The following is a 139,376-nucleotide window of genomic DNA, read 5'->3' on the forward strand; positions in this document are numbered from 1 at the left end:
CTTGATTCAGACGTTACTTTATTTATTAACGATACGCAAGTGTTGGAAATTTACGGTAGTTTCTGAGAATCGGACTAGAAGTGGAAGAAAATGCCTGTTCCTGCGTATGTGGAAATACCGTACACCGGTTTGTTGAATTTACTGACGCACTCGTAATTCTTGGAATTTTCGGAGCAATTGTCAATGAAATGGCTTGCAGGTACTGCGTTTCAAAGTCCATATTACTATAAGAATATAATTGAACTATAAGAGAACTTGGAATTCATATCTTTTTTTTTTTTCTTATAATAAAACGAGGTTGTCTGGAAATGAGTATGCACGGATTTCTTTTCAAAATTACATTCCGTATAACCGGCAATGGCAAGATCGTAAAAATGAAAGTTTCAAGGTTCCCTACGTATGTATATATAAAGCTCTCAGACTATGTAATTAAATAAAGGCAAATAAGTATTATCCCCTCTCACAAGCGAACGATCCTCATGTGTCACGGCGTATTTCGACGATCGTCAATATAAATGCCTGCAGCTGATCAGATTTATGTGCATAAAATTACGCACCGTGCCATTCATGTATACGTCTTTCTTATAACCCGACACCATCACCGTGGTTAAAAGCCGATGATGATTGTATGCAGCCGCATCCCGGGTTGCGACGATCGGCTCAAAGGATCTGCTCGCGTGTCCCGCAGACAGCCATCCCGCAGTCTGCTCGATCAGCATCGGGAATCGGTTTTGGGTTTCGGATCGAACGAAGATCATGCACAGGAACATCGACCAGGTGACGACGTCCCCGTTCCTGCTACACGCTTCAGAGAGAATTCCCCGGAAGTAACGATGGCAGTGAGTCTGGGCTCGACGAGTCAATATTATAATTACACACACATACGTATGCTATCGTCTACACGGTGTACAATGATGTTGAATTATACCGAACTGTTGTACCCGGGAAGCAGAGCGACCGCTCATTAAAATTTTCTTTAAATATAAAATATACCACCATGATGTGTACAGGTATAAGAAAGAGCCAAAACCACGTCTGCGTTACGGCCATTTGAAGGCGGGAGAGCATCCTTCTTTATTAACGTATTATCATCCGTATAATACTCGACGTAACGAGGATCGAAGGTATGCTCTTCGCCGATGGCCCAATTATGGTCCCCCGTTACATTATTTCTCTATCTCTCTCTTTCTCTCTCGGAGAGCAAGCAATTTGCCTCTCCTCCCTGACATATTGCGGAGGATGACATCAGCTCGTGTCGCCGCTCAAGTGTACCAGAGATAATTGTAAAATCAATAACAGTTGACTTTCAAGATAAATTTCCGAGGTTCAAGTTCCCAGCGTAAGCACATTTTTTAGGAATGACGGTTATTTTCCTACATTATTATAATCGTTGAGTACTCAGCAGAAAGTCATTCTAAGCTTGGAAAGTAATTAATTTTTTCAACGATTTGTCACGTCTGTAATATCAACTTCAATCCGAGCGTAAAAACTTACGCCAACTTTTGATATCGGAACAGCGTTCGATGGTCCGAAGATTATACATTTTTAAACAAAACAAAAAGGTACTCTCGAAGAATTCAGCCCTCGTAATATCCAAGATTCAGATTCAATGATTGTACTTGCATATAAGTTATAGCAGATCACGTTGATGCGTGCGACATTGAAGAGCGTGGACAGGAAGGAAGGTGCAGGTTATAGCATCCGACGCACGTTTCGATCATCCATAAAATGGATTACAGCGGGATATATATGCGGCTTGTATATTATGTACGAAGAGACGAGAGAGCAGTTTCTGCGCAAGGAAACTGGTGCGGGTTGAATAGCGAGTAACGAGCACGTTACACCATCGCTCTTGTCTTCGTAATCAGATTTTAGCAAGGGGTAATCGCTGTCTCATAGTCAGTAGGTCGTAATTTCAGAGAGGAGGTATAAGGTACAACAGGTGCGTGAGCACAAGGCCGCCGGTGAAATGTGGGTGTTAAGTTTAATTACGACTCCGTTATCCGGCGCGTACAATGTATTGTATAACAGTCGAGCTTGTTATCTGTTCCAATTTCGATGCCAAACATTCATCGTAAACTGAATAGTAAAATATTTCTCTATGCTTGTATAACGGTCATCGTATTGTTGACGATATACAAATATCTATACTTGTGTATACCATTGAGATAGGATCCATTGTAAAGAATAGGTTATAGGTAATTTATTTTCTAATTAGGTACCTACGCAGAAACGACAAGTGCGCGTCGTTTTTCCTTCTCTGTATGAATATGTATATAACTAGTCGGTGTAGGTTTAACTAAAAGAACCCAATCGCTATATAATTACAGGTGCTCATAATTAACGCGACGAATCTGCGGGTTTAGTTACCGTTCAGGAACAAGATAATTTTTTTTTTGGTACTTTTTTTTTAGGAAGCTCAATTTTATCAAATCACACGATAACTGGACAATTGATTGGTCGTTTTTTTTTTTTTTTGCCTTTGATGAGTCTTTTATTAAAATATAAAACATCTTAAGCAAGATATACTTATAATGGTAATTTTGAACTTGTTCGAGACTTGATATTATACAAATGTAATTCTAGTGAAATTTTCGTCCGTGGAATTTCGATATTTTGAGCTTTTATCGCGTCTTCAACGCGCCGCTTCACAAAGGCTTCAGACTCCTCGTCCATCGTCTGCTCTTGAATTCTGCAGCAGGATAAATCACTCGACGGATTGGTGAGCCCAGCACCGAGGGATTCGAGACAGGGAATCAAGGAGCAGATGGACTATACGAGAGGAAAAATCTAGAGCATAACGACCCGGAGACCGGGGAACGAGTCAACGGCAAGCGACTAGTTTGAGGCTGAAGGTGTCTTTGGTGCCTGGAAGGGGTTCCACTTGAGACACTCCGGATCGATTTCTTTGTAGGCGGAGCCCCGGCGTTTGACCCGTTCCTTGTAGTCGTCGATTACGTCCTAAAAACGATCCCAAACGCATGCGAAAATTAACAAACATGAATCTTCCGTAACAACATCTCACCGCTAATACGTTCAGGGTCTTCAATTAAGCGTTATATCACTCTTAGAGAACTTTATCGGTAAGCGATGGATCCAAAAAGCATTCGAGATACTTGATGTAACCGAGTAGCAAGAAGGCAGATCGCGCAGAGCAAATATTTACTGGAAGTAAAACGCGCTGACTCAATGTAATTATTGAAACTTTGATATTTTCCCCTGCGGAATCTCGGCGAATCATCAAACTCGAAATCCGGCGTCCCGCTCACCTGCTTCTTCAATATAATGTGTTTTCCCTTCCAATATTTCATCATTCCGAGAGCCTGCAGCGTGCTTACGATGTCGTACGAATCGATCGCCATCTCCTTGCTGATGTCTGAAACAATTTTTCTCACGAAACCATCGATCGACAAGAAACATGCTTACAATAATCTTGTTCACGTATCTGTAAAACATGCTTTTTACCCGCTGCATAGAATATTATTGACCCAGCTTCTCTGGTGCTCTGATAATTTTATTTAGTTTTATACCAGAAAAGGACGGTCACTAATCGATACTAAAAATTCTGAATCTCCAGGTGTTGATAATGATAGAGATATAGGTATTCGCGATTTTTCATTTGGCTCCAAATTGAACAACCCAAAGTGCGCCGAAGTGATAATTTAGTAACTTGCTCACTTGCCTCTGTGTACTCGAGTCGATTACACGCCGATAGAATTGAATGTACCTCAATGCCGGCGAGTTTACCGTTTACAGAGGTTCGATTACCTTTTACGGATAGTTCCTTGCCGCCGAAGTTGCACAGGTATTGTAGAAGAACGTCCTTCCAATAGCTGCGATAGGAGATCAGCCCGAGATCGGACAAAGGTTTTTCGGGGGAACCAATCTTCTTCTCGACCCTCGTGAGCAGGTAACCTATGGATTGAACAAAGATGGATCGATCAGTTTCTTCCTGCTAGGACTCACGCTGCATTCGTCAGTCCGTCGTTCTTGTTATACCGCGATGCCGTTGCATGCCTATGCGTTGAGCGTCTGGCCTAGAACGAAATTCCCGATAATCCCCAACGGGAAAACAACGTCTGTTCCAACGTCCGAATATACACTGAAATCCTATTGTGAAGCGAAGAAGACTGCACCATCTCCCCTTGCCGTACGTTATACAACGCGATCGATAAACTCTCTCTGTGGCTTTCAGTGTAGCGGAATCATCTGCAGGATTACAACGATAATACCTGCATCAATTCAGTAAGGCCCCAACCAGAGAAAGGGCAACTAACGATGAAATAATCAACATGATATTATACCCCGTACTGTTGGCAAAAATATGCTAATTCCAACATTCTTCGAGCGTTTCTCATGTGGTTCAATCAGAAATCAATCCGAATTAAATGTATATGAAATTGACATAAATTTATCCTCGTATTTTCTTTTTCCTTCCGAGTAGTGCTTTTGTCGTTTCAACAGCTGCCGCGATGTAGAGAATGTACTGTATTCGAATGTTCGTAAAAATCCTTGACGCGTTCGCCTACACATATAATTACACCGGTCAACACGAATTTTATGTCTGGGTTTTAGATGTCGAATTTTGATTTCTTCCGCTTGACTCCCAGCAAAAAAAAACGAAAAAAGATGGTTTCATCAGATAGTTTGCTTTTGTAGAAACCAAAACGAATATCTAATTTTGAGAAAAATTACCTGTTTTCTAAAATATTCATTATAAATAACAATTAAAGAAACTTTGGTTTTGCATTTAAATCACTTTTATCTAAAAATTATATTGTTTTGGTTTTATATTACCCGAATAATTGATATCATAGATTTTCATCAGTTTTGAAATAGCACTCTCCTAGACACAAAATCAAACTTACTTTCGGAAAGTAGTAAATATTCATCTGTTTAATATCACTTGACATAACATAATCACGTACACAAATCCCATGGACAAAATCTCTGTAGGCTTGAGTTGGGGAGATTATTAAATCGTTACTATTTCTCCCAAGACAACGAAGGTCAACTTTAAGGGGAGTGTATATACTTTTCCCGTGCTTGATGCATGATAAATAAAAAAATAACCAACTCAACCCAGGCACAGAAATTTGTTTATTCATTTATTTTTTTTTGTTTTTGCCGAACGGTATTATTTGCCAGTTTCCGCAGTATTCAGGTGTAAAGACGGCAGTTAGTAATTTCACGGTTTCGACACAATGCTTTTTCCTAAAATTCTATTGTGCGAACCAAAGTGTAAGAGGGTTTGACCGTAGTTTTCTGGAGATAGTCAGGTTAATATATTCGCCTATACAAGCATGAGGTTAGTTTTTCGCATAGTTTGAGAAGCTTTGAGCGTCCGGCAGCTGTGCCACGCTTTGTTAAAAGTCGAAGAAGTATTGCGGACCCTTACATATGTATACCTGCAGACTGCAACTCGCCATAGAATTATTTGTCGTTTTAGTTTTGTCTTTTTCAGAATTTGGGATGGTCAAGATATTCGCTGGATAAGGGTGAGCAAAATGAGCAGATGACGAAACTGAGCGTCCCTCAACTTGAGAAAATTTTTTCTCATCGTCATTCGTTCGCAGGTTTATCGCTACAGTATAATTAAATCCTAGTACAAATTCTTCAGCTGATATTCATAGTTCTGTAAGGGACTGGGTGGAAACTATAGCTATACAATTGACAGTTTGGACGTACATAAAAATAGTCAGAAGAAAGAACTAGTACGTTGGTAATACTAAAAGATGACTTGATTTTTTTTCAACATGAAGCACCTGGTTTACAATGATCCTTTTGAAGGGGATACAGTTACGACTGATTCATAGATCCAGATAATTTATGCCTGATTTGCTCGCTTTCTCGACGAAGATACCACCTTGGTACGATGCATGGCGTTATACAAAGAAAATTGTTACGTCGTTGTGAATGACTCAATTATGCACGTACATCGCACACGCACACAAGGCATCAACAACGTTGGTTACGTTACGTACAAGCACGTCAAGATCGTCACTCGACTGTATTACGAAGAAAGACCAAAGTATGACGAAGCTCATCAGCGGTTCTTACATACTTTCGAAATATGAATCGGAGAACATTCGTTGATCAACCATGATAAACGTACCTACCGAAAAGTGGGTACAACAGTCGTTGCATGTAAATATTCAGTAACCATGGCAAATGAAATGTCACGATTTTCATAACCAGCGTGATCGACAATCCGGTTACATAAAAGAATGTTACGTACTGATCGGAGAGTATAAAACTGAAATTCTAAATAACCCAAGACTTTACAAGAAAAAACTTGTATCAATCGGACAGTGTCTAGAAAACAGGCCATTATGCTACGTCGAAATATTACCCGTTATAATTTCTGTCATGTAATTCTATTACCGAGACCGGATTGCGCAACGATTTTGCCAGTGAAATCTCGAACCGATTCAGATTTAGAAAGTAGCAACGTGCCATTGATCGCCTATTGAAAACGTCGTCGTTACGGGTATAAATAACATAGACCTCTCGAGATGAGGTGGTAAATGATCGTCGCTGATCGGACCGACCGATCGGGAATAGATTGAACGCACCTTTACGTACGCAGAAATCCAATCATACATAGAGACGACGGAGCGTACGTTACAAGCATAAATGCGAGAGAGTACCTCGCCTACGTATCGCGGTTATAACGCGGAATACACGCCGGCAAGACTATCGGGTTCGTTGAACCCGTCTCTGAAAGGCAAGTTGGAGCCGCGGAGTTCCTGGCAGAGCAAACCGATTTTCCGATTATCTCCCGAACGCATTCATTACCCGCACCCCGGAGTGCCCTGCACCGGGTTACCTCAACCTCTGACTCGGTTTTTCGCATTCTCGCTCTTCATCTCCCTCGCAGTCCGTTCAATTCGCCGAGCAGACTTTCGTGGGGTGGGGGCGAGACGCGGTGTACGGATCGAGTACGCGAGGTCACGGGAGGTCACGGGATTGCAGCCCTACGCGAGCCCGAAACCCCAAACCCCGTCCTGCAGCGTGTGCGTCCGGGCGGCGCCTGCAGGTCGATGCGGCGAGACGCCGGGCGTCGCTCTTCCCGCTAAACACTCCACACTCCACTATCCGCGGTATCCAGTATCCACCCTGCACCGGCAATCCTCCTCCTCCTCCTCCTCCTCCGCCCACACCTACACCCACACCTGCAGCCTGCCCACCCTTCGACCTACGTACGGTATCCTCGACACGCTTGCGGGGAAGAATACCTGCGCAGTAAACGCGGCACCATCGGCAGCCCGCCCCTCCCCCCGCCGAGTACAGAGACCTAGAGCCCCAAGGATCCAAGAGCCCTCTTGGCGGCGACGACCGTAAACGCGACGAGACCCGCCACCCTCTTCTCGCGTATCGCGTACACCCCGGGATAGTCTCCGCCCTCCGCCCTCGGCAAGCCTCCAGTGCCCGGTCGGCTCGGCGCCGAGGACGTGGCATCAATGAAAATGACGTCACGTGGGTGGAAAAATCCGAGCTTTTATAATTATCCAACAATTTCGTACGAGGAATCTATTTTCGATCTTTACATACGTTCTCTACAACCGTGCGATTGTACACTTGACGTTTTCAGTCACGCGATACGGTTTTTAATTTTTTTTTTTTGTTTTTTCTCTCTCTCTTTCTTTCAGCACAGGAGTGCAATTATACGTTTCCTGCATGTGTTAATCGACGCTGAATGCGAATCTGATGTCAAAAATTTAATGAACCTAAAAAAAAAAAAAACCCTCGAGTAGGGTGAAAATGGGACGAATTATGAACATTGTTTTAGACAGTATTCTTGAATAAGATTTATATGAATATTTATTTTGAGTGAGCAATTTTTCTTTGCCCGAGAATAGGTGCAACCCCCAATACTATCTATATGTACACCTAACGAAGGTGAAAACTACCCCTATGCATTGAATTTTGTAAGTCTAGTGGCCATTCTGAGACCTCTCTTTGTCAACCAATTAATTCCAAGCCTTTGTAGTATACGTTTATTATCAAATTTCTCCTCTAACGAAAGTACGTTGTTTTTCTTTTTTACTTATATGTTCATTTATAACAATTATAAAAAATTACGGATTCACGAAAACAACCCTGATCATTACAAAGTTTGAGTTTTTTTTTTTTTACTTGAAAATATCAAAAAAAATCAAGATTTTGCTGTACATACAGAAAAAAAAAGAAAAAAAAAATTACAAAAATGAGGAAAGAAAAAAGGGGACCACTACAGTGACTGCTGTGACTGAAAGCGTTAAGGATGTACAGGACCGACCGAGGTTACAAACGGTGACAAGATTTCAATGATTTCATGCAAGTTCCAATGATTTCAATTGATTTCATGCGATTTCAACCAATTTCCGGTCGAATTCTAATAAATGAATTAACGTTGTTCATCAGTATTAGATGAGTATTAGATGAATATAGATTTTTGAGTCAAAAATTGTAAAAAGTGATTTCTTTGACGATGTTACTACAACGAAGAATTTATAATAGTTAAAATTCAATGTTTTCAGCTCCATTTTTGCTGCGACTGTACGTATGTCAAATCCTCAATTTAACTCACTCTGTAATATATTATACTCAAGTTTTACGTAATGTGGATCGATTCGGGCTGTCCGGTTGCGGATTAACAATAAGTACAATAAGACAATCATACAATGACGAGGAATTCCGAGCAAAGCCACAGAGCGCGTAAATACTTTATACAAAGCGGGGCCTTTCCCATATTTTCTCATTACACAATACAACAGCATCGAACGAAAAACTTTCCGGCTCAATTTTGCTTTCAATTTTCTATTTTAATTATAATTGAGACTTGGATCTAAGCCCAACGCCTGAGAAACTTGGTAAAAGACGTGTATAAAAATTGAAGGCTGCTACAGTACAAGTAAGAAAGTGTTGCACTCTTGCTTCAGAAATGAAAAGAGGGGGGGGGGGGGGGGGCGTGGCTTTGATAAACCGTAATACAAAACGAGTGTAATAACGATAAACTTGCGGAGACGTGAGCTTGAGCGAAATTATGGTCAGAAAAAGGACAAGGTAAAAAAGAAAAAAAGAACAAAACTAAAAATGAGTAGAAAAGAAAGTAAAGGAAAAGAATTGCTACAGGGAGTCGGTGCACGAAGGCAAGTCTGCAGCGCATAGAGAATATAATAAGAGTTATGGAACTCACTAAAGTCGATGAGAAGGCGACCGTATCCCTGGCGCTGGTACGGTGGCAGAGTCAGGATGCAAGACACGTTGTAATTCAAAAACGAGTTCTTCTCCTGGAACAAAAAACCTGCGTGAGCATACCGCACATATACGAACGCATCAGCAGCGTCACGCCTGTATTACCGCAGCCGTAGAGTATTGTTGAATTTGTCATGATGGTTATCCTAGGTCAGGTTGAGTTAGACTTCAGCGGCTGACACTCAAGTAGGTATACGTATTTTAGTGTATATACGTACATTTATTATATATATCCTGTCGACGGTATGTACGAGATACGGTCGAAGAAAGAGGATTTATGTACACATACCTGGTAAATCGTGGCATGCGCGGGTAGCGAATGTCAAGAGGGCGAGACAAAAATAGAGAGAAACGGATTTATTGCAAGATCTATATGTGTAATACCGCGGGTATAAGAGCTGTGGGAGACTGAAACGGTATTGCGTATTGGAATTACATACATAAATATGTATGCCTAGCTACAATTATCGTTGAAATTATTTCGTATACATATATACTTACAGGTATGCTACACGTGTAACAGGGAATGTGTACATGTCGGAACTGTTCAAACAGTTCCAAAGTACATTAGTAATTGATACTAAAAAATATCTAAACGCGGTCTAAATTATACAGTCTTCATTCGTTATATCTACTATTTGCCGTCCTAAACCCATCGTAAGAAGGAATTTTCAATGTCCTCAGTTCTCACAGGTTTGTTGATATTTACAAAAATTACCATACACCTTCCACCTTTCCGGCGAAGGTTACGATGCGAAATTATACGCACGCATACAGATTAATGTGGGCCCGAAGGGCACCTTGAGGTGTTGCCGGTTGCTAGGACGGGGTCATAATGCCGGGGCCCGATTTTTGCCGCAGCACCGTCGGTTCGCGGAAATCCTATCTCATCGCGATATGCACTCTCTCTCTCTCACGGATGCATCGGCTAGCGCGCACGCGCGCCTCCGCGGCACGAGGGCCGCGTGACGTCGGCGTAACAGCCAGCATAGCGAGGACGAGGGGCCTCACCTCGCGATCAGCGGAACGAACAGGCTGTTGCCAACTGGCGATCTCACGCACATGCGCACACGTGCCGTCGCGCCGAGCTGGCCCAACCAGCCGCACCAACACGGACGTAGCTCTGCTTTACCGAGCGGGTGGGCGTCGCGTCGCGTCCCGTCGCCGAAGGACAAAGCGGCTCCTCGTCCCTGCCGCCGGTGCTGGACTAGCCTAGCTTCGCCGGCTTTGGCTTAATTCACCTTTGGTTAGGCTAGGTTGCACCAAGGCGCATTCGGCCTGCAGGCAGGGCCAGGTGTAGGGGGCCGGGGAGGGGGAGGGGTCGAGACCGGGCTGCACCGGTGGATGGAATCTGGGCCCCGCGACGTCCTTGGGCCAGTAGTCTACGTGTGCCGCGGGGCCGCTTCGGTGGCTGCCCTCTGGTCCCCCCGCTCGTCCCCCTTCTTCGTCGATCAGACGTACGAACCAAAGTCCTGCCAAGACGTCCTCGTCGTCCCACGAAGCGGGGGGAAATTAATGGATTTGGCGACGCTAGGAACTCGGCCGAGGAGGAGGAGCCTGTAGGCAACGACCGAAATATTCTCCTTTACAGGAGGCGAAGAAGTACGGAAAGACTTCGATAATCATGGGTTCGGTGATGATAAATATCGAAAAATAAATTCCCCGCATATTCTCAAAGTTAGCGCAGTGGTGTGGATATATAATGATGAAATTTCTAGATGATACGCTCGGAGAGAGGTTTCGCAAGAATATGGTCGATTAAATCAAATTTTCAGTTTCAATTAGTCAACCCTTTCCCTCGTCGGTTTAGTACCCACTTGGACCTCTCTGCGAAGAATTGATTTGGCAAGTACGTATACTTATTAAAACGTATCCTTCAATTTGGTTCCCAATCACTTTGGCCAAAATCATAGTTACCGTGTAATATGCACGACCATTTTCGGGCTATTCCGCACTGACAGAAATCTCCTTCAAATCGCCTGTGATCGTAATTCTTTTATTCAACGAAAGGATTCAATTATCTATCTGATTTGAAAAAGTTATACACGACTCCGCGAAACTCCTCATACATGTCTAACTTCTACAAAGTACAGTGGATAACTTCGTGAAATTGAAGACAGTCTTGGCTGTATACATATTGCATGAAATCATTTCACACAACGATGCCAAAGATAATATGACATTATAAATACCATTGTATGAAACAATAATTACGTGAAATCAATAAAGCTCTGACAGATTGGAACAAGGTATTCGCTGCTTCGTTGTAAACGTAATGAGAAATTTCTCCGCGGGAAATAAAATTAGGTATGTCATTTCGCAGAATAAAAGAATCACGGTTTATGAATTTTTCTTTCAAGTAAAGAATAAAGAAATACACCTCTCACTAACAAGAGATTGCCCACAATCGCAAAGTGTGAGTATATAATTGTGCGTCGTCCCGTGATGGTCTGTGCAGGTTATAACTTGTGTTGTTAGGCGCGGGTAGCGACGCGACGCGTCGAATCAAGTCCGGGAAGAAACGGCGTCAAGATTGGAGTTTGATTGCTCGTAATTAGCAATTATGAACTTTCCGTGACTCAACCCTGCGGCAACAAGAGCGTCTGCTAATCAATTCGTCCGAGTTCGATGTACCCTACAGAACCGCGTATATTATACGTACAATAGTATGTATATATTGTATACACACTTGCGTGTAATAGCCTATAGAGTTGAGACGCAGGAATACGGTGAAAATTTGTCAGTGAGTAAAAGATTAAGGCAATCGTTCGGACACAGTCCCTATATTAAGAGTTGAAAAAAAAAAAATATTCCAAGTATGGCCCCCAGCGGATAAATACCTATGTATAGTACATGCATCTACGCTTATGTGCAGTTTGTCTACCCCGCCGAGGTGTGCAACGCGGACAACCGCCGCGTCCTCATTGATTTATTTAGCCGAAGCCGAATGTTCCTCGGCTACCAGACAGCCAGCCAAGGGGTCTCCAGCTTCTGCACTGTACCTGCATGGCACTCTTGCAGCTCCGTTGCAGAAATCACTACCTTCATTCAAAATTCAAGACTCTCCCTCTTCTCCTTAGATTATTATTACCGATCTTCGCTGCGCATTCACGATTCTACTCCGGATATGTATTACTGTAAAAAAAAAAAAAAAATTGTGGAAATTCTGTACACAGATATACTTAGGCATGTACATGACAGGCATACATACATCTTGAGAAAACCGCACGTGGAGGTACGATAGGCGAATGCCCTGGGGTTTCGGTCATGCCGTAAAGCGGCGTTATAAGGTATATAGGTAGCTATACGGCAGGCGAATGACTTTTGTATTTTACTTGTCCCGTCTCGAAGAGAGGCGCGAGACACGAGGGGCACAAGGCCAGAGTACAGCAAGGCTGTTGAGTGGTTTATAATTATAGCCACATATTGAGAAATTTTCATTTCTCACAAGCACACATCGAAATTACAATAATTCGTATATAACATAATGGCGGTTAAAAAATTATAAACGGATTAATTTTTACCGAATTACGTTTGTAACATTGAAAATAGCCTTACGAACAAGTATTTCGGTTGATTTCGAGACGTTTTATAGACAGACGTCCGTCAAAAAATATCCGCAGCGAAATCGATTCTCGGATGGCGATGGTATTACACGCATAATAGAAATATTTTAAGCATTTGTTACACGTGTACCGTTAACAACGCGGAGACGGTAATTGCGACAGCATTGTCTCACGTCTGGAAGAAGAAGAAGAAGAAGAAGACGTGGGCGGCGAGGTGCAGGTCCTCGGTAGGACCTTCTGCCTTGGCGGCAGCCTCGGGGGTTCAGGCAGCTGTAGGTAGGCATGTACAATGCATACCTACATATACATACGTACATGCATACATAGTACCAAGAGTTAAGTTGTCGTACGTTTTAACCGGAGAGATGAGGATAAATTGATCGTACGGACGAAGCCAGAGGGATAACAGGAGAGGGAGAGAATCGGTAAGGAAAGAGGGGATGAGTGGGGGGAGTGGCGGCAGGAGGAGCGAAAGACGAAGCGTGAACGGAGCTTAAAGGCTGCAACAGCAGAGGCCTCGGCCCGACGGTCACTCCTATATTTAGAAGCGGCGGGGTTTCCTCCTCCACTTTCCTTACGCCGAACAAAGCGTTCCTTATTACATACGGGGTGTCCGCCAAGAATTGGCGAACCGGACCCAACCCAAGTTGCAGCTGTCCAAGCCTCACCGCCGGCGCATTTATTATCCTGCGTCGCGGCTCGAACGTTTCAGCCAAAACTATCGTCTAGAATACTGATCCGGATCTCTCAACGTCCATCCCCCTGATTCACGTACTGGAAGTGATACGACAAAATTGAAAGATAACAAAACTGAGGAGCATTTTGATGTATGGCGGGAAAAGCACTTTCATTAGCAGACGGTCTATTACGTCATGTTTTTCTAATGTCTGGAAAAAGTACAAACAACTCTCTTGCAGGTTATAATATGTACTTTCAAATGGAAAGGAATAACCGAAGAAGATTGACCACCTTTGGAGTTGTGGATTGGCAAAATCAACTCAAAGCCTAGAATTTATCCTGCATAGGAGTTGCTTGAATTCAAGGCATGCGGATAGTTCCAGAAGAAGAATTCGAAAAGTGAGCACGTGTGTAACTGAAACGCTTTTTTCCAGCTACTAAAGCTAGAGATTCAGTTCAGCAAATCGTTCGGATAAAACTCTGGCACAGTTGAATTCAATCGTATCTATTCCAATTTTTTTTTATAACACAATATAGTGTTTAGTTCACAAAGCGTTTTAACCCCATTTAATTCCCGTGGAAAAAAATTCTTGTATAAAAATGATTTTTTTTTTTTTGCGTAGGCATAACGAAAGATCGTGAGCCGTAAATCGAAAAAGTGTCATAATTAAAAAAGGCCGTTACAGCGAAATGCCGCATAACGAGGTATGGGCGTATAACCGTCAGAATGTTAACCCTGCACGTTAAGCCGCAGACGGATCGTAAAATCGTTTTTCTAAAGGCACGCCGGTGACAAGCGTGCTATCAATTAGAAAGATTTCGATAAAACGCAGACCGAGCTGTTTGGCCGGGTGTTCGCCGAGCCGAAATCGGAGGTTCGCGAGGCTCGTAGACGCGTATAATATACCTAAGCTACCTTATACTCCGATCATGCGGGAGCTAGAACCTCGCCTAATTCCCGCATTCCCCCATCGGCGGGGCTCAGACGACTCGGGGGTTTGCGTCGCGCCCCCCCCCCCCCCCCCCCCCATGCCCCCGGAGGAATGACTTCGGAGGCATATTTGGCGGGATTTGGTAGTGCGAACAGAACTCTGTCTGGCATCGATCGGTCTGACTCTGCCCTGCCGACGGCGGGGGAGCGGGAGCGACGTCGCGTCGACCGTCTGGACGAGTGGCGGAGGACGTCGAGGACGAGGAGGAGCGAACGAGCCTACCCCAACCTCCGGTGGAACGGACGGGCGGCGGGTGGGCGACTGCGTATCGTATCGACGACCTCTACGCTCTCTCTGCGTTCTGCCCGCCCCTCGCTACGTCATATCTCCTCCTGCAGAAATACCCGTTGAAAATCATCCCCGAGGGTCTCGCTGTCGGGACGGAGTGGAGCAACTCGATCTGGCAACTCGCGTCTTCTCGCAGGTCGTACACCTACCTAGATAGATGCGAGGATAAGGTGTATGAGTAGGTCCGCGTACTTTAGGTATTATTGTAACATCTCTGCTCCGAGGCTAATGTTTTGGGGTTAAATTTATCTGGAGAATGATTAAACCTTTGAGTCGTAGTCGCAAGTATACTTACCAACTATTTAATATTCCATTTTTGTATATTTAGAGAACTTTGAAAACATGTTACTATGCGGATTTTTGTTATTTCTGATATGATACTAGCTATAGGTTTTCAATACTCGATATTTTTAGAAGCGAATTGATTGAAAAAAATCGTGAATATTGAAGGAATAATTCATTTCCCAGAAAGTTAGGCCTTCTACACGTATGCATGTTTTACATGAATCGCAAATAAGTTTTTGAGGTCGTTGATTACGAATCTGAAATCAGATTTTGAAAATTCAGTACGGCGAATTCAATCAGCGACTCCGAAAACCCCTGCGTAGAGTTTTTTGACCGAATTCGATTAGATTTCTTATAACTTTTATCCGCAATATTGGATCCACCATCTTGAATTTTTTAAATTTGATTTGATTGTAATCAGCGACCCGGGAAACCACGACATAGAGTTTTTGGACGGGATTTGATTAAATTAAAAAATTTTGTCCACCGTATTGAATCCGCCATATTGAATTTTCAAAACCCGATTCCAGATTCATAATCAGCGACCCAAAAAACCACAGAGTACTATCTTGTTATAAAAGTTGACTCAGCGAAATACTGTGTGACTCAAAGGGTTAACGAGGTTGGTGTGACATGAATCGATACTTTTTTTTACATGCGTTACAAGGATTATTATGAGCTACGATGATGATCCTGAAAAAGTAAAACAAAAAATTATAAACGCGAAATTATCGTTAGGTGTAGCTTTGCATTTCAAGTAAGCTTTCAAATGATAGAATAATAGAAGATGAGAAAAATGGTATAATAATATTCGTTCTATTTGACACTGCGAATAATAATTTTCTAATTCAGAAGACAATATTTACCATGCCACTGAGACACTTTTTTCCCGTCACATCGGTACCCGTTAAATATTACATTTCTCAAGATTGCACCGATATTGATTTTCGATCAACGAATAGCGATGCTCGATTAATTGTTGAAAAAAAAAAGAGAAAATGTCAGTGAAATTGTGAGAAATACTTTTCTCAACAGACTAAAATATCGTGTGGAAAAATCGAGCGAATCAACCACATATAATATTTTACCATTCTAAAGCGATTTGAGTAAAAAATCGATATCGTAATTAGCTCTTGGGTATTATGATTCCAACATACTATTCTTTACCTTTTAATTTTAAGAAAACTACCGCAGTTTATGAATACATTAATTTAATAAATACACGATGTGTTTTCATCTCGCAGTCGATCAAGTTAATAAAAAGTATTGATTTCAGCTCATGACTCGCTCCAACAAAAGCTTTCCACTTTTTCATGCACGCGGCATCGATATTATAGTTGGAGTTATGTTCCAACTTTGAAAATCGGATATAATGGAAGTTTCAAAATTGGGCTGATGCCACTGCAAAACCATACACGAATCTTCTATACGTCGTCACGTCGCAGCTAAAATTGTCAAAAAATCAATAACCCTGCAGCGTTATATGTAAGATCGTTATAACGCTCATACCGGCTGCTCACAGCAGCAAAAAAGCGCCGAGTTTTTTCTTTTTCATCCTGCTATTATAGGCCCGTTATTTTTCTTCGTTCTTTTTCCCGCCGTTTTTCTCTCTTTCCCCGGTGCCGCGATGACGGTGTATCGCCTATAGGCAAAGGGACATGGATCCCCTTCTTTTTTCGCATCCTCACGCTGTCGCCCCGGATCAGAGATCAGACCGGGTTACCCGCTTATAATATCGGCTATGCATCTCATCGCTGCTGAAAATGTTCGTGTGTTAAATCGTCAAATGTTTTGAAAGATTTCAGCACGTAATTTATTGCACGATTTATCTTTTAAAGTCGATGAAATATATAAAAAGTCATATATAATAAATTACAAAAGCAGGAATCATCAGACACGCTGGTTAAAAAATCATACAGTCAACCATACAGTGAACTGTATCATTTTTGATCTAGTAAAGCTGACGATTTGGGTTTTTATAATTTATTGCGTGATTTCTTATACATTTTATTGAATCTACAAGATAAATCCTGTAATAAATTACAGGCTGAATTCTTTTAAAACACTTTGTGATTTAACATATGAACATTTTTTCTAAAGACTTATACGCATGCATATTTGGGATACGCATAAATATCCACGCGTAAGTTTACGACCTCGCTTGAATTGTAAATAAAATTTGTTACGTGCAAGCTTCGCAATTTATACTGTACCTATAATACGTTAGAATATAGCATGTTCAAGTATTGCCGCTAACGAGGTTTTCTTTTTTCATTCACCCCGCCCCGCATCCGCTCCCAGACCGATCAACGTCCCTTTTCCATGAGAAGTTCCTTCACCCGCATGCGGGAAGCTTTCATCGACACAGTAGATAATTTTCGAATCGAACATTGACCATCTGTTTCTTCACGGTTTTAATCAGGCAATAATGGTAGGTAACCATATACATATAATTTCGTCAAATATTCAGATCTCTACGGAGATTAGTATAAATTATTTTTAATTGCGCGGTAGTTAGGCACGTTAAACTCGATAGCGAGAAGTTTGTTCGTCATCAGTTTTTCAAAATGAAATAATTTATGTGCTTGGTAAGAAGAACAGTTCAAGCATGCAAAGTTGATAAAAGTAATATCTTACATGCACGTAAAGTATATTCGAAACTACAACGAAAAATTTTATACACACGGCTTTTATTTCGAAACCAGTCTGTTTATATTTTTCCCCAAACTAAGCTGCCTCGGTGGTTGTCACGTCAATGAATTTTGATTTCAATGAGTAAGACCAGACATTTCGAATTAAGTTTCAAGTTCCAACACATCATCCAATGCACTTTGCATATTCAAGTAACGCATAAAAGAGAATTATTCCACTATAAATAACGAGTAGATGGATTTAACCATATTAATCATACTAATTAATAATATCAGTCAACTTATCGTCCCAACCGTACGTTTGGCGTTCAATTATCGTCCGGCCGTCGATAAAAGTAAGTATTATTAATTGAAACAGGTCACAGCCGTCACTCGGTCTCAAATATACAATTCCATGCTACGTGTATAAAGTTGAAATTATTGCAGAATGGTGCGGAGGTCGGTTCAGGGTTGAAAAAGTCCGACGACCCGGACCCAGGGTGAGAATCGCGAGAAGCCACCTTCCACAAAAAAAAAACGAATACCGATACGGGTAAATCGCATCCGCATAGGAGATCGAACGCAGCCGTAGATCTCGGATACTCGGATGGATCCTGCGTCGCGGCTTGGTTCACCGTATAGAAAATAATAACGACCAGCACACCTCGTCGTCGCAGTGCCGTCGGTGGTGCGGAAAGGTTGACGACCCGGAGCGCGGCGACGCCCTCCCCGTCCCTGCACCGTCAGACTGGCTCTCATCCTACCCCAACGCAACCACCTCGCGCACCCTCGGGTCGTTGCCTGGTTCGATGTTCGTCGGGGAGGGAGGATATTCCGCACCCAACCCCGTCGTCGGTTGCGTCCCGCCGTCTAGCCAGGGTCGGGGTCATTGAACGTCGATAAAGATTTTGACTCGACAATGGTGCATGTGCACCGCACCACCCGCGCCAGGGTTACCCATTGGCGTCGCTCAGTCATCCCCGAGGAGAATGTGGTGCACGGGCTGTCGCGAGAAGTCACGATCGACGATTCACGCCCTTTAAGGTTATTGTTACGTTGTTACATATTTTGTTTACGATATCACGCTTTGTACCCGTGTAACGCGTCGGAGTCGGGAAATAATTTAATTAATCATATTGTAACGGGTACATTGGAGTGTCCCAAAGGAAAAAAAAAGGAAGATTTGAAAAGAAAATGGGAGCTCTGTACCTTAAGTAGAAACCGTCGCTCGTCGGGCTTTTTTAATTATAACAGCCAATAAACGTCTGTGATTGTATTTCAAATTAAGAGAAACAAATTTCATTGAATAAATTTTTTTTATTCCTACTTTCTAATTTATTAATTATATAACAATTTATTAATTAGAAACGAAGAATAAGAAACAAAATTTATTCAATTAATCGTCTTCTCGTAATTTGACATACAATCCCCATGGACTTAAATTTTTCCTTTCAAAAAGTGCCTTCGTAGACGTTGATTGGCTGTTATAATAAGAAAAGTCCAATGACCGGCGGCTTCCACTTAAGCGACAGAGTTCCCTCTTCGCGAGGATGAATTTTTCTATCAATCCTCGAGTTTTGAAAAATGTTGTTTGGGATATCCTAGCATACGCATTATGATTATACTTTCATTATTAATATACGTAAATTAATTATTATATTAATTACGAAACGAAACGATGAAATAAATATCGATCTAATGACCATCTCTGTGGAAATTGCTTCATTTATATTAATCATACATATACCGTGAGACCTTTAATCGTTGGAAATTCGTTGCGTAGGATTACGTATAGGTACGTAACGTCAGCTGGTGGCCGGGTTTCGCCAAGGGTCGCGCGTCGCTCCGCAAGTTATAGGTATACCTATACCTTTCACAGGGGTCGGAGCTCACAATCAGAGGCAAAAGTCTAGACGCTTGTATCCACAGTCTCAGCAATTCCTAAGTAGGTATACCGGATCGAAGAGGCCGTGGCAGCGGTTCAAAGCGAGAGTGAAGAAGTTGGGGAAAAAAAAAAAAAAGAATATAAAGGAAAGGGTAGAAAAAGAGGAATTTTCGAGACGCCCAGACGCACTCGCTTAAATCTCTTTAATACTTTCACAAATTTCTATACAGTTATATGTATAGATTAGCGATAGACGGATAAAAATTATTCATGAATATTTAAAGTGAAGATAATATACAGTGTATTAGGTTTCGGGAAGAAAATGATTTGTATCAGCTTCGAAGAAAGAAAATAAAGAAAATACTGATCGATGCGAGGTATAGGTATAGGTGGTTTAACTGTAATTCGCAAAACATGTGTAATAATAAAATTGCAGTTCGAGGAGATATACAAGCTTCGCTGAAATTGAAATCAACAGCAATGTACCGAGAGAGGGAGAAAGAGAGAAAGTGAGACAGTGGCTGATAGCAAGCGTTGTTTCTCGCGTTAATTCCGAGAACCAGATATCACATACAGGCGTCACTTGATAACGAGCGTATGACTGCTGAACGTGTTCAGCAGAACGGCTGGCACGAAGTCATTTGTGAATCAAAAACTCTTGGCGGTATTTTGACAAAGAAAAATTTGTAAACGACGCCGTATCTAATGAAAAAAACCATCTTTTTGGGTAGACTGAGACATCTGTGACAGAACCCAAGATTACCGTAGTCTTTTTCAAATGGATATACGGATATCGATCGTTATTTCAACACGCACACACATTTGTTTTGTAATGATTATAATGCACGTACACGTTGTACCTCACCACGTGTTGCCAAGCATTTGTAATTTTTTATCATTCAAGGTCGGTCACGGTCAAGCATGCCGAGAATAAACCGGTATTGAGAAACAAAAAAGAAAAAGCAAAACGCGGATAAAACACTTACAAGCAAATGTAACAAAAATACAATAATTCCACGAATTTTTGGCATGTTATAGCTTCTATTTTTGCATCGCTTGCTACGTTAACCGACAGACGAGATTGAACTTGCAGACACTTTGGTTGCTTTCGCTTTTACTTTTGTTCAAAATATGCGGCAACGAAGTAACTTGATTTTATAGGTCTTGAACATTTTTTTTTTTCGCGATAAAAACATGTTTATTTGTAAAAGCTAAAATCTCCTTTCGATTCCACCAACGTATAAATTTCACATGATCACCATCGTAAAGCATCATTGATTTTCTTTGAACAATATTTTTTTCTGTAAAATAATACCAAGACTTTTGCAAAGTATTTTTAACTCATTACGCTTTATGTACCGACATCCGCCTCATACTGTACGATATGCTGCGTTGCCAACGGATGTACCTGTGTTGAATATCCATTGCTAAGGATATTCGTATACATATATTTGTAATGTATGGTATGTAAGTACGGGAGTGACGTGGTAGGTGCATACATGTAAACACGCATGTATGTACACGTGGCTTTACGGCTCAATTGCTCGGAAGTCGTATAACCAGGTTGAAAAAAATGTGGAAAAGAAAATATGGTGCACTAAATTAAGTTGCAAATTGAGAAGGGTAGCGGTTCTTGAGAATGAGAAATATATTTTCACCATTTTCTCTTCATTGGTTTTTCAAAAATAAGTCGATAAAAATTTTCAAAAGAGAATGCAGAAGAAAGAAGCGAAGCAAGTGTACAAGAAGCAAATTTTAAAGTGTATCTTCTGCAAATCGGAGATTCCTACAAGGGGACGGTAAATAATTCAGAATTCATTGTTGTAAGGGGGAATGAATAATAAAATAAAATTCGTGAGAAAATGACGAACCTTATATTTAGGATCGTCAGGTGGCCCTGACAGACGTATTAGAACCTACACACATACTCGCATACGGAGGCTGATTTATTGTTAGACGCGACGAAATACGGAGGCCGTCGTCGGAAACGCAGACGCAGAGGTAGTGACGAGACGCAACCGCAAACGGCGAAACGTAAGCTCTCTGCGGTCGGCGGCCACTCCCTTCACTCCTCTGTGGGGTGTCATAGTACATACGCGTCGTCGATGTGACGTTCTGCAGGTATTCCAAGGGGCCAAAGGGGTACGGCAAGCAGACAGCAAGCATCCCTTCGATTATGATATAATTCATTCAACCCAGCTGCGTTTATACACTAGAGACGAAATTGGAAGCAAAAATATTCATTATTTATTCATCCTTGCAAATTTACAAATGCACAGAGAATGCTGATAACGAGTCACTCAAAGATCTTGTTACAAGTTCGCGAAATCTGTATTTAATTCTTTTTGAAACTTCCGAACTACCTCAATAATTAGAATACAAAAAAAAAAGCTTGCAAATTTGGTGTGAAATTTTTTTTAGAAACAAACCGTGCAAGCCCGAAGAACAATTTACTCTTCTTATGGGGAAATTTTTTCGAAATACTATCCCTTGAATCCCTTCTTTAGTTAGGCATTAAAATTATAATTTTTCCTTTCTAACTCACGTCAGGCACGTATAAATTATGCCAATATCTGAGGTGGGTAACTTGAGATATTCTCTCGTTAGATATACGCGTATATACGCAAGTGCGCATCGTAGATCGTGGTGGTGTATAAGCTGCAGACGATCTAAAAAAAGGGGCTACTGCGTCGCAGGTATATATGAACGAACCGCGCTCTCTTATCGTGTGATAGTAATATACATAAACAGGGATGTATCCTTACACTGCGTGGCGATCGAGTAACCAATTAGTCAACACCTCGCTAGCCTCGTTATTTCCATTTGCGTTTCCCTCTGCGACCTTACTTTCTTCGTCACAATTATACCTCGTTCCATAGCACGATAATTATGTTATGACTGCGCAAGTTTTAATCGCCGGCTGCCTACAATTTCTATAAATAATATACATATAAGTACACACGCATGCGAGGCATTCCTATCACGACACGCATGCGAGGCATTCCTATCACGACACGCATACACGTGACGTGGTAAATTTAAGATGCAAATTTTGTCTGAAATCCTTTTGCCGATACTTGGCTTCCGATTTTTCTGCTTAACCTTTGGTACACATAAATAATGCGAAAAACCTACAGAAAGCTAGTTTCTGCAATATGTAACGAAATCCGAGGAATGAAAACGTATAATGTTGGTGGTACATAAATTCGACGCTGATCATACACAGACGGGCAGTTTCTTTGTTGAATACTTCGGAAGTTCTGAAACGCGATGCTGGCGTGGGGATCGCATTGCAAATGCTTGCCGCACGTGTAGCGCTGTTTATGTAACTTGTAAGAAAGCAGCGGAATTTGTTTACTAGGTATCAACTCAACCGCGATTCTCAAAGTAAGTTGCAAACCCGTTTGCTATAGCGTGGGAAAATGTCTTTTTTCCCATACCATTCGTGAATCTAATTTCATAGTTGATAGATATTTTCTATAAGGTAAGGAAAGGAGATTTACCTTGCTGAAGTAACCGACGGTGTGACATCCTTCCGAGTCGCCGATCGTCATGACGTAGAATAGGAACGGCTCGACGTCGTAGTAAAGGGTTTTGTGGTCCAGGAAGAACTTGGCGAGAAGGCAGAGGTTTTGGCAGTACTGTTTATACCGTTTCCCATCAACTTCCCACACGCCAATCTTGTCCTTCCTTCAGTATTTGCAATATCAGTAATCTCTCATTTTTTCCTCTTCTTCTCTGTTTTTTTCTTTCTTTCTTTTTAACACAGATATAAGAGACTTCACAAGTTTACTAACCGGTATACCTCGTGTCCTGGCGGATGTCTCCACAGGCACTTGTCGCGGTGTCGACGTAGCACCTGACGGCTTTTCGCGTATCTCAGGCAAAATTCACACAGATACAGCTTCGGCGCTCTGCTGAACTCTTCCGGATATGGACTCTGGTACCATACTTCCATCTCCCAACGCCCCATTTCTACGCAACGGGTTCCTACTCCATTTCCGCTGCAGCTGCGACCGCTGCTCTCACCCCCGTCGCCGCTTCCCAATTCTCTCAATTCTCTCTCCTGGAATGAACAGAAAACTGAACGAGAAACTTTTATGATTCGTTGTTTCAATGGCGACGATTTATGCCAAATTACCATGATCCGAACTAATGGTCTTTAAAACGTAATATCAAGGGGGGATCCTCCTTCCGTAAGAATTTTGAATACTTTGAACTCTGCGATCTTCAGACCTTCTTTCACATTTTCATAAACATAAAATACTCATGCATGCATATATAATTTAAACAATCTACTAACAATTTTCTCGCTTGCGATGGCTTGAGCCTCCATGAATAATTTGAGATCATAATCCGAGGTGAGATTGTTCACTTTTGGTTGACGATCTTTTTCAATCCCATGGTGTTCTCCTCCGCTTGTGCTTTCATTACCACTGCCACTACCCGCCTTTAATTTATTTCGCATCTCTTTCACCTTGAGCTGATAGTTTCGCTGCTCATTAGTCTGGTGCAAGCCCTTGGGTGATTTTTTAGCCAAATTCGAAAGGGCCTTCTTACGCTCCTCTTCATGCTTTTTGCGCTCCTTGTAAAACTCTCTAACAAAATAAATCGATGCTTTTAAAATTGAAGATCTTTTCTCCATTTAGTACAGTTTTATGCGTATCTTCGTGTAACGATTCAATTAATTCATACCGAATATGCAGACATTTAGAAAGAGTCATCCTAAGAATACCAATAGTTTTGATTGTTGGATGAAGTAGTTTATATTTTATATAATTGTTACGATTGAAACTGCAGTAATACTTACACACAAGCCTGCGGCGTGGTATTGTGATATAGGGGACACGCTTCGAGGGTGAAATGTGTTTCGAACCGACCTGAAAGGTGGCCGCGTGAGTCACAGGATAGGGCTAAAGGACACTCGCGTTCCTTTGTGCCCATACGTGTACGTGTCAGTACTCTTGTATCCTGCCCTCGTCCTCCGTTGTCACCGCTTCGTCCAACAAGTGACTGATGCCTAGCAGTCCCTGGTCCAGCACGTTTTACTGGAGATTTGCTGGTGCTCCTCTTGCTCTCTGATAGTATTCAAACAATTTATGAAGGTTGGATAAAAATAGCTGGTACATTGTTAAGAACACCGTAATTCGTAATATATGATGCGTACCTGTGTCGGATTCGGTGTCGCTCGTTGGTTTCGTATGTAACTGCAAAAGCTTGCTACCTCTGCGTGTCTGCAGTTTTCTTTTTCCTTTTGCTGTCGATTTTGTTGGACCATTACCTTCGGTGTCTATCTCCTTGTCCGTGTCCGAGAGCTCACCTTCTTCCTCACTTTTAACCAGATCTGTGAAACACGTGATTTGATGTTAGAGTAATGAATATGACTTTGGCTGAATGGCGATAATTCAATGAAAATACTGTAGAATCATATACAACCTTGGCGTTTCAATGATCCTCTCTGTTGCTTGCCAATACTTGATATTGCGAGTACGTTTGCAGTTGGTCTCTTTGCAGGACCACTAGAAACAGCATTGACAACAGTAGCAGTGTCTTTCTTTTTCTGCTGTGGCTGCGGAGTTGTAGGACTATCTGATGATTCGGAATCTGAACTACTTTCAGTTGAGCCAGAAGACCCAGATCCTCCGGAACAGCTCTTAGAGCTAGCAGAGCTTTCAGATTTCTGACGATGCTGTTGCTGTTCCTGTTGCTGCTGCTGCTGCTGATGCTGCTGCTGTTGTTGTTGTTGTTGTTGCTTAATTACCAGTGCTAGTAGAATCCATAAATGTTAATGAGTGAAGACAGGAAACTTTAACTCTCAACTTAAGAGTCTTAACTTTTGCTAAATATCCATTTATTGTAAGGTACTCAAATCTCAATGCGTATTGCTTAGTGATAAAACCAGCAGAATTATTTCAATGTTTATACTAAAATCGGAAGATTATTTTCAAAGATTTCTAGGCTCCTTTACACGGTGAGTGATGAGAAAGCCATTTTCTCTAGTATGGAATAATAGGTACCTAATTGGTCACTCACCAGCTCTGCTTGGCAGAACTCCTCTGGGTTTTACTTCGCCCCCCTTCACAACCTTTGATTGCTGTGATTTAGCTGCCTTAATCAACGGCCCTGCTACTTTCATTACAGCAGGTTTTGCCACAGTCGGAGTGTCGCTTTCGCTGCTGTTCTCAGGACTGAATATGCTCTTTTTCTTCAACTTTTTTTGCACAGGCTCTGCTGCAACTTTGCTAATTTTCTCTGTAGGTTTGGTACTTGCTGCAGCACCTGAAATTCAGCCACATTGATATGTAATCACTCTTTGTCGCTAGATTCTAATTGGAAAAATTATTTTGCTCTAAAAAGTTTCGAGTTTAGATGAAAGTCCGGTTATTCACGTTGAGTGAAATTTTTACAGGCTGTCAATTTATTTACTCAATAAATGGACTGATTCTTAGATTTATTCACAAATGTTTGAGCACATACCTGATGGTTTGCTAGATTTATTCGGCGAAATTTTAATACTGGATGCAGTTTTACCAGTAGCTGGTGGGGCTTTGTTGACGACCTTTTGAGCCTTAACTACAGGAGCAACAGTAGCAGTAGCCTTCGGTTTAGCAGGTGGTTTTCTTTTCGTAGATTTCAGTTTATTAGGAGCTTCTTCAGACTCTGAGGAATAGACAACGGGTCTAATTTTTGGAGGATTTTTCTCCTTGCTCTTGGTTTCCACAGAAAGTGCTCCACTCGTTTCATTTTTAGGCTTTCCATGACGTCCCAATACAAATGCTGTCTTCTTCTTTCCTTTTTCCGAATCCGAAACCTTCCGACTATTCGCAGAACTACTGGAATTCTCAGAATCGGAAGAACTTGACTCGCTACCTGAACTCGATGAGCTGCTCGACGATGAGCCTGAGCTACTGCTTGAAGTTGATTCCGAGCTGGTTGTCTATTATGTATAACAAAAATATGTGATAACAGTAAATGAAGAATAAATGACATAAGATTAGTTGACCGTATTTTAGGCACATGCATTTATTAGACTATTTTTGTACTCTGTAGCGTCTACGACTGAGACAACAGGAGACCAATGCAGCCTACGATCTAGTGTACTGATGTGAAACGTGCTCATGAAATATATCGTTCACATAATATTATGCACTGTAAATTTTACATCAAAGCGACAGACTGCACGCAACATTGCACCAGTTAAAAAATTGAAGGAAAATATGTATTATATATGTACTGTATTCGTAGGTTAGGTTAGGTTAAATGTATTTCGTATACAAGATATGTTTAATGTTGTATCAACGGAAAAGCGAAGAGAGTGGACCAAATTTCGGTTACGCAAAAGTTTCGTTGGTTGTGGAAATCTTACGCTCGAATCAAACTGTTTATATGGGATTTTATGTTTCAGGTTACGTACCTTTCGTTTGGGAGTCATTTTGGCAAGTTCCATCAGACTTTGTCATTTCTAAAGGTCATGTTCACATTTTGAAACGAAATATTGGCACAAGTGCACTTCTAACGAAAATGAAATCATGTTCTCAGCTTCACCACAAGCTTTTCATCAACTTTTCACCCACTTTTCATTACAATTCTAATTTTCCAATGACAAATCCCTTCTCCCCTCCTCCTCACCCTCTTGCCATGTGTATTTACCGTTGATCGAGCACACAACAGACAACTCACAGGGTGCGCACATAGATTTATAAGTCTATGGGTGCGCACCACTGAGCTATGTGAAGATTGCTCCGCGAGACTGGCGAAGTCGACCATGCTTGATCACAAATTAGCGCGTCAACTTAAACATAGGTCTCTTATGAATTTCAATATAATCTAAGATGAATACAGGTTAGCAATCTTTTGTACACTCAAAATTGGATCAGAATAGTTCAGATTTATCTTTATTGTTAGTATAATAGGTATATTTAGAACATGCGTCGTTCATGCGTTCCAGCGTTGGCTGAAGGATCTTTAGTTAAATGATAAATCTTCAGAAATGAAGATAATTAGGGTATATCCTACCAAAAAATGCCATCCTTGGGCAATTTTTTACTTACAATTAGATCTGGGAGCGAAGTGGGTGATTATCGGTAATATTAACAATGTAGGAGTTCCGCCGGTAGCGTTGTGTTTTCTATCTTCGTCCAAAGAGTGGAATGGAAAAGGATAAGACATTGATATCGGTACGCCAGTTGACCATGTCGGTATTGCGGCATGTGTACTCTTGACTATTCTTTGAATTGTCCATTACCTTTCAACTTTGCCGTCACGTGATCTTTGGTAGAATATAGTTACTCATTGTCAATGGTAAGGATATCGTTCCGAATTCGGTTGGGTATGATACATATTCTATCTTTATCTACCACGTAAAATAGAAGAGGACACGATATGTCTCTGTTTCTCAGTTAACAATGTAAACTGCATACTGACCGGCCGTTCTCAATCAATTATTTTTATAGTCTTACACATAAGTGGAAAAATAGGCATGACAAGATTCTTCTTGTTTAATAACGGTTAAGATATTTGATAGGGCATATAATTCAAAGTACTCTAGATCAATCACAGTTCAATTTTACTTTTAGAATTGTGCGAACTTTTTGAAATTTGAATGTGGCCGCCAATATGAGACTTGAATCAAACGCGGTGACGGCCAGACAGACGACAGTCGTTCACTTTTAGCATTGCGTCATCTCTGACCTATCCAATTGGATCGCAACAGTCGAGTTTATGGTGGCATTCAAGAACGAAATTTGTGTGTCAACAGCGAGAAGCAGCCTCAAATCATTGATAAGAAAACAAAGCGAATACCCTGCAACTGACGGTGGTGCGTATACTTCATTGATGGCGAATATTTGTGAAGTTTTCGCTTCTGATAGTGGGTTGATTGAAACGGTATGGCGTTATGGTCGTGCACTTAACTGATCAGTATTACGCATTTGAAAAACATTGACTCTAAAGTAAGTGTAACAATACCAAACTCCAGTTAATGAGTAGAGAAATTGTATTTCATTCCTGAAAATATAAATTCTGTTGTTAAAATTCTTCAAATTGCTTAAAGTTATTTGTAAAATTTCGATTTCCTCGAATGAAATGGCGGCAAATTTTGGCAACCCACGAGCGCGAGCAAGCCGCGTGTATCTTGCATCATCGCTTGATCAAGAACGCACACATCGCCATAAGTTTACGTAGAAGCGTGAAACACATGGGCAGAATTAGCGAGAACGCGTTTGGTATTCGGTACTTTTTGCATATTATTATGGTCATAGGTAATGCCGTAATGCCAAAATTATCAGATAACTTCTGTTGATTAGCAGTGATAAATCAATACCCAAACGTTGACTTGGGATGTTGATCTATGTACCACTAGAAATCAAAACCCGTTGTGAACGTTTTTCAAATTCTTTTACTTCATACCGATAATTGTCCTTGCAGAATTTTCTGAAACTTTTGAGAAATTACCTTACTAACATAATTTTGTACAAACTTTTGCCCACAAATTTCAGTAATGAATTAATCAACTATCAGTTGAATTGATATCATCGCATAAAAAATTGGTACGCTCTAGTTTATGACTTCATCCCGTTTAATTGGATTTAAGTTTTTCCCTCCAAATTGACTAAACCATACCAGCTAGAAATTGGTAATAACATATTTGATCAAAAAAATTTAGCGTCAGTTGAATGTATTCAAATCCTGTTTCCAAATTAAGGTATGAAAAATGTTCAAAGCATGGGGTAGTAGTCGCCTTGTGTCGTACGCATAACTGAGAGTATTTGCCAATTGGATATTTCATAGAGAACAATATACCTTGCCAATACGATCAGGGTATTCCACTAATTATCGTTGATACGTGATCAAATTTTGAAACATGGAATTTGCTTTTATTCGACCACTTCAAATCCTAGTTTCTGAGGTGCTCAATATTTATATTTTTTCAAATATATACCAGTAAAGACTGTATATGTTGTAAGATTTGCAAACCCTGAACAAATAGTATTTCTTCATATGAATCAAACGTTTTTAATAATAAAATCCGTTTTTCTTTTTCCAGATGGCACCCAAAAATAAGGAAAACTCCGGGAACCCGTCGAAAAAGTCGAAACGAGCAATTTCTGAAGAAGATGACGACGACGACTACAGGCGAAGACGAGATCGTAACAATCAGGTAGATGCAGATTCAGTTATGTCAGAATATTTATTGTTTGCGGGACAATGTACTTGCGCCACTTTTCTCAATAAGATAACACTACTGTAATATACAATCGTGGAGTAGAAAACGAAAATGTAAAATAGAACTACATCAGTGACTACATCTGGGACCCCTTCCTTCCGATTGAAATTTTCCCACTGATTCGTAAAATATTTTCATTTCTATAACATTGTGCTTACGTGCAGTGTTTATCAATGGTCATTATTGGACATTCTTAATGTAACAAATTTTCAAGTTGTATTTGCATCGATTTGACTTATCATATTTCCTTTGTTATAAAATCTGTAGGCAGTAAAGCGTTCAAGGGTAAAGAGTAAATTACGAACGCAGCAAACTTTGGAGCGAGTTAACCAGCTGAAAACAGAAAACGAATTGTTGGAGGAGAAGATCAAGATGCTAACCAAGGAGCTTGGATTTTTGAAAGACCTGTTTTTGGCCCACGCAGGTATGGAGTGCATATCGTGATAAGTTTTGTCTTGTACACTAATTATAACAACAAATCATGCGGTATAATATTGGTAATTTTTTTCTCAGGCTCCAGTCAACACCCAATCAATATTCAGGACCTAGATTTGAACGCATTACTGTCAGAAGATACGAAGTCTTCCGACGATGTAAAACCAACAACAAAGCTGTAGGATTGAGGACCAATTCACGTGACTATATCAAACTCGGGGTATTGGCACGGCCGTGCTTTAATTCTGTCTGAAATTACAACCAAACGGACAACGGTTGGTCCTTTTGATTTGGTGAGAAGTTAAGAGCCTTTTCCTCTTCCTCGCCCTCTTTTGCCAATCCTGCCGCTCTATGAAAATATTTTTGTTTATTTATGTCTATCTTTAGTCAACGCTAATGCAAAAAACCAGCATTTTTTGAACTTATCATGTAAATCGACATGGGAAAGGGAGCGTCTCTCTTCTCACTGTTGGTGTTAGAGATCTCCTTGAGAATCACTCCTCATTGCACTAACAGTTCGAGCGTGATTCCAAACCTTGCATTACAACGAAGAGATTAGGTTGGGCACATTCTAAACGAACTGTGTGCCCCTCAAAAACACATTACACCTAAATCTGCCGTCGATGCTGCAGGAAAGTATTTTTATACGGAGTGCAACATGAATTGCAACTCTGCCTATGTTCCCAATTCGGAAGGAATAAAAACCACATGTATACTAGCGTATATGTATACATTATTTTATACGAATTTGTCGTCTCCATCAAGGTAAAGTTTTCGTTTTAGAAATTATCTACCTATCGCGAATTCGGTAACTTTTTTTTTACGTTCATATGTTCTATCTGCAGACGGTAATAATACCGTAAAATTTTTATGGTCTTATATACATATGTGTATGTGTTGACGATAATATGGTATGATAAATCGTAGTATTAGGTGTGGCCCTTTAAATCTATTTACTTACGACGTTCATTAGTAAGTGCTAGTAAGTACCACATTCATCGCAGTCGATGGGCCGTGAATATTTGTTGCGCGGATCAATCTTTCTTCCTCCCTTCAATCATTGGTTAAGATCAATGAATTAGAGTTGTTTTACAACTAATTTTATCTATGTTTGATAAGTATCAGATCACGATTTTTTTTTTATCTAAAAATCGAGTGTACTGGTTGTCAGCGCGAGTATAGTGTATACATATACATATCTGTATTAATAGACTACATTTAATTTTATACAGTGAGTTGTAGGTAATTATACTTAGTGTACACATATGTACATGCATAGCATATATTTCTGTAAATAATAATTATACTTATAATATAACGAGAAAAATTTAATTCTGTATTGTTATTTCAACTTGCGCAGCTAAAAACATGCAATATTCGCAGATTATGTCGCCCTCACATTCAAACTTATCAACTGAAAAAATCTATCTTTGGGAATCTAAATTGTTCAAAAAGAATGCTGTTATCAGCTTAATGTACGGCATATGATAAGGTAGAATTAACAGCGATCCAAGAGAATAAGATCTAGTTCGACATGAGCTTCTGATTTTTAAAAGGAATTATCTATCAGCCAATTTAACTGATCATTGAATCGCCGAAATATTCTTCACTCAATGAATCGAGATAGAGGTTTCTTTTGGGCAGAAGAAAAAAAATCGGAGCGCCAAAGTTCAAGCGTCGCGGAGCGATTTCCTTTTCCAATGGTCTCACTGTCAGTGTTTCAAGTGGTAAAATTGTAAATCTTAATCTGGTGATTAACAATTTGCAAAATTCGAACTCGAGGAGTTTTACGGGGCTTGACCATTAAACCAAACTCTGGCTGGCGACGGAAATCGGCGCTGGCCTAACATCAGAGCTGCGGAGTCTCACGATTGGCGTAAAGGCGGTAAGGTGACTTCTTGTCCTAATTCGTACGTACGTCTGTGCATACTTCTATCTACGTTGCATTACAAAATTATATATTACGAACTACGCACGATTTTTTCAATAATTAAATCAAGTACACCGGTTCTTAATTTCGTGCAGGAAGTGAATACAGGTACGGTATACATGTGTCCTGTGTGTACCTGCGTGCATATCGACCTCGACACGACTCACAATCAGTTAATTTCGTTATGTTCCTCGCGTACGTATTTCACGCCTACGTGACGGCAAGGATGTGTAGCATGAGTAGGTTTGTACATTGTCTTCATAGTTGGCGAGCGGTTAGCCTCGCGAGGTAAACGGCGAATCGAATGTGTCTCGAACGTAATACGGAGTTCACCGAGTGGAATCGTATTAATACCGGGGATACCTGTAATAAGTATACTCGAGTACGGCGGTTCGGAAAATGATGGGGGAAACGTCGGTGTCCCGTTGGAAAGCAGTTTGACGAGGGTGTCCGGAAAATCACGGCACCTGTCGATTTTCCGCGAAAATAACCGGAAACGCCCGATCCTCGGTCGGGTTTCTCGTTCAGGCACCAGCCGTCGCCGTCGTATCTAGCAGACGACATGTTGGCTGCACACAGCACCTCGTCTGAGACGTTTCAGCCGGAAATTTCCTCGAAAATCGTATTGTATTGAAGTGCGTGTCGTACAAAGTGCTGCTCGGATATCATATCGGGAATATCCGCGGTGTTTACGTGGATTAACAAGTGTTTACCGGCGACAAGGGGTCACCGAGGATCTCAGGTGAAAACGGAGTGACAGTCAAGTCGAGAAGTAATCTATTTTCACGTTTTGGAGGGGTAGGGGTCGGGCAGCCACGGGCGCTGCGCTGCCCAAGTCAATTTTCTATGTGAATGTGTGCGTGTGTCCGTGTCTGTGCCTGTGCCTGTATGTTTTTTCCCATTTCTCTCTCATTCTACGCTACGTCCATTATCCTCCTCCTCTTCCTCCTCCTTCTCGTCCGTATCATCGTGTTTTTCGGTCATTCCATCCGCAGCCGAGACCCCCCGTTGACGTCGGCGTGTCGCGGCGCGACGGCGGAGCTCCGGGAGCTGTCCGCGATGCATTGCACGATCCCCATCGGCCTTCTTCCTCCATTTACATCGTCGCTCGGTTAAAAATGGTGTGCAATGTTGGGTGGCGCGAGACACGTCGTTCGATATATCAATCGCGCAACTGTCCCTCGATTGGAATGAGAATCTAGTTTTTCGGGCTAGGCAGGATCACTCGCTCTACCCTGCAACAACGCACACACATGGATAGGGAAGGAGAAATAGAAAGAAAGATGAGGCGGAGAGGGACACCTAACGCACTCGCACACCCTGCGCTCTGCCGAGAGCCTACATATATACATTCACACATACACAGTACACATACACACATACGTTAATCGCACGTAGTATGCATACGTACGTAATAACGCACACCCGCACAAGTTGGACTGAATTCACTCACACACCTGAGAGTCGAGGCGGCACATGTACACGATTTGGGGTAAAAAAAAAGAGGCGAGAAAGAGAAAGGGAGCGAGATGGGACACAAATGATTTATTTCATCGGTCCGTCCGAGCGAGCGAGTCCTAGGCTAACCTGCAAGGTACACATACTGTGGCATACAGAAAAATACACCGGGCACACCGTCGTCGGTGTGCGTGACACAGTTAATCTCTCTCGGATACACAATAAGCAGCAACAGGGTGCACTCCCGCCTAACGGAGATAAGGAACGAGATGGGGAGAGTCCAACGCTTTGCAGAATTCCCCCCCCCCCCCATCGCCTGTCGCTTCCCTCAAAGTTTGGCGGATCGAATATTTTTTGTCACGAATCATATTTCATCGTGTCGCGTACCTCATCTCATCTCGTCACTTCTTATCATGTTTTACATATTATTAACACGTACAAGCGACTATATACTCTTTATACGTAATGCTGGATATACGACAATACGATAGGTTATATATAGCAACTAGACTGCCAAATATCATCGTGCCCGTTCGTTTCATGAGGGTCAGTGTTCTTCTGTTTCAGGTTAAAATTGATCATGTTGAAGTTAGTAACGTTATCGTAACGATTCGTTCTGATGAAAAATCGTTATTTTGGGATCTTCGAACTGTTTGCAATTCGGTAAATCGTCATAAAACTAAATATACTGATATTTTGCAGTCCTAGCTCCTTAAAAATCATCGTAAAAATAGGAACATGGTGATGTTTTTTTCTCAACGTTTTGTTACGATAAAGTTACTAAACTTCAACCTGGTTAAAATTTTTTTTATATACCTACCTATATTCAAATATCGCCCGCGAAATATGCAGTACTACCGTCTTTCGCGAGTCTGTCATTCAGTAGTACGTTAGTCGTTGCGTGTAATATTTGTAATTCAGTGTATTCGTTAGTGGCGATGTCTGTACGGAATTCGCGTTTTCAGATAAAAGCTAACGTCATGCGCGGTGTCGCTCGGCACTTCGCTGTACAAATTATTATGTCACGTGGACGGACGGATAGCAACCTTGTTTGGCAAAGGGGTGCGGCGGGTGACAATGGGCAATGCATCATGTTCAGGAAGATAGACGGAGCATAATTCGTCGGGAGGAAGAAACAAGTGAAGTTTAGAGTGTAAAGTATACGGACATCTTTGAAAATAGTTCGACTCTTTTGTTATTTGTTGATCGATGCTTTAATCGTTGGTGTTTTTTTTTTTTTTTTTTTCAACTACTTCCCTATCGTTCTTTCTGCCCGACCTTTTGCCAATTTCACACCGTAGACATGATCGTCGTTAGTATAGGTATCTTGTAGACGAAGAAAAAAAGTATAGGTATGTAATAATCTCGAGACATGTGAGATAACAGATATGCTAGAACGGTTCGCCCACCTTGTGATACACAAATCGTTTCGCGATCGCGTCAACCGACGAACCAACTCCAGAGTGATTGAAATCCGCTTCCAACAATAAACATGTGCCTAATACTATATACACATATTGGAAGAGAGAGAGACGCGCGTGAGTTGTGTTAGCAGGCGAAAGAGATTAGCGAGAAAGAAAAATAGAGCACCAGAAGTAAAGGAAACGACGACGACGAGTGCCGAAATAGAAATCGCTGCTAAATTGTCCGAAAGATACCGTATGCACGGGTATATCCAAACACGAAGAAATAGGATCCCCCCACCTTCCCTCCTCACCTGCTCCAATTGAATATCAAATAATATTACGTACAATTGCGGCATCTGATAAAATTCAATCATGTATGTGCATTACATGTATTATGTATAAATAGATTCGTTCACCTCCGACGTTTCATACACGTCATGCGGCATGTCACATTTAAATCAAGCGAATAAGAGAGGAAATGCATACTTGGAAACGAATGAATGGTGCAGTGTGTAACTTTGATTAATACAGCGTACAAGTTTTCTTATTACACATACGTATATATATGTATATATACACATAATTATCACTAATCGTATTCCTGTATGAATTCTTTTTTTTCTTCCGTTGTCCTTGTTACCTACTCTCGAAACGATCAGTGATTTTTCTAGAGTATTTTACACAACGAATTAACCATAATATTAAAAAAAATTTACACCTGTTATATTTACCTGTATTAATTGTCAGTGCATGCAGCACGCGGAATCGACGGGGTGCTGCAGTTATGGTTTTGTGGTGCGAGGGAGGCGCAACGAAGAAGTAGTGCAGGGTGCGAAGAAGGAGGGCGTTGAAGTGATTTACTTTAAAATTAGTTGGGGCGTTGCGTATCGTAGCTGCCGTCGTTACTCCTTTACGGCAACAGACCGGCTGATCCTGACTGAATGTAAAATTAAAAAAAGAAAAACTAAAGCCAAGACTAAAACTAAAAATAAAACTAAAACTGTAACCAATAATAAAAAATACAAGGCTAAAAGTAGATTTAAAAGAAAGAAAAAAGTATTTGCATCTTACTAACAATAAGAAGAAAAAAAGAAGAAGAAAAAAAAAAAAGAAAAACAAACGCAAAGCAAAAGGAAAGAGAGAGTGAAAAAACAAAACAGCAGAAACGAACCTATTTCGTCGTGTATATTCTTTTGTTCGAGTTTTTTTTTTCTTTTGTTTTCCTCATCCCTACCGCCGCCGTATCCTCGTCCCAATTCTATTCCAATTCCCGCCATTTCCATTGAAGAAATTTTACATCCCACTGCGGCCGTTCGGCGATTACTCGTGAAAGAATATAATAAATATTGTATTTCATGAGAATAATCGAAGTGCATCAATTAGGCTAATCGCCGCAAGTGATCTACACACGTATTTTATAGCTATGCGTACGTATTCGGTAAACTTGTTACAAGTGTAATAATAATAACAACAACAACAACAACAACAACAATAATAATAATAATAATAAAAAAAACGTCAAGTAAACACAAATCTATATATACATACATAATAATAAAACGATACGTGTTGTACATAAAAATATAAATATTTATAAGAAGAGTAAGTGAAAAAAAGGTATATAAAATAAAAACAAAAAAAAAAAAAAAAAGGAAAAGAGAAGAGCAGAAAGAAGAGAAAAGGAAACGAAACAAAAACGGGATTATCACGGGAACGGTAGTGTAAAGTGTGTAAAGTGTGACATGGGGTGCTTCGGCAGCCAGAGCTCCAAGGCCAGTCAAGATGACAGTAAAAATCAAAAGAGGCGTTCGGATGCGATCACCAGGCAACTACAAAAGGACAAACAAGTATACAGGGCCACTCATCGCCTTTTGCTTCTCGGTACGTGTATACATATCACATATTACGCATAACATATTATCCGTACCTGTTGTTCTTCGGTACCGCCGAATAACTGCATGTTAAATTCAAATTCTAACTATATGTGCAACGCTTGACGATAAGACACGTAATTACGCAATCAGTACAACTATGATCGTACTGCACAGCTGCAAAGATATTACAGAAAGAATGTTTCAATATTCGAGTACTATTCAAGAATTAATTATGAGGCTCCGAACGTTGAGTAACGTTATCGGAATGATTCCGAGTTTCGGAAAAGCCGTTATTTCGTAATTTTAAGAATCTCTGAAATGCAGTAAATTGTACGTAATACGGTCTTTTTCAAAATTTAGCCACTTTAAAGTCACTACAAAATTGAAAAATATTATACTAATTATTTTGTTTTTTCAACCAATGTTTCGTTACGTTAACGTTACTAACTTTAGCCTTAAATTTTTGAATGAAATTAACGTAAAAATTAATTGCTATCGAATTGATTGTTCGATATATAATGTATATATGTGATGTATTCTTCTCGATGGTCATTCAACCGGATAAGTTTATCATAAGGCAAAAAATCTGACGCCTGTAAACGTTTGAAATGATTTAAATTGGAAAAAGGAAAATCCATCAAATGTAAAGTCGATTCTTTGAATAATACGTGTTAATTTTAACCAAAAATTTTTAGTAGGTAAACGACACAAATTATAGTTCCAATTGTGAATAATTCTTGTTACAATTCGTCAAGCCAACGTTTCGCTCGTACGTTTATTATCCATACTTATATTTCCGTTTTGTTCACGTGTGTTTCAGGCGCGGGAGAGTCTGGAAAAAGTACCATCGTCAAACAGATGAGGATACTTCACGTGAATGGCTTCAGCGAGGCGTAAGTATGGTCGATAATAATAATAATTTCTGCACCCATTTTCTCATCTAAAGTATCTTTTATTTACATTTTTTTACACGAAACAAGCGCAGCGAATAATCACTTCGTTATATAACAGACTTGGAAAAAGTATTGAAAAAAGTAAACGAACAAACAAAAAAAAAAAATAAAAATCTTCGTTGTACAGCAACCATTATAAGAAAGATTATTGATTATTTATTCGTCAGAGCGGTTTACTTATTCCTTATGTATATATATGTATGTATTGTTATCCTCATTTTAAAGCGTAAAATCGGTAATTTCACTGCACGCACAAATCGATTAAAGTTTAATTTTATTTTTTTAAGCATAATAAACGTAATACAACACAGAAAACAATTAGTAAACTGACAATGCAACGGTTTTATTATTCAGCAAACGTCGTTGAAATGTAGATAAAAATTGAATTGTAGCTGTGGTATTATTACAAGAATATCTATGTATGCAAGCGAAACAATTCCACGATATCAGAGAGAATCATGCAACAAATTGTGGTATTCCATATATATATATATAATTATTTATTTATATATATATATATATATATATATATATATATATATATATATATATATATATATATAAATTATATTATATTATATTATATAATATATAACGGTACGTAGCGTTTTTGTGAAATAAACGTTCGTGACAGAAGTTATGAGAATTTTGTCAAATCTTACGAGAAGATATGGCGCAAATTTAACGGGGATAACTGGTAATATGGGAATGACGTCGGCGTTAATGATTTACGCAAGTTGACGACGAGTCGAGAAGAATGCGCAGTCACAATGATTATAACTGATCGGTATTGCTGACTATACGGTAAAGAGCAAAAAGCAGCGCGATGAAATCCAGGCGTTGAATGGAAAAATCATACCAGGAAAAGAAAAAAAATAAAACAAAATAGGATGTCATTCAAGTTCGGTTTCAGCATCGGGTGCTTATGTGTAATGGAAAATTATGAGAAGCAAGTTCATAGGCGTAGTAAATTCTTCTCCACCCGCCTCATACGTTATTATACCTCTCATGCCAACAACCCAGCCACCGAGCGTGTAAACATTATGTAAAGAAAAGTGGGAAAAAAAAAAGAATTAGAAAAAGAAAAAAAAAAGGAAAAAAAAAATGACACGGCGGCTCGCGTTGTCGTAAATTATGCAGCAATGAGACATATATTCGCGATAAGAAACGCGGGCCGCGGAAAAGACGAGAGATTTTATTACTGGTTTCGCCTTAACGTATCATGTGTAATAAGGTATACTTGCCGAGATATTATAACCTGCAGTTACTTACAACTGCGGACGATAGTTTGAATCAATCTTTGCCTGCACGATTTTCTCCACCATCTTTCACACTCATGTGTATGTATATATATATATATTGTGTATATGTATATTGTATACATCAATTCCAACGTCAAGATTCTCAAAAATTTTCCTAGATCCCGAAAACATTTCGCCATGCATGTATATGCGATGAGAATAAAAACAATATTCCTCCGTAATTATGTGTGTATGAGATACCTATACATACACGTATAAATTAGTTTTCTCATTCGTCATTTAGCTTGTACGACGAGTTTCCGAAAATGTGATACATTATGTACTGTATAATAATACATCGGACGAAGGAAAAATTAAAAAAAAATTTTTTGTTCTAAATTTCAATTCCTGCGTTGGAAAATCTAATTTACTGGCAGTAGGTTTTTCTTCTTTCTTTTCTCTCTCTCTCTCTCTCTCTCTCTTTACTTTTCCTTTCGTTGAGTATAGGAAACCTGTAGAAAAATTCGATTGATTGTGAATTTTTGTTTGGTACTGATGAGTAAATTAAAAAAAGTTTACAATCTTGCGATTATATACACACATACATATATATATGCATCCATTTTCTCATCTAAAGTATCTTTTATTTACATTTTTTTACACGAAACAAGCGCAGCGAATAATTACTTCGTTATATAACAGACTTGGAAAAAGTATTGAAAAAAGAAAACGAACAAACAAAAAAAAATAAATAAAAATCTTCGTTGTACAGCAATCATTATAAGAAAGATTATTGATTATTTATTCGTCAGAGCGGTCTACTTATTCCTTATGTATATATATATATGTATTGTTATCCTCTATATCCATATATATGTATTACAACAGATTTCGTTGAAGAAAATCGTATCCTGATAATAATATTATACCGAAGCATACACAGGTTTAATACGCGTATTTATCCGCATGTGTGATGTTGAGTATTTTTAAACCTGCATTGCGGTTCTTCATGTGTCGTCGTGCTGTGATAATAACTTATTCTACACTCGTATATATACGCGTTACCTATATATATATATATATATATATATAGTTATAGTTATAGTTATATGTATTTGTGCATCATATATGATTACACGTTACACCGTTGTTATACTACATATATCGAATTAATACTTTCCACGAAGCATTTAATCGCGGTTTTAGCCGGAGTTCGGTATATCGCCCATTGTCAGCAGTGTCGCTCTTGGGGAATGAGAAAAACTTATACAAATGTAGATTCTGTCATCATTTTGTATCAAATCATCGGCTTCATTTTTTCCGGCAAGGGGGGGGGATCAGGCTTGATCGTTAGCGATTGATGATGATTTCATTTGCTCTGATGACAGAAAAAAAAAAAAAATCAATTGTACTGTTTTTGAATAGAAGAACGTATAACGAGACAACTCGCTTCGTTAATATTAGATTCGAATTTTGTTATTGCATTGCGATATCAAGATTTGGGAAAAATTGATGAGCAACGAATGATTCGACAAATATTAACCTATGTTTGAAACAATATGACTGTAATATTATGTTGATTTGATTTAAATGGGCGACGGTGTGATAAATCTATTATTTCAAAAGTTATTCAAGATCCTTAAATGACTATTCGACCTTGAATAACTTTTGAACGAGTAAATTTATCAGAAAATAATAAGAGACACCATTTCTGAAGAGCGTTCAATTCTCTGCAAAAACATGTCTGTGAATTTTCTGTACGACGCATCGTTGCAGCTAGTTATAGAAATCAGCAGGACCAAGAAACATTTTTGCCATGTTATTCTTATGAAAAATTTACTACAATATTATTTAACGTTGCAGGGAAAAGCGGCAGAAGATCGAGGACATAAAGAAGAATATAAGGGACGCGATCTTGGTAAGTTGTAAAATCTCAATCGTCGGAAAATCATGTTCAGATATTATTTATACATTGCTATTATTCCCTCTAATCGTGTTTCCTCGTCCCTGTAAATTCACACTCTCCCAGCTTTTGGCTAATCGATTAGTACCGGCATGCCAGATTACTCACAACAGACAGACGTATATTGTACTTCTGAAATGTAAATACTGCGCTTCATCCGCGATTTCTCATTCCGCACGCCTGAGGTTGGCTATTGTATTTAAATAATACCTACTAATGGCTGATTGAAACGGATTTTATAAATAAAAAAATAAATCGGCTTCGCGTCTCCTCCGCGCGGTTTTAAAGAGAAAACTTTATAGGAAAGTTGAAAAAATTTAAATCTGTTACAATTGACCGTTATAAAACTAATCAGCCGAAATGATAACCTTTACTTACGTAACGTGTTAAACGTGCACGAAATATTAGGAAGAGATTCATTATTCTGCAGTTTAAATACGGGTTCGTTTGTTTAGTTATTTTTTCGAAATTTCAGGCAATTCCAATCGCGCGAAATATGTTAATATTTTTTTTTTTTTTTTTTTTCAACATGCAACTTTACAGCGTACCCTTACCAATACAACTTCAGTCACGTTAATTGCAGTTTCTAATCCTGTAACCGAAGAGTCTTTCTTCATATCTTTTCTCATACTTAATTCATTTTATTTCCTCAACCGACCGTCCTTATTATACATGTATACTCATCCACGAAAAGCTATATAGTCTATATTTATAACAACATGTGAAATTCCTACGCGCTAATTCACCGTTCTGTTTGCGGATTGTATATTACACGGCTAGCTTACGGAACGATAATTTATCTACATCTATATAAATATTATATGTAGTATGTAATGTTGTACACGTGTATACGTGTGTTTGTATGCTAGACGGAGATCGTTTTTCTTGTATATAGACCGTAGTTTACATCTTGCGGCGTGATCCGCGTAACATACGTGCCGCAGAAATCCGATCAACTCAACTTAACGCGAACGCTGCTCTCCACGGAGTATTTAGTCTCTGTTCCATCCGTATTACAAGATCTTTATTAGTCGAAGCTTCAAATTTCTTTTGCTTTGTCTCAAACCCTCTCGGTCGCAGTGGGATGCTCAACGTTCCACCTAAAAAATTATTTCCATGACTTAGTCTTAATCGCAGTTTATTCGACACGACTTAAAATGATGTTTGTTACTTTGTATGGTACTAAAAATATTCCGAGCAAGAAGTTTTGTTCGGAATTATTGAATCTTGATAACTTTTTTTTTATTTTTCATTTTACATTCGCCATATTGGATTTAGAAATGATCGAATTCTGACTTCAGATTCGCGATCGGCGACACCGAAAATAACCGAGTAACAAAATTCGGGACAAAATATTGAGTGGAAAAATTTCGGACTTGAAGGATTAAATTTTGTCATCCGGATTCATCGTAAAACTGTTGTTTATGATGAAAAAATAATCCTCTGAAACTTTGAGCTCGATCGAATAAGATTTAGAGGTCTCGCTTTCGAGTTTTCCTTTTTAAATTGAAATAACACCCAAAAAATGCTTCCCTTAACTCACCGTCGATTTCGCATGAAAATATAGACAAAAATGAAGAAAATATCAAGTGACTTTTTTTGCAGGCAACAATATTTCGTACAAAAAAAGATCTCCGGATGTTTTATTCAATTTTGCATATCTTCAGATTCAGGGAAGATAAAAATTTTCAATATATTTTTTTCTTACAAAGTATTGTTGCATACAATAAAAGTCGCGAAATCGACGGTGAGTTAAGGTAAGCATTTTTTTTACTTGTTATTTCAATGTGAAAACTAAAACTCGAAAACGGGACCTCTAAATCATATCCGATTGAGCTCAAAAATGCAGGGGATTTGTCTTTCATCATAAACAACAGTTTTATAAGGAACAGCACTGAAAAAAATTCTTTTTTTTTTTTTTTGTTTTTTTTTTGTGAACCACTCCAGTATACGCTACAACATTGGAGTGTTCGATATTCAGGGTGTTGACGAATTTTTTAACGCATACACTCCATATCTTTTGTAAAATAATTCAAAAACAATTGTCCAATTTTTTCATTTCAAATGATGAAAAAAAAAAAAAGCCAGTTTTCGAGGGCATTCGATTCGTCTAGATCGCATGATACGACGATGTGAATTTTTTCTCAAACGATGGCACTAATGACCACTAAAACCTCGCAGCCCCAGATTTTTTCGAACATTTTTACTCTTACGACAAAATACATACTGAAAATGTGTTCGAAACACGTTTATTTTAAACGAGACACGAGATAAAAATTTAAATAAACGAGGAAATTTTTGTTTTACAATTATTTGACAAAATATTTGGGGGTTGTGCGTTAAAAAAATTTGTCGACACCCTATTATACAGTGTATGCTGTGTACAGGCTTTGGGATATAATGGTAAAGAGGAAATGTCAAAGCGTCGGTAGGGAAATTTCTCTCGTTAGAGATAAAATGGAGAATAGAATTGTGACGATTCGTCCCTAATTTCAGACGATAACGACCGCGATGAACACGTTGACGCCACCGGTAGTCCTCGAAGATCCATCGAACCAGAGCAGAGTCGAATACGTCCTCGATGTATCGTCTTCCCCGGATTTCGACTACCCGTCGGTGAGTTGGCCGTTTTTCATTTCCATCCTTAAATTCGAGTATCTGATCTACGTATTGTTATATTTATTTTTTTAATTTTTATGCTCAAGACATTATTTCAAACTTGCTATACTGATCCGTTCGTTGTACGATAGATGATACAAATATCGAGTCATTTGTCTTACTTTATTCGTATTGTATTGAGCAGGAAATTGGATCGAGCGGGGCTCGAGATTGGGAAGAAGATAAAAACGCTAAAAATAAATCGTACGGAGATATTTGTGTAACGATAAGTGACTGGATATTTTAAAATGAACAATGTTTTTCTGTTTGGGACCGACTCGTTCTTGTGTAGAAAATTTCTTTTTCAAAAAGTTTAAGCAGCGCGAAGCTTTCGCGAATGTAAGACGCGCAGTTGACTTATCTTTCACACGTGGACGTGTCTAAACACCAAACGCCGTGTATTTGCAATTTTAAATTCAGACAATCACCCGAGTAACTTGATTCGTCCGTTATTCCGAACACGACATCGGAATCGGAGTAAAAATACCGGCGTTTTGTAATTTTGAATGTTAATTGTTCAAGTTATAAAAACTTGTCTCAAATCGTTGACATTTGAAAATCGCTTGTTGTGTTATTCGATTTTTTTCGGAATCACTTTTATCACACGGTATAATATAGGTATGTCATTTCATTCGTGTTTAAGCTGTATTGGCGTAAATAAGGGACGGGGTTAAAGTTCTGAATTTCAAAATCTCCGAAAGCGTGGTGGCGTAACTCCAAGTAAAGAACTCAAATTTTGAAGAAACAATGTAAAGTGTCGAATGGCCGGAAAGCCGACGGGTTGAAGTTCCGAAAATTCAAGTTCCGATAGAGCAAAACTCCGAAAAATGAAGTTTCGACGGAGCCAAATTTCGATAATTAAAATATACACACACAGCGTAGTTTACTCAACGAGTAGGTGTAAAAAATCCGAAAAACCGTAAATCGGAATGACGAGGATTCCGAACATAGAAACATCGAAAATCCAAAACAAAGAAAGATCAAAGTGGTGAAATTTCACCGAGCCAGTAATTCACAGAACCGAAAATCTTCTATCATTCGGAATTTCGATGTTTCAGATTTTTCAATTTTCGCACTTTCACGCTTTCGAAGTTGTCGAAGTTACGCCCTTTCGTAACTTTGAGCGTCGGGTTTCGGACCATTCGAACCTTTGATGTTTCGTCAAAAGTTTGATTTCCTTTCCTCAAGTTTCGCCACAAAAAAAATTGGGAATTTAGCGCTTTCGAAACTTTTCAAATTCGAAATTCCAACCCCGCCCCATAAACAGCATTACCAGACTATACGTTGAAACGATTCTCATCAATCCTATACCCCGAGTTTTCGGTGAATCCGACCACTTTCGAAACTATAGTAAGAGTCCCTAGCGTCCACCACGTGCGTGGCTTACGCGATTTTCTCGGTGCTTTTTCAGCCTCGTGCGAAAAATCAAGTGTGCAGGGAGTTTGTTTTACCGAAAACTATCGGTACATTACGCCTGCATGCGTTATGACTCTGTTATACGTTACACCTGACTATAAATAAGAATTTTGACACCCTTGGCACTGCTCCATGATCTTACACAAGTATGGATTGTTAAACGTTACAATATACATAAGGACATAATCGTAATGTAAGCTTGTGGGAATTACGCGTTTATACAATAATGTAAATCTATGTATATATACGGAGCATTCCACGCCAAATCGGTAAACGGTTGACCGTGACATTTTTTAATTTCACCAAGAATTTTTTCCACGTTAGTACGACCTTGGAAAAGCTCTCTAAAAATTTTCAAATCTTTTCCAATCACTTGTCTTTACCCTATGAAAATACCAATATTGATTTTTACGAAACAGCAAAAAAAAAAAAAAAACAGTTTCCAAAATGGAAGATTTTCACGCAAAATTCAGACTGGAATCTCGGTGTTAATTTTTTTTTTTTTTTTTTCCTGAATCATTTTTTTCAACATTTTGCAATAGAATTTCTTATTTTCATACCTGTTAAAAATTTGTTATAAAATTTTTAAGAAAAAGAAAAAAAAAACAGCCCGAGTGTATTTTAGAACGAGAAAAGCATTAAAAAAATCAGTAATCTCATCGGAAATGCGATATGTATTATAATAAAAAATAGAATCTTATACAGATTGTAGATTTGGCAGTTCTATGTATTTTCATTTTTTTCTTCTTGTTTCATAAAAATCGATTTTTATGTTTCTGGGATAGGTTTAAAAATTCATAGGTTAAAGAGGAGTGATTGAAAAAAATTTGAAAGTTTTTTCGTTAGCATTCGCGAAGTCGTAGGGAAAATCATTCTTGAAATTACAAAATGTCACGGTCAACCGTTTACCGATTTGGCGCGGAATGCCCCATATATATATAGCTATCATTAATCTTCTCACTTTTCTTCGAACGTTTCGCATTGTTGTTCTTTTCGTCATTATTATCGTAACAAGATTTTTCACGGGAATTTTATTACGCAAATTTGCAAAGTAATTTTCACCGTCAACGATATTAAATTGATAAATTACTCGGGCAGCTCGAACACATGTTTAAAAATATCACTTTGTTACAACTTATCCTCGAGGACTCTACAATTATCGGCGTATCGTCGTTGTACGCGTGTAAAAAAAGACAGGCTCCGGATGTTGTTGGGCGAAAAATAGAGTAAAGCTGCGAAGTCGCGGATGATAAATGAATTGTTATTTATAGAATTTACGGTGCATGGTTGCTGGCGGATTGTCACGATGAGATCCGAATGACGGAACACGCGGTCTCATGCCGCGTCACTCCTCGTTCCCGTGCTCCTATTTAACAATTGTATAATTGTTCCTACTCCGGCCTTTGCTTGTCAACCGGCTTGTTTAGCAACGATCAGCTCAAAGATAATTCCTACGTGTGTATAATGCGAATCAACACGCACACTTATCGCTGTAACTTTTTCCGTTTCGTCCGCGTCGTCGGGACAATTGTTTCATCTTATCGAGGGTCGCTGTGAGGTAAACGTTCCCTTTTTTACAATTACGCCCGATAAACAAATTCACGCGCAAACGTTGAAAGGAAAGAAAAGAAACGAAGATAAAACCAAGTTCTTTTCAACCGAATCATAAGAAATGTAGCTAATTTTCGTCCCATTATTATCGAATGTTGAGTATTCATTTTTTTCTTGTACAAAAATTCTACCAGGGACGAAAATATTCATTTTCTCAGGAATCTCACGATTGGTTGATTTTCGGTTCGTTGTTTCGATTTCACAAACCATATTTATACATATTTCGCTATCAGAGATCTTCAGTTTTTCTTCAGATTCCCGCCTAAATGACAATATTTCTTAACAAGAAAACAACTTTTCTTTCACTCTTCGAACGGACTTTAATATCTCTAGGGTTGGCAACGCTGTATTTACCAGACGTTACGTACAAACACCTCTTTTCGCTACACGGCGAAAATAAAAGAGCAGATTTTTTTCACAACTACAAGAAAATATGAACACATGAAGGTTTTCGTTAAGCAATATAATACGTCCGTGTCAGCTGTAATTTTTACTACAAATGTACCTGATTTTATTCCGCGCACGCGGTAGTTTTCACTATTCTCAGAGTTAAATCTGCATTTTACGAGATGTATATATATATATTTTACCAAAAAAGCCACGCAGTTTTTATTAAAATCCGCTCTTTTCTCCTCTTCGTGTATTTTGGCGATCCGCGGTACAGGTTGTATAACCTGCAGCATTACAATCTCGATACCTACTTTATTTATACCCTTGAATCAATCGATAATCGTATGTATATGATTTTGCTTGCAGGAATTCTACGAGATTGTGGAGACGCTTTGGAAGGACAGAGGAGTCCAGCAGAGCTTTGAGCGCAGCAACGAGTATCAGCTCATCGACTGCGCCAAATAGTGAGTATGGCATGATCAAAGATTTCTTTGCCATCACACCGCGTACGGTGAACCGCCCTCACACACGTGTATACGTGTGTAACATACACCTCTATGCACAAAAAGATGTAGTAAGATGAAAAAATGGATGGACCGTAAGCCGATTTTTCGAAGAGGTGAAAACGTTTAATTTACACAAGTTAAAAATGTGGAACAAGTCGAAGTGTAGGGAAGTCAAAAAAAAAAGAAAGGTTTGAATATAAAACGCCAGAATTTAGAATCATCGGAATTCGTCTCGATAATTGTATAGAATCGTATACAGATTATACACTGAGAAAAATTTAGTAAAACAGGTAGCGTTAAAAAAAAAAAAAACTGTTTGAATATTGTTGGGATTACGAAAAACGAGGTACGCCTAAAAATTTCACGCCATTGTCGATCCTTTTTTGGTTATTGCAACGCTGAATCGGTTTGTGAGGTTTAATTTACTTTTTTTTAGCTAAACGAGGCTTTAACGTCAATTTACTGTTGCACAGGCATTAAATTTTCGCAACAGTTACCAGAAAATATAGCAACAGTGATCGCAACGAGAAAGAATAGTAACGGAGACTTTCCGGTTACGGCTAGAAAACTAATTTTCATTTTCTACCTAGAACAATATTTTTCGATTGTGGTAAAAAATTAAATTTTTAAAGACTGAGCGGTAACCGAAACTAAAAATTTCTCTCAGCGCAGATCTTGCAGTTCTGTATTTCGTCTTTTTGTATTTTCATTTTATTATACTCGGACTTTCGTTGAAAATTCGATATTTTGCTACTTTTAGTTTTTTAGTTCTTCCTCAACCGCGTTGTAGAGTTCTTGGATGTAGACGAAGTTGTATGCCGCGGTGTTACAAATACGTCAATTATTACAGGTAGGCGTAGAATATCCGTAATTCCGTAACGTTGAGCTATTCATTTTAATTCCGTTCGATATTCGATACAACGACGAAATATCGAATTGCAATATATAGCTTTGAATATTATAAATGTTACGTTGGAGCATAACGGGAAAAATAGTTCCTTCAAAAATGCAAAGGTCTGCAACCAAAAGAGTGCACAGGTTTTTTACTTTTTTTTTTTTTTTTTTTATTTAGATTTTAACTCACCGAAACAAGTTAGAAGTGCGGAAAGAGAAGAAGAGAAGATTTCATAGGCGAAAAGAACGAACACGGAATGTTGAATACATTTCATAGAGAAATTGTTTGTTTAATTTTATAAGAAATATTGTTTAGCTTATTATAATTAAATGATGGCTCTTTTCGTTATTCTTATGATTTTTTTTTATGCAAACGCCTTGCATTTTGCAAGAATACTGTACGTGACGGGGGGAAATAGAAGTAATTTTTCGATTCAGGACGATCGAAAACACAATATTTACAAAAAACCTCCCATTCAGCTGAAAAAAAAATTATTTTCATTCGTCGAACTGTGATATAGATCGAATTTACATTAGTTCCCGACGTCATGCAAGGCTTACGACGTTGCGGTTATTTGAGGTCGAAGTTTTTCAAAAGCTTTTGGGAAGATCGAGTCGCGCCCAATTTAAGTCGTTCGAAGTGACATACGATAAACTTTCCACCTACTCGAGGTTCCAACAACTGGTAATGAAAATGCGATGTACAGTCAACACCATTGTCACGGTCTCGAAGAGCATGCAGCCTGCAGACTCGTCGAATCCCTTATCTTGTGAGAAAAAGACACGTGACACGTCATATATACCGTTATCATGATCCCTGCAATCAAAGTTTCATTCGGCGGATAACTCGGATAGGAGGACTGTACACGACACACTTATACGTATACAAGTATTTAACAAGTAACAAGTCGACCTCTCTTACAATACAATACAATACAATTATTACAAGCTGCAACGGTCATTCGTATGACACGCGTGTCGCTGCGGTGTAACGTGTAGCAGGTTATACATGGTTATACTGCATACGTGACGCGTATCGTACAACCCAAGAAATGTACGAGGCAGGATACGGCGTGGAATATCAATGAGAGGAATTCGCGGTCATGACGCGAACCCAACGCAACGAAACGAAACGAAACGTTTCGATTTCGGTGGCCTAAAATAGACGACGACGAGGAGGATGAGGAGGATGAGGATGAGGAGGATGAGGAGGATAGGAGAGGTTCGAACTACGGTGTAGGAACGTTATCGGTGGCCATGCGCGCAGCTGTTATCGTCGCTATCGCCGTTATCATCGTCATCCCGGCTGGTGTCGGTTCTTTTATCGCGATGTACGTACGTACATACAGAGGCTGTGCAACGGCGACGCGGCGCTCGCTGATTCCGAGGCGAAAGAAAGAGGCAGGACGAGGAGGAGAGCGCGAATGGACGCGTGCGTCGTGTTTCCCACACACACCTTCGCCTGTCACACGGAATGCCTGTGCGATGCTATAATTTCACCTCTGTACAATCGCTCCTATCTCTCTGCCAATACCTACCTACGTACGACAATGACACGGCGAGCAAATCGAAACCGCATGTGTATGTACACCTGTGTAATATCGTACGCGTTACGGTGTTTCGCGAAAAAATGTACAATTTGCGAATTTACATCGTGGCGCGCTGTGAACAATTTGTTCGGATTGAAGGAAAGATTCTATTCAAAGACGAGCGTTGTACGTTGCGTCTGAGACGACGCTCGTTCGATTTTTTACTAATTCTGAAGCGACTTCTTAGGGGGGGGGTACAGCTCGGATAGTCTAAAATCACACCTATTTGTATTATTTTTTTTTTTTTCTTTTCTTTCAGGGAAATGAAAACACTTGCAGGAATTTGAGTTTGAGAGCTTTGTTATTTATTTTTTCATTGAAAGTTTGGTCTTCAACCAGAAAACTGCAGAGGTTTTCTTTAATACCGTTTCCCACAGATTTTCACTCACCGAAACCGGGAAAAATACTGAAAAAGTTCCATCACGTCGGGTTTTTTCTTCAACTCGTGTTTGCAGTTTCATTTAGAGCGAAGTTCCCGTTTAATTCGAAATCTCGTATCGTATTCTTGATTCCAAAAGTACTGTGCGAAAGTGGTTTCTTATTTCCATTTAATACGCGTTAGAGTGAGACTCGAGAATAAATAGAAACAGGAAATGAGAAAATGAAACGCGGAAGCGTTTTCGAAGGTGTATCAAAGAGAAGAAGAATAGGTTTCGTGGGCTCAATGAATGAACACGAAATGTAAATGCATTTCACAGAAAAATTGTTTATTTAATTTTCTAAGAAATATTGTTTGGTTGATTGTAATGAAATGGCAGTTTTTTCATTACCGTTATGATTTTTTTTTGTTTACCCAAACGCCTTGTATTTTACAAGAATACTCCACGTGACGGAGATAAATGGAAGTCGTTTTAGAATTTGGGACACTCGACAGAACAATATTTATAAAAAAAAAAAAGAAAAAAACATCCCATACAGCCGAAAAAATATACCTTTCAGCAAACCTTTGCAATTTACGGAGTGTACAGTATCATTGCCAGAATTAGACACATCTTTCTGAAATCAACTTCCCGTCGTCAACGCGTCGTCAGATCATTGTTGCAAACTATAATGCAATACATGTACGATCTACAACGCTGTTTGCATTCGATGCTGCACAGGTGGGTGTATAAATAACATCCGTCATATAATAGGTGTATCCTCGCTATCCTAAGGAATTGCGTAAACGCGCGGTTTGTTCCAGAATTGGTTCGGTCAACTCGAGACACGGCATGTGACTTGATTTCACACGAACCCCGCCACCCGGCCATGCGGTACAAGCCTAACACAAGTCCGTCTTCTTCTTATTTTCCCGGAGCTCGCCCACCTATTTCAATTCTCTCATCTCTCGAATCGGCCGAACGCACACATTGTACGAATACGCGTACCTTATACGTATAGGTACAGAGATACAGAGACCTAAAACGCTACACTGCTGCTTACACACACTTTTTTATATTTAGACCCGACTCGACTGACTGTCTGTCTACAAGATCAATTTCTCGTAGGTACGTGCAAATTTTTTTACCCCATAGTTCCGTGTCTCGAACCAATTATTATTCGTATCTTACACACACATATATATATATATATATATATATATATATACATATATATATATATATATATACATGTATGTATTATACGTAAATACGCTGCTGGTGTGTATACGAATGTCTTATATAGGCGTTAAATTCTTCGATTCGCTTGGGTTCATGTACGTTTATTCTGTATTTATCTTGTTGGTACACTCTGCAGATGGAGGGATATACAGGGTGTTTATGTTAACTTTTACCAGACTTCTAGGGGCTGCCTACACTAGCGTTTCGAGGTAAGACACCCATGGTCGGAAGCTCATCCTAACGGCTGTCGAGGGCTTTGAAGGATTTGGTAATGAATCAGATGTGATCACTTGCGACGCAATGTTTCATTCGCCCGTAGATAACAGTACGAAATTCTTGTCCGAAGTCTACAAAACAATAAACTTGACAATAATAAAATAACGAAACAATTTCCGGCACTTATAAACAGAATTTGAAAAAGTTATGGAAAACTAAAGGCCCAAGTGTACATGTGCACGGTGTGTAGTGGATTCCTGTGAAACATGACAAATTTCACGTATTCCGACTACGAAAAATTATCTGTTATTTTTCTCATTGTCTATCTTTTTTTAAAAAAACAAAGCTTATCGTTTTGTTGACCTCACACAAGAACTTTGTACCGCTGTCTACGGCCGAATGAAACTTTGGGTCGAAAGTGATCGCGTCTGATTCATTGCACCAGGAACAAGATCGCGGCACCAAATCCATGAAAGCTCTCAACAGCCGTTAGGATGAATTTCCGACCATGGGTGTCTTACCTCGAAATGTTTGTCTAGGCAGCCCCCACAAACCCTGGAAGTCCGTCCAGATTACCCTGTATAAAATATCACACCAGAGTCCTATTTTCTGATAGTGCGAAACAAAACCGCGGGACTAATGAAAGCGATGTCAAGCTTGTTACGTATCGTCGGGGATAACGAAGCTCGCAGCGACGGTATTATTACAGCAGTACCTCGATTATCCGAATTAATTGGGACCGAGCTTAGTTCGGATAGTCAAAAGTTCGGATAACCGAAAGGCAATTTTTACCTTAAGGTATCATAATATATACAACACGAATTTAAATTAACAAACAGTCCGTATTAAACATTTAAATACATATCGAATCTCTTTGACGCATCGAACAATTATTTTATTACTTTGGTTTTACATAGTCGTCTGTTGTTAATTGACGAACAGCTGCTTCACATTTTTAAGCAAGCACTTTCACTGCGAAGTGAAGAAATGCGTTACACCGAATCACCAGAAAATATAGTACATTGACAATTGTGATCACGGTGAAAATTGATACGTGCAACACGTAATTCGTGCCTTCGTGATCAGGGTGGCCAGACACCTGAAAAATATGGAAATGTCAGGGGATTTTTAATTTGGTCAGTGGAAAAAAATTGAAAATATCAGTTTTCTATCACGGGAATTAGAAATGATGTTTTGAGGTAACAAGCTTACTTTTTTTCGTAAAAAAAACATAAATTGGCCAACTTGACTTTCTTGTACATTATATTTTTCCCAAAAATTCGTGCTCACCCTGGCAATGCACGCGTAGAGTGTGAGAGATTTTTCCGTCAGGTCCGTATCTTGGATTGTACAATTAGGTGGGTGGTCACCTATCGTTCAGCTGTATCGCATACTGCACGCCGCATACAAATTAGTAGTTTTAGTAGCTCGTGATTAAACGACAACGCCATCGGCATCTTACACACAGCCCGGTGCAGTGTTCGATACGTGCATGTGTTTTACCTTGTAGGTAGGCGACGCAGAGACGACGAGTAAAATCGAGTCGCGACAAGGAACACGAATTGAGAAATAATTGTCGGACGAAAATCCAGGCGACGGTATATCTTTCATTTTTATGCTATTGACTCTAAGGTGTAATCTTTCGGCGCCGTTTGACCTCCGTGCAGTAATCACGCCGAAAAAGTCCTGCACCGCACCTTCTCTAAATATTTTTTTCTCCGATTGAACTCTCTTGTAACATAGTGTCGAGTAAAAAATTCGTAACAAATTGAAAGACGTTAAAAGTGGAATATTTCCAGAAGACAAGAAAAATTCAAGGACATTTCCAGGGCCACCGGACACAATGTCGGTAACATTGATTCACAGCTCATGAAACAGTCGATGAAGTCATCCGAAGTTGGAATAGAGTAATTGTTGCGACATGTATAAACTTTCCTTCTTGACGGCGGTTAAGCTTTGTCTACTATGAATACTTGACTGTACAACGATGGTTTTGGAGTGATTGGAATTCATGGTAGGTACATGAACCACAACATAACGCTCGTACAGCATTCGGTCGTTTGAAACTTCTTGAGGCGAGCGAGTTCAATCGAGGTGGCGTCGTCGTTCCAGCTGTAACGCTCTTCGAGCTTCTCAAAGTATTTCGGAAGACTATCATAGAATTACACGATTTCTTTTTTAGTCTTTCCTTCGTACATGCGTGAAAACGCTCAGCGATTCGATCGGATATGTAAGACGTCAACTAGTCTAAGCGAGCGTTTACCTGTAAGGTGCGTCTCTCGTTCTTTGCTGCGGGATCAATTGCTGCAGGCGGAGATGAAGGAACAACAAGAATTAGTTGGCGCGAATTGAAGTATACGTATGTATTCTGCAAGAGACTAAGTAGTGGTGGACTATTCACGCTACTTAAATGCTGTAGTGTAATTTCAGGCAGACGTGCAATAGTCTTGCCTCTCGAGTCTTACGCTTCAGTCAGAGTTATGGGGTGAATGTCGTATGCTGACATACCGTTTTGTGTATACGTTATGTGTGTAGTGTAGTATAATTAACTTACATCACACCGCCTTTCAATATTCTACAACAAATTATATGTTATATGTAAACTTGGTAACGCAAGTTGTTCCTAGTAATGTCAATACATGTTATAGGTACAAGAGATTACAGCTGCGATCTTACAGCGCCAAAGATATTGAGGTGGATGTACAATTTAGGATTGGCCGTAAAAAGATCATTTTTGAATTTTGACCTACTCGCTCCCCAAATTCATTCCAGATAATTCATAAATAATTCCCTAATTTTTTCAGGCCTTCATCTCAACTCTAAGCCATGTCCCAAAGAGGGTGGATCCCATTCAACCCTTTTAGAGGCACAACAAATCTATCGAACGGATTTAGATAAAATTTGGTATAGGGTATATGAACTCAAAATTTGAAAATTTCAAATGGCGGAGACGATGCGGTGGACCGAAATCCAAAAAATCATTCTATTTCGATGAAACTCGGTACCCGGGGGCTTTCGAGATCACTGATTACGAATCTGAGCTCGAAATTACGAAATTCAGAAATGCTGGATCCAATGTGACAATATCAGTGACTTTTGAGCTTTTGGTCCAACGTGTTGGACCCGCCACTTTAAATTGTCAGTTCAGATTGGTAATCAGCGATTCAAAAAATCTCCTCAGACCAAAGTTCATCTAAATCCATTCGGTAGATTCGATGTGCCCTTGAAAGGGTTGAATGGGGAAATCCAACTTCTTCGGGGCACGGGTTAGAGTTGAGATAAAAACTTGAAAAACGAGGGAATTATTTTTTAATGATGTGGAGCTGATTTGGAGGGGCGAGTCAGTCGAAATTCAAAAATGACCTTTGTAAGGACCACCCTAAGGTGCATCATTTCTATGGTGTATGCACTCAATTTTATTACTGCTAGACAAAATTAATAATATGAAGTGAAGTTAGTAAATGATAATCCAACAGCATATAACATTGATATAGAATTTCCACAAGGTTGTACGTGTGTAGTTATTTTTTTTTTTTTTACCCTCTTCTTTATTTTTGTAAAAAATTCGAATATTAAAATACTTAGGCCGTGGCCTGCAGACTGGCCTGAAAGTTCTGAATCGTAAATTTGACGTGTGGAAAAAATCGTGGTTAAAGTACGAGAAAGAGTCTCAAGTAAGTTTAATAGACGAACGGCTTTGAACTTTAAGATGCAGATTCTATTGCGCACTGCACTCCTTCGGCTTTAATTTAACCGAGCTGCTGCTGTTTGTATACAATTCCCTGAATATCCGATGTTTCCTAAACATACGAAAATAGAGAAAACGAACTAAAGAGAAACAGAGCTAGTCAAGTAATGGTCGGAGTAGTTTTCCTTAGCGTTAAAGTTTCCTAAACATATCGCGGCGTTTCTAGACCCACGGTGCAGTTCAGTAAATCTCCGCCTCTCTGCAATTTCAACGTTTTTCTCTAAAAAAAAAATAAACAAAAATAAATAAATAAATAAATAAGAAGAAAAAAGCAATGCGGTACAAATACAATTACTTTGGTAAAAATCCTCTCGCTACAAACGTATTACCTATTCGATGACAAGTTCATTTCTCGGGTTGAATTTTCGCCTTTCTACGGGTGTTGAAAAGTTCTCATCATCTTCGAACAGCGCCATCGCGATGCAAACCGACGCCGTGTACACGATGTAAATCTAATCTCTCTCTCTCTCTCTCTCTCTCTCTCTCTCTCTCTCTCTCTCTCTATACATATATATATATATATATATATAGTATACAGTATATGTGTAGACCGTACGCACAGGTTGACTTTAAATATAGCGCAGACGCCTAAAAATGGCAGCACGCGGGTGGGACGAACAAAGATGGCCGACGCCGACGCCGGCGACTTCAAGGTCGCCGCGTTACCTCGACGGTGTCGGAGGGCATGGCGAAACCGGGTCACGCTTAACCCTCGACCCAGGAGACACCCGGTAGCGTAGAGTTACTACGCAGCCTTCGTCCTGTGCGGCATTACGCCCCGACCCTTCGCAATCAGCCGAGGGTGCACCAACTTGAACTTATTGTTACCGCTTATGCCGTTAATAACGTGTAAAAGGCTTGAACGCAGTCCAATCGTACCAATTATTTTTCAATTTTTACGAGCTTTTTGGTATTGTTGTATAGTAATTGTATAACAATTTATAAATAAAATTAAAAAAAGAGATAGTACAGAGGGTACTAACTGTCAGGGAATTTTCATACGTCCGAAAAAATCGGGAAATGTTAGGGAAATCGGGTATATGTGTCCTGGAATTTTTTGTATTTTCTTCCTCGCTTGGTGTACGATTTTAGTGAAATGAAGCAAATTATTCTCCGTGCGACAATTGGCGGGGTCGATGTGAAGAGGGTGTAAGTGACGAAAAATACGGTTTTTGGAGGAATTTTAAGAATTGATAAGACGATGTTGAACATTATGTAAAAATTATGAAAAAATATGAACAAGTACTGAAAAAAAAGATGATACTCTCAGATCGATTTTTCTACCTTCAATGTTTCGAGAGAATGGCTAATTCTAATTCTCCGTTAGTTTCTTAGAAGCGGGGTGTTTATTACTTTATTTGGTAATTGGCTTTGAGCAAAATTGAACTGAAAGAAAAAATGGACTTTTTAACTTACGATAGAGACATCTGATGCCTAATTTTTTAATAATTTTCATGAAAAACGTGAGTTTGGTAGTAAAGTTAGGTTGAAACGAATGCTGGGAAATGTCTATTTTCGTTTGGTATACGAGGAAATGTAAGGGAGTTTGATACGTCATTGACGCTAGATACCCTGGATAATGATTGAAATATGTGCAGACAAGCGTGTATAATTGAAGGAAATTTCATCTTGTTACGGTTAGTTAGAAAATTAAGTAAAATCCACAAACAGTAATCTAATCCTAACCTAACTTCGATACTAATATTCATTTTCTGACCCGTAAAACCTACAGCTGTATAATTTTCGATTATGTTAGATAATGAAAACAGTTAATGTCTGCATAACAGAGTACCCTGGTGAAAATCTCTTCTACTATGAGTTTTTACAGAAATCGGAACATTTCGTACTATTTCATAAAAAATTGTCAATTTTCGTTAAAAATATTAGTAGCTTGTTGAATTTTTTTCTGAAAAAATACAAATTTTCATGACAATTTAAAAGTTTTTATGAGAAAGTATGCATATTTACTATTTTTTGCACGAAATATCCCAGTTTCCGTAAAAATTCGTAGAAAGTCGTAGAAATCATTTTCACCCGGATAATTTGTAGAACTGAAATTTTATCTCGGTTGTAACTACAACGTGGTGTCCAGTGGTCCTGAAAGTCCTCGAGGTCCTGGCAAATGTTGAATTTTGCTTGCCCTTAAAAATTCCTGGAAATATTCTATTTGCAAGGTTTGCTGCGAATGATATATTTACTTGTGTACACCGAGTACATGTTTAAAAAAAAAAATGTGTATTCCCGCATCGAATCGGTTTTTTCGTTTTTCCCCACTAACAGGTTGTAGTAGAAGTAACGTATAATATCTCGTACGTTGCATCGAGCCGATTACGTACAGTACCCTCTGCCGTCTGCATTCGTGTATTTTTGTTTTTCCCGAACGTCGTTGAACAACCTGAAAATGTCCCGGAAACATCCTTGAATTTGTTAGGGATTCCATACCGATCACCATGTTTAAACAAACCAAGAAAAGTGTTACCCACCGAGCAACGTCAAACCAACCCGGCGACGCCGACGGCTGTGATAATTTGCATCGTAGGCAACATCGTCTCGCAACCGCGACAAAACCGCCGCTGCAGACTTCAAGCGACGCTCCTCTGTAATTGGACACAGAGCGATGGCAGTGACCCATGACCCGGATTAGAACTGGGCGAGTGCAGGAGGCTGGCTGGTTGGCTCACTCACTCAGGGCAGTCAGGGGGTGTTTAGGGTGGCTGTGCCGCAAGCCTAGACTGCCTAGGGACCCTAGAGGGGAGGGGGGGGGGCGTTCAAGTTGAGGTTAGGTAGCGCCAAGTTTGCTTGCGGACGTTGGGTTAGGTTAGGTTAAGTTAGGTTACGTTAGGTTAGCTTTCGCGGGGTGTACGGACCTCTGTATACCTGTGCGTGTCGATATACGTACACCTTATACCCACACGACCGTTCGATCGATTTTCCTCCTCCTCGCGTCTTCTGTAGCGGAACTCAGCGAAAGCCCGTGTATCGAATTTAAGACTCATGGATGCACTGATATATATATATGTGTGTGTGTGTGTGCATAAAGGCAATCAGAGCGGAAATCTAGATGGATTGTCCAGGTTTAAACGAGCCGTCGGTAACGGTAAGAATGACCGAAAAATAATCGATTTTCGAACTCGATTTATCGACCGAGTCGATTATTCTTTCATCGCAAAACGGTTTTTGGTTTTTACTCCCATAGTGAGAGAAAAAAGTCATTGATTCAACTAAATGTGCGTTCACCGGCGGCGAAGAGAAAATATTTTATATTTCAATGCTGATGATTCGAAGAAAATTGTTCACGTTAGAGGCGGATGCGTTTTTCTTAAAAACCAGACACTCGTCAACCTGAAGATTTTACTCACAAGTTCATTGCTTTCAGATCCTGAACCGAAGCTTCTCTTACCTAAAACAAAACCGCTTCAGGAAAACAAACATTAAAATGGGGAAAAAAAAAACTTCTACGCATCTATTATGATATGACGAAAGAAATTTTTACTCTAAAAGAAACTGAAAACTAAAAAAAATTGCCCTTGTGTTAATGTTTCAAATAACGACCCATTTCATCAACTAACTGATATTCCTATTTTCTATCCCCCTCGAAAACTGACAAGATTCTTTTCAACTTGTAATAAAACAATCAGTTCGGAAGATAATTTAACGATTCGTTTGAAATATGGCAGCACGTCGGCCCCCCCCCGCCCCTCCAGCCATACAGATCGCGCTAGTAGTTTCATTCCGTGTTTGTCAGCCGTCGAATTGCTCAACATGTAAGAGGTTTCGGTTTTTCTTGGTCGGTCCTCTCGGCCCTACATTTGCCAGCGTCTGACCCAACGCGGAATGACACTACTGGCGGGATGCGATGCACACTTGGATATGCACTAGCGAATGCCGAATATGTACGTGCAGCTTGCAATTATTCGATACTCGATATTTCTTTATCAGTTAAGCGTATGAGTATTGACGCGCTTAGACCAAATTATTGACTCCGTTTATTTTCCATAATTAAAAATTGAAGGAACAAGATGTAAATTTCTCTATGACTATAAACAATTGCTAGATGGTTAGAAAATAGAATTTCATTGTTGGATGTTTTTAGAACTAAGGGTTAATCAGATACAACCAAAAAAGAAGGCGGTAATTGGGACAGGGTCAGTAACTGGTACACTTTATCTTACTACATATCGTAGAATGGAATAGGTCTTTAATTGTCTGGTGAAATGATTTCGAAGCATGGTTATTATTGTGATTCATTTCTAGAATCTTGATCGGAGAACCACATAACTAACCACCAACGAATCTGCCACACAGGATGATCGGATTCTGTCGAATGTATGATCTTTGAAAGTGAAAGTGGGTTGATTGAGTTGCGCTGATAATGAGCTACAGCAGCCAGATGTTGATTTTTGGTTTAAGCTGTTTTGACGCACAATATTTTGGTTTTTAATTCTATTGCTGCAGCTTGACTCGCCCTCGTTATTTACCTTCTAACCGTTGTTCTTTCTACTGAACGACTTGACCGATTAAGAACGTATTCATAGAACTCGGAAGAACGATTTACAGGTTTTGCAAGGATTCTTATACCTTATATTCTGCGAAAACATGTTATTTCTTTTTTTTTTCTCCTGATAACGAATTTTACCGTTTATCAATGAAGAAATGCTGAAAAATTCGGCTGCGAACCCGTGCAAACCCGTGAATAGTATCGATATGACGTTATCCTTAATCCGACTTGATAGATGTGATAGCACAGTTTCTTATTGTAGTTTGCAGTCGTTAACAAAATTTACTGTCGTACGACGTTTAGCTGTGCGGAAAATGGTTGTGTCACAATAAATTCGCTATTTTATAGACATTGATCCTACTAGTATGACAGTTATCGACATTTTATTTACCTGTGACATCGGTTCAATCCGCCAATTGAGAGAATGTCTGAATGGCATCGATTGCGTTTAAGAATAAAAGAGAAAAATACCTAAGCTAGAAGATATAAATTGAAAATCAAGCCAGGTTCTCCTTTCAAATACGTACACACACCTGTAATAGTAGCTCTTCGTCAAAACGTTAATAAGCCAAATAACGGATATAATGGATGTTTTAAAACGGGACTCAGGCTGACAGGATCTTATCGCAATAATTAAAATTGCAGATGTTTGGGGGAAATCGGTTAACATGTATTAACCTGACTTGTAAATTTTATTTCCCGAGCGGCAATATTCTTATATCTTAACAGGTTTACGTTACGTAATTAACATGTTACTCTAGAATACCCTGAATACATTAATAAAATCGCTTTGAAACAGTAATAGAAGCGAAAACGGGTCTAAATCGATTAAAATATTTATCACAGTTCATCCCTCAGTTATATCGTACATACCTGTGTGAAAAATAGGCGAAACACATGAATGGATTGATATACCGTCCAGTCCATACTAGAATTACTTATATAGAAACATCATTGAACTCCGTGGCAATGTTGTTCCGATACTCTATAAGCCTAAGAAAAATCGTGTAATCATATCGTATTATATTTACTACAGTGTATGTCTTATCTTTATGTTTTAGCTTCCTAGACAAAGTAGCGATAGTGAAACAACTCGACTACACACCTACGGAACAGGTGAGCGATAATTCCTCAACATTTTGTTTATATACTAATTTACATCCATTGGTGCTAGATCATCCGACGATTGCAATATGTACACACTTGTTTAAAAATTTGATTTTCGTATAATGGATCGTCGATTTCTATACCGATGTGAAGTTTGTTGTAATTATTATTTGTAGATCGTGATTCTGATCAATACAGTGATGAATAATGACAAATCATGATAAATTGGTGGTGATAAGAATAAACACGCACGTTGCTTTTTGCAGGATATCTTGAGGTGTCGAGTCCTCACCTCCGGTATCTTCGAGACGCGGTTTCAAGTTGACAAAGTCAACTTTCAGTAAGTTTTCATATTCTGTATGTATATATTAATTTATTAACTACCTCAACACTTGAATTTACGGGCGAGCTGCTATTTGATTGTGGTTCGGGTTGATAGTGGGAAGCGTTGAACAAACGCGGTAGCAGCTACGTCTAATATATTGGTATGCCATATAATTACGGGTAAATAACGCACGTCCCGAACCGTGATAATGATCTTTTTACAGCATGTTCGATGTCGGCGGGCAGCGAGACGAAAGGAGAAAATGGATACAGTGCTTTAACGATGTGACAGCCATTATCTTCGTGACGGCCTGCAGTAGTTACAACATGGTGCTTAGGGAAGACCCGACGAAACTCAGACTCAGAGAAAGTCTCGACCTCTTCAAGAGCATTTGGAATAACCGGTGAGTGCCTGTTCCTTTCCTCTATCCCTCTCTTCCTTCATTCCTTCCTTCCTTCCTTCCTTCCTGCCTTCCTTCCTTCCTTCCTTCCTTCCTGCCTTCCTTCCGTATCCCTTCCTTACCTCCTTTCTTCCCTCTTTCATTTGGCTGGTTGTTTGTTTGTTTGACCGAATGTTTATTCCCCTGTTTGTTTTCCTAGCTTGTTAGCTTCCTAGGACTTAATTACACAGCGTACATTTACAATCTTTAACGTCTAGCGCTCAATGATATTAACGAAATATATCCTCGATTGAACTCTACAACTTATTAAGACAAAATGCTGTAGAATTGCATTAATTCATCTCCTTCTAATTCATCCCCTTCTAATTCCTACCAAGATTTCTTGTCATGGTACAACAGGTCCGATGACTAAGTTTGAAAAATGTTACTTACATAACCAATAGGGATATTATAGTTCGTATGGCACGTTGTTGCTGGCCTAATTTTCAAATCATTGAAATTATCTCTGCATGCGTTGGCCTGTGAATAAATATACAAGGTGTTCATGTTGACTTTGGACAGACTTCTATGGTGCACGGGGACTGCCTAGGCAAGTATTTTGAGGTAAGACACTCATGGTCGGAAACTCATTCTAACGGCTGTGGAGAGCTTGGAAGGATTTGGTACCGCGCTCTTGTTCCTGGTGCAATGAATCAGACGCGATCACTTTCGACCCAAAGTTTCATTCGGCCGTAGACAACGGTACAAAGTTCTTGTGTGAGGTCAACAAAACGATAAGCTTTGTTTTTTTAAAAAAAGATAGACAATGAGAAAAATAACAGATAATTTTTCGTAGTTCGGAATACGTGAAATTTGTCATGTTTCACAGGAATCCACTACACACTGTGCACATGTACACTTGGGCCTTTAGTTTTCCATAACTTTTTCAAATTCTGTTTATAAGCGCCGGAAATTGTTTCGTTATTTTTTTATTGTCAAGTTTATTGTTTTGTAGACTTCGGACAAGAATTTCGTACTGTTATCTACGGGTGAATGAAACATTGCGTCGCAAGTGATCACATCTGATTCATTACCAAATCCTTCAAGCCCTCGACAGCCGTTACGATGAGCTTCCGACCATGGGTGTCTTACCTCGAAATGCTTGTCAAGGCAGCCTCAACACACCCTAGAAGTCTGTCTAGAGTTAACATAAACACCCTGTATACCGGGCGCATTCGTGGAAATGTCTATCGGTAATTTAAGGTGGAATAAATTCGCCTGCATTTATGCGACTCGAGGTACATTTTACCGATTGACATTTGTTTATTTTTCACGATTGGCTGAAATCTTCAATTTCTCCCCTCACATCTACCATGAAAGAAATGTCGGTCCATAAAATGTCTCCATATTGCATAAACACAGACCGATTTATCCTATGTTAAATTTCACAACAGACATTTCTACAAATTCTCCCGATAGATGAACGAATGTATCTGTGAATAGGAAAAGAGCGTAGAGGCATCGAAGACACAAGGGTGATGGTTGTATGACTTTCTATATTCGCAGATGGCTCCGTACGATATCCGTAATCTTGTTCCTGAACAAGCAAGATCTTCTAGCGGAGAAAATCAAAGCCGGCAAACACAAGCTCGAGGACTACTTTCCAGAATTTGCGAGATACCAGACACCCGTTGAGCCAGGCGTCGTCGCGGATCCCTCGGAACCCCCTGACGTCATTAGGGCGAAATACTTCATCCGAGACGAGTTCCTGGTCAGTATTGCTAGTCACAATAATCTACTCGATTTCCACTATTGCCGTTATTTGTATTCGAGTTAAGACGATGGGAACATTTTTACATTCAGCGGGCTTGATATCAACTTCCAAGTTAATTCTGTCATTAAAATGGCTTTTAAATATACGTATCTACATTTTTTGGTTTTAATCAACATCGCTGAATCATTGAGCAAAGACCATTTTTGGTGAAGTTCTTCACTTCTTATGGATGAAGAAATTTTCAATTCTCTATGCCTTTCAAATTTCATTACCAAGTAAAAAATATCACATGCATAATCAATATTTTACCAACTAGGTAAAAAACGATAAGGTTAATGCTGCAAGTCCCGAAATCTTTCTACTATATTGATAGATCTGAACTTATTTTATATATGCAACCGCATGTATTTTTAAACCACCAAATCGCGCTTATTCCAATACCACAGGTAACAAAATAGTTTCTTTCCAATTCAATGCTACTAATAATTTATATTTTTAAAGTAAACCTAATCAATTTTTATTTCCGTCAAAACAATCTCAATATAGAGAAACAACAGTGTTTGGGGAGAAACGGAAACAGCCTCGTACCCTGTTGGCAATAATTTCAGTCAATGTGAAATTATTCGAGCATGTCCCAATAATGGTCATATTGAAATTACTCTCATTCAATGTTTTTCCTATTGACGTCCGGTTTAAAGAATTGAAGTATCAGCAGATTGTTTCGCGTTGAAAATACTGAGTTTATCTTACTTTGCTGAAACAAAATAAAATATAAGCCATCATGATATTCAAAGAAAAATATGAAACTTCAACATATTTTTGCCAACAGTGTATAGCAGAGATGTTTGTCCCCTCCTTGTTATCTCCATGATTATAATATTGCCGATGAATAATTTCAGCGCATAAGCACGGCGAGTGGGGATGGAAAGCATTATTGTTACCCACATTTCACGTGCGCCGTTGACACCGAGAATATAAAGAGAGTGTTCAACGACTGCCGCGATATCATCCAGCGAATGCACCTTCGTCAGTACGAACTATTGTGACTTGGTTCTGGCAGCCGTAGTTTGCTTCGTCCGCTTCTTTACGGAGCCCCACTGCAAGTCCAACGGCATTATAGTACGATATCAAGGGGGAAATACCTGTGCCCGTCGATATGTCAACTTAAAATACGAAGTTGTGCCATGCGTTGAGTACGACAACCTGCAACAGATGCTCACAGGCCTGGTGCGATAACGGAGCATCACCTTCCTGGGCCCTTGGAGCTAGACGAGCCGGGGCTGTCAGGGAAAGGCCGGAGGGCGGGGGCGAAACTGAATTTATGTTTCTCTCTTTCTTTTTATCTATCTCTATCTCTCTTCCTCTCTCTCTCTCTCTTTCTCTCTTTCTCTCTCTCTCTCTCTCTCTCTTTCTCTCTCTCTCTGTCTCTTTCTATGTATCTCTTTCGTCAGTCACTGGAGTCCATCTACCGTAACGTATCACGGTATCGTGCTGGTGCAGTACGATAATACATACGTATTTTGTAATTGGAAGGAAGACAAAAAATTAAGAATTACATAATGCAGGGAAGTTGATTACCGCTAAGTCAAGTTGAGCCTGATATATATATTGTGTTATCATATTTTTGTGCCGCAAACGGAGAAAGAAAGATCATGCACGGAGTCGAGTTAACTTATTCATTACCGCAAACATATTGAGGTATTTTATAGAAAACCAGGCACTTGGAATCAGTTTCCCTGATTTTTGAATCGACATTTTCATTTTGTAATATCTTCACGCGGTCCGTGAACGTAATTCATATTTTAAAATTAGGTATACCGCTTGCCGTGCCTTGTAGTTCGGTTAAGTAGATTGGGAATCTTCGTATCTAACAATCATTTATTGAATGCAGGTAATACAATAATTTTTTGTATTGTTGTAACTCGATTCTATGACAAGGCTTTCTTATCTCTAAGCAGTCGGTAATATGCGAACGAAGGACGAGGAACAAGTTTTGCCCCTTGTTGTCAATTTGATGGTGGAAGATAATTAGCAAATCACCGTGGACAGTGATTATTTTTTATCTATAACCATTACCCAGATCAAGTTCGTAACACCTAAGATAGAGACGTATACGTATGTATGTAGAACTCACAATCACCGAGATCCGAGTATTATCTGATTGTGAAACTTGGTTCACCACTTGAATCTCGAGTTGCGTATGATTGATGTATCGCTGGTACAGTTGCACTGGTCATAGCTGGCTGTAGGGATTTTGCGTGATGTCTTAATTTACGTCGGACATTTGCCTTGGCTGGAACAATCTTTTAGCTCTGAGAGTGATTGGGCGATTAGCCAATTGCCGAGCATGTAATTTTATTCTACTTCTTCTGTACTGGTGATCGTCAATGTTTGTTGTAAACTTCTTGGTAATACGTCAATTGTACACATATTTTATTTACAGTGAGTAAATTTATTTTCCTAATCAGCGCGAGACTAATTATAAACAATTAAGACTTTATTTCCGAATTGCAACTGACGCCATAATCAGTACTTGAACTAACCCAAAGACAATGGGTATAAGTTCAAATTGTCATAATTATTGAGCTATAAAACGCCAAAGTTTTTCTCCTATGCATTCAATGCTGGATAGAAGTAGTGAACGCCGTTTCATGACTTCATCGGAAACGAATACGGCCATACAATTCCAGTGGGGGAAAAAAGTTTACAACAAAAGTTTTATATGCAAAACACGAATCACATTGGTTCAGTTAACATTTTCATGTGAATTTCCTGCAAAGCATGGTTCGAAATGTTCATACTCTGTTATATATAGACATACATACAGACATACATAACAGATATATGTATATATACATACATATATATATATATATATATATATATTAATATATATATGTACACACACACACAGGTATATGTATATATCTGTTGTATATGTATACATATACGAAACGTGGGGCATTCCAACTCAATTCAACCTACCTGTGAATTTCACTTTAAGCAAATGTCATTTTTTTGCAATCCATAAGAGCGATAGTTGATACCGCATTTTTAAAGTCAGAGGCGAGTGGATTCGAGTTCCAAAATGCCCCATCTGTATTATGTAGATTAAAGCATGCGTGTAGACGAAGTGACTGCGATAAGATATAAACCCACCCTTGTACCCGGCGACAGGAATAAAAGCGTGCCATTGGATAGTTTGCTAGTCAAGGCGCGCAAAGGTCAGTCCTCCTGTCGTTGCAGGCAGTACTGGTGTTTGACCGCGCGCCGCCACTGTCTTCGTACTCTTGGATTTACTCCCTTTACTCGCTGTATGTTACATGCTGAAGAAGAAAACCTATCTCTATGTAACGATATGTCATGGAATTCAAGAGGACAATTTATTATTCTCAATTGCTATGGATACTTTTATTTGGAGATACACACATACTAATATATATATAGATGCATACATACATACATATATATGTATAGTGTATGTACATTTATACACACGCATATATATATTATTACCTGTTATATTCAATTATAATATTTTACCTTGCAGGTGCAACCTCACCGGATCATTTTATGGACATAAATTATTATTACCAACTATATTAATACATGCTCCTACATAACTACGCACTACACGGTGAATATTATATATGCCTCCTAATCATTTGAACTATAATTTTACAAACTGAAACTGACCCACTTAGGAATCTCAAAAAATACACAAATTTCACTGCGAGAGAGTATTTCATCGAATTATACAGTATTTTGAAGATCATTTCAACCATTGCATATTAAGTATGTGTACAAATATATACAGGGTGTCCATGAATTAATAACTGTTACATTCATCTGCAACAATATTAGAGGAAAAGCGCTGAATACCGTCATCTCTGCATTCTGTTTTTCACTGTTGGGAAGTAAGAGTTTACTGTAAAAACAATTAGAAGTTTATAAAAAGTTTCGAACTGTTCCAACTATACATACATGCTCCACAGTATCGACAAAAGGTGAAAAATCTTAGTTCTTTGATTATTCATTTTGAACTAATCTTTTTGTTTGTTTATTATTCAGGTTCAGAGCTTCCATCAAACGTTATGTCGTAATATAACCCATGTAGCAATAAAATTGAATTTATATGGGAAACGCTACTATGACATTGCGATTCAAAAATTTTAATTTGCTCAGCTGGATTTCAACAGCCTGGAGGACGGTATTCGGCAATTTCACTTCACTATACACATAGACGTGCCTTTATTATAATACGGTGCCGTATCCCCTCTCGTACATAATACATCAACTGCAAGTAACGTTCATAGTATTTTATTATATCTATACGTACGTGCATATACACTGTAAGTTTTTCTATCTGTCGAACGATACGTGTGCCTTATTCAAGCAACTTGAATAAAGACGTACGCATCGTTCCGCAGATAGAGACACTCGCTGTGTATTATGTACGTAGTAGATTTGAAAAGAAGAAATAAAGAAGGATAAGAAATTAATTTTCACCAAGGCTTAGTCCAGAACTTTTCATATATACTTCCTATAATTTGTATGAGTTCTGTTCGAGTATCCATATCGCGTAAGCTCGGTCCGTCACCTGTAACTTTAACATGCTCTTTGTGCGATTTGATTACCGTCACGAATGTCAAGCATCATCGTTTGATGTGCAAGTGATGAATAAAAGATCACAAAGGTGTATAACTTGTGCTCGTGGGTGGATTTACTCGTTCCCACGCTTATTTTCAACTTTGTTAGTTAAAGGACACCCGGTATACGCGATTATATGTCCCTTGTTGTTTCCTTTGTATTATACTTACTTAATTAATTACTTAATTACTAGAAATTTTACTGTACGCTGAAAACATATTGTATATTTTATTGTGTAGAATTCTAATATAATAATAACAGTGCAATACGTATGGTATATGCATATTGTACATCAAACTCGCGCGTATGTAAGTATATATAGTACATTAATATATCTATTTCGCGTATAGGTTTATGTATAACACACTAACAGGATTGAATGTGAGATGAATGAATATTTAATAATCATAATAATCAGTTACGATAACGCATCACCGCGCTCGAAAAACTTCCTACGTATTGAATACAATCGATATGTACGATTGTAATAGAATTCAAGCCGTGTATTACAAAAAAAAAAAATTCACACTATGATAAGCGAGCGTGATGAGGCTAATTTATTGTAATGATCTTCATTCTTTTGAATTATTTGATGACATACGAGTGCGATGTATGTGCAAGTGATGAATCACAATCAGATATATACCTACATCTTGTAGAGTCTTGTTGCATTTTAAATAGATGGATATTTTTCATTATATTCGAGTGTCTTTTTTTATTTCTCTTATTATACTTCAACTTACCGTAATTATACCGTTTTCGCTTCGTTCATTAACTTCCATCTACATACATATGATACCATAAATACACATAACTAACATAACGCGCATAAGATATACATAGATACATACATATTGTAGGTAATATTGATTGTCCACTCGGCACAAAAGCATTATATTGATTGCATATTAGATACAATTAGTATTTGCCAAGAGTATTTTTTATTTTTACAAAATATATATTTTCAGATTTTAACATTGATTTTCACGTTTTGTAAAAAAAAAAAGGAAAGAAAAAAAATCACACTTTCATCTACAGAGGCATACCGAGTATGTGTATAAGCTGTTAGAAAAACCGCGCATTTAGCGATCAATTACCAAGCAAAAATGGAAGAGAAAATATTTAACTTTATATGAGCACAAGGGAACGAAATTGTATAAGAAAACTAGGCATAAAATACAATACACTTATGGGATTTTCCATAAAAAAAAATCTGACAAAACTTTTCTATCTTGTAATCTGGGACTTCTTCGTAATTTGATCATGTTCTCGTTAGGCAGATGTATAACTAGAGAAATCATTGCAAGTCTGCATGGAAAACCGCATGATAATTTATTTCACAAACATTTGCCCCTTTCTCACCATCGTCTCATGAAGGTTTAGTGTAATTTTACATGCCTGGATTTAAAACTGTATCAGAATAAATGGAAAAATCATTGAAACATAGAGTAAAGAAATCATTAAAGAAAGTATGAATGCATATAGTATGAAATCTTACCTAAATATATTTATATATACATACACATATATTAAATCATACAAACCGTTTGTAATAAACCTACTTTTTAATTATAATCATCACGTAAAGTTTCAATTATAATAGCAAACCTGTGCAATTGACTAGAAAAATTAGAACTAACTGAACCGTTAATAGTCTCTTAATACTGTTGTTTTTATTATTACTATCACTGGTACTATGTAACTGACATTATGAGTTTCTTATTATGCAAAGTAATTTCCATGTAAGAAACAGTAAAGAAAATAACAGCCAATGCAGGAATAAATGCTTATAAATTGAAAACCGTTCTATTTGTCTTGAAATCAAGTAATTGGCAAGGTGAATTTTTGGACACATTACTATCGTCGTCAATATTATCATTGTCATCATCATTATTATTATTATTATCATCATCATAATTATTACTACCATTGTTGTTGTTGTTGTTGTTGTTGTATATGTATAGTATATATATACTTATTACATACACCGCCTTGCGCCCAATGTTTTAAAACAGCCCATATATGTCGATCGCACAAGTATTTTTCTGTAATATCTCTACCAACACTAACGATACACGACATACTTATGTATTATTGTACTATGTATATGCAACTGAAAATTCAGGTGGACGCGCATTAAACTTATGTATGTATGTATGTATTTATGTATGCGTATGTACGTCACGCATTGTCACATGTTACAATTAATTATTATTTTAATTTTGAAGTATATAAATGGTAATTAATGTATAAATTGAAAGAAAGGAGTATTGATTTTTCATTAGAGGAATATACTATATATATATAATAACCAGGATTTTCAGAGCAAAGTAATTATATACATTAGGGTGATTCAAAATAAAAAAATTTTCGATTTTCCAACGGGTCACACCTGAAATAGTTAGTTTAGGTAGAAACAAAAATTCTGGCGAAAGATGAGCATTGTCGGTTGAGTGGAAGATCGGGCACATTTCATTTTTAATCTTTTTTTTCCTTTTTATCGAATTTATGATGGATAATTGTTAGTAAAATTTTTTTTCGTCTTTACAGCTGCCAGCGGATCAGTTTGTGTCTTAAATAAGATGCTCTTGGAACTCTTTAGTTGATATTTAATAGGGACGTCTAACGGGTTTTCTGATTATTATTCAATTAAAATACATGAAAAACATTTTCTCACTCAGATTTCAATATTTTATTCAATATTTACACATTTGCCATTACAATGGGTCCCTATTAAACATCAACTAAAGAGTTCCAGGAGCATCTTATTTAAGACACAAACTGATCCATCATAAATTTGATAAAAAGGAAAAAAAGATTAAAAATCAAATGTGCCCGATCCTCCACTCAACCGACAATGCTCATCTTTCGCCAGAATTTTTGTTTCTACCTAAACTAACTATTTCAGGTGTGGCCTACTGGAAAATCGAAATTTTTTTTATTTTGAAACACCCTAATATACATACATATGTAAACATGTGTACGTATGTATTTACATATATATGTAAAAATTGTGATAAAGTCAAACCGCCGTGTGTCCAAATATACATGTATAATTTTTTCTTTTTTTTTTTTTCTAAATAATATTATTTCAAAGCACATCTGTTGTATAGTAAATACTATGTTATAGCATACACACACGCACGCATTATTATTATTATTATTGCCATTATTACTAAAGATTCGACGTGTTTGACAGTGGGATATCGCAATATATGGTTGCGAATCCTGTTTGCCAAGCATAATAATACACAATAATTGTATACCACGATTATGAGATAGCTGGTAAAGCATAAATTTTTGATTACTATTACTATTATTGTCATTCTACATGTAATATGTTATTGTAATTATTATTGTTATTATTATCATTATAATTATAATTATTATTGTATATTGCTGTATTCTTATCATGTAAATTTCAAATTTTTATTTTTTCGTTCAATTCGTCACACACATATATATACATACTTGTGCATACGTAGAGCTTGCTATGTGACGGTAAGATGACGAATCGAAATAAATTACAGAAAAATAAACCAATTGATAAAGAAAAAATGTCGCGATAAATCAATACTTAATGACGAGTATATATTGTGAAAAAAATTATTATATGGTAATAACTTGGTCACAGATTGGACCACTAGAGTCATCGCACGCATATGATTACGAGATTCGTAATATACGATGATGTAATTGATAATTTTTTTTAAAGCACTGCAAAACTATCCGTTACTTATGTTTGCATTTATATGTGTGCAAGGTGGTAGAGCTCGGAAGAAAATCTCAAAAACATACGGTTAATTATTCATTCTAGCCTTTGGCGTGCTGTGCTGTGGTATCTACATACATAGCACCCTTTCGCTCAAAGTGTTCATGGGCAATTGTAAAATGTGTAGTACAGTAAAACTTGAATTGACCTACAATACCTTGTGAATAATTTCTCTCGATGCTGTTGCCTGCAATTACAATTGTGCATGCTACAGTAAAAAGAGAGAAATAAATAAGAACGCGACCTGTATGTATGTATTATATATTCATACAGTTACATTTACCTATAATATATCTATTATGGCCAAGCCGATGAACCAGTCAATGACGTATCAAATGCTTAGCGACAATCTCACGCCTGTCTTTGCCTTTTCAATTGTTATCGTTTCATTATAATTTTTTGTGAAAGAAGCTGACTGATACCTACAGTTTAGTTTTGTTTAGTCTTCATTCACAATCACCTGACAGACTGAAAAAAGCAACACGTAGAGAGAAACTGCAAAGACACGCTGTGTTTATCGTGATGCTTCAGTATCTTGGATCGTATATTGTATTTTAATGATCAATGAGCCGGGAATACCGTGAATGTACCTGTCTGTCACATCAGTAATAGTCGTTCGCATACAAGTGCAGCAGAAACAATAAGATGAATGGCAAAGGAAAGAAAAGAAAATCTGTGATTAAAATCAAAATCTGAGTTTTTAAGTCAAACTATAACGTTATTTGTACTATATGTGTATATTTCTTATCAGTTTTTTTTTAATTACAACCTGTAACGTATACTGATTATTTGTTAAAATAATAATGTTAGTGTCAGCTGAATTATATATCCGATCCGTGTATCTTGCAGTGCGCCGAAAGCCATATAGGTATAATTCACAAACAAGGATTTGAAATGTTATTGCAGCTAATTTTAAGCAAGAAAATTCATGCTGCATGTGTTACACTGGGAGAGCCGGAAACTCGTATCTCCATCCTGTATCTCTCCTCTCGCACGACTATATTCTCATTCCAATATATCTTAAGCTCCTTGGCATATTACCTATACGATCCAATCACAATACATAAATAGGTATATATTTGTGGCTTTCGTGTGCTAGGGTACAACATATAATTTAGTGAGAAAGCTGGCAGACTACTGCAAATACTATCGATGATGATGCTGCTGTTGCTGCTGCTGGCTGTCGGAGAAAGTCAAAGATCACTTAAAACAAGAATATACAAAAAATTTAAGGTATCTCTTCACTATGCGACATTCATTTCTCGTTTCGAAAGTGTGAATGGAATGACTATCTTTTGCTGTTTAGCTGTTTGTGAATTATCCGTAATGAAAACTAAACAAGTAAATGGTAATGTATGCATGTATAATGTATATACATATATATTACATTATTATATAATGGTATATGTATATACATCGAACATATTGACACACAATTAACAAATTTTTGTACAGGCTGTCTGTTTTGTCGTGCATATATGTATATGTATATTTAAAGAAGATAAAAAAAAAAAAAAAAAAAATTGAAGTCAGCAAGTTAGTAAACTTGTAGATTATACATAAATAAAATGGCGTACACATATAAGATATGTCGATCCCTTCGATTCATTGTTGCGTGTCTTTTAGAAAGATGTTTAGATCAAATTAACTAAATTGAAAATTGATTAAAAACTATTTAAAGAAAATGATAAATAATGAATAATACTAGTAAAATAAATCTATCTAGGAACAAATAATATAGAAATAATGTGGGAGTAAGGGAGAAATAGCTTTGAGCTCTGAATGGAAAGGGAGATTGAAATTTTAATTACTGAAAGTGAATAGTTATATGCAATCGTGGGCGGGTGGTTATAGTCTATTCTGTATTTTTAAACGGTTTTCGCACCTCGAGGCTATTTCAATATATTATAATACATATTGCAATTCGTACTGAAATTGAAATGCCAGACCGGCTATAGGATACATATTAAAATAATATAATATAAAAAATTGTGCGCGGGGATGATTGCAGGTGGTACGATTTTGATCGTGATCTATAGACTAAATAAAAATAAATAAATAAATAATATAACAAATTTCATTCATATTCTGTGATGATTGTCTGAATATAAAAGTTTACATGAACTTGAAACACTAACAGGTTACAATTAATTATGATTATGATTATTATTAGTTCGTTAAACAGAGTAACAGACTATTGTACTGTACTAACTAAATGCGCAAACTGATAAACTTCTAGCTCTAAGATACGAGAGACTAATGAGTATAAATGATCAGACGTGGAACAGCACATGCTACAAAATTATATAATTAAATTATACAGAATTACATTTGTAGCAGGAAGGAAACGTTACGATTCAACGACGTATGTATATATACATATATGCATACATACATTAAACATATGTACGTATGTGTATATATATATATATATATACATGTACGTATAACATAACTATAATAGTTTATAAAGTATTTGTTTATCGTTGCGTTCAGAATGATGTACCGAAAAGTTGTATGTAAATTATCATATATTATATTATATCTTCGAAGAGTCATTTAGAATATTCTATAAGGATATTAAATAATACAAAAAATTATATTATATTTCAAAAGCAACACAACAAACCATACTGTACCATACATAGTTTGTGTAACTAAAATAATAATATAATAATAATAACACATGATCATACAATTATAATATAATAAATACTTACCGTATGTCTTATATAAATTACTAATACTTGTACAGTATCCTGTCGTTCCATTTCGTGATGAGTTTCAACTAACTGTTATCTATCGTTAACTAATTTAAGCAATAATTTCGAGAGTACCACTGGGACGCATTGAAATGCGATTACATTCATAGATTTTATTACATTCTTTAAGCCTTTATTTATTTTAATTGTACAAAATGGCGTGTATATCCAACATATTCACTTTCTCGCGGATCAGATAAATCGGGAAAGCACTCGAGTTTAAGTTATGAAACAAACTGATTATCTTGAAAAATAATAAATTACAGTTACATGGTGCAAGGAACTTAAACTTTTAACAACTAGTGCAGCATTGGTATAATTTTTGTGGAGTAAATAGAATAGCATAAACTGTTTCCTGTACACTCTGACAGAGGTTGCGCATGGAACCTCGAATTACTTGCCATGAGTATTTGATAATCAGATTCCAGAGGTCCTAAACCGATTTTCCAACGTTCATATGCCTCCTCAAATAAATAAGCTGTGCTTTTGATTCCAGTCCTGCCAATTGAGATACGGCTGGAGCCATTTGTGCCACATGGTTTTGGTATCCAGTTCCTGAATTCAATTTCAAGTTAGCATGCCGGTTTCATGTTAAATCAAAGATACATTCATTTAAGCAAGTACGGCATTCAACGTCAGCTTAATGAGTTCAAATTATTGAAAAATGTACAAATATAAGAATTTCATTCTTAGAATAATAATTTCAATACTAAATTATTAGACATTATTAGGTACGTAGTGAGAAGTTTTACGTCATTATATCAACTGAAATATAAAGATTTCGAATAGTCTGACTAAGGTAAGACATGGCAAATATAAGGGGAAAAAAACGCTAAACGTAAATAATCGATTGCACTTACCGCTATTAACTTTTTTTTCTCCGTAAGTAACTTTACCGTCGAACTCGTTCAAAGGAACCTTGATATCTGGACCTACTTGCTGAATTGTCACATTCAAATGATCTTCAATTTCTCCCAAGTACTGTGAACAATAATTAAAATCACTAGCCTCAAGATTTAGAATTAGAATAACGTACGGACTTTTCTTCATAAAGCGATATAATGTTGTAGTTGTAAAAAAATTGTAGGTACAATCAGAATTTTCTACAGGTTTTTGACACGTACTCTTGGCTCGTTATACCAGATGCAACAGCCACCTTGATCAGTCAGATTTGTGTTGCTGCAATTCCTGCCTCTGGAGGAACACCATTCTCCGTGATACCAAACTTTTTCCGGTACACTGCTTACTAAAGAAATAGCCAAACCCATTCGTTCAGCTCTACCTACTCTGCCGATCCGGTGTACGTAATTTGATTTTTCGTCTGGTAGGGTGATGTTGATCACTGCAAAGAAAACGAAAAGTAATTATTACGATAAACTTGAAATATAGCATATTGTATTTTTATTTTTTCTTCAGTTATGACAGAAATTCTATTGCTTCCAAGTCTGTTTGAAGGAAAGACCCTAGGTACGTACTGAAGGGAAGACCGGTAATGTCCAATCCTCTGGCAGCGACGTCCGTACAAATTAAAAACTTCACTTCTTGACGCTTAAATTTTTCTAAGTTCGCTTTTCGCTCTTGTGGCTTACGATCTCCGTGAAGGCACACACATGTAAACTCATTACTGCCAATACTCTTTAAATAAGACTCCAAATTATCACAATCGATCTTAGTCCTGCAGAAAATAATAGCACGGTCCATCTTGTGCTCTCTTATGGCACTGACACAGTATTCTCCTTTCAAAATTTTAACAGCTTCAGAAAGTGTCTCTGTAAGCAATCAGGTCTCCAGTTATTATCGTATTTTTCACATAGAGATTGATCAATTTATTTAATTTCAATGTACTGGATGCTGTAATTCTTTTGTCTCGACAGTGAATCAGAAATGATAACAACCTGCGGTATTATTTCCTGGTTTGACATTATCCCTGTAATGTACTCCATCCGTGCGAATGTGTGTTCTCATCGACTGCCAGGATTTGTCTTTCTGGGGGTCCACCATGACAACGACATGATGGACTGTCTCTGGAACTGCATCTTCGCCCTTGAGGTCAACCCAGGTTGGGAAGTGCATCAAACGATCCTGAAATACATGCATATCTTCAATAAAGTTGCATTTTGCGCCTAGTGTGTGGAAAATCTTGACAGTTTCGTGCAATTATGTTTTATTCTTATCATTCATGTTGGTAAACTCTTTACCGCGAGTTTTTTAACTTCGAAGGCGTGTAAAGTGGCCGAACAGACGATCATCTGCAATCTTCTACCATCACATGTAATTTTTGGAATTTGTCTATGCAGTCTATCAATAAGCTCGGTATATCCTTGCTTCAATAAGCCATCAGCTTCATCGAGCACGAAGAATCTGCATCGTGGACAATTGCAAGATTATTACTTACTCTGCTGTTGTTTCAGCACATTCATTAAGTGATATTCGGCTTTCTACCTGCAATGAGTCAAAGACAAGTAGCCACCTTGTATCAGGTCTTCTAATCGGCCAGGTGTTCCCACAACGATATCAATCCCCGAATTCAATGCAGAAATCTGTTCCTTGACATTTACTCCTCCAATCAACAGGAGCTCCCGTACTTTTGGATTATCCAAATGTTTCTTAAACTGAGTTTTTTAAGGGCAATTAGGACAATATTCGAAAAGGATGTATTTAAATTTCTTGTATTAAAAATACATAAACTGGAAGGAATGGATTTAGTACCAACTCTAAATTGCAGCATAAATACCTTTTGTATCTGATTGAAAGTTTGCTCAGCCAATTCGCGAGACGGCTCAATGATTATGGTCTGTGGAGCGTTGTTGGCTGGTTTCAAATTATCGACACCACTTTGTCTATTTCCGGAAACAGTATTGTCTCGAGTAGAAGACTTTGGAGCTGCGGAAATAGCGATGTAGCCTTCGGGTGGCGAGTGTTTGAAGGGTTGAGCTCCAAAGTTGAATGCCATTTCAGCATTTTTCAATACAACCGCGGGGAAGAATATGGAAGATTTTTGTTGCGCGTTCAAAGAAAACGCTTGGCCCAAATCAACACCATTTTTAGTAAAACGAATTTCAGCATTGGTTAAATCTAACAGGCAGCCAATCACATCATGCATCCCAAACGGCTCTCCATAACTATCAAACTGCTTGGCATTCGACTTCTTACCAGTTCCACCAAAACCAAATCCAAACTTATCGGTTCCCAGATCCAAGTTTGCCTGTTATGTAAATACATCTAAGTTTGCTATTGTACTGATTGTTGCAAGAGGGGAAGCTGAGATTGCAAAATAGTGACGATTGAGTGAAATATGGAAATTTGCGTATATGTTTGAACTAGACGTGTAGTATACACATATTTTGAGATTAGTATTCAATTATTGCGACAGGGTCTTTCGTGACAGTGAGTTGATTTTCTCAATTCTTTCCCTATCATGCTAGTGTTACCTGTGGCATAGACCATCCAACACGACAAAGACCTTCATCAGTCACAGTAGCTTCATAATAGAATTTCCCACTACCCTGTACACCTTTGGTTGCACGACAGCCATGCCATTCGCGTTGTTCACGACTTTGACATCGCAAACCATCCGGAGTAACGGCAAGCGCTCGGCCCCTATCAAATAAACTCATCGTCCAGTGTGGGGCTGGAAGATGACGAAATTTTCGAGTGCGCAAATGTGGAATAGACTGCCATGGTAATTCGTGTGTAGGATGGTTGCAGGTTATTAACTGAGCAGCGAGCAAAAAGTGCCTATACACGAAAGACGCATAACCATTGGTACAGAAAAAAAATCTATTAAGTTTCTTATGATTGGCTTTGAAATAAAAACTTACAGACAATGAATATGTTACGTGGAAGACACTTTAAAATCTGTCAATTACATGGATGAAATGCTGACTATCTGCATTACTTCAAATCAAAAAGAAAATATTGCTAATACGAAAGAGCTTGTCTCTTGTCATTGTACATAAACTCTAGAGAATATTGGTAGCAAAATAGCAATTTACAGGACTGTGGACTGGCTTTGGAGATCGTTGCTTTTCCAGATTCGATATCCTTCAGAGTTTCCCATACAGTTTGAAGGATTGGTAAACAGAAGGCACCAGTTTTACCACTACCAGTTTCTGCAGCCATCAATACATCTCCTCCTCCTAAAATTAGGGGAATCGCTTCAGCTTGAACATCTGTTGGCAACCTATAATTGAGAATGTACAATTTAAAATGCTGTAGATTTGTTTTAATCTATAGAATATATAAGATTCTTCCAAACTTTCAGTAAAACGATGGGGCTGCCAATCGGAAATTACTTTTAGAACAAGGATTACTGACTGGTCTATTCATAAAAGACAGTGAAGTGACTGGTAATTAGCTCTGTAACAAACTGTACAGATTTTGACAACTACTATGTTACAATTAATTATTTTCCTAATGTTTATGTGGCATCGCATGTATGAAATGTGCTTGTTTTTTATTGTAAGTAGAACAGAGGCATGAAAGGTGCAAAAGTTGAGCATTCTTACATCCAATCCATGTCTTCAACTGCTTTGGCTATCTCAGGCAGTACGCCCATTTCTGAAAGGTATAGAGAAATGAGAAATGAGTAGTTATTACATGTTGGATATCAGAATAAACATACAAAAATAATATAGAGAAGATTATTTAAAAGAAGCCTGTTATGCATGCTTAGAGCGTAATGTGAGGTAAATAGTATATCGTGTGGCAAGGGATGAAAGTTTGCGATTGCGACAAATGTGCAGTTTGTACCAGAGCGAAGCAGGGGCAGCTATCATATGAGTTGCGATCGTTAACTTTTGGCCCAACTCACACAAAATAGTTTTTATAACGAGTGAAAAGTGGTAGGGCTCTGCGTGGTAGTTTTGCAGGACGCGAGTGGTGAATTTCATCTCCCTAGGAACAAAAGTGAGCTCCCAAGGGACGAAAATAAAACAATTATGGACTGCATATGTGCGAACCAATCTTTACAACACTGAGATAAGATTGGCTGCTTTTGCTCTGCTAAACTGTCATGCAAAGCTGCACTTGTCGTGCAGGTGTAATAAAAAAGTCATATTGAATGGTTCAATAGGTCCAAATGACGTCATTTACGTGTATTAGTTATGCAGTGTGTGAGTCTTAGGGCGAATTGAGAAACTGTAATAGTAAAATTCACCTCAGACGAAATGAATTTCGAAGTTTCCGAACATAACCTAACCTCCGAGTCTAATCTGTACAGCCGACAATTGTGGTACGGTAAAGGTTCGCAAGAAATAGAAATATCATGAAATACGAACCTTCGAAAGCTGTCATGTTTAAGTTTTGACTTTTATGTTTTCAATTATACGATATGAAACAGCAGTTAGTAGCTCAGACTGCTGAGTGCCGGTCCTGTCAATTTCTTGTTCTGCTTCTGGGTTCTGAATCATGGTTCTGAACCCCGTTCTGTACTACATCACATATGTCAATAAAAAAAAAAAAAGAAAAGGAAAACGATGACAGACTTTGTTAGAAACCTTTTTTTTATGTAAACTATGGGAAAATAGCTGAAAGGATTAAAATAAATGGATGAAAATATAATACACATACTATTTGAAAGGAACAGAAAAATCTCTCATTTAAGCCTTTCAGAGAAGTAGAGTGTCTAGATTATTATAGACACACCGACTTTTTTCAATTAAATGGAAAACACAATAGATGTATTGGTAGAAAAACCAAAAAACGGCATTTTCACCTTATTTCGTACCTTTCTGTCTTCTTTTTCACATAACAGTGTAAAGAATGTAGATAACACATACGTGTTTGCATATATTCTATAAACTCATCAGCTAGGACATTCTAACGATTCCATTTCACTACTAAAATTATAAAAACAAATGCTCTGAATCATTTTTATGGAGAATATAGGCAGCTCACTATCATATTTCCAAATATCGACGTCCACTATCTCACTCCAATTCATTTTCATTTGATAGAGAAATAAAGAAATAGCACGAATTCTACGAAATCGCAAAAGTAAATTCGTAAAATTCGTGACATTTCTTTATTTCTACGTCAAGTGAAAATGCATGGAGCGTTTTCGTTCAGAATGGCATATAGAGTAGGGCTGTTAAGCCCATTTTCGCAATATTTAGAGATATGTACATACGTCAGCATCGAAATTGACGAGTCAAAATCCTCGGTGTACAATTAACCGAAATAACGTAAAACTCTAAATTATGCGACCCTCAATTCTCTATATATCCGTTCGTTCAGACAAAATGAAATCGTCTTGGTTGAACCGGTTTATTCAGCGTCAACGATTGTTTGCAAAGGCTTTGTATTCAGTATCAAATTTGCTGTCAGTCGGGCAGTTCGTTTTGAGGTGGTAAGTTAGAAATATACGTCGAAAATGTGGCGAAACGAGTTTAAGCGAAAGAAAAATAGCATTAAATTTATATATTATATTGAAGTTAGTAACCGTCGGAGGATTAATGTTGGGTAATTTTCGTCGAGTGATGGTCAATTGAAGAGACATTTTTTCTCTACTACAAACAAAATGAAACCAATCTTTGGTAAGTTTAAATTATTTAAATTTATATAATCAGAACAACTCTTATGCGGACATTGCAAACTTAAGGTTGTGCAGAGAAGTCGATTCACAGTGAAAAGTACAATAAAAAAATTTTGAATACAGGAATATTCCGAAATTCACACAGAAGTGACCGACCACGAAAACTGTCCTCACGAAATGAACGAAATATTCTGCGACAAGTAAAAGAAATCCCAACAATAACAAAGTTGATAAGCGATTTTCACTCATTTATTCAATCCACCAACTTTCAACCTATGTATCAAATACAAGACGAATATTTAGGTGCACACTAGTGTCAACCTTTATCATAGAAAATTTGATTATCTACAAAATGAAACCAAAAACAGCTTCCCAACTTGTATAGTTTTCGAGATATTTCGGTTAGAGTATTTGAAAAAATTCTAACCGGTCGAGTATCACCTTTTAGAATTTTGCTACCGAGTTCCACGCAGTTTCACGAGGCTTCGTTTATAGCTGAAAAATAAGTTTTCAGAGGGTATGTAAGAAGATAGTAAAAAAAGTTATAAAAAAAAACCGGCCTAATGTATATATATTGCCCATATGTGACCACGCGGCAGCGTCGCGGTCGTCCCGCATCAAGTCCACGCTGTGTTATGCATTCGCATAATACATAATAGGTAAAAATCATAGCCATTTCCGCAGAAGAGGGACATTGCAGGATGGGTAGACTATCATTGCTCTGCAGTTTATTCTATATGCACATGTGGATCTGGCAAACGATGTGTTCTTCCGCGTCATCGGTAATAACGTGATAGTATTATAGGTAGGTATAAGAAAGCCGCACGAAAATTGTAATGCACCGATATTAATCCGTGACGCAGCCTGCTCGCAATAATCCCGCGACTGTCAGATAGCCATAATCGGTGTTATCTCAATATACCGTAGTATAGATAACATCCCAAAAACTACCAGTTGTAGTGGCTCAGATTTTGACATGTTTTCTTATTCATGTAGAATCCATTCCCATTCATGAAATTCCGTGTTCGGTTGTATCAGTGATTTTACGCGATGAAAATCGAATCTATTCGTTGACATTCGAATAAAATAAACATGAACCAGACGTCATCCAGTGGCATTGATAAACCGTACGATACCGTCGGATTCTACATTGGATTGGGTTTGGCCATAGGCTCCAGTATTTTTATAGGTTAGTAAAGGTGAAATTCTGTGCATGCGATAGATTTTGACGTAAAGAATATGCAATAAGATATTATACTCTGCAATACACTGTCGAAACAACAATACTAATAATTATTAAAACGTCATTTTCTTCAATATTTTTCCTATTTATAATCAGAGATCATCAAATTAACAGCAAGATAGAGTAATTGTAAGCCTGACAGCTGACACCTTGTGAGTCATAACCATTGATCTCAGGCAAAAGTATTTTTAATCATTACTTTCAAAGCTCTCTATGAACAACCATTTCTTTTAAAACAAGTTTATACATATACTGTTTGATACAAAAAACGTTCTGTAAACTTGTTTATGTACTTCAGGTGGAAGTTTCATTATAAAAAAGAAAGCTCTCATCCGGATACAACAACAGGGTTCGGTACGTGCTGGTTCAGGAGGATTTGCATACCTTAAGGAATGGATATGGTGGGCAGGCTTATTGTCTAGTAAGTATGGCTCGATTTACAATATTTTGCTGCACAACAATAAATTTATGAGATGGTATGGGGAAAATTATTTTCATTACAACAATAGGTGGCATGATTTTTCCGTTTTTTAGACAAAAATTACACATTGTCTTTTTATGGCATAAATTATATACATTTATTATTCTAGTGGGAATTGGGGAAGCAGCAAATTTTGCCGCCTATGCTTTTGCTCCAGCATCTCTCGTCACACCTCTCGGGGCTCTCAGCGTCTTGGTTGCCGCTGTATTGGCATCTAAGTTCTTGAACGAAAACTTGAATCTTCTGGGAAAGGTTGGCTAGTTTGGAATAAACTATATCGTGCCTTTGGCATTAAATAGTTTAAAACGTGGCGCCCTACTTTAATATAATTTTTCAGATCGGGTGCTTCCTATGCATTGTTGGTTCAACAATGATAGTAATCCACGCCCCAAAAGAAGAAGAGATCGAGAATCTTGAAGTCCTCCTATCAAAAATTCAAGAGCCTGGTTTCATTTGTTACATTGTGATAATAATTACCGCTAGTGTCTTCATAGTTTACCAATTCGAATCAACTCACGGCCGACAGAATGTGATAATCTATGTTCTCATTTGCTCCTCTATTGGTTCCTTAACTGTGATGAGCTGCAAAGGTCTTGGTCTTGCATTAAAAGAAACTATTTCAGGCAGCGCAAATGAATTGGAAAACTGGCTTACTTGGGTCCTTCTGCTCACTGTAATTTTATGCGTGAGTGTGCAAATGAACTACCTGAACAAGGCTCTAGACTTATTCAACACAGGAATAGTGACTCCCGTTTACTATGTATTCTTTACGACTTTTGTGATAATGGCGTCGGCGATACTCTTCCAGGAGTGGAGGCACATGTCCGCAACTAATATATTAGGCTCAGTTTGCGGATTCTCCACTGTGCTTGTTGCTATTGTTTTATTAAATGCCTTCAAAGATTTGGATATCAGTTATCGCAGCATTCAAGGAATCTTGAGGCCAAGGAGAGAGCTTGTCACCTCTTGTGACTTTAGGTGGGAAGCGAGGGAGCACTCCGTCCTCATTAGTAACCAGTCTGAATCTGATCAGGACAATACTTATGGAAGTCCTAGTATTACCAGAACTGTGTGACAGTTGGTATTCTAATTTTAAATAATCAGGCTTCCCGGATGGTTGAAAATAGATGAGTACTGCAATCTTTTTTAAAGACTATGCAAGAGGCACGAAGTTACTGTACTTAGAAGGAGAATTAAGAAGCAAGCAGGGACTAATTGTAATATGGGTGGCAATATTTTTACATAATGTACAGTAGACGTTGAATAGATTGGATCATAGAACACATTCTCAGGAATGCATTCCAGTTGCCGAGCAGCTCTTCCTGTGTCTTCAATGTAGGCTGGAAACAGGGTTTACCATGTGACTTAAAGCTTGGTGTGTTTTCGTTCAACTAGTTATACGAATTGTGATAATGAATCGTAATGACTTAATTCTTTGAATTTAAATCGTTGTAAGTGAAGATTGTTTTTGGATAGTGTAATGATGTATATTACCGAATATCTTCCAACCATGCGATAGAATCGTGAGCACCTAGGCCAGTGAACGCTTGAGAATTCATTCAATGTAAATATATACATCATAAGTTTATAGTAAGAAATGTAAATGTGTTAACTTATAACTGTAAAAGAAAAATTTGAGATTGCATTATTAATCGATCTAAGTATGACATATATATAAATATATATAATAAATTGTATACAAATTACAAGTATATGTATAATTTAGGAAAACACTGTGACCATTTATTGGTAATATTGCTGCCACCCAATTCTTTGCGCATATCACTGTATTACAAGAGACAACGGGTTTGACATCTATTGTTAGTAATCTTTCGCGGCCGGAAATGATAATCGAGAATATAAGGAGGCGCGTGCGCCGTGATGTGAGGCGGTAATGAAAAATCGTACAAAACATCGCCATCACGGTTAAAAATGGCGTTCGGTCTAGCTGCGTTTTCATACATTGTTGCATTAATTATCGACGCCTTTTTAATATTCTTTTCGATATTTCACGTAAGTCAACTGAATATCGCATTATTGCTCAATTGATTAAAACAGTGCAAAACCTTGCTGTTACCTGGCCTTTTTTGAGATTGACATAACCTCAAATTTAGCCTGTGCGTAATCTAAGATTTAATGTTTAACACACCCTTCTTCTAGGTCATCGCTTTTGATGAATTAAAAACAGAGTACAAAAATCCAATCGATCAATGCAACAGTCTAAACCCGGTAAGTTTTAGAGAATTCAATGATTTGAAACACAACTTCGGAACTCAGTGAAATTACAATCTTCATAATTTATTAAATAAGTGATAACGTGGACGGAAAAAATCTATTGTTAGCTGAGTTTGCTTTTAGCTCGACCTTTGTAACGTAAATTAAATTCGTTATGATCGACACAATTTCTGTACGCTATTGAGTCGATATCTTATCAATTATTCTTGGAACATATAGTAGATACTTCAAACATAGAACAACGCTACATTTATTTCCTGTTCTATTTACCTTATTTCTTACGCATTTTCAGCTTGTCGTTCCAGAGTACCTTCTACACGTTTTTTTTAACGTACTCTTCTTGATTGCCGGAGAATGGTTCTCCTTAATTTTGAACCTTCCTTTGCTCGTCTATCACTTCCTTAGATTTCGGAACAGGCCTGTGATGTCTGAACTCGGTCTTTACGATCCTACAACTATAATGAACGCGTCTGACTTAACGAGATGTCAACGAGAAGGCTGGGTCAAACTGGCGTTTTATCTTTTGTCCTTTTTTTACTACCTTTACGGGTAAGGAAAATTCACAAATTAACATTACTAATCAAGTAGGGTTGCAAAAAACTTAAAAAATAATAAGAATTACTCATGTGAAGTTTTGCGTATGAATCTAAAGATGTTTTTCAGTTATTAGAATTTAAAAATGGGATTAATCTAAAATACAACAACATTGCGAATATTTATAGCTGCATATATTTGTTTAGCATATATTATTTAGGTGTATATGAATACTTAAAATATCGAATTTTTGTTTTCTGTTTCAGAATGATCAGCTCCCTCATTCAATGAGCAAATCTCATTGTCAGCAATCATGATCATGGTTCCATTTTAACATCTAACTAACCACTAGAGATTAGTATTAAATAAGTCTTATGTGCGAATAAATTCAGGCAACACATCTGTTTGAATGGAAACGATGTAAAATGTGTATAAATATGGAGAACTACTTGTGTTTATAAATAATTAATTGTGTAACGTGCGTAATTTGGTGAATGTCTGAAAAGCATTTCTTTTGTACCATTGCATTCGTTTCCTTGAAGTTTCATTGATTCGTTTGACTTTTGGGTGGAGTGAAAAAGGTGTTAATAATAAGTAGGTATTTATTTGGGTTACTTAATTTTATCTTATCACTACCTCAATCGTGCGTTTAGTTTCTTAATTTTCCAGTCTGCTGCCACAATATTACACCTGTAGTATTAATATACAAAGAATTAGAAAATGTTGATTTTCAGTGAAGCCAGGAACTAAATGAACAAATTTTTAAGTGAAAAGTTTTATAAATTACAAGTGACACTATATTAATACTTGGTATGATGAAAAATCTAGAATGTCGGCAGATTTGTGTGTTTTGTATTCCTCACAATATAGAAACTACACGTTTTAAGAAAGTGATATTCTATTTTTGCGACTGACAAAATCAGCTCCAACTTTTTATGTCGTATTCTATTGTATTGACTAGCACTTTATGCTTGTTATATCGCAAATAGAATGAGTAATGTCTCCAATAGGCTTATCATTAACAATTACACGTGTATGACACATACACGTGCACACACCGAAAACATTCTTTAATGAAGAGTACTTCGTATAAAAAGAGAAAAAAGCTTTTGAAAAAGACGATTAATAATTAAATTTGATATAGTTTAAAACTAAAGCGATGTTTGGCAAGAAAATGATATACCCTAAACCTTTTTAAATTAAAGAAATAAACCGGGTCTCATTTCTAGATTACAGCATTGGATTAAAAGTTTTGTATAACATGATTCAATACTTGCTAGGTCACCTCAATTAACATTAGCATTAAATATTTTGTGAATTCCCAAGCCAAAGATATGAACTTTCTAAGTTCTCACAGTGGAATGATGTTACAAAGTCATATGTTTTGCTACTGATCAGTCAGTTTTTCCTAATATTTTTAGGAAATTTTTGTGAAAAATCATGAAAGCAAAAAATGCTCCAGATAGAAATTTTGTAGCTTGCTTGTGACTGTCATTCTTTGTTGCGAGGCAATGCATTCGCATATTATAAAAATATGAAATTAAGCACACTATTAAAAAGTATCTACAGTCTTGGGAGACAGGACAGTTAGACTTGATTTCTGGTTACAAAAACCACCAAATCGCTTGTACCTATATACACAAGTTGATATTTATCTGCTTAATTTTTCTTTAAGCCAGTCTTCTGTGAGTTCATCCAACTCTCGTACCTCGTAGACTCTAGTGAGGTCAGCTTCCTTTTGAAGTGCTAACTTTGTCCCGGCATACATAATCTGCAGTTCCATTTGGCTATCTCTTGGAGTATAGTAGATAAAACACATCGGATAAGACAGTCTCCCATCCGCGTGTTCCATTTTGTAACTATATACTATGTATCTTGGCTGGTGGCCGGGCAGCGAGTCTTGTAGCTCGTCAATTGTAATGTCCTGCAAAACAGTGGGCGAGTCGTTAGAAACCAAATATCATTGATTGTAAATATGATCTCACCTCTAGCAGCTCGTCAATGCAAATTTTCTGCCTTTCTCTGACCACTTTAACTGAAATACAATTCAAACTATGATTAATAAGGGTTCCTATTTTTTTTTTCACCATTTTATGAATCGACTTACGAATCAATGCAGCATTATTTTTGTTCTTGCGAAATCGAAACTTTTTCAATTCCTCTTTGACATCATCTTCGATGTCGCATACTTTCACGTTTGAAGACTGAAGAAATAAGAATAACAATAACTCATGACATAATAAGAATAACTGTTTATAAAAATATTCTGACGCATTCATTTGTTACACTGTGTCCCACCAGTATTCTTCCTTCCCAATTAACTGAGAGTTTACTATTATTCGACAATGAAAATTAACGATATCTTACCATGGTTCCCCAACGTTTTCACTGTTTTACAATCGGTTAGTGCTTTCTGGTGCAATCTGAATTAATGAGTGTGTTAACTGCTAAGTGACAGCTGACAATGAGTAAACTTCGGGAGGTGGTAGAAAAAGTAATTCCAGGAAGGCAATCGGTTGATTGAACACTGTAACTGTACTTAAATGAATATCACGAAATGTCACAAATTTATTTACTGTGTATTTACTGAATATCATACAGGCATTGACAAACACTGTACATATTCTTCACGTCTGCTTTCTAATGCATGTAATTGATAAATAAAAATTAGGTATTACGGACAAAGTATACGATACGTACGTACGCAACGAGAAACACTGTAGCTTTACGATACACTGAACGTAACGCCGTGTCATCCGTGTGTATTTGCAATTTCCATGCATATGAAATACGTGCGTTCATAGCATCCCGCGGATGATAAAAACTGCCTTATCATCTCTTGGTACGCTTTTACCAGGCCAAATATTTTGGATAACAGATATAATTTTCCAGAATATATCGACGTTTTGCGAGTCTATTATCCATAAGCGATCCCTTGTGAATTTTGTTGAGGAAAATTTATTTGACGACTTCGCTTACAATTAAAATTGCAGAAGTGTAATTAGGGCGATTCCGGTCGGTAATGAAGAAATCGAAAGTCACACTTACAGTTAGTTCTCCGTGAGCTTAACCGTCGGGTAGGGCTCGCTGACACTGCTGACCTGCTGACAGCCAGCTAAAGCGACGTCCTAGAACTTGGGATTCGGATTTTGGGATATAATTGGTTTGTGTCATCCGACTGTCGCGTTGCAATAGCTCAACATATTTGGTGCGTGTTTTCGATTGACGCTGCGGACATTTTAGGCGATAAATGTACACCGTAACAGTGCTCGACTGCTCCATGGTAAAATTCTACAAATGATAACGGTGTCGGTTGTCTTGAGCAATACGATTTCACGGAATTATCTGTCTGCCGGCAACTTGAACTGTTCGAACCACTGCCATAACCACCCATTAACGGCCGAAAAATGACAGTTATGGAGTTTTTCGGATGCGCCCTCCTAGCGTTTGGACCGCCGCTAGCGATGTTCACTTTTACCGTCGCCGTTGAACCGATAAGAATAATAATTCTCATTGCCAGCGCCTTTTTCTGGCTGATAGCCCTCCTCCTCTCCGCTATTCTCTGGTACGTTGTTGTACCACTCCAGAACGAGCTCGCCTTCGGGCTTGTCTTCTCAGTGCTGTTTCAAGAGGCGTTTCGATTCCTGCTGTATTGGGTGCTGAGGAATGCCGAACGCGGCTTAGAGAAGGTGACGACTGCCCACGTCGCCGAAAGCAGACATGTCTTCGCCTATGTTTGCGGCTTGGGATTTGGAGTGATGAGTGGTGCCTTTGCCCTTGTTAATGTTCTCGCTGATGCGATCGGTCCAGGAACAATGGGGCTGCACCAAGGATCCGAGTATTTCTTCATAGTATCTGCAACCACGACGCTGTGCTTCATCCTTCTTCACACGTTCTGGGGGATTATATTCTTTGCTGCGCTGGACAGGCGAAGCAAAGCCCATCTTGCATGGGTCGTAGGATCTCATTTGTTCGCATCCTGCATGACTCTGCTTAATAGATATGAGATTTACGCTGTCAGCCTCATATCGGCTTACTCCGTCCTGGTTGCTACTGTAGTTATAGCATTCAGAATTGTCGGTGGAAAAGCGGAGAATATATCGAGATGCTTTTCACTGAAATGAGAGTCAATTCTAGAACGAATCAGACGATATGAAATTATTTATGAATTACTAAAAGATTACGAATACTAATTGAAGTTCTGGGTGTGTGGACAAATAATGAAAGAACACGGCGGCGTTATCCAACTTACAATTAGACGAGCTTAATACTTTAATACTTAGAGCTGTTATATATTGTATGCCGTCGTGAAGATATGAAAGGTGAAGAGGTGTTAAAACTAAACTTTAAAGAAATTTTTCATGAATTTATTTGCATCACTATTTCCAAGAGCCAATGTTGCTCAAATGGTAGTAAATTGATGCGTGACATACTATTGTATTGTCTTGTGCAGTTTTCTTATTGTTAGTAACATGTTTTGCTCAGTTTCCTTTTTTCTTCTATTTCCTTTTCCAACCAACAAATGCTACATTTTGGTAATGTGTAAAAGAAAATCACTGCAAAGCTGAGTAGGACTAATAGTTAAAATTTTTCAATATTTTGCGTAACGGATACAGACTGTCCCCATTGAATATATAAATTTCCTTGCATATTTCCTATGCTTATTATTAGAAGTTGAATAATTCATCAGGAAATATGTTCAACAGATTATAATTAAACTATGAAAATCATTAGAGTTATTTGTGTTTGACCTTTGAGGCGAAGGTCTTTTCTGCAGATAAATGAGATGTGTTTATCACATTTGTTGATGCCGAATTGTAAGCCTTTAACGTCCTTGACTATATAAAATAATAAGATGTTAAAGTAATAATTGTTTATGGAAAATTTTCTCGGATATCTTGAACAACGGCCTGATTTTATGTGAAACCTCAGGTTGGAATATTTAGAAATAGTGTTTCTAACGAACAATGTATTGATGCAAAATTATGAGGAATGTTGGTGACTTCTTTGAAAACTGTATAATATAGAATATGGTTTATGTAGAACAATTCTGTGAAGAAGAACCTTGATATTTTGCACCATGTTTCGTGCTTCACCTGCTGATTTACAATAATTAATTAATCTATATAATTCATACAACTGCATTTTGTATGCCATTCGAATAAATACTTTTTTATATCACCAACGTATTTTTCTACAGGGAATATTTCTTGAACTAAGCCACTCAAGTCAGGTAATTTGCTCTGTGCCTAATTCGAAGTTGTATTTCCTGTATCTATACCCATAAGTATTTAATACACATTTTCATTACCCATAATAAATTAAGTTGTAAAATTTTGAACCATTTATTTACTTAATAATTGCTATTTGTAATTTTATAAATGATATTCGGGATTTCACGCTGACAAGAGAAACTGATCAAATAAAGACGGACTCGTTTGTCCGGAATTTCTCTAGGTGTGCTGCATAGTGTTTAATTTTTTTCGTAATGAATATACTTATAATGTACTTGGGTATTCCAGTAAAAATTTGTAGAAACTTGAAAACTTGCTAACTTGTTCTACTACGGGGTCTGTTTCTAGAATTAATGAACTACCTTAGTGTCGAATTAATTTAGATTTATAACATCCATCAGAGTATGAAATGTGCGTTTGAATAATATCGAATTTAATCGAGCAGCGATTCGATAGTTTTCCTCGAGGCGATTCGCAACCAATCATAAACATCCGCATGGATTTTAAAACGATTTCGAACTCGTGTCTCGAATGATCGAACACGAGCAGACGGGAATGTGACGGACCGCCTTGCTGCGCTGTCAGTTAGTTAATTTTCTCGAGTCATCGATCATTAGTGATTAACGAGCTGGAGATTACAAGATATCAACATACGAAAATATGCGAAAAAAATCTGATTCAAAAAAATGAGGATGATGTTCGGATTTACTGATCTCCGATTACACTTGATCGCTTTGATCACATCTAACGTTATTTGTTTTGTTTACGGCCACGATTTGAAGGGTTTCGACGATACGGTTCTATTCAAAATCAATTGGCCGGGGAAAAGTGCTACGGATTTACTGGTATGGAATGATTACCACCGATTCAATCCCATTATTTAGACATGTACAATTTTCCGCAGTCTTGCTTCATTCCTGAGCATAACCTAAAATCTACGCGACGTTGATTGTTATTTACTTTCGCTTTACGCTCAACGAAGAATAACAATACACGTATGCAAAAATTAAAGATTCTGCCACCATCCCGGTTAGTTCTTCTTTTCTTGTAATTCGACCAATTTTTTCCTCCAGGAACCCACAGCAAATGCAGAACCCTACTTTATAACAACGGCAAACAATGAACAATATCACTGTTTGATACCTGATACTACGGAACAAGAATATGACAATGGAGAAACGTATGCTGGGCCTAATCCTATACAAATATTATCAACATTGTTCGTTCAAAATTCATGCTCGTATCGGGTAAGCGTCATGTCATTTAATGCATTAAATTATAGCCCACAAGCGTCATGTTTCTCATGCAATAACCAGGAATATTTGGAGAAGTCAGTGAATAGTTAAGTAAGTGGTAGATTCGGAAAATGTGATTCATCAGCTGGAATCTTAATATTTTGTTTAATAATGCTCAACTAACGTGAGAACGACTTTCCAGGGTGGTGCTCCGCACCAGACGCTATCAAAAAATTTATATATGAAAATCATAGATAGCTATGTGAAAAATAAAGGATTTTATCAATTTACAGTTAGAATCGTATTGGACTTATGAGCTTTGCCACGGTAGATATGTGCGCCAGTACCACGAAGAGAGAGAAGGAAAAAAAGTTAAAGTCCAAGAGTATTATCTTGGAACGTTTGACAAATCACAGAAAGCTAAACTATCTGCAGAATACGATGAACATGCCAAGAATCCGAACTGGAAAGCACAAATACCGGTTCAAAAGGTGGAAAATGTAAACATGCCGTATTTCGAAATCGAGATGTCAGATGGGACGATGTGCGACTTGACTGATAAACCAAGGACGATAAGAGTTTTGTACGTTTGCTATCCACATGGGAAACACGAAATCTTCTCGTTGAAAGAAACTTCGTCCTGCGAGTACGAGGCTGTTGTTTTATCCCCGTTACTCTGCAAGCACCCTGATTACAAAGCGCAAGACAGTGGAGAAAACGTGATTGACTGTAGACCTGTTGATAACGCTCCAAAGAAACCCAGGTCTCTAGTTGCTTTAGAAGCTGAAAGCCTGAAACTCAGACATGAGAAAGTTACGGTAAATTGTTTGTGGGATTGCTTAATATTTATATTGAGATCAGCTTAGAGGATTCTCCTCATTTCTCATGATCAGCGTCGAGTAGGTATTTAGTTGTATTCGTAATGGGATATTGAAAACTACATTACTCTGATGACAACAGCTTTTGCTCTTGCCATCTTTTTCACAATTTAAGCAATAGATCGTTTAAAAAATACCAGAGGAAAACATCGATGACTGATTTTTTAACACAGCTTTATCCTCAATCACCTACAGACCAAATATCATGTTTTGTTTGTATGGTTAATGATCAATTGTTAAGTGAATCTGTTAAAAATGATTATTTTCAACATATTTTGTGTTGGGTTTAAGTTTTTTTTTTGTACATTATAGTCTACTCTCCAAAAATTGAATCGACTCTTTCTTGCGCAGGATGAAAAGCCGCAGAAAATCTATGCGATCTTCCATGTAGATAAGGAGGGCCAGGTTAGACTATTTTCCATTTTGGGGGAAAACTGTTAAACGTTTGTTTGACTGGTTTAAGCCTATTCTATTTTACCCACTTTATTTTCAATCTATTATTATAACTGCCTTGATTTGTTTGTGTACAAGTTTTTTCATTCAGTTGTTACTCGTGATTCGTCTTACTAACATAAACTTCTTTCTGTACTGTTAACTTGAGATAATTTCAGTTATTGCAATGTATTCCACATTTGATACTGACAAAAATTTATCCTTCCACCCATCTCCACATCCTTCTGTTGCTATGTAAAAATATGAAAAGCTTCCGAAACACGAAAAACTTTTTACAACATCAGTTTTAATTGCATCATTGAATTGCAGCTGTATCTACTGTTATGGCAAAGATTATTAGCTCACAAATTTCTATACACTTTTCTCATTCGGAACTCGATGATATCGCTATGATATTAATAATTACGACTAAGACTACTTGTATATTCTAGGATGGAGAAACGCGGTTCAGAGTTGAAGTCCGCCCAGTAGAGGAAACAAGTAATGTTGAAGAGACTGCAAGTTCGGCCATAGATCAGGGTGTTAGTCCAATCGATGTTAGCCCGATTCAAAATTTTTTAAGCGGTGTAAACTGTTTAAATGGGGTGAGTCACTACTCGCAAATACTGTGAGTGATTGCATCAAACTTACATCATTTACAAAATGAAAAAAGTGATATTGCATTGATATCACATGTACCATTACACAGGGTAATGGTTGGTGGAAATACGAGTTTTGCTATGGTCGTACGGTAAATCAGTATCACATAGAGCGAGATGGTACAAAAACTGTGGTTAATCTTGGTAAATTCGACACAAAGAAGCATCTGGAGTGGATCGTAGCGCACCCAAATAAAAGGCCAAAACCTATCGCACAGAGAAAGCAATTGTCTCATTTCTACAGTGACGGCAGCACCTGTGATAAAACTGGGAAGCTCAGACAAACGGAAGTAAGTTCATGATCATTTGATGAATATTTATGAAAAAGATACACTTCTATTGACTTACGTAATTTCAGGTGAAACTCAAATGCGCTGACAACCTGACAATCAGTCCGTCCAGCGTGTCCCTATACTTACTCGAGCCAAAAACTTGTGAGTATATTCTTGGAGTTGAGTCGCCATTCATATGTGACATTTTGGAGTTTGCCGACGAGAATGGGCTGATTGGTGATACAACTGTATTAAATTTTGATGATATGAAAACGCCATTTCACCAAGAGAGAGATGAGATGGATGAGAGGATAGCTAATGAAGACGAATAGCCGTGAATAGAGTTCCCCTCTAGAATTTTCTTTGTTATGATCAGCAAACACCCAAAGGATAACGAATGCTGTAATTATATTGCAACGAGTATACGGTACAAAACTGTCGAACCGAAATTTATACTGGCAGTGCATTCTTCACTCGTTTTGTATGTATTCGTTATGAACGTGGACTTACTGCGGTAAATTCGCACTGTTGATAAAGTTGAAATTATCAGCATTTGATACGAACTGTGAAATACACAATATTATTGATAATGGTAATTCTATTGCAAAAAATGGGTATCTTTTTCAATGTGGACAATATATTATTCTAGGTAAAATACGAAATAAAACCAAGTATTGAAATTCAGTTTTTTTTTTTTATCATTCGGACAAATTTTCGACATTATTCGTATGGTATTCCTTCGTGATTCGCAAACGATGGGATTTGTTAAAATTTACGAAAGAGAACTATGGGATGTAACAAGTGCCATGGATGTTTTGGAATTGAATTATCTTCTAATTTAAATACTTAGTGTATGTATGCTAAACGATGCTGTGTAAAAAGAGTGTTTCTAAACTGTTGATGGGGTATAGGTAATAAAATAATTAAATAGAATATGTGCCTGACGCCTTTCACTCTTTGCACGTGGTTTTTCCATCGCTAAGTAGGTTTAATTTATTAAGAATTGATTGATGTTTAGATAATGTAATTTCTTTCAACCAGAGGAACAGTTTTTCAAGTATGGAATATTTTTATATTTAATATTTACAATAATTTAGTACAAAGAATTGCACAACATTACAGTGTTGAATTCTGATTTTCTACCCGATATTAAGTCCCAGACCTACTCTGAATTGTTGCTTGGTGTGGTTTAACATGCCGCTCATAACCAGCGAGGCTGGGATAGGAAACAGTCTCTTTTCCAATACTGCCGCCACCGTAGTCTCACTGTTAACGCTTGCTCTAAAAATTAGATCGGCTTGAGGGAGATCAAATTGATAAAGTACAGTGGCTATAGACTCGTGGGTTCTCATATTCAGCTCCATTTCAACACCCATCTGCAGTTGCTGGCTATTCTTTCGATGGTAACATACGTGGAGACCTGCTTCTCCCAAAGTAGCCGACAGAGTGGTATACCCAGTACTGTATCTGAATGCTGCGGACATAATGGTCTGCTGACCACCAGGGATTCCCAATCCCCTGTGACAAGCGACTTCTGCACCTAATGCGATCCTGGATGTTATGGACTGCAGGTAGTGCAACACTAGCGTTCCGTGCTGCTTGGCAAAATGTGGATTAGCCAAGGTGAGCGAGACCGTAAAATCATCGGACCTGTATTCCAAGGTCGAGCTGCAGGCTCTGTATTTGTTGTCAGCTATTTGGGCAGCAATCTTTGCTCTAACTCTACAGCCAATCGTGTGAACAAAGTCAGCGGTCATGTTCCCATTGGGCATTATATCTCCGATGGCGACAGGATATTTTTCTGTTTCCCCGATTCTTTTTGTGCCTATGTAAGAGGCCCCGAATTTATAACCCGATGGTGTTACCGAGCTCAGGGTAATTGTGTGTGCTACATCAAAGTGGCTGCTCAGTGTTTTCTTTACCAACAATTTAGCTCCCTCAAAATTCCGGGGATACAGGTCCTTCACCTTTTTGTGTATCTCTTGCAGGGTCCCCGGATTCCCTGGACGCGGGTCGGATATGCAGGGGATACATGGCACTTCTGGCTCGTGATGTCTCGAACAAGGTACACATGGACTCGGAGATTCGTCTGTTTCAAGAACGGTTGTTTCCCTGGGTTTATTCGCTGTTGCATACACCAAACCCATCCTGAAGCCCTGTGTTACCAGTAACTGTTGCCCGTTGTACGACCCATTAAAATTCTTCTTCTGAAAGTTCAACCACGCTCAAACTGATCAGAAACAGTTGTATTCACTATTCGTGTATCAATATCTCATGGTTATTAATTGTCAAATTCTAAATCTGCCGGGAGAAAACAATATTTGAATATCATTTCCGGCATTCCCGCTTAGAGGCGCCACGAATCATTGGCAAGCACTAAAAATGAGAAATCAAGCTTTAGCGTGTAAGTGATTTCAATTTCAGTCCATAGATGGCTGCGCGTTAAACGCAGCAACTCGGCTCTGTATTTTTCATCGAAAATTTATCAATAGGTTGCTATTAGAGCCGCATGATTTCAATGTTTTTATAATCTTATGGCTTTTGTTGAATTCCCCGCAAAACTTCAAGGATGACATCTTTTCGTAACATTGCCAGAGTTCTTCCAGACGATTCTTGAATTTCTCGCAAGTGGTAGATGCATTTGACGATTACTATAAAACAGAGCAACGCGAGATTGTTTAACGGAAGTGTGTGCTAGTGATGGCACAGCTGAACATTGATCGCTAACGTTAGATAAAGGCAGATCTGCTCAGTGGGTGTTGTCACGTGGTCGCTTCAAGTAGCTTGTGTACGACTCCCGATTGCGCGTACATTTGCCCTGTGCGCCGGCACGGTTGAGTCCTCACGTGGCTCCTCGAACTACCGCGATTTCCAAATTGGGGGGCAATCGAATAGGTCAGACGAGGTAATTTGTCGCTTCCATATACAGGCACTGCGGACGCAGTTTGCCATGTTTTTTATTCAATTTTTCCAAACAATTACGGACAACATCATGTTCAATGAAGGGATGTGGTGAAAACGTACATACGTATAAAAATAACTTTATTGATGGAAATGTTTAATTGTACTATTACATAAGTCATAAATGATAATTATATTATTCGAACAGTTTTTAGTTAGGATTTAACCTCGTTTTGCTTCTCGCTATTTATTTCAGACGCGATCTGTGTAAACGATAAATCCCAGTTCCACACTTCGTCTGGTTCACGTACTAATTTATCTGGATATAATTTTTCCGTTAGTAATGACAGGTTCACGTCGTCGAGCGACGATAGAGCTGTACTTTTGTACAGATCCGTGTCGAGCTCTTTGTACGTTTCCACTCGGTTCACACCACCTCTGCAACGCAAAGATATATTAAAATATTCACCTCCGTAAGATATTATTTTTTTACAAATTGCAATGATAACTGTAAATTGCTTAGTTTGTAATTCTCTAAAACTAAAATTTTAAAGGCAAACGAAGAATAGACCAGTTACAACACAGATATAATTAAAATAACTTATTCCGACACGCATATCGTAGAAAAAATATTATCAATGACTTACAAATGTGTGTTTGCAATTTCGCTCAAGAAGTTATCCTCCTGAATCTCGTCCAAGTCCGGTATGACCGGTATTTCTGCAAGTAATTTGCGCTATAGTATTACGTATAATTGCAGGAAATAATACGATACAAATGTGACAAATTGATGAAATAAAGATCCTTATTTTATGTAACAGATGAGCAAGAAGGGTAAACAAAAATTAATTTACCATCTTCTGGTTCATCTTTGTCCACCCCGCGAAACCGCTCCCTAAGGAATAATCTATTAGTGACTAGAGATGCCTGATTCGTTACTTCTACTACGATTTACTCACTGTTCTATTATATTGATGGTGCTCTTCATCCTGTAAATAAAAAAACGTTCCGATCAACAGTCTGATCAGAACAATCGACGGCTATAATCTTACGCACTGATCCGACGACTAATCTTCCCCCGAACTCTAGTCTTACGAATGACATTCAAACTGCATTCGGCAATTTCCATTTTTAAAACGATGAGCGAAAGCGGAAGCTTTCAGTTTCCGTCAACGTACTTCCCGCCACTTTTAAATTCGTCGGCCCAGCCTGTCTTCCGCGAACGCGGCGGTGCCACGGGTTGATGGCCTCCGGCTATCGTCCTCGCCGATTGCTCGGAAGACGGTGATATCGGGCTGTCGAGTAATTCCTCGTCCGACTTGAGCTCCTCCTGCAGGTTACTAGATTGTCCAGCTCTCCGGCCTAGGCGAGGTAGCAGCTGAGGATACGGAGATTTGATTATTTACAGGGACATTCAGCGAAGAATGACGGCCGGATTATTCAACCGCGAATAATGAAACAACGTAGATTAGAATCCTGCGACCGCTCGCTCATCGACAACGAGCCATTGATTACATGTCGCGTTCTCCGCGGCTCTATACCTTTTTCGAGGTAACTTCTAGCTCCATTCCCCAGTCCATGGTACTCTGAGTATAATTCACGGGATTCACGGTAAACACTGATGGCTCCTAGGTGAAATTTTATCGAAACGGAATAGACTTACCTTCTGTTTGTAAGCGGTATCCATGGCAACTCTCTTTCACTGGTTCTCCGAGCGTCCCTGCGCCGTCGCTGGTGCTTCGGTGTTGCTTTGGTATAGACGCGGAGTGCTTCGGGCTGTCACGTGACTTCCTTCACTCGAACCGGTTTCCCATTCGAATAAGAACCGAGGAAGGTAGGTAGGTAGGTACACCTCTGATTGTATCTCATTGTTAGAGTCAGAGCCGCATTCATTTACGAGGCAAACTAGGCGCGAATCAAGGGGCTCCGAGAGATTTCGGCGTAGATGTTTAAGGTAATCAAAGTTTGTTGACGCAATGATGTTAAAAGTACCTACTCCATAAGATTTTCGTGAAACTTTAAAGACGGAAAAGTTTCCAATGCGATCAGTGAAGTGATATCGGAATTTTCAATGTTATTAAAATTCCCTTCATTCTGCAAATCACACAACGTGTCCAACGGTGGAAAAAGGTTTCCATTTTTTTTTAAATACTGGAAAGCCTAATTATGTTAACAAATACCATATACGATGTGGTGTAAGATTTTCTATTTTAAATATCATCCTTTGTGCACACTCACCTGCGTTACATTTTCACCGACTGGTGAAAAAGGAAAAGTGCACAAGGATGTATACATTTTTTTTAACCTCTACACGAACTTGCATAAAACTACACATAAATACACTTAAAAATTATTACACTGTTGAAGGTTTTTAACACTGGATGTGCCAGATACATTAAAACATGTAATAATTTAATACATCACTAGTATTTTTAATTGTTTCGAGTTAAAGCTACATTATTGTATATGCAGATGTTTGGTTCGTATTGTACTTCAGTAATGTTTCGTTTCATTGATTTGTCGTTGATATTCTTCTTCATCCGGGTTACCCTTGCATTGGTTGTCATTGTTGGGTGGTCGCACTTTGTTGAATCTGAAAGATTAAACATACACACGTGAGTTTAAATATTTAAAAAATACTTCATATTTCCAGATAATGAGAAACAGGACTTCGATTTTCAATCGTAGCGTATTACCCCTCCAGTTTAGGGAGGTTAGAGAAAAATATCTTCGAACCTAGAGAAATCTCCCTTGCAAAGCCTCCAAGGAAGGATATCGATTCTCTCGTGCAAAACACCGGATACTTCGGGGCTGACGAGGTTTGGAGTTCCAGCACCGGAACCTCTGGTCAAAAGTCTCCTTTTCCCATCGTAGCAGCAGTGCTGGGCGGCTGCGCTGCCTCCACCTTGCACCAACAAGGACCGGATGCAGTAGGTTGCTCCAGGCTTGTAGACGTCGAGTCTTTCCGCTTCACCGCTGACATCTCGCCAGCGGAAGTACCTCTCTTGTCCCTGGTCCCAAATCTTATCGTCGTAAAAAATACTGCTGGGATAGTGACAGGGACAGGCTGGCAACACGAGGGGTCCTAAAACACAACGCTTCTCCATGATTTCAACTTACGGGGATGTCGGAGTATAGAGTGAGCAAGCAAATAGTACTTCGTATCTTTTCCTCTTTCCCAAGTAATGAAATCGTTCCGCACTTTGAAAAATCGTTGAGGGGAATTCGAAAAATTAATGGAAATTGCGTAAGTATTATACTTGTAGACGATTTTCGCTTGCTTTGAAGTTATTTTACTGACGCTAGTTTGTACAAATTGAACTTCGTATCTTTTGCGTTTTTTTATATCGAACTTCCAAACCTCTCTTTACACAAATAGCGACCACAGAAGCGGGATTATAAACCCTACAGTTTCTCGAAGTTTGAAGCAATGCGATCGCGCACAAGAAAGGTATCGCAGGTCGATTTCTTCAATATGACTCATTTTTTAATATGTTACAGTAGACTAGAAAACCAAGCGAAACGTATTTTTTTTATCGGCCAAAGAACACTTCAAGGGGATAAAAACGACCCCCAAAGATGGGCACCCAACGGGGTGATTTCTTGATGCGTTAGGTGTATGCGAATGTAACCAACGCTGACGAATGAACCATTTCAGCGTTGGTTTCATTCGAACACATCAAACAATCATCCCGTTCGTTTCCCGTCTTTGGGGGTCGTTTTCACCACTTTAAAGTATTTTTTGGCCGATAAAAATAAAATAATAAAAAATACGTGTCGGTTAGTTTTTAGTCTACTATGACATATTGCCAAAGAAATGAAATCGGAGAGATCGACTTGGGATACCCTCCTCGTCAGAAAATGAAAAAGAGGGCAAATTCGAATTAGATCCTTAACTGATTGTGAATCTCGTGTAACCGATACGTAAATAATGAAGGTTGATGAACTTCGCATAAGGACATGATACACATGATATTACCCAAGAACGCTTCTTCCAGGGTATCCTTACTGTCAAGCCACTTTTGGCAGAGATCTCCCTGAACGGAGTTATCGAAATCGAGGTCTTGAAGGAGTTCCTGATCATCATCATCTCCCGTCCCGTTTCGCAAGGTTTGAAACAGCCTGGCCAACAGTGCGGCGACACCTTGATGAAGAGTGAATCTATCGTCGATCGGCATGTAGACTGACGATATCACGGTAGTCCTGTCCAATGAGTCTTCATCTCGACTGTTTTCCACGCCGGTGGATTCCTTGGAGGCGGCAGGTGCAGGGTTCACCCATGGTGAAACGCTCGGGTCTTCGAACACGTTTTCGTAATCGTATAAGTGGTAACTATTTACCCCGGAGTCCGTACGAACCGTCGAGTTATTCTCGCTCTTCGGCCTCAGGATCGTATCTTTGATCCTCGACACGTTCGTTGCAACGGACTTCAGCTTTCCCAGGAAAAGCGGCGGCTCTCTAGCCACTGTAGCCACTTTGCCGCTGCAATTGCACCGCGGTTCGTTCGGTTCCCCCGGCTTCACTTCTCTCTTCGGTATCATGATATCAGCTATCCTGAGTCGAGTGATCGGCGTCTCTTTCACCTCACCTAAAATTTCGCCAATCTTATCCGGCGTTACTCGCCGACCAAAGAGAACACCTCGGACGTTGTTAACCGGATACGCGAAGGATGATCGGTCGCCAATCGGCGCCGCCGCTTCCATGTCCAGCAGTTCAAGGGTGCGATTTCTCACGAGGTACTCTTTCTCCAGGTTCCTACGCTCGTGGTGATCGCGTTGACGGGGATGCCCCTTGGCCGGCCTTCGGCCTATCCCGCGCTGCGGTTTCCTCGCCTGCAGCCTCCTTAGCGGCTCTCTTTTTCTTCCCCTTTTTCTCTCCCCGTCTTTTCCCGCTCGCTTCCATCCCCCATCTCGTTCACGTTTCTTTTTCCGCTTTCGTTGATCCACCTCTGGTCGACTTTTCGTTCCCTGCAGATCCCAGTTCACCGCAAACTTGCGTTTTCTTCTTGCTTCGATTATTACACCTGACGTATTCCCGGGATCGTTCGATTTTATGGATAACAATTTCGCGTTCTGTGATTGGCCGGAATATTCGACTGATGTGGCTGTGGTCTTGCTATCGGGGCCTTTATTCTGTGAACAGGAATCGGAAATATTCTCATATTCCTGTAGTCTTTAGCTGTAAAACGATAATACAGGTCTGCAAGAAAATTAATTTTTTTTAGCTGCGTGGGATGTTATTGATAAATATAGAGTTTTCGCGTGTGCTGAATCCAAAAATGGCTTCCATTTCCCTCCATCACGTACAGCACTCTTGCAAAATATAAAGTGCTTCCATAAAAAAAACATAACAATAATGAAAAAAACCACAACGTTTCATTACAACGAACTAAACAATATTTCTTATAAAATTAAACAAGAAACTTCTCTATGAAATGAATTCAGCATTCCGTGTTCATTCTTTTCGCCTATGAAACCTTTTCTTCTTCTCTTTGATACACCTCCGAACACGCTTCCGCTCTCCATTTTATGTTTCCCTGTTTTTGTTTATTCTCGAGTCTCACTCTAATACATATTAAATGGAACTAAAAGATCACTTTTGCTTAGGATTTTTATAATCAAGAATAGGATACCAGATTTCGAATTAAACGGGAGTTTCACTCCAAATGAAACTACGAACACGAGTTTAAGAAAAAACCTGACGTGATGGAACTTTTTTAGTATTTTTCCCGTTATCGGTGAGTGAAAATCTATATAAAACAGTACAAAAAACCTGTGCAGTTTTTTGGTAGCAGACCTGTGTAATCGGAAGCGTTTGGTGAATATCCCGACTGAAGACGTATCGTACGCCTCTAACAAGCTGATCTTTCGGCCATTCCAATACCGGTAGTACTCATTTGGAACGCATTATGGAATCATATTGGAAGAAGTACGAGGCAATCAAACCGTTTCAACACCGGTAGCTGCCGCGTTGCATCGACGCGACGTAGACAAGGCGACCGAACCGCGATAAGATGCTTCCGACTTGAAAAGATACCGAAGCGGTACGAGATGGCGGGAGATGCTGGGAGATGACAAGGGATGGGGGCCCTACGCCGCGAGTGATGGAATATTATTTCCTACTTCTGAGGAGCCGCTTCCCGCCACATTATTTCTCCTTCATTGGCGTAGCCTCACAATATCTTTCATCAATGTTTTGCCCAGTTTAAATATGAATTCCGAAACTTATTTCGAATTTTATTTGTACCGATACAGCTTGACAGTTAAGGACAATTGATAACACCGGTCAACACGAATTTTAAGTTTGTTTTCTAGATGTTCAAATTTTGATTTCTTCTACGTAAATATAATAAATGAAAAAATAGTTTCAGTAGATAAAGTTTGTTTTTGTAGAAACCAGAACGATATTTCGGATTCTAAGAAAAATTACCTATTTTCTCAAACGTTTATTGTAAATAACAATTGAACAAACTTCAGTTTAGCATTTAAATCACTTTTCTTAAAAAATAATAATCAATAATTAGCTACGCGTGTAAAAGAATCGATAAACAAAGATTAAAAATGAATATTTTTCGTACATCTATATTTGTATGGACTTTCAAACATGCCTTTGAGGGATTGTTATTCTTACACGCAGAATACGAACAAAAGCATGCGTTGAAAGAGAAATTATTGCACCGACGGTCGGAATTCGACACGCATACTGCAGTCAACTGCGAATTCACGGATACATTGCGTTTGGAGAAGCATTTGTCCGCACGGAAAGATTGAATTGAAAATGAAAATCGATCCAGCCGATCCGGATATGCGCGCCCATGAAAGATCTAAATCAAAGTTGGAGTGCCGCCTCCCAATTTGTAGCGCACCTGCCAGGGCAGCTACCGCGCACCTTTTCCTTTTTCACCGAGTTATGTCGGCCGTAATAATTCTAACCTGCGTTGGACCCCGATTAACGAACCTCACCGTCACACAAACAAAATTATCCCTCGTTCCCGGCCGAGCAGGCTTCCGCCATGCGAGTCAATTTTTTCACCCTTAAGAAGGGGGGGGGGGGGGGGGTTACAGCTTGGACGGTCTGAAATCATACCTATTGTTAGGATGTTTTTTAAAGAAAATGAATACGCTTAGAGCTATTTGAGTTTTAGGGCTTTATTATTTATAGTTTCAAGAACATTTTTGAATTTTTTCATTGAAATTAATAATAAAATCGCGGCATTGCGCATATATTCATAATCAGCATATATACATAATATTTTTAATTATTTTTTGGTGGAAAAATTGGATTTTTCTTACAAATTGAATAGTGATGTGAGGAGATTCGCCACAGTAAAAACTGTCGACTTCGGAGTCGCTCGCTACTTATATGTGCCTTGCCGCCATTTCATTATTAATTTCACTGAAAAAATTCTAAAATATTATTGAAACTATAAATAGTAAAGCCATCGAATTCGAATTGATCTGAGTCTGTTCATTTTCTTAAAAAAAAAATGTACTTCCCCCCCTTAAGGTATACGGTCATTGTTTATGTATAAAAAAGATGCAAGACTCGCATTTTTACTGTCGAGTGGCTTTAAACATTTTTAGGACGCGTTTAGGATAGAAACATTTCTCTGAGTACAATTCTCTTTCAGGAGGTTTGTCCTACAGCAATAAATGTTTACTGAGGATCTCTTCGTAAGCTTACACCTTCGAGCAAACAATAAGTATAAACTTTCTTTCTTCGAGTCTTCCTCAGGCGAAGGGAAAAATACTAATTGAGCTCTGTTAGCCTCAGAAGTTTGGTCAAGTATTTAAGGTGTAGCATATCGTGTATTCCCAAATTTTAGGAAAACGATGTTGGACATTTTGGCAAACCTGCCAGCCCTCCTAACGAATGTTATAGATCTCTTTCTTGAGGCTCGTCTCAGGTAAGACGCAAGTATGTGTAGCTTTGGCAAAAGGGGAAATATTCCCATTTACAGCCCTGACCTATTGGTCAACTGGAATAATCGATATTTACAAGAAATTTGTCCGAATTTCCAACCACAACTTTAGAAGAGTCTTTATATAGGGGGATATGATAGGAGTTTGATTTGGAAACCATAAACGTGAATAATTTCAATATAATGCTGGATTTCCTGCAGGATCGATGCAATTTCAAAATTTATTGCTCGCCGTAAAAATTATTGATTTTGTTTATTTATTTATTTATTTTTTTTTTATCTCTATTGGACAAAGGAGGCTACCGAGTCCAAGTTCCGATAATAGAACACTGCGTTGTACTAACCGTTGAAAATAGCAATGCTGTTAACTAACACTCAACATCTACTCAAAATGCAGAGAGCTCGCGTTTCACATCGTTTATAACTATATTCGTCGTCCTGCGATTGTAAATACCTATAAAGAATACTCGAGTCTTGGCGACGGGTCAAAAATGACGCGCAATATTATATCGACTAAATACTCTGCGGAGCTTTCTCCGAATACTTACGTGTATCTGGTAGTCTCCACCAATAACGGTCGAAATAGTTACCAACAAAACAGAGGAAACACAGATCACAGTGGGTGTCCTCATTTCTGTCCAGAATTACACAATTAACGAACATTCATAAGCTTCGCGAAACAACAAGTTCGTGTTATTGTAACAGTTCCTCTGGTTCCTTGGAATACGTGTACCATTCGCGAAGAGCGGTACTCAGCACGAGAATTTGTATCCAACCCTCCTCTTCCCTACATGCTCTTCTCTTGGCACCTTGACGGATTCCACGTCTCGAAATTTTTCACCCATGGAGGATATAACGCAGCTGTTTCCATGGTGTTTTCTTGCTAGGTAACTAATTTCACAACTGAGTTTGCCGGGCGATGATCATAGCAAATATTACCGCATGTGAACCCATGCGGTATGATGTAACTGGGTGCTGCGGTGCGATCCCATTCGGGTTGAAGTTCACCAACGCGTCCGGTTCGGCAGGAAGAAAACACGGAAACGACTCGGAGACTCAAAGGCCGACTATACCGCGGTAGTAAGTGCGACGAGATCCCTTTTACTATGGTGGTTATGGTATACGGTGTGGTGTGGTGGCAATGCCCAGTAGGGTGACTTGGCGGATTGTGAGTGGACCGAGTGCCGAGTGGGGTAGGTGAAGGTTCTGCGGGATCATGGTGCATCCTTCTGGTGCATCCAGCGACAAAGAGGCTCACTTCCAAGTCTTCTTCTTCTTCTTCTCCTTAACCATCAAGCCCCCACCCTTGCCACGTCCCAGGTTCTTGGACCTAGGCATATACCCTACGACGTGACATAACAACCGGAATGCTGTAAGTAACGAGCTTTATTGCTACCTTTCCTTCCTTTTCTGCTTAATTATTTACTGGCTTTTGTTTCTTTCGAAAATATAGTCCTAAAGAATTCGCTTGCTCTTGAGAAACGTTCGCTGATCCCTCTTTTCTTTCTTGCAAGTATCGGCCTGATTTTTCCAACTTCCTATTTCTCCGTGTCCAGAGATATTCTTATCAATCTATGCGGTTCTTTATACACCTTGGAAACGACCAAGTTTTTCATTTGGAAAAATGAAACTATCGTTACGTCGACGTCAAGGCTACTCTTAGGCCATCCGATTTTCTCCAGCACATTTTTTTTCTGAATATGAGAAATTTTCGCGGGAGCATAAGTTTTGAGGGAAAGGAATATACCGGGGCTATTCGAGGTCTTAAAAACGTAAAAACCGCTGGTTTCAACGGCCGAATTGAAGAGGCGCGCAATTTGTATGGTCGATTCGATCGGCGTCTACCTAACTGTTAAAGCAAGACGAGAATGCGCCGGACGCGGATCGTGAGTACTTGTTGCGTGGTTCGATGAGCGCATGTTCACGAGGGAGAAGCCCGATACGCGATGCGTCGAGATGAACGTTCAAGGCGTAACGCAACGCAACGTACCGCAGCGAAACGCACCGCGGCACGCAACGGGGAGCGGATGATCACAACTGAGAGTAGCGGCGACATCAAACGATCCCCGTCGCTGTGGGCCGCCTCTCTAACAGACCCCTGGTTCTGATTTCTCTGCGGGCCCTCCTTCTCTAGTCGACCTAGGGATCCACCGACGAGTTTGTGGTCAGTAAGGAGCCACGCACAGTTATCCTCCTATAAGGGGATCAGAGTCGAGGGAGGAGTCGCCTTTTCCATTTCCATTTCCATTTCTCTTTTCACTATCTTCCTGCTCTTACTCTCTTTCAAGATATCTCTAATCTTCGTCCTCGTAGTCGTTCCACGTTAACCACCGATTCAAGATGCGGATAACAAGACGGGAAATCATGCGTTTCTTTTTTAAGATTATGTAATGTATACAGGCACGCTTCAATATTGTTTAAGAAAATTTCAGTTTCCAGCTATTGGCAAAAGCGCAGATTTTTTAAATCCGTGTAGACCTACAATAAACGCAACTGCATCAGTGTTCAAACATGATATTGTAACGAATTTGGCGATGCAAAATAAATATGGGTTCGCGTCGACGGATAAAGAAGTGATCGAAACAGGCAGAAATTAAAAGATAGGAAGAATGCTTTTGCTAACGATACTTTTTATCAGTTTAAAGTCTGAAACACGACTGTTTTTACTATAACGTTGATTGACGCAGCAATCTTATTCATTTTGTGACATATTAAAGCTTTTAACGTCTTTTATCTATTACGACTACTAGATCATCAGAAAGGGGGCTATAACGGGCGATTTCACTCTTTGTAGAATTATTTATAGTTACATATAAATGCATGATGCGTAATTACAAAAATGTGTGGAAAGCCGTTTCAAAATTGCAAGGATAATATTAACCTTAAAAAGGCTAATTTTTGAAGTTATCAGGCTTTTTGTTCTCAAAAACTGTATAAGAACGATTTGTTTTTTTTATACGAGGATCCGGTATTTTTTTAATCCTCTATCTTTAGTTACGTTAGCGTTACGAGCTTCAACGCCCTTTATTATATATCAAACACTAACATTCGATGGAAATGTACGTGACATTTTGTACATCTGCAGTTGTGTTATTTTGAACATCCCAATTAATGCTTTAATACGAACGATTTGGACGGAGTAATGAGAGAAAGTTATAGTTATACTATTAGCTATTCGCCTTGATTCGTGTGTTTACAGTTGGCGGCGCGACCCGTATAACAAGCTTACTTAATTGCTAAAGCAATTGACGTTTATGACTCGGTGCACGCGAGCCTTTAAATCACCTCCGCGTCCCGCGGCGCGCAGCGGCGCCCCGCGTCGAGCTGCGGGAATGCAGTGGAACGCGTCTTGGGTATTTTTAGCAGAACGGATTCGAAAATACACCTTCGCGATTTAAATATAGAAGAGATGTGCATTAGCGCGGAATGTGTGCGCCGACGCGCGATTCGAATTAATCCAACTCCGGGTTAAGGTAAGTGTGTACCAGTCATTGACACGTTTGGACCCGATTACCGACACCTTTGTTTTCCAAAATTGGAAATTAACGGTGCAGATTGTAAATTTCTCGATGACTAAAACCAATTGCCAGAAGGTTAGACACCACAAATTTATCTTTTGGTAATTTTAGAGCCAAGGATCAAACGGACGAAACCAAAAAAGGGGTCAATAATTGGGACAGGATCTGTAACTGGTACATGAGTTTGCCTTAATTTACTTTATGGAACAACATTGAACCGAAATAGGACATAGTATACGAATAGATCGGATATTTCGCTCTGCGTAGGTTTCGGATAAATAAGTGCCGACTCTATGCAACGACGCGTCGCGCAACGAGTCGTTGTTGGTTTGTTGAAAAAAAGACCACCTAGGATCGAAACGCGTGCAAAACAATTTAAGAGGGGCAGGGCTGCAGGCGCCACTGGGATAAAGATATTCGGTCGCGGAATGCCGACCAATCCACGAGATTCCAAAGGTGTTAACTTCCCCGTGTTGTTGTTATTGCGATATGGGGAAAAAAAGGAATAAAAAATAAATGAAAAAATAAACACACGCACTTTGGAAGTAAATAAGAAAAAGAATCCTTCTCACAAAACGCCAACGCAATGCGGAGGAGGTGAAGGCGTGTTATAATATTTCACATCTCACCCTGCAGCTGCACGATGGCGCCAGTTCAAATTTCAAAAACGTGTTCAGGAAGCTTCGTGAAAATGTATAAATATCACAAATTCCAACTTCTTGCGCCAGTTAATTATGAAACATGTATTTTGCTCGGCATTCCGGAAATGGTATAGTTGAAGTAGAGCTGAGAATTGAGACGAAAATACTGATCTATACCTCCTTGCAACTGACGTAGGTACGTGTAAGGTCAACGAATAAAGTTGCGTAGATTATATTAACGGATGTTTGATCGGTTTATATTTTTTTTATTATCAGTCTTAGCCTACGTTTGCGTTATCACTACATGTAAGAACTAGTAATGATATTATAACGATAGAGAATATTATACGATATGTACACAGCTTCAGTTTCAACTATAATTAATATAATTTAATATTCATCACTTATGTATATCACGTTAGAGATTTTACATATTATATCATAATAACGTATACGGTTATAGGCAAAGTAAAATGTCCCTAGGAATGTTCTTATATACAATATAATATAACTATATTTACGGTTCGATCCCATCTTTCTCTTTCTATGCATTTTGACGTCGACGAGACTCATTCGCTCTCCCGCGTTAACTCGAGGATTTAAATAAATATGCAATGAAGAAAACTGACATCACGGAAGGTAAAATATTGTAGTATTTACATCTTCTGTGGTGAATGTATGAAAAGCACGTTTTTTTGGAGTTAAATCTACATCAATTGTGGCAAGATTTACAAATCCGGTAGTATAAAGAGTTGCAAAACCAATAGCAAGAATTACAATATCCTCGGGTAAATCCACCGCAATTCATGTACGATTTGACTCGAAAAAATTTCCGTCCGCATATTAACCACACGAAATGTAAAATTTAGATTAAATTTTTCTTCCCTTCACACTCTTTCCCTCTCCCCGCTAGTGACATCCGCAGCGTGTCGCAACCATGTCCTGGTACCGTTTAAGGATGATGTTATCGAAGTTGTCGAAGTACAGGACACTGATGCTTAGGAGTTTCGTCGGCACGCAGCATGGCTGGTCGACGTCTTTTCCGTTTCTCAACATGTGAACCAGGCTCTGGACGGTCGCGTGATTCGTGGGATGCTGGCCTTGGCTTAGGGGGAAGTTGCAGTGGCCCCTGCAGTGGTAAGCTGAGTACCCTTTGGGGGAGATGATGTAGTCGTTCCAACCGACCTCCTCGAAATCAATGTAGAGTTTGTGCCTCGCGCATTGGGTCGTATCGTCATTCGACTCTGCGGACGCCGAACGGGATCGACGACGTTTCAGGGTCGAGTCCGAAGTCGAGGAAGTCGCGTCTCTGGCCGTGTTCGTCAGCCTGTTGAGTCTCTTCCGGTGCATCGCGCGCTCGTAGATGTCCATCGAGCTCAGAGCTCCCGGAAGTTTCTTCGTCTTCGAGACGAACTTCTGGCCCTTCTTCGACGAAGACGCTTCGCGTCGTCCGCGACTTCGCTCGTCCTCCGATTCTTCCTCCTCGAGGCTAGCCTTGCGGTCCTTGTAGGCGGCATCTGCCTCTTCGGACGTCTCTTCCTCGAGGTTATTTGAGTATTTGTAATAGTGCGGAGTTATGGTCTCCCCCGTTGATGCCTCCTTACCGTCGTCGTCGAAGAGCACCAAGATCGGCTGCTTACTGTGGTGGTAGTCGTTCCTTCGGCAGAAATTAACCGCAGCATCGTCGCCGAAGAGGTTTGACGCTGTCACCAAGAGTCCGAGGTTCGGGGCTCCAGACAGCCACGAAAGAACCGCCTGCTTCACGTTGAACACCTTCAACATTCAATCACGCCCTTCGATCAATCGACTTTGCAAGCTGTGTAAAGCTCTGCGAGTGCCACGTCGTGCCCAATAAGTTACACTTCGAATATATGTTAGAAGGACTCGTATCGAAGGTTGAAAAAATTAATCACCTGCCAGCCAGACGCGTGCGCTCCGACGTAATGAACGTTCAGGAGCTTGTGCAAATCCGGAGTGTCTAGCTGGTGTTCATCCAGGACTTGGTAGACTCGGATCTGGAGGAGGAATAAAAACGTCAGTCGCTTCGATCAAGACAGAGCTTATGATACGTCAACTAAACACTCACGAGGTAGTACGGAGAGGAAAGAATCGCCGGATGCATAGCTTTGAGCGGGGTTCTCTTCCGGTACAGATGAAGTTCCGCCTCTAGAACGGACTCGTTCGTTTCCAGTCCGGAAATATTGAACAGATAATAATGCGACATGGAACTATCTGTGGGATGAAATAATTCGGACTTGTTATTCGTCACGACGAGACGCGACGACCGCCAGCCTAATTACCTCGTTCAATGAAACTGCGCACCACCTTAGCGTTGTAGGGGTTCCTGCCACGTGTAACACCGCTGGGATCGGCGATTGTGTTGTAGAGTTCCAACATAAACTGAGGTGGTATTTTGTGCCGGCCAGACCTATCGCTCGGTTCGGGTATGCCGAACATCTGTGCAATAATAAGGTAGGTACGTGAAAATGCGGGATAAGAGGTGCATCGAGTGAACAAAGTCATTTTCAAATCTAATCACTGACCTGTTGCAGCTTCGTCATGGCCGCTTCCCGCTGCGAGTCTTGAGTTTCTTCATCTAGACGATCGCCAGAAAACGTAAGACCGAATTCCGGATCGAAAAATCCGCTTCCCGCATCCGGTATTTCCGTGGGGTAGGCAAACACGTCGGCAAATAAAAGCAGCAAAAGGAAGATCCTTCGTCTCAACATCTCCGTTACTCGAATTAGCGTCCGTAGTGCGGTCAGTGGTACTTGCCGGTGTATAACTATAAGTTTTCAATCAGCGCTTGTTCTTTATCACAATAATAAACGACCAGCGTCTTCTTCCTCAATCACTTCCCGATCCGCGACACTTTACGCCCGTTCTAAGCGCGGCGGTGACTCGGAGGAACCGGACAACCGCGTTTCGCGTTTCCGTGTGCGGCCGAAACGGAGGAAAGGCACACCAGCGAGCGACAAACTCCCACCGAAATGGTCCAAGCTTATGAGCAGAGATGCTAAATGGCATATGGGAGGGCTCCCGCTCCGGAGACACCTTTATCCTCGACTGCCTCCGTTGCCTTGCCTTGCCGCACCTCGCCGCTCCTCACCTCAGATTTGTCACGGCGTTCCCGCCTTCGTCTCATCTGACCTTCACTACATAAGCGGCATTTGCATCGCACTCGTAACCCAAACTCGCGGATGTCTCTGCTTATTTTTGGACACAAATCCCCACTTTGTGCTTATAATCGCGGGGGCGAATCCCTCTACTATCATCAAAAAACTGTAAACAACTTGTGGCATAGAATCGAGAGGACAACACGCAATGATGCTTCCTTGGTATAATATCGAATCGGATCTAACTCGGGCAACCGAGTGCGAAAGAGGTGCTTTTCTGGCGCCCCCGGGACGCCCCCGAACGCCACCAGAATCCAGAGTCCAGATCGACGCCCATTACGAGTCAGAAGCTCCGGATGACATGGCGGCTATTAAAAACTCCATGTTCCTAAATTCTCGGGATTAGTAAGCGGCAAGATATGTGGAACATTGTTATTTACGATCCCCGCCCTCGCGGTATAAAATTTTTTCTCCTATTTTTATCACGCTTTCAGGGAATCCCCGCTAGTTTAATATAACCGTTATGCTCGTAATCGTGAAATGTTCCGATACCATAAACGTCCAATTTCCTGGAGTAACCGTAGGAAGTAATAGGTACGATTAGGGTTTCTAATATCGAATTGCAAATTGGCTGACCAACGATAGCGGCAAAAAAAAAAAAAAGAGGAATTGATATTCGCAAAATTTCGCAGTGAAAAATCTACCGTGCCTACCAGTAGCCACCTACTATAACCAGCAATGTGCGTTTCAATCCTGTAATATTTTACGCCCACGTCGTGAGGCTGATCTCAATTGGTTAGTTTATCACTTCCTTTCGGGTAACAAAGCGGGTCGAATGATAATATCGTTTACTTAGGGGAATTGGCAGATACCCGTGCAATGGATCGTCTACAATTTATATTTCAATTATACCTACATATATTCGGACAGATTGTCCAACTGCGTCATAATTACACCCTACGCGAACTTTATTAGACGTATATACGTTAATATTCATTGCGGAACTATTTGCTCGCCGCGCGCGTCGTGCTGATTGACTAGGAACTTATATGGATATTTTGAATTCATAGGGAATTTCATTTGTGTGTCACTCCTTGAACGAAGTTCAAATTATTGGTTCGAATGCAAGGTCGCGTTCTCTGACGATCAGCATCAAATCGTACATTGATGCAAGAGTCGCTTGTTTTTCTTTTAGGGGAAAGGATAATATAATACGATATAAAAATTTAGAAATTTATTATTCAAAACTGATACACGTAATGCAAGCGTGCAGTGTCTGCGTAGAATACCAACTATAAGATAATAATTACCAGATAATATCTCACGCTTCTTGATGACGATGATAAAACAAAGAATGTTTTTGTATACACATGTGATAATATGTGGCGCCCAAAGATCAGTGGCAATGAAAATTTCGAAAACTTGTATACCGGCAGGTGCTTTAGTACTAAGTTTGTTATTCGCTATAAAATGTAGGGGAGGGTGAGGCAGAACTGGATGTCTAAAAAAGTTGTTCCCTGTCACGGCGAGAAAGACAAAACTGTATACGCCACGTGACTCCGGCGAAATCGATAAGAACTGGAAGAGTGGGACTGAATCGGCTATCCAAAAAATTTGTTCAATTACAAATAATGTGCACCAAAGAAGAAGCCGAAAAATTTTGGCGACTATAGGCGTGACTAACAAATCAGCTAATTAAATTTAAACTAAACGCAAAAATTACATCATAAGTACGAATGACTGTACGATTTTTCCTGATTTTCATCCGAGACGCTTTGGAATCACTTTGTTTCATTCATCTTTGCCGGAAATGATAGTTGGTAATTTTGTTTTAGGTTGGCCAGTCTCGCCCTACGTTTCCCCAATCGGAAATTTCTTTTCGTCACATCTTTGTGCAGACTTGAAGTTGGTCTCGAATTATTTCCGAAATGACGTCATAGTCGCGACTTAACGACGAAGAAGCGATAATATATTTAGACACAAGCACACTGTGTGATAGCGATTATTTCTCTCATTCCGCCTCTCCGAGATCTAGGTAGAGAAAAAGAAAAGTCTGCATTGGACTACGAAGCTTTGTTTGGCGAAAGTAAAAATATCTGACAATGCGGGAATACTTCACCTATACTCGTGGATTTTAAATCTGGCCGGAGTGCAAGAATGCTGCTTTGAATATAGACCGGCGAGACACCTGGACGGGTCTTTCTTGTCCCGGAGCATACACGTCTCCGTCTCCTTCCCTGCACAAGCACCGACGCACTGACCGACGTCGATAGCCTGTTAAATGATCGGAAACGATTTATCAAAGTCCGGAAACGCGGAAGCATACCAGCGAAAAGAATATTCAGTCCTTTCAAAAGTCCTCTTTAGGGTTCCGAAGTGATTTGAAGCGATATCACGGACATTGCAACAGTGCGTGTAGACAAAAGGTCCAAATTCTCACCCTAACGAGAGGCTTGACCTCCGCAGAGTTTGTGCCGTTTCTTATTTCGATCTCGCTGAAGTCCAAGACGGTCTCGATGTGAGTCATCCTGTAGCAATCACCGCTGCATCCACAGGCTTCGATCACTTGATGAACTTCGTCACCTGGAAATAATAAGAGAAGATTGTGTAAGCTGACACGGATCCGTGAGAACTTGACGTGATCTTATAGAGAGACTGTTAAATTCGACTTACCGTTGGGACCGACAATACTTATCGTTCTGTTTCTCAAAGGTTTGCACCCAAATCCCCTGCCCGAACAGCGTCCCATGCACATACCAACGTCCATGTTAGCTTGATGGGGAGTTCCAGGATAAACAACGTAATTGTAAGGTTCTCTGGTGCAGGATTGCTTTGGTGTACAATCGCAGGAATCGAGGGCTTCGATGATGCGGACCCCCTGAAGGGTGGAGACCCTCTCAAGCCTTGCAGCGTTCGGTCGGCAGTGCCAATCGATGGGACATCTCTGGAAGACAACAATGATTTCTCACAGATCGGAGTGCGATGAAATCCAGGAATCCCCCGGAGTCTCGAGCTTTTTTGAACCCGAGAAGGAGGTCGGCAGAGTTACGGGCGATATCTCTTGGGGTATATCTTGCCCGATGCCAAGTTTAGTGTCGTGTTGTCGCCCCCGTGTCGGATCGCTGACCCCCGGTGATCCGACCTTCCAAGGACGCGAAACAGAACGCCGCGTGCAGTCCTGATCCGCATCCACGGCGTGGGCGGCACGACGCTTCGACGCGATTGCATCACGTGACCAAAATAGCCTTCGTAAACATCGGGATATCTCTCCTGCAGGATCTCTCCCTCCCGACTCGGCACCGTCTCGCCCTTATCTCATCCCATTTCGCTCCACGAACGGGTTCGATTGGCTCGTTGCTCTTTCGATAAAAGGAACACAACGGTCACTCGTTGATTTTACGAGGGGTTACGTGGGTCTCGAAGGGTAAAAAAAAGCATACGAAAGAATAATATTTGAACGATATTTCGTAAAATTTTCATTCAAAATTTTGAAAATTCAGTCGTTTAGAACTGGTTTTTGGAGAACCAGTATCGTCGCGGTGGACACGATAACTCATGCTAGCTTTATCTGAAATCAAAAAACCAAATATTTTTTGTTAGTAGGTGAGTGTAGGTAGGTAGTGATTGAGCGAAGGATTTCTTTTTTTGATCAAAAATTATTTTACAAGGCGTAAATTGTACCGAAGATCGTACTTTTTTACATAAAACTCTGCTAAAAATTCAAGTTTCAATTTTTATAAAAATCCTTCGTTCAATCGCTAGCTACACTCACCTACTGACAGAAAATATTTGGTTCTTTCATTTCATATAAAGCCAGCTTCATTTACCGTATCCACCGCGAAAATTCTGAGCCCCGCAAAACCATTTCTGAACGTCTGAATTTTCTAAATTTCAGGATAAAAATTTTACGAAATATCGATCAAATATTGTTCCTTCATATACCCTGAATTTGAGTAAAATTATTCTTTAATCATATTTTTAAAAAAATTTGAAAGTCGTCACATCGAATTACTTTCGGTATCACTGCCAGAATGCGGATTTTCAGCAACGGGCAGTGATCTGAAAGAGGTAACAACAATCTAAAATTTCCAACACCCATACGACTCGACGTACTCCAAGGTTCATTTTTCTGTGCAATTTCATACTTCGAAATCTGCATTGATCGGATGAACTCGAAGGACCGTGAAAGAGCGAATCGAGGAGATGACAGTTTGCATCTGTATGCACCCGAGTCACTGGACTCGTTGTTAATAATGGTGAAATCGACACAGTGTGAAACACCACGGGAAGACTGCATTGCGGATGGTTCGAAGAGTTGCACATCGTGGCAGTGGATAATTTTTTTCGGGACAAATTTCGGAGAAATACCTGCGGATACCACGTCCGCGGTATAAGTATAGGTATACCTGTACGTATAACGAGAAGACATCTTGAAAGTTTTTTACTGCAGGACAAAGCGTGGATCGCGTGATGAAATTCCTGAGGCGAATTTCAATCCCTCCGACGAAGAGGATCGTCGTCGACGAGGGTGAAATACTTGGGAGGATCGAGTCCAGCTGAGAAAGGTAGTCCGGCTCGTTTTTGTGCAGTACGCATCTTTCGCATCTTTCCCATTCTCCGTTTTATACGTATACATACGTATGTATTAACGTACGTACATACGTACATAAGTATATCCTTTTGGCGATGACTCAAGAGCTCGTGCAAGTCCGGCTGGGACCCGCATTCTTTCGCCACTGATCTTGCTTTATGGAAACTGCAGTATAGTGTAATCTTACCTGGATGTACAAGATACCGTCTATACTTTTCAAGAGTCAATAACTTGTCAGTATATTATTAATATTTGTAAAAGCTTCACTGCAATAATCAAATATTGGAAAAATGAGGGTTGTCATCAACTTAATCCCTAATTGCTCATTACATATTTCATTATTAATTTTTAATCGGGCCAAGTTTTTCTTAGTACGATTACATAAATGCGTCACCTGATTATCCCGTGATAAAGTATTATCAATTGTTACTCCGAGATACTTGACTGAATTAGCGTAAGGAATGTCACAATTATTTACAATAATGCTTGGAGCCAACTTACAATCGCCACCATAAATTTTCAATCTACTGTCAAGTATAATTGCTTGTATCTCATTGTCAGAAGCATTTAGTTTGAGACAGTTAAGTTTACGCCAATTAACAATTTTAGCAATTTCATTATTCACCATATCAACATATTGATTTACTTCTCACGGATATCAAGATCAATATACATATTATAATTAAATCATCTGCATACAAAAGATATTTGCAACTCGATATGCGCGCTAAATCAGCTATGCATAAAGAGAAAAGAAAAGGGCAGGTAGAGAAACGAATGCCGCTATCCAGTCACTAAAAGTACACAGAAATATCACAAGTAACGCAAGAATTTGTTTGTTGTTTACCTGAATCGCGGGTCGACCGGGGTCCCCTGGGTCGTTCACAACGTGGCGGGGGCAAAGCCTGCGGCAGTGACCGACGTCGACCTGAATCATTTGATCGGACATACCTGTGGGCAGACATTTGATCGGAGGATTACAGAAGTTTTATCTCGAGCGATTCGCACGAGTAATGACTCACGCAGCACAAAACTTACAAAAAAGGTATCGCAGGTCCGTCTCTCCGATTTTATTTCTTTTGCAATATGTTATAGTAGACTAAAAATTAAGCAGAACGCATTTTTTTTTATCCGCCATTAAACACTTTAAGGGGATTACCACCCTCCAAAGTAAGGCACGACAAGTCGTGATTTGGCAGTGTCACCCACAAGAACATAATATTTTTTAACCAATCCAACTGGAAAGGTTTGCTCATAACGAGAAGTGAGATATGTAATTTTTTCAATTGAAATAAAAAAGAAAAAACTGCCAAATCGCCGCTTGACATGCCTTACTTTGGAGGGTGGTTTCACCCCCTTGAAGTGTTTAATGGCATTTCAATAAAAAAAATACGTCTCGCGTAGTTTTTAGCCTACTATAACATATTACAAAAGAAATCGAATCTGAGAGATCTACCTGGGATACCTTGCTTGTAAGAATCGTCACAATGACGATTTTAATGTTTTTTACTGTCTGGGTTTGATTTTCGTCGAAAGTGATATTATCTTACGAAGTAGAAATTAGCTAATTAACGAATATTTTCATTAACACATCGTATAACTGTACCGCCAGTAAAATTGGCGTATGGAATGCCTCATGCTATCCTCTTCTGATCTGCATGCAGCTTTTTGCCAGGACGGAATTTAATCGGTGTCTGGTTATTCAACCGTTTTACGAGAGATGCGAAAGACTTTTATAGACGTGTATACCTATGTATATGATCGGCGGCGCCTGTTGATCGTTCTGCAGAAAACAAATTTGAGTTGTGACTCGCGTTAAATTAGATGCCGTGATCACGCGGACGGGGATCATCGTGTCGGTAATGTGACTCTGCTATTTTTGGTACGGATGAGCGGCTGCATCGGCGGCCACTAGGCGCTAGGGTGGGCGGTTACAAAAAACGTGCTCGTGATTCACGCGAACCTCCGCCATCCACGAGGCATCGACGCGATCCGCAATGTCCAGGTTGCATTTTTTATCGCTTCTTGCCGTACACGACACCCTGGTGAAAGTTTCTACTACTGCGAATTTTTACGGAAATTGGAAGATTCGATGATTTTTCGCGAAGAATGGTTAATTTTCTTTGACCCTATAGTAGGTCACATCTCAGTAGATTCGCGTAACGGCCACACGGGGTGAAATTGACCCCAAACGTGATATTGTGCTTCAAAAATGAGTTCTAAAAATGTAAAAAAAATATTTAGGTATTGTTTATGGATTGTAGAAAAAATTCTCAGCTTTCCTAACTAAAATTGATTGTTTAAGTATTGTAAAACATCGGTAAAGTTACAGAAAGTGGCAAAAATGTCGAGAAAAATGTCTTTATTTAAAACATGTTTGGGATGAAATTCACTCCAAGTGACCTCTTAGATTTAAAATCTGTACTAGTTTGTAGATTTTTTACAGAAAAAATACAAATTTTCATGCAAATCTAAATGTTTTTACGAGAAATTATGCACATTTGCAATTTGGTACGAAAAAAATTTTTTTTACAAATTTTCACGAAATATTTCAATTTTCCTAATAATTCTTAGAAAATCGTTGAAATCATTTTCACCAAGGCAGCTGTTACCTTACGACAAAGTGCAAAAATCATTATAGAGCGTTGCAATATTGCAATTCGTCAAATCAGCTTTGCCCATCGTTGATTGCCTTTGAATCACTGTGTATTAATGCTGCACATCAGCCGGAAGGTCCGTCTGTGTCTGCCCCCTATTTTCACGCGAGTTTCAATTGCTTAAACGTTCTCGGGAGTGATTGCATGTATAATATGTTTTATAAGGTGCATGTGTATGTTTCGTCTACGCAATGCAAGTGAAATTTATTAAACAAATGTATAGAATAATATAAGCGTCTTTGCATTCCTTCACTGTTACGCGAAGTAGGTATTTATTCTTCCGTTGGTCTCTCTTCTTTTTTCTTTTTTCTTACTCGAGGAAAGCTATCAAATGTTCAACTTACCGTGGCCCACTTCTATCATTCTTTCATGTTTCACGCAGCAGAGATGCTGCGGTTGCTCTTGCTCTTGACTTGCCAACTCGCTAGCCTCAGTGGTTCTTATTACTTCTTCTGCAGGGGATTCGTTTTCCACCTCGTTCGCTGGAAGTATAAAGTCAAAGATTGAAAATTAGTATGGAAAACGGTTAAAATTGTAGTTCCCTTTTAATCTTCCAAGAGGCAAATTTGATTCTAGCCAGTATTCTTCGTTTCGGGACTTTGCCGCTTGAAAATTGTGGCGGAAATAATTAGAATCCAGACGACTTACTAGTGGCGAACAGTTTATTGTAGTCCTAGTTAATTCATAGCTCACAATCAGCTTCAGTTCCAATATAACTTTGTCCGTAGTCTGAACAAATAAAATACCTCGGAGCTCGTCTCGCCGTTCGTTGCCAATGAAGACGTCATTGAGTTCGATTGTCCGAATGAACTGCGAGTTAGAACTGGGTAGAACTGCCGTTTGATCATATGAATTTTAACAATGAGTCAACACTTTACCTTTCCCCTGATTTATCACTCAGACAATCAACGTAGTATCAGACAATTTTACAGACGCGTTGTGTAGAAGGGCTAAGAGTAGAAAGTGGTTTACAAGTACTTTTTGGTTCCAAAAAAATGGATTCAGAACAAATGAGCCTTGAATAATAAATATGTCAACGATCGGTTATTAAGAGAATATAAATCTACAGTTGAATGAGCACGTTGTTTTTTCATATCACGACTACGAACTTAATTATCAACGTTACTTAGAATCAATTATCGCAACTAATGAATTATAAGTCAGGGTTAGTCAATTTCTCACTCCGAGTGTTGACACATGAACTAATTTACTCTCATCAGATGAGAAAACATGTTTTGAGAAATGAGATGCCGTAAAAGAGTTTCAGTATTTTATCAGCAGGTGATATTATTTAAAATATTCAATTTTGACGACCACGCGAAAGGCAGATGAATTATTTTGTTTCTTGTTACAATTGAATAAGAAAATTGTGATATTTGTAACTTCTAGTGATTCAACCAATTGATAAATTTTTTAACGAGCCTCCAACGTGTCGAGCTAAGTGGTTCTAGGGTATATGGTAAAAGGAAAAAATGTATCCTCAGCAGGTGTTTCCACCACCAAGGTCTCGCCTACCTAAGCAAACATTTCCAAGATAAATCAGGGTGAAGCCGCCAAGGACGATCCACCATCCCCTCGTGCTCCTCATGGGTCCGACCGCGTGTTTGAGATCTGGAAGGCGAGTAGATATCTTTCCGTGTTCCTCAGTTAGAAAGTTGCCTCAGGGATGCGGTTTCCTGTCCGTTATCTCATTCCGTGCGTCTCTTGGTCCCAACACCGGCCAGCTCCCTTTTCCCCGATTATTTGTTCACTCGACCAGCAAACGGAATACTTGCAGATGTCTACCAGTCACACGCCCTATCGATCCACAATACGGTTTACGATGGCCGATGGCCCACGCAGGTTGCAATCTCAGGAGAGACTGGACAGTGCTCGGTCACTGGTCGCGATGAGGAGACCGCTGCTGACAGGACTGTCTATTAATCTCGATCACCCGTCGTCCGTTCTCGCGGTGAACGTTTGTTCCTCCGTATGTCAGCCGAGAGATTTGCAGATTTTAATTACCTTCGGGATCGCCGTCCCGTCGTTCCTCCCTCCCTCCCTCCCTCCTTCCCAGCCTCCCCTTTCCTCTCTGCACCCTCCAGAAGATCGGGAGAGATCCTTAGGTCCTCATCGTTTGTGCCGCTGACAGATTGATGGAAGAGACGGAGATTGAAAGAGATAGAGGATGGTGGGATGTGAGGAGTGATAGAGATGCGCGAAGAGGCACAAAGAACCTGCCGAACCTGGAGGAGGACCGCGCTCAAGACTCGCGGTTCTGCTTTTATTTTAAAACGCTTCGACGCCGGATGCGATTTCACTGTACGTAGCTCGTACGTACACCTTTACGGAGTCGAGTCATCCCGAACGCTGCATGTCTATTCGACGTCACAAATCACACGGTGTCAATTATATTCCTGATATCGCAGGTGGCTAACAGAACGATTGGAATCGATCTCTCGGGCATAAATAGCTCTTTGTAATTCCTCTTTTGGCTCGCGATGCCATTATTTGAACAGTGCTCATGGTAGGAGCATGCTTGGAACCGCAATCAACGCGATTGCGTCATTGCTGATCGCCCCAATCCATCGTAATGAACTTATTTCAATTGTAAAATGCGACAGTCTATTGTGAATTGGTGATTCGGAAAGTTTATGAAGTACAATCAAACTGTGGGTCTTAGCTGAAACTGTCTCAAAGGAGGGCTTAAAATAAAGGTCCAGCATTGCTCGTATTATTTGACAATTCGATTGTGTTGCAACGTCGTTTTGTAATGGGCAATATCAGATTAAAAACAAAACTGATACCTAATAAAAATGGTATTATCCATCTCTACTATTATTGAATGAGTATCCATACCCATTAGAAGAGTTATAGTCGAGTTTATTACGGTAGTAATTAGTTAAAATTATTTATTACAATAGCATTCGTTATCAGTCTTATGTGATATTTGAGGATGCATAGTCTGCAAAATGTTGAAAGCATAATAATTGATTGATACTTCTCCGAATAAAAGATCGTCTAACAACGATATATCACACGAAAGGATTCTGCATCCCTGCATATAAGTGAAATTAGTATTCGTGTAAGTGAGCTCACATCTATTTAAACACAACCAGCTGCAAACAATGCATTGATGATGGAGAATTCAGTATTTTGATACGTAGGACGTAGGACGTAGGACGCATCTAATAATTAATGTTCCCTAATTGTTCTATACTCTCATTGTCAAAAATACTTGACCCTCTTTCGGTCGTAATTTTGGCATTATATTTGATTGGTTTGTTTTAAATTTGTAGCAAAATCATTGATGAATGTGTGACCGAAAAATAATAGTATCATTCACATTCTAAAAGTTCAAGCTACATAATAAAAATGACTAACAATTATTCAAGTTATTTTAATTTCGAATAGTAATTCAATTTTCGACGCGCTCATTCTGATTACAGACCTTGAGAAATTTTAGTGATGCACTCACTAGACGTGATCGATTTATTCCAGATGGATCATTAGAATTCACAGGTGTTGATCGTATCGAAATGCTTAAGCAAACAATAATTTTTATTATCTCGTTCGTTGTGTCCAATAATAGTATGGAGTTCAAACAAGGTATTTCCGCCTACACGAATGCAACTTGCATTACATTTTGCAATGCCAAATAGTTTACTCGCAGGCGTAACTACGAAACCAGGTCTGCTGTTGGTTGATTAGCCCTTTCCGATTTACCTAACAATGTGATTGGTCTTCTAAGCAGGGGCTGCTCTCACTCTACAAGAAAATAACGCGCTCTCAAGTCATGCGTCTTGTGCTCATCATGCGGCTCGAATTACTTGTGAATCCGGTATGGTAACCTCGAAATGTCACCTAAGTCGAAGAAAGGCTCGGCGCTTTGGTACTCGTGCGAGAAATGCGAAGCGGTCTTATCCCAAAAGGACATTACCGTCCACGAAGAAAATTGTCCACCATGTGCGAAAGCTTGGAGTCACAATTATATTCGACATGGTATATTATACAGCAGCGTCGAAGTCTACAAGTCACAAGGTGAGCGAGACATTTGAGGTTATGCTTGTGTTGACAAGAGAACTTCACGACTCTGAGACGATGTTGAAAAACTTTCAACTTTTAATACCATATATTATACATTTTAGAACAACCAAAGAATATTTCTACACGTGAGTTAAACGACATGGTTTTCGTGGCTCAGTCGGCTATGCAGTTGTGTAAAATCGCTATTGGCGATCCAGTTGTTCTGAATGTCGGACAAAATACATCTGTCAAAATTGCATGGCCAACCAACGAAAAGAGTCTGACGAGCGTCTGCTTGACAAGGCAAGGTAGGTTTCACAGTGCGTACACTGGTTGAGTAATTTTTCCTTTTCCTTTATTCTTTTGAAAATTTTTTGCTTTCTTTGTTCAGCCATCGATTTGAACAAGCTTGAAGGGCGTGTCAGAATCGAAAAGCTTACATCAGATGTTGGTCTGGCCACGCAAATCAGTATCGAGTATGTTGGCAATCAAAAATTGCCGGAAGTCACGACGGAGTTGGATATATTGATAAAAAATTATCATGAACAGAAAATATTTACCATTGGGAACAGAATATGTGTGCCTTATTATGGGAAGAAATTGATCTATAAAATTTTAGATATTAATGGTGAAAATTTGACTGCTGATAATCGGATCACAGCGCCAGTACCCAGAAACTTAGAGGAGCATTTTGGCGATCTGAACTTATCCGAAAGCAGTTCGGATAGGGTGATATTTTACAAAGCCCTCTACTCAACAAAATGGACAATTATGAACAGCGAGGTAGAGGAAAAAGGTCCTGAAACCAGCAGCGTTGTGAAATCATCTGATATAGCTGGCTATGACGATTTCATAGAGGAAGTGAAACATGCGACTGATTTAGCCCTTGGGAAATATAAAATGATGAAAGGTTTTGACGTAACGAGGGGCATCTTACTGTATGGAACGCTGGGGGTTGGGAAATCGTTGATAGCGAAAGCAGTGATGGCTGAATCTGGTGCACACATATTGACAGTAAACAATTCAGAAATTTATAGCAAGTATGTAGGTGAGACAGAGGTCAAGTTGAGAGAAATATTTGCGGAAGCTAGAAGAAATGCTCCGAGTATAATTTTCATAGACGACATTGACAATATGTGCGGAAAAAAAAACAAATCCAGTAGCGATCAAGAGAAGAGGGTCCTGTCAACGCTGTTGGCGCTGTTTGATGAGCTTCAAAGTTCAAATGCCGACATTCTAGTCATAGCTACAAGTTCGCAGCCGCATGCTTTGGATCCTGCTCTGCGCAGACATGGCAGAATTGACAAGGAGTTTGAGGTATCCGTGCCTACACAAAGAATGCGCAAAGAAATTTTGCTCAAATTATTATCCAAAATTCCCAATAATCTCAGTGATTCAGACATTGGTGAAATTTCTTTTGTCACGCATGGATTTGTCGCAGCGGATCTCTTTAGCCTCTGTTCTAGGGCGACGATGCATGCGATAAAGCATTGGAGAACATCTCAGACATGTTCAGATGAACGAGATGTTGAAATCATTTTGACCATGGAGAATTTTAATTACGCCTTAACGATGGTCTCACCATCGGCAATGAAAGAAGTTCTTGTTGAAGTGCCGAACGTAAAATGGTCGGATATCGGTGGGCAGAAAGATCTGAAACTAAAATTACAGCAAGCCGTTGAATGGCCCTTGATGCATCCAGAAGCATTTGTTAGAATGGGGATAACCCCACCCAGAGGTGTTCTCATGTTCGGTCCACCTGGTTGTTCAAAGACAATGATTGCCAAAGCACTTGCCACAGAAAGTCAGCTGAATTTTCTCAACATCAAGGTAGCTATTTTTTATTTCCTTAAGGCCGAATAGCATTTCAGCTGGTATCCAATATAGTTTTCAACTAAGATATCTGTTTCTTTTAGGGACCAGAATTGTTTTCCAAGTGGGTGGGGGAGTCAGAAAGGGCAGTGAGAGAGGTTTTCAGAAAAGCCAGACAAGTTGCGCCATCTATTATTTTCATCGATGAGATCGATGCAATTGGAGGTGAAAGGGCGTCTGGAAGCAGTACTGGTAGTAATGTCCAGGAGCGTGTTTTGGCTCAATTATTAACTGAGCTTGACGGTGTCACTGAGTTGGGTAATGTCACTCTGGTAGCGGCCACTAATAGGCCGGACAGGATTGATAAGGTGAGGCTTGGATTGAATGGAAAATTGCAGTACAGTGTTGTTCAGCTTAATGGATATGACTTGTATGAAAGGCCCACATTAGAAAAAAAGTATCAAACCAAAAGTTATTTGATAAGTTGAAAAAATGATGCATAGTATTAAATGTATTTTTTTTTATTAGGCACTGCTTCGACCTGGACGTCTGGACAGAATAGTGTACGTTCCATTACCGGATTCCGAAACGAGACAAGAAATATTTGACATTAAACTTCGTAAAATGCCGGTTTCTGCTGACGTGGATATAAATGACCTGGTCTACTTGACGGAGGGTTATTCGGGTGCAGAGGTTCAGGCAATCTGTCATGAAGCTGCAATGAAGGCTCTTGAGGAGAATTTGAATGCGACTGAGATTACCAAAGAACATTTCAAAGCAGCCTTATCTATTGTGACACCCAGAACGCCTGCCTCGTTAATTAAATTGTACGAAGATTATTTGACTAAAAACTGACTCAATATAAATTTTCCGCGAATATTTAATAACCTTATCACCTCAAGTGTATTTCGTATAGAATATTTAGCGAAGTGTGTAGAAATTTGCATAACCTTAGGTTGCAAATGCGTACAACTCACTGTTGGCTGAAAAATGTAAGAACGGATACCCCTGGGTAAATTTTTGTGACCAGTATTTGCCGGGCAAGTGGGCCTCGGTGGGCCTGGGAGCCTAGGAGGGTTGTGCTCTATCGACTCTACTTAACGGGCTCGCACCGACATTCGTAGCAGCCGAAGTAGTGTCGATATGACAGCTTGGCATTGAGTCGGTACAAAGTGAGTACGTAAGACTACTGGCCGATCACCTCGATCATCCCCGTGAGAAGACGCGTGACCCCGTCCACCGCCAACCACCTCCGACCGCCACCGACCACTTCCGACCACTTTTATCCACCTTCATCCTCCTTGTCCACCTCGACCCCCTCCGCCACTTCCTCCTCGACCTCCTCGACCCCCTATCGACGACATGGACCGCCGCCGATCAACTCCATCTACCTCCAAACACCTCCTACCTACCACCTCCAACCACCACCAAACACCCCCTGTCACCTCTTACCACCCCCTACCACCTCCTACCACCTCCTACCAGCTCCTATCGACTCCTACCAGCTCCAATCACATTCTACCATTTCCAAACACCTTCAACCATCTCCAACCACCTCCGACCACCTTCGTCCCCGTGCTTCTCCATGTATTGTTCAACATTAATATTCGTAATTATTCCAACAACATTTCATTTGCTCTCTTGATCTTGAATTTTCGTAGGCATAGAATCGAAACGCTGTTTTAGCTAGTCGCAAGTGAAGTATCTACATTGGGTAGTGAAGCAGAATTGCTTTTCGAAATGTGTTCGGATGGAAAAAAATTCAGAGTAACTCTAATACATCACGGATGCGCTAATTTTGATCAAGATGAAATGGATGCTCCGTATATGTGACAGCATTTAACGCAGCATTGTCCTGATTTAAAGACCTGAAAAGGTGATTGTCGGCTATTTTTTTTTTGATGGGGAGTCGACCTCATCGACCTCCAGACACCTCCACCCACCGCCAACCACCTTTGACGACCACCGCTAAGCACTTTGGGTTATACCTGGAATAGCAATAAATATTTTCAGTATGCGAACACATCAAAAATATTGTGTAAGGATTATTATAATTAATTAATTAATCAATTATATAATAAATTTTATTAGCGCATTTATAGCTACTGAATTTGCGCTTGCGTGAAAAATGAATTTAAATAATTTATTGTAAACATGACAAGTTTAATAAATTTTACATAGAATACAATTACAATTGCCTTTAAATATTATAAAAATGGTATACTCACCGTGCAGAAATCCTCGGCCTCCTCTTCGTCCACCTCGATCACCCGCAACCACCCCTAACCACCCTCGACCACCACCAACCACCTCCAACTACCACCGCTAACCACCTCGGGTTATACCTCGAATACTAAGAAATATTTTCAGTATTAGAACACATCAAAAATATTGTGTAACTAATAACATAATTTTTTTCTTTACAGATTTTACTAATAAGATTATGAGAAAATTATAAAAAATAATAGAAATTTCATTAGCACATTGATAGCTACAGAATTCGGGCTCGCGCGAAAAATGAATCGAAATCATTTATTGTAAACACGACGAGTTTAAAAAATATTAGATAAAATATAATTACAGTCGCCATTAAATATTATAAAAATGTTATACTCGCCGTGCACAAATAGTAACATAGCTTTTTGTTATTGGTTTATAATCATTTATTTTGTACTATTATCGTATACGAATGGTTAAAAACTGAAAGCAATCAATAATTATATAGCTAAATATTTAAGTAACAGCGAGAAAATGTAAATAATAAAATCACATAATGGAGAAAAAATATCTTTCATGTCGGGAAAATTACAGTCTTTTTTTTTCAAATCAATCAAATATGATAATTTTTAAGCGAAACGTTCATTGTCGACTATTTTTTTTTAATGGGAGTTAACTAACGAAGCTGTTCAAAATTTCGAGTGTATTTTAACTCACATTTGGTCCGTACAAGAAAAATTGACCTATCATCAATTGTCGCAAAATGGCGAAGTTATTAGGCTGGCCATGGAGGCTCCTCGCCGCTGGAATCTCGAATTGGCGGGAAAGATGGAGTGCGTAATTTTTGTCTGAAATGTAAAAACTAAAATTACTTTGAATCGATGTATATTTTTATCATCGATGAACTAAAAAACTCAGAAAAAGAACGTTAAAACACATTCATTTTCGTTCAGAATTTTCTTGGTAAAAATCGTTACTCTTCACGTTTGAGCTCGACAATTAATATGATATCACGGTTTTCTGGGTTATTTTGGTACATTGATAATAGAATGGTGCGCGAATTGAAAATAACTAGTTTCAAAACACTCGCTCGCTAAAACTCGTTCGGGATCGGATGCATAGTGTAACTGGTGTTTGTGCTCGTGCGCGCGGTTACTCGTTGTCAGTGTTTTACCAGATGACGTAGTTGTAGGGGAGACTGGGGTCGGATGACTCCCCAAAAAATTCTGGTATTTGCTTGACAGTATACAGAATGAACACTGTCTTTTTGCATGTGACGCAAACCCAATCTGCTCGTACGGTTTTTTCTATATGATGCTACAAATTACGTTTACACATGCATGTAAATATAACGTATTGTGATTTTATGACAATAAATTTCGTCTAAAAATACCACAGAACGATCAGTCAAGTGCTGACAGATTTGAAACACTACGCACAACAATTTTAGCTCTAATTGAACGACGTTACCGTCACGTATTCCTATGTATACAACGCCAACCACTCACCAATTGCAATTTGTTGACCCTGATCGTTCGGTTTCTCTTCCGATTGAAAATTTTATCTGAATCATGCATATTGGTTCGATAGTACAAAACATGACGTTTTCAATAATCAAACTTGTAAATTTGAAAATTAGTCCGGAAGGTCGCAAGTCATGAGGTCAAGAATTTGGACAGCCAGAACTAAGGAGCGCTTGTTCTGGAAGTCGAGTTCCACCAGGAAGTGGACCTGGAGCGCAGAAACTACGCAGCTCTTGGTCAAAAGTCACCAGGTCAAGAACATGGACAGCCAGAACTACGGAGCGCTTGCCCTGTTACCTCTCAGCCAATTAAATGCTGAGTGAGAGAGACCCTAATATACCCGCTTACCATAGACAATTCTGCGCTAAAATGTGAATTCTTTTATTTTCCCAAGCGGATGTCAACATGCTTCGACGTCCAACGACGTATCGAAATCGAAGATCGAAACACTATCGAATAACCACATCCGTCATTGGTCTAAACGCTTGAATAAATTTTTATTTTATAAAAACCTCAAAATTCTAGTTGCAGTACAGATAAGAATGTCTGTAATTGTAAAAGACCCGTGCAGAGTTTATAATATGTGTTTTTATCGTGCCAAAAATTCGTGGTACGCATATATCTAAGTTAAAATAAATATGTATCACCAATTTGCACAGCTACAATACCTCTAAATGTCTTTTTGCATAATAGTTATCAACATTTCAAGCCTGTGTTTATACTATTCATTGTTAAAAGGCGAATCACCATTGCAATTTATGCTGCACAGTTGTGATCAAATTATTCGTATTCGTCTCCTTCACGTGTAATACAAATGCCATAGCTGCCATCCCTGCTGTCCACCCGCGTGCTGCTATCCTCTTCCTCCGAATCCTGATCCTTGTGACTGTATCAAAAGATGCCCACCCATCTGCCCTCAAGCCCCTCTACGCAAACCCGAATCAGATCCTTGCCCATCCGAACGTCCTCAGCATTCGGGACCTCTTCCCCATGAAGCCTGTTACAATTGTTCATCGCCACTGTGTTGCCCCCCTACGATGGGTGGCCGTAGAAGATGATTTTCGTGACAATCCAAATTTTGTAATGATTATATATTCTAATAAGCTTTTAAACTTATGTCTGCAATTACTGATGAACCATTTTAAGAACTATTCTAGATGATTGATTATACTAATTGTAAGATCAATGAAGAATTATATAATATTACCAAAATAAGATGGTTGATTAAATTCAACATTGAAGTAGGATTAAAAATCGCTTCGTGTAACCAGTCAAAAAAACTAATTGTAAGGCAAAGGAATGCATCGGTTTATATTTGTTTTTAAGAAGATTATGCTAGGTTAAATAATTGGTAACCGCCAATGACATGAATAGAAAATACAGAATTTGCGACCAGATACGCTTGTCCTGGTCTTTTTTCAAAATTCCTGTAATCTTGTTCAACATCAATTAATTCCAATTCAACTCGTACATCGCCAAAATGCCTTGCAATACTGATTCCACGACTTCAGCATCGTGCTATATTCCTCCGCGATGTTTGACGCCTTGCCAATCATTTCCACCGCCATACATCCCTATGTGCCCACCAGCATGTTGCTGCTTTCCACCGCGTTACCCTTAGCCAGGTTGTGCACGAAAAATCAGGACTACACCGACGTTGGTCGGCAGTCTCCTTTAACCGGGAATCAGAAGAGTCTGTCTTTCTGATACGTCGTCTAATCTTGCTCAGTGTGGTTCCACAGCCTCAAGATAATTTTCAGATTCCGCCGACGGGGCTCGTGATAAATCAAAATGCTTTGAAAATATTTGGACCTGAAAAAAGTTAATCAGACTTAGCTTATTTGGACCAGAGAAACACCAACACTTCTGCATATCACAAGTTACTCGCAAATTTGAAAATCTGTGTTCAATTCGTCCCGTCATTTGACATTTAAGATATCTGAACGACGCATTTGTAAACACGGTACGATTGTACAGTTTTGGCCTTGAGCGAAATTCCTGTTAAGCTTTTCTGTTTATTAATTCTGTCATACGATACTCGAGGAGCATTGAATCATTGCAACCATGGCCGTGCACGTTAAGTGCAACCGACCTTACAACATTGAAGCACTGAAGGCAATAATAGCAAAGTAAATACTTGACGGATTTAAACTTCAAACTCAACATAACTTATTCAAACTCTTCACTCTCACGCAGCTGTGGTGGACGGGGTCCCAGCCCACCTCGATGTCCTCCGATGGACCAGACTTTCAACTCATCATACAGTCATCTCGATGGTTTGTTATACTATTCTATGCAATTCGCCCACAACACCTTGTTCAAAAACTTTGGTAATACCAATTAGCCGATATCTCAAGCTCTGGACCATGCCGTCGATCGGCTTCTTCTGCTCCTTCCTTACCATCAAGTGTCAGTGATCCTTGTAGCAGCCCCCGTAAGGCCCGCGCTACGGCACAACGGAGTGGCACCACGTCATCGGGAACGTGTTGCATGACTTGTCCACCAATGGCACCAATTCCACCTTGCCCACCTTGTCCTTTCATCTGTCCACCGTGCACAGGATATCCTTGTGTCACTCTCGCCCCATTTCCTAAGCCGGTTCCGGCACCTTGCGAACCCGCCAGGCCTGTTGTCAGGACCCCTATAAATGCCGGGGGATTGTTCTATACCGGGACCACTGTTTGTTGTCCCTGCCTTCCTCCGGCATCTCCACCAAAGTATTTGCCCTGCATACCAATCTCCGGAATGTCAGTTTGGTGCTAATTGAAGAACGGAAGTATAATGCTGAAGTTTCATGTTCGGTAGGAAAAATTGTAAATTATGAAAGTGTAGATTGAAATTCGATTGTAAGAGAACAAAATGTAATAAAAACAGTGCAATATATCAATGGCCGTAGTGATACGAACCATAAATTATTTCGTGCGCCGAACAGTACGACAAAAGATTGCGATTGTCAAATATAAAATAGTGTCATGGCGAGAATATAAAATTGTATTATATTTAAGAAAATTCCTCCCTTGTCATAGCTGCTGTGGTTACCTGGCCTTGTTTCACTACTGCTCAAGAAAAGCAGAAGAAAAATTTCCTCATCATCATGAGGTAGTCAAAGATAAGATTTTTCGAAACATTCTCACTTGGGCAATGTCTGCATTTTATCAAGTTAACCTTTTGGTCTTGTCACAGAAAAAAGACTCAATTGGATGTACAAAATACCGTAATAAGTCCCAATGATGGAGAACTACTCCCATGTGAAAAATTTCAGCCTACCACCGTACAAGCATAGGAGAAACCCATGTCTGCAGACAGAGAATGAACCTCTGATCCCCGGTCTAGCCGATGCACCGCTGATTGTTTGTAGAAGCATTCAGGAGAAAAGGCGAACTAGTGATCCCAGAGTGATTAGGGCTCGAGATATGCCTGTTGCAGAGTGTGACTACGAATACGTGGTATATGATTAGTTACAAGTATGTTAGTTGGCTGGTGGTCTGATACTTTGCTTCTGTTTAAAAATTACAGACAGACAAATTTATGTCCATAGATCAGAAATTCAAGTCGAGCATTTCATCATTTGCACATTTGTCATTTCCAACATTTGCTGAATTAAAATTTATTTGGTAGCCACCAATCCATACTCCTTCGGACCCCGATGCTGTTATAGCTGCAAGGAAACATACGTGTAACGATAAACAATCTTTCCCTGCAAAATCGGGGGATGGCGCTACTACTACGGAAGCCAACGGTGAGGGTATCCTGCGAAATCGTACTCGCAGTAACGCTATCGGGGAATCTGGTGACCCAACAGCAACGAATGACGATGCGCTGAGTACCTGTAGTCGAGGATCCAGTACCAGTCTTCGAAGTTCGGTCAGTCGTTCCAGTCAAAATAGTCGTCGGACCACGGCGACGAAAAAGCTTTTGCGATCACCGAAGGGAAGTGATTCTAAGGGCAGTGATGGACTTGATAAATGCCTGCATCAGCTGCACTTTCAAACCGTTGGGCGAATTGCAAATGGGCTCGATGACGAAGACCTCAGGTCAAGACGGCGATGATGTTAGCTGAAAAATACTTAATAATTTTCACGCGATTTTGTAATATGCAGTCATTTGTTGCTGTGATATTTTGTTTGCAACACGGTTGCATAACGTGTGTCATACTGAAAATTCCACGTAATTGTTAACCTCTGTGTCAGACTAAATTGTAATAGTGAATAAAAAACGCTTATTATTTCTATGTGCTCTGGGTCATTGATTCAAACTTTGTTGTTTAGCATAACATAATAACTAACATGTGGTAAGTGCGTGACTATGCCACTTTACATCTATTCGTATCACGGTCAAAATATTTTTATTCGTTTTAATAAGTAGGAATATAGACTATAGAAAATAAATGATAACGTGTATGCTGTAGCGTTTCTTTATGAAACTGCAAACCAAACCAGGGAACTGCAGCACATGATCTTTAAGGACGTTGCCTACTCCCGGCGGAACTGCTGCTTGCAGACGTTCACGCGATGCAAGTTTTCTCCGTCATTTATAAAGATATCGAACTTCCATTAGAAGCATTTTGAAGGCGAAGGAGTAATCTGTGCCGTGTATTTTTTCAAATTTCAAATTTTTTTTTTCAGAGTCGTAAAAAACAGCACTGAAAGTGAGCAAATTTCCCGTTGTAATAAAACAAGAAGGAATTTTTTTTTCACAATTCTACTTAACACGTGCAAACCCGTAATCCGAACCGCGAGCCGTGAGCGTGAGCGTCGGTGTGTTCTTCGTGAATAAATACACCGGCCCACAAAAAAAAAAAGTGGTCTGTACTTTTGACCGGACCTACCTATTTTGCGTATATCGACGCGCTGAATCCGAAACTGAAGTCAGTTTTGCCCGTACACCCTCAAAATTTTGAGTAAATTGCAAAAAACCATAAAAATCGCCAAAAATTAGCAGTTTTGGTGAGAAAAAAATTTATGGAACTATAGACTAAGTATGATTTTTATGTATTTTGGTCCGCTGAATCCAAATTTGAAGTTTATTCAACCATAAGCCGTTTAAAAGAGTTAAAAACTTATTTACCAACATTTACAAAAACCATTTACAAAAAATGATGAGCAATAAAATGGATTGTGTTCCTTTCAAGGGTTTTGCTTTTGGATATCTTTCTTTCAGATACTCCTCCACTCGATTTTTACGCATCTTTAAATACCATACACTCAGAGAAAATTATGGTTGTCTTTACCATAAAAAATAGTGTGCTCAGGGGACAATACGAATTTATAGTTAATAGAACTTATTGCATTATGTTGTTCCGAACTATCAATTTATGGTTACATCTGACAAAAGTTTTATGGTTAACGGTACAATAATGAAGACCTGACCATGTTTAAACATTAGTGCGATAAACGTGATAAACTTATCGTTACTCGATTTATAATTTGGAAATTCAATACAGAAATTGTAGATTGCAGTTTGTTAACTTTTACTATACGAGTTGAGTAGCTTCATCGTAAATGTCTAGTAAAACTGGAATGAAAAAAAATGGATGAGGAACTCGTAGATAACTCATCCTAATGATTTTTCGTGAGCGTAGACACCATTTTGACAACTTATCAGTAACGACAACCGTTGAAAACGCATTTTGGATCGATCAAAACCTAGCGCATTATTTTTTTCTAACCGGGGCTCTTACTCCTTTCGCTCGCAATGTCCGAATTATAAGTCGGGCACCCTACCTACTACGCCAAACTACCTTATGAGAATCTAGGACTTTATTTGATTGATAATACAATGCACGGTCCATACGGAGATGACTGGTCAGTCACTGAAAACTGATCAATAAGATTATTTCATTTATCAAGTGAATTCAGCAAAATTTTTAGTAAATTCCAAGTACCGTAAATGAAATTTCCAAATATACCTGATACATTTACTGCACAATGAAGTAAATTCAAAATACCCTTTTGCGTATTTCCAACTAAGTTAAGCAAAATGACAAAATTATAATGCACATTTATCGAGAATGCTTAGTAATTCACTTTATAACACGAAATTTGTAATTCAACTACACTTTTGTGTTGTAAATGTGGCGTAGATTTTCAAATATTTTCAAATGTATGTTCAGTTGTTGAAACTATGTTCGTAAGATCTTGTCTGAATAATTACCGTATTAGCGTTAACCATATTTAAGTCGAGTCAAACTACGTATGGTGCATTCAACTCTGATAAAAGTTGCAGGAATCATCTCGGGTGGTCTAAATACTTATCCGTAAATAGTTGATTATAAATTAGTTGATTGAACCGTACTCTATACTATCGAAAACTACAGAACAGAGCTCACCGCACTATACTAATATAATCCTGATGAACATCTGCGTATGGTGAACATTAAAAACAAAAATATAGTTAATTGTAGTATTATTATAGTACCTTTGACGTCCTTGCATCAACTATAAGTGTATGGTAAAATTGATATTGTGTTTATAGTGCGCTAAACGTTTTATAAATAGTTTTTGCCGCCAATGAATCAAGGACGATTAGACGGAGTGTCGGACAGTATATAGATTGAAAACGATGTTGCTAATGAACCAGATCTTGACGGAGTAATTCAGGACGTCACAGTTTTGAAAGCGAGAAGATTCACATGATTATGACCACGCAAGAATTACATGATCTGTCCGTGTTAACGTGAAATCCTCTAGTTATTAGCAATCATTTGTACCTTTGATTATCATATACCTAACTTGAGTGAATAATTATGGGATTTAAATATTTGATTGTTCTATGTGTGCACTTATACTGTAGGGGCGGCTTTGTATTACTTTACACGCATCAAAAATAGCCTTCGAACCGGCGCTATTCGGCTTTATTATTCTGTTATCTCACATGTAGATCCAATCTCATAAAACTACGTAATGACAAAACATACATTATAAAATTTGTATATGGGGCATTCCATGTCAAATTTACCCCTTTTTTCCCCTCACCATTTTTGATTCGTTCCGCGATTTTTTATACGATTCTAGCATCTCAAAAAGGCACTCCTGAATTTTTGAAAAATTTTTTTCTGTAACCGTTTTTTTTAAATATTATTCAAACCTATTTCGAAAACGGCCGTTTTTAAAAATCTGAAAAAATTCTGAAAAATCTACTTTCTCTTTCCGATCATACCGACACCTGGCCGATGATGGGCCGATTTTTTCTTCTATGTTTTTTAGCACTTTAAACATTTTCAACAAACGAAACGCCATCTTGAAACGTTATGAAAAATCTTCAAAAAGTCTCAAAAATCGAGTTTGTTATTTTTATCATTTTGACACCTGGACCATCATGGTTTTGTAACGTTTCAAGATGGCGTTTCGTTTGTTGAAAATGTTTAAAGTGCTAAAAAACATAGAAGAAAAAATCGGCCCATCATCGGCCAGGTGTCGGTATGATCGGAATGAGAAACTTGATTTTTCAGAATTTTTTCAGATTTTTAAAAACGACCGTTTTCGAAATGGGTTTGAATAATATTTAAAAAAAAAACGGTCAGCAAAAAAAATTTGAAAAAATTCAGGAGTGCCCTTTTTAGATGGTAGAATCGTATAAAAAATCGTGGTACGAATCAAAAATAGTGAGGGAACAAAGGGGGAAAATTTGACATGGAATGCCCCATATACACTTAATTTTATTGGACCACTCAACAAGGTGGATTTAATTCCCGTCCGCATTATGTATTGAGATTAGGTTGCGAATTAAATTCAAGGCGTTGTTACCAAACTACATTGTCTCTAATTACGACGAGACATCTTTTCTTCTCGTAAGATAAAATAACTTAGGCTGGTCTCTTTGGCGAGCATCACTTAGTGACAGACAGTAATCATGTTGGTAGGTAAGATTGGCTCGCGCTCGTGCTGTTACATAGCAGCCGCGTGTGTGCTGGTGGCTCTTTTGCTAATCGCTTTCCTGACAATCTTTGGTGTTATTCCAATTAAAAATGGGGACATTCCCGCTGGCGAGGATGGGATGCGTCCGGAAACGACGATACCTCAAGGAAGACTCAGAGGTATAAATATGGTCACACACCTTGGCAGAAGATTCTCTGCCTTCATTGGAGTTCCGTTTGCCGAGCCACCGATTGGAGATCTTAGGTTTGTAGGTGCAATTCAGAGTTACAAGTCATCTAACGCTGCATAGGCGGTGCAGAAAACGTTATCCGGACACCCGGACCGAGTTAAAACCTCAACTCGCCGATTCGGAGCCTGAACGACGTTAGCTGCGTTACAATTTCTGCGAGCTATCGCTCAGGACCTCATCGACAAGCTGGGAAATTGAACTTAAGTCCTCCCCTTCCGAAGTCTCGCACGTTACGAGCTACGCTACTACTTACAGTAGTAATATACGGTATCCATAGTAAACTGATACCGGTACTTACGATGATACTGTAATTGATTGGGCAAATTTTGGTTCATATTTTCCAAAGATACAAGCAGTTAATATACATCAACACGAGTTGATAATGCAGTGAGGACTTCTCACCCTCCCGAGCTCATACCGTGCATTTTTGTCTTGCCCAAAATGCATGGTATGAGCTCGGGAGGGTAAGAAGTCATCACTTTATTGATAAGATTTTTTTCTCTTAGTAAGGAGATATTGTCTGACCAAATAAACAATCGAGGATCCGTATATACGTACTGAAACCACATTGTTTTGCCCACATTTACGTACTTTGCTTTTACACATCTCGATTGCTTTGAAAGTCCGCTAAACCATCGGTAATATCAGCTTTCGACGGATTTTCTTTGGGTTGATCTGCATTGATCACAACTCGTGGCACTGAAATACATAATTGAATATACTCGAGAGAATAACATGTTCAAAATCTACGACGAAGAATTGGCGGAATTATCTAGCCTCATGCTGGCCGAAAAATCACCTATCATTGGGAGTTTAATCGTCACAAAAATAAGGAAACATTAATTTCTCCGATTATTCCAATCCAGGTTTAAACAAGCCGTACCGGCGGGTCCTTGGAACGGGACTCTAGATGCCGGCCGCATGCCTAACGTATGCGTTCAGAGAACGGAGGAGCTCATGGGGGATGAGGACTGCCTCTATCTCAATGTCTATACGCCGCAGGTATATAGCAATCGTATTGAATATATTTTGATAGCTGAAGGGAGCTATAGTTTTACCATCATCGTTTTAAATTTTTTATCTCGTGAAATGTACTAGCCGTACCAAGAGATTCAAGGATTTTCAATTGAAAGTACATACATTTTGAAATTCACTTGATTTCAGTACCGAAACACCAGTTTAGGGTATCGTCTGATCCAACAGCAAACAAGTTTAGCTCTGTTCATTTAACATAGGTTTGCCGAGTACTGCCAAACATATTACGGCAATGTAGAATTGATTTTATTGTTCAGCTTTGTTTTGATTCGTACACCACCCTTTTGTTGGTAGACTTGGTTTATGCCAGTGGCACCTTCATTGCTTCACAAATCAAACTTTCGCTCACAGATATTTGAAGATTATAGCGGGTGTCGGACGTGCGGATGGGCGAGATCATAAACATCAGTGGCGATATCTGATTCGGGTGATTACAGCGCACGCTTATTCATTAGAAATCGCCCACTTTCCGCACTAGCAACGCCATACACTAATTGTCACACAGCTGGGTACAAAATACAGCATATTTTTCGTATTTTAGATTGGATAAAAAAACTATGTGATTACATCGTGAAGGTTGATTTCGAGAAATAAACAGATCCTTAATCATTTTAATTTGTTCAACCATACCTACAGTTCTTTATCGTACT

General features: G+C 39.1%; 16 protein-coding genes and 1 long non-coding RNA gene across 44 annotated transcripts in view; 9 read left to right on the top strand and 8 right to left on the bottom strand.

Annotated features, from left to right (window-relative positions):
* Positions 1 to 1,967: 1,967 nt before the first annotated feature.
* Positions 1,968 to 27,292, bottom strand: chm (lysine acetyltransferase chameau). 7 transcript variants are annotated; one of them, XM_046615976.2, is made up of 14 exons: positions 26,979 to 27,290; positions 26,042 to 26,501; positions 25,598 to 25,843; positions 25,001 to 25,330; positions 24,732 to 24,908; positions 24,375 to 24,642; positions 23,868 to 24,162; positions 23,362 to 23,630; positions 23,068 to 23,254; positions 9,182 to 9,275; positions 4,000 to 4,209; positions 3,769 to 3,915; positions 3,270 to 3,376; positions 1,968 to 2,961 (listed from the first exon to the last, which is right to left on the bottom strand). In XM_046615976.2, exons 1-14 carry the CDS (start codon positions 27,009 to 27,011, stop codon positions 2,839 to 2,841), a joined length of 2,946 nt encoding a protein of 981 aa, XP_046471932.1. In that variant the 5' UTR covers positions 27,012 to 27,290; the 3' UTR covers positions 1,968 to 2,838. The 7 variants fall into 7 exon arrangements, 3 of the variants coding, with proteins under 3 accessions (XP_046471932.1, XP_046471935.1, XP_046471934.1); XM_046615979.2 differs by lacking the exon at positions 4,000 to 4,209 and having other exon boundaries at positions 26,979 to 27,286; XR_006882052.2 differs by lacking the exons at positions 1,968 to 2,961; positions 3,270 to 3,376; positions 4,000 to 4,209 and adding an exon at positions 21,661 to 21,776 and having other exon boundaries at positions 3,774 to 3,915; positions 26,979 to 27,292.
* Positions 27,293 to 28,224: 932 nt separating this feature from the next.
* Irbp18 (Inverted repeat binding protein 18 kDa) lies at positions 28,225 to 31,556 on the top strand. Of its 2 annotated transcripts, none has more exons than XM_046617834.1 (4): positions 28,225 to 28,382; positions 29,610 to 29,723; positions 30,057 to 30,213; positions 30,303 to 31,556. In XM_046617834.1, exons 2-4 carry the CDS (start codon positions 29,610 to 29,612, stop codon positions 30,404 to 30,406), a joined length of 375 nt encoding a protein of 124 aa, XP_046473790.1. In that variant the 5' UTR covers positions 28,225 to 28,382; the 3' UTR covers positions 30,407 to 31,556. The 2 variants fall into 2 exon arrangements, with proteins under 2 accessions (XP_046473790.1, XP_046473792.1); XM_046617836.2 differs by having other exon boundaries at positions 28,375 to 28,515.
* Positions 31,557 to 32,089: 533 nt separating this feature from the next.
* On the top strand, positions 32,090 to 66,228 carry Galphas (G protein alpha s subunit). 9 transcript variants are annotated; one of them, XM_069134920.1, is made up of 11 exons: positions 32,090 to 32,109; positions 35,766 to 36,899; positions 37,713 to 37,785; positions 40,950 to 41,004; positions 43,546 to 43,665; positions 47,491 to 47,588; positions 61,238 to 61,292; positions 61,550 to 61,623; positions 61,832 to 62,011; positions 63,554 to 63,758; positions 64,661 to 66,228. In XM_069134920.1, exons 2-11 carry the CDS (start codon positions 36,761 to 36,763, stop codon positions 64,805 to 64,807), a joined length of 1,146 nt encoding a protein of 381 aa, XP_068991021.1. In that variant the 5' UTR covers positions 32,090 to 32,109; positions 35,766 to 36,760; the 3' UTR covers positions 64,808 to 66,228. The 9 variants fall into 9 exon arrangements, with proteins under 9 accessions (XP_068991021.1, XP_068991019.1, XP_068991016.1 ...); XM_069134918.1 differs by lacking the exon at positions 32,090 to 32,109 and adding an exon at positions 32,166 to 32,262; XM_069134915.1 differs by lacking the exon at positions 32,090 to 32,109 and adding an exon at positions 32,412 to 32,952.
* Positions 66,229 to 75,017: 8,789 nt separating this feature from the next.
* Ddx1 (ATP-dependent RNA helicase Ddx1) lies at positions 75,018 to 80,338 on the bottom strand. Of its 2 annotated transcripts, none has more exons than XM_046617816.2 (12): positions 80,225 to 80,338; positions 79,454 to 79,505; positions 78,941 to 79,128; positions 78,377 to 78,576; positions 77,680 to 78,150; positions 77,388 to 77,557; positions 77,144 to 77,306; positions 76,841 to 77,027; positions 76,421 to 76,714; positions 76,070 to 76,287; positions 75,806 to 75,926; positions 75,018 to 75,500 (listed from the first exon to the last, which is right to left on the bottom strand). In XM_046617816.2, exons 1-12 carry the CDS (start codon positions 80,238 to 80,240, stop codon positions 75,379 to 75,381), a joined length of 2,202 nt encoding a protein of 733 aa, XP_046473772.1. In that variant the 5' UTR covers positions 80,241 to 80,338; the 3' UTR covers positions 75,018 to 75,378. The 2 variants fall into 2 exon arrangements, with proteins under 2 accessions (XP_046473772.1, XP_046473773.1); XM_046617817.2 differs by lacking the exon at positions 80,225 to 80,338 and adding an exon at positions 80,104 to 80,122.
* A 1,801-nt stretch (positions 80,339 to 82,139) lies between these two features.
* spict (magnesium transporter spict) lies at positions 82,140 to 84,935 on the top strand. 4 transcript variants are annotated; one of them, XM_046617824.2, is made up of 5 exons: positions 82,141 to 82,285; positions 82,477 to 82,669; positions 83,022 to 83,144; positions 83,314 to 83,456; positions 83,542 to 84,935. In XM_046617824.2, exons 2-5 carry the CDS (start codon positions 82,573 to 82,575, stop codon positions 84,277 to 84,279), a joined length of 1,101 nt encoding a protein of 366 aa, XP_046473780.1. In that variant the 5' UTR covers positions 82,141 to 82,285; positions 82,477 to 82,572; the 3' UTR covers positions 84,280 to 84,935. The 4 variants fall into 4 exon arrangements, with proteins under 4 accessions (XP_046473782.1, XP_046473780.1, XP_068990131.1 ...); XM_046617826.2 differs by lacking the exon at positions 82,477 to 82,669 and having other exon boundaries at positions 82,140 to 82,285; XM_069134030.1 differs by lacking the exon at positions 82,477 to 82,669 and having other exon boundaries at positions 82,141 to 82,262.
* Positions 84,936 to 85,064: 129 nt separating this feature from the next.
* cni (protein cornichon) lies at positions 85,065 to 86,538 on the top strand. Its single transcript, XM_046617829.2, has 4 exons — positions 85,065 to 85,217; positions 85,365 to 85,433; positions 85,732 to 85,988; positions 86,240 to 86,538. The coding sequence occupies exons 1-4, from the start codon at positions 85,137 to 85,139 to the stop codon at positions 86,262 to 86,264; spliced, it is 432 nt and encodes a 143-aa protein (XP_046473785.1). The 5' UTR covers positions 85,065 to 85,136; the 3' UTR covers positions 86,265 to 86,538.
* On the bottom strand, positions 85,775 to 88,781 carry LOC124214997 (Glia maturation factor). Of its 4 annotated transcripts, none has more exons than XM_046617831.2 (5): positions 88,674 to 88,781; positions 88,341 to 88,500; positions 88,081 to 88,177; positions 87,959 to 88,008; positions 85,775 to 87,897 (listed from the first exon to the last, which is right to left on the bottom strand). In XM_046617831.2, the coding sequence occupies exons 2-5, from the start codon at positions 88,341 to 88,343 to the stop codon at positions 87,625 to 87,627; spliced, it is 423 nt and encodes a 140-aa protein (XP_046473787.1). In that variant the 5' UTR covers positions 88,344 to 88,500; positions 88,674 to 88,781; the 3' UTR covers positions 85,775 to 87,624. The 4 variants fall into 4 exon arrangements, with proteins under 4 accessions (XP_046473787.1, XP_046473788.1, XP_046473789.1 ...); XM_046617832.2 differs by having other exon boundaries at positions 88,341 to 88,506; positions 88,674 to 88,743; XM_046617833.2 differs by having other exon boundaries at positions 88,678 to 88,708.
* Positions 88,782 to 89,068: 287 nt separating this feature from the next.
* aph-1 (gamma-secretase subunit Aph-1) lies at positions 89,069 to 91,162 on the top strand. The gene has a single exon (XM_046617828.2). The coding sequence runs from the start codon at positions 89,381 to 89,383 to the stop codon at positions 90,095 to 90,097; it is 717 nt and encodes a 238-aa protein (XP_046473784.1). The 5' UTR covers positions 89,069 to 89,380; the 3' UTR covers positions 90,098 to 91,162.
* Positions 91,163 to 91,743: 581 nt separating this feature from the next.
* LOC124214991 (endoplasmic reticulum lectin 1) lies at positions 91,744 to 95,616 on the top strand. 3 transcript variants are annotated; one of them, XM_046617818.2, is made up of 7 exons: positions 91,744 to 92,052; positions 92,281 to 92,454; positions 92,736 to 93,260; positions 93,633 to 93,725; positions 94,205 to 94,357; positions 94,462 to 94,701; positions 94,770 to 95,616. In XM_046617818.2, exons 1-7 carry the CDS (start codon positions 91,894 to 91,896, stop codon positions 95,013 to 95,015), a joined length of 1,590 nt encoding a protein of 529 aa, XP_046473774.1. In that variant the 5' UTR covers positions 91,744 to 91,893; the 3' UTR covers positions 95,016 to 95,616. The 3 variants fall into 3 exon arrangements, with proteins under 3 accessions (XP_046473774.1, XP_046473775.1, XP_046473776.1); XM_046617819.2 differs by having other exon boundaries at positions 93,672 to 93,725; XM_046617820.2 differs by lacking the exon at positions 93,633 to 93,725.
* LOC124214994 (mitochondrial import receptor subunit TOM40 homolog 2) lies at positions 95,303 to 97,114 on the bottom strand. Its single transcript, XM_046617827.2, has one exon. It carries the CDS (start codon positions 96,828 to 96,830, stop codon positions 95,823 to 95,825), a length of 1,008 nt encoding a protein of 335 aa, XP_046473783.1. The 5' UTR covers positions 96,831 to 97,114; the 3' UTR covers positions 95,303 to 95,822.
* A 578-nt stretch (positions 97,115 to 97,692) lies between these two features.
* IFT43 (intraflagellar transport 43) lies at positions 97,693 to 99,380 on the bottom strand. 3 transcript variants are annotated; one of them, XM_046616837.2, is made up of 6 exons: positions 99,126 to 99,252; positions 98,763 to 98,962; positions 98,544 to 98,573; positions 98,439 to 98,491; positions 98,232 to 98,304; positions 97,693 to 98,022 (listed from the first exon to the last, which is right to left on the bottom strand). In XM_046616837.2, the coding sequence occupies exons 1-6, from the start codon at positions 99,162 to 99,164 to the stop codon at positions 97,800 to 97,802; spliced, it is 618 nt and encodes a 205-aa protein (XP_046472793.1). In that variant the 5' UTR covers positions 99,165 to 99,252; the 3' UTR covers positions 97,693 to 97,799. The 3 variants fall into 3 exon arrangements, with proteins under 3 accessions (XP_046472793.1, XP_046472794.1, XP_046472795.1); XM_046616838.2 differs by having other exon boundaries at positions 97,695 to 98,022; positions 98,439 to 98,479; XM_046616839.2 differs by having other exon boundaries at positions 97,697 to 98,022; positions 99,248 to 99,380.
* Positions 99,381 to 99,467: 87 nt separating this feature from the next.
* On the top strand, positions 99,468 to 103,019 carry LOC138190657 (uncharacterized). Its single transcript, XR_011176669.1, has 3 exons — positions 99,468 to 99,538; positions 100,238 to 100,723; positions 101,583 to 103,019. It is a non-coding gene; the product is annotated as an uncharacterized lncRNA (long non-coding RNA).
* Positions 99,799 to 107,516, bottom strand: LOC124214515 (uncharacterized). Its single transcript, XM_046616836.2, has 4 exons — positions 106,054 to 107,516; positions 101,564 to 102,716; positions 100,321 to 100,669; positions 99,799 to 100,177 (listed from the first exon to the last, which is right to left on the bottom strand). Exons 1-4 carry the CDS (start codon positions 106,135 to 106,137, stop codon positions 100,078 to 100,080), a joined length of 1,686 nt encoding a protein of 561 aa, XP_046472792.1. The 5' UTR covers positions 106,138 to 107,516; the 3' UTR covers positions 99,799 to 100,077.
* Positions 107,517 to 109,903: 2,387 nt separating this feature from the next.
* On the bottom strand, positions 109,904 to 112,728 carry LOC124214558 (bone morphogenetic protein 2). The gene is made up of 5 exons (XM_046616949.2): positions 112,208 to 112,728; positions 111,965 to 112,121; positions 111,751 to 111,896; positions 111,578 to 111,679; positions 109,904 to 111,437 (listed from the first exon to the last, which is right to left on the bottom strand). Exons 1-5 carry the CDS (start codon positions 112,391 to 112,393, stop codon positions 110,574 to 110,576), a joined length of 1,455 nt encoding a protein of 484 aa, XP_046472905.1. The 5' UTR covers positions 112,394 to 112,728; the 3' UTR covers positions 109,904 to 110,573.
* A 1,271-nt stretch (positions 112,729 to 113,999) lies between these two features.
* On the bottom strand, positions 114,000 to 121,976 carry LOC124214136 (uncharacterized). 2 transcript variants are annotated; one of them, XM_046616197.2, is made up of 7 exons: positions 121,544 to 121,976; positions 120,373 to 120,510; positions 118,219 to 118,322; positions 115,454 to 115,724; positions 115,221 to 115,363; positions 114,900 to 115,054; positions 114,000 to 114,811 (listed from the first exon to the last, which is right to left on the bottom strand). In XM_046616197.2, exons 1-7 carry the CDS (start codon positions 121,614 to 121,616, stop codon positions 114,754 to 114,756), a joined length of 942 nt encoding a protein of 313 aa, XP_046472153.1. In that variant the 5' UTR covers positions 121,617 to 121,976; the 3' UTR covers positions 114,000 to 114,753. The 2 variants fall into 2 exon arrangements, with proteins under 2 accessions (XP_046472153.1, XP_046472154.1); XM_046616198.2 differs by lacking the exon at positions 121,544 to 121,976 and adding an exon at positions 120,677 to 120,820.
* A 1,819-nt stretch (positions 121,977 to 123,795) lies between these two features.
* LOC124214135 (ATPase family gene 2 protein homolog A) lies at positions 123,796 to 128,033 on the top strand. The gene is made up of 5 exons (XM_046616196.2): positions 123,796 to 124,048; positions 124,156 to 124,341; positions 124,425 to 125,863; positions 125,950 to 126,213; positions 126,374 to 128,033. The coding sequence occupies exons 1-5, from the start codon at positions 123,865 to 123,867 to the stop codon at positions 126,698 to 126,700; spliced, it is 2,400 nt and encodes a 799-aa protein (XP_046472152.1). The 5' UTR covers positions 123,796 to 123,864; the 3' UTR covers positions 126,701 to 128,033.
* Positions 128,034 to 137,394: 9,361 nt separating this feature from the next.
* Positions 137,395 to 139,376, top strand: part of LOC124214790 (carboxylic ester hydrolase-like) — a 4,556-nt gene continuing 2,574 nt past the window's right edge. Inside the window, exons 1-2 of the mRNA XM_046617425.2 lie at positions 137,395 to 137,705; positions 138,558 to 138,693. Coding sequence (XP_046473381.1) covers positions 137,437 to 137,705; positions 138,558 to 138,693 — 405 coding nt within the window. The 5' untranslated portion in view covers positions 137,395 to 137,436. The remainder of the gene's footprint in view (positions 137,706 to 138,557; positions 138,694 to 139,376) is intronic.

The sequence above is a fragment of the Neodiprion pinetum genome, chromosome 3, assembly GCF_021155775.2.
Source record: "Neodiprion pinetum isolate iyNeoPine1 chromosome 3, iyNeoPine1.2, whole genome shotgun sequence".
Taxonomy (NCBI): domain Eukaryota; kingdom Metazoa; phylum Arthropoda; class Insecta; order Hymenoptera; family Diprionidae; genus Neodiprion; species Neodiprion pinetum.

What these genes read in the sequence shown, in the direction of transcription:
- chm (XM_046615976.2), bottom strand. Translation starts at nt 27,011, where the DNA reads ATGGAACTTGCCAAAATGACTCCCAAACGAAAG. An exon ending in AGTTCTGCCAAGCAGAGCTG is followed by an intron (nt 25,331 to 25,597) that starts GTGAGTGACCAA and finishes GGATTCTACTAG; the next exon opens with CACTGGTAATTAAGCAACAA. An exon ending in ACCACGCCGCAGGCTTGTGT is followed by an intron (nt 24,163 to 24,374) that starts GTAAGTATTACT and finishes TTATTTTGTTAG; the next exon opens with AGAGTTTTACAAGGAGCGCA.
- Irbp18 (XM_046617834.1), top strand. Translation starts at nt 29,610, where the DNA reads ATGGCACCCAAAAATAAGGAAAACTCCGGGAACCCGTCGAAAAAGTCG. An exon ending in GACGAGATCGTAACAATCAG is followed by an intron (nt 29,724 to 30,056) that starts GTAGATGCAGAT and finishes TAAAATCTGTAG; the next exon opens with GCAGTAAAGCGTTCAAGGGT. An exon ending in CCTGTTTTTGGCCCACGCAG is followed by an intron (nt 30,214 to 30,302) that starts GTATGGAGTGCA and finishes TTTTTTTCTCAG; the next exon opens with GCTCCAGTCAACACCCAATC.
- Galphas (XM_069134920.1), top strand. Translation starts at nt 36,761, where the DNA reads ATGGGGTGCTTCGGCAGCCAGAGCTCCAAGGCCAGTCAAGATGACAGT. An exon ending in AAGAGCATTTGGAATAACCG is followed by an intron (nt 62,012 to 63,553) that starts GTGAGTGCCTGT and finishes CTATATTCGCAG; the next exon opens with ATGGCTCCGTACGATATCCG. An exon ending in TCATCCGAGACGAGTTCCTG is followed by an intron (nt 63,759 to 64,660) that starts GTCAGTATTGCT and finishes GAATAATTTCAG; the next exon opens with CGCATAAGCACGGCGAGTGG.
- Ddx1 (XM_046617816.2), bottom strand. An exon ending in CATTACCGGTCTTCCCTTCA is followed by an intron (nt 76,288 to 76,420) that starts GTACGTACCTAG and finishes TTTTCTTTGCAG; the next exon opens with TGATCAACATCACCCTACCA. An exon ending in AGAAAAAAAAGTTAATAGCG is followed by an intron (nt 75,501 to 75,805) that starts GTAAGTGCAATC and finishes AATTGAATTCAG; the next exon opens with GAACTGGATACCAAAACCAT.
- spict (XM_046617824.2), top strand. Translation starts at nt 82,573, where the DNA reads ATGAACCAGACGTCATCCAGTGGCATTGATAAACCGTACGATACCGTC. An exon ending in GTGGGCAGGCTTATTGTCTA is followed by an intron (nt 83,145 to 83,313) that starts GTAAGTATGGCT and finishes TTATTATTCTAG; the next exon opens with TGGGAATTGGGGAAGCAGCA. An exon ending in ACTTGAATCTTCTGGGAAAG is followed by an intron (nt 83,457 to 83,541) that starts GTTGGCTAGTTT and finishes ATAATTTTTCAG; the next exon opens with ATCGGGTGCTTCCTATGCAT.
- cni (XM_046617829.2), top strand. Translation starts at nt 85,137, where the DNA reads ATGGCGTTCGGTCTAGCTGCGTTTTCATACATTGTTGCATTAATTATC. An exon ending in AATGCAACAGTCTAAACCCG is followed by an intron (nt 85,434 to 85,731) that starts GTAAGTTTTAGA and finishes ACGCATTTTCAG; the next exon opens with CTTGTCGTTCCAGAGTACCT. An exon ending in TTTTTTTACTACCTTTACGG is followed by an intron (nt 85,989 to 86,239) that starts GTAAGGAAAATT and finishes TTTCTGTTTCAG; the next exon opens with AATGATCAGCTCCCTCATTC.
- LOC124214997 (XM_046617831.2), bottom strand. An exon ending in AAATAATGCTGCATTGATTC is followed by an intron (nt 88,009 to 88,080) that starts GTAAGTCGATTC and finishes ATTGTATTTCAG; the next exon opens with TTAAAGTGGTCAGAGAAAGG. An exon ending in GCATTGACGAGCTGCTAGAG is followed by an intron (nt 87,898 to 87,958) that starts GTGAGATCATAT and finishes ACTGTTTTGCAG; the next exon opens with GACATTACAATTGACGAGCT.
- aph-1 (XM_046617828.2), top strand. Translation starts at nt 89,381, where the DNA reads ATGACAGTTATGGAGTTTTTCGGATGCGCCCTCCTAGCGTTTGGACCG.
- LOC124214991 (XM_046617818.2), top strand. Translation starts at nt 91,894, where the DNA reads ATGAGGATGATGTTCGGATTTACTGATCTCCGATTACACTTGATCGCT. An exon ending in TCAGACATGAGAAAGTTACG is followed by an intron (nt 93,261 to 93,632) that starts GTAAATTGTTTG and finishes TGTACATTATAG; the next exon opens with TCTACTCTCCAAAAATTGAA. An exon ending in GGAAGCTCAGACAAACGGAA is followed by an intron (nt 94,702 to 94,769) that starts GTAAGTTCATGA and finishes ACGTAATTTCAG; the next exon opens with GTGAAACTCAAATGCGCTGA.
- LOC124214994 (XM_046617827.2), bottom strand. Translation starts at nt 96,830, where the DNA reads ATGGGTTTGGTGTATGCAACAGCGAATAAACCCAGGGAAACAACCGTT.
- IFT43 (XM_046616837.2), bottom strand. Translation starts at nt 99,164, where the DNA reads ATGGACTGGGGAATGGAGCTAGAAGTTACCTCGAAAAAG. An exon ending in ACCATCAATATAATAGAACA is followed by an intron (nt 98,492 to 98,543) that starts GTGAGTAAATCG and finishes AGTCACTAATAG; the next exon opens with ATTATTCCTTAGGGAGCGGT. An exon ending in CAAAGATGAACCAGAAGATG is followed by an intron (nt 98,305 to 98,438) that starts GTAAATTAATTT and finishes AATTACTTGCAG; the next exon opens with AAATACCGGTCATACCGGAC.
- LOC124214515 (XM_046616836.2), bottom strand. Translation starts at nt 106,137, where the DNA reads ATGAGGACACCCACTGTGATCTGTGTTTCCTCTGTTTTGTTGGTAACT. An exon ending in CCTGGAAGAAGCGTTCTTGG is followed by an intron (nt 100,670 to 101,563) that starts GTAATATCATGT and finishes GTTGTGTTTTAG; the next exon opens with GACCCCTCGTGTTGCCAGCC. An exon ending in TGCAAGGGAGATTTCTCTAG is followed by an intron (nt 100,178 to 100,320) that starts GTTCGAAGATAT and finishes TTAATCTTTCAG; the next exon opens with ATTCAACAAAGTGCGACCAC.
- LOC124214558 (XM_046616949.2), bottom strand. Translation starts at nt 112,393, where the DNA reads ATGTTGAGACGAAGGATCTTCCTTTTGCTGCTTTTATTTGCCGACGTG. An exon ending in GCGCAGTTTCATTGAACGAG is followed by an intron (nt 111,897 to 111,964) that starts GTAATTAGGCTG and finishes TTCATCCCACAG; the next exon opens with ATAGTTCCATGTCGCATTAT. An exon ending in TTTCCTCTCCGTACTACCTC is followed by an intron (nt 111,680 to 111,750) that starts GTGAGTGTTTAG and finishes TTCCTCCTCCAG; the next exon opens with ATCCGAGTCTACCAAGTCCT.
- LOC124214136 (XM_046616197.2), bottom strand. Translation starts at nt 121,616, where the DNA reads ATGAGGAGCACGAGGGGATGGTGGATCGTCCTTGGCGGCTTCACCCTG. An exon ending in AAGTATTGTCGGTCCCAACG is followed by an intron (nt 115,364 to 115,453) that starts GTAAGTCGAATT and finishes TATTATTTCCAG; the next exon opens with GTGACGAAGTTCATCAAGTG. An exon ending in TTTAAAATCCACGAGTATAG is followed by an intron (nt 114,812 to 114,899) that starts GTGAAGTATTCC and finishes TTCTCTACCTAG; the next exon opens with ATCTCGGAGAGGCGGAATGA.
- LOC124214135 (XM_046616196.2), top strand. Translation starts at nt 123,865, where the DNA reads ATGTCACCTAAGTCGAAGAAAGGCTCGGCGCTTTGGTACTCGTGCGAG. An exon ending in CGTCTGCTTGACAAGGCAAG is followed by an intron (nt 124,342 to 124,424) that starts GTAGGTTTCACA and finishes TTCTTTGTTCAG; the next exon opens with CCATCGATTTGAACAAGCTT. An exon ending in TGAATTTTCTCAACATCAAG is followed by an intron (nt 125,864 to 125,949) that starts GTAGCTATTTTT and finishes TGTTTCTTTTAG; the next exon opens with GGACCAGAATTGTTTTCCAA.